Source organism: Micromesistius poutassou, assembly GCF_964030765.1.
Source record: "Micromesistius poutassou genome assembly, chromosome: 21".
Classification (NCBI taxonomy): domain Eukaryota; kingdom Metazoa; phylum Chordata; class Actinopteri; order Gadiformes; family Gadidae; genus Micromesistius; species Micromesistius poutassou.
The window spans coordinates 9,592,294-9,695,643 of NC_140291.1; the positions used below are offsets into that span (position 1 = coordinate 9,592,294).

At 45.7% G+C, this 103,350-nt stretch overlaps 1 protein-coding gene across 3 annotated transcripts; it reads right to left on the bottom strand.

The window, feature by feature from the left end:
- Positions 1 to 785: 785 nt before the first annotated feature.
- jmjd1cb (jumonji domain containing 1Cb) lies at positions 786 to 101,179 on the bottom strand. 3 transcript variants are annotated; one of them, XM_084485804.1, is made up of 31 exons: positions 100,844 to 101,179; positions 53,492 to 53,683; positions 37,926 to 38,039; positions 28,583 to 28,688; positions 28,034 to 28,158; positions 27,263 to 27,430; positions 26,150 to 26,191; positions 25,388 to 25,637; positions 24,072 to 24,638; positions 23,414 to 23,975; positions 22,368 to 23,328; positions 21,706 to 21,906; positions 21,135 to 21,304; positions 20,120 to 20,285; positions 17,070 to 19,884; positions 14,848 to 15,049; positions 13,224 to 13,438; positions 11,854 to 12,015; positions 11,658 to 11,747; positions 11,329 to 11,447; positions 10,551 to 10,788; positions 9,647 to 9,855; positions 8,997 to 9,329; positions 8,500 to 8,668; positions 8,155 to 8,245; positions 7,887 to 8,017; positions 7,671 to 7,793; positions 4,094 to 4,233; positions 3,501 to 3,677; positions 2,870 to 3,001; positions 786 to 2,521 (listed from the first exon to the last, which is right to left on the bottom strand). In XM_084485804.1, the coding sequence occupies exons 1-31, from the start codon at positions 100,997 to 100,999 to the stop codon at positions 2,414 to 2,416; spliced, it is 9,234 nt and encodes a 3,077-aa protein (XP_084341930.1). In that variant the 5' UTR covers positions 101,000 to 101,179; the 3' UTR covers positions 786 to 2,413. The 3 variants fall into 3 exon arrangements, with proteins under 3 accessions (XP_084341930.1, XP_084341929.1, XP_084341931.1); XM_084485803.1 differs by having other exon boundaries at positions 9,647 to 9,858; XM_084485805.1 differs by lacking the exons at positions 53,492 to 53,683; positions 100,844 to 101,179 and adding an exon at positions 40,349 to 40,738 and having other exon boundaries at positions 9,647 to 9,858.
- Positions 101,180 to 103,350: the final 2,171 nt, after the last annotated feature.

Consider the following 103,350-nt stretch of genomic DNA (forward strand, 5'->3'; position numbering starts at 1 on the left):
CTTTACCAGGAGGGGTCTAGCTTTGTGGTCTATCTCGACCAGGAGGGGTCTAACTATGGACCGGTCCTGTGTCTGTAGATCCGGCCCTGGCTGTTCATGTAGCATTAGGTATTGAAACAACATGTAGGACTTGAGTTGTAACCCTTAGGTTGGATGCTTAGCTGTCATAGTTGTCCAAATCTGATGGTGGATTTAGAATCTAATTGAATGAAAGTAATGTATGGAAAAATGTCCAAATCCGGGTGACCCCTGGAAGTGAAAAGCTACCAGGTCAGTAGTGAGGTGCTGTGACGTCATGTGAACACGTCTCATTTCAGCCAGGGTCTTATTTGTTACCGTTAGTATAAAGTGTTCTTGATACCGTATGAAGATAGTCACACGTCAGTAGAGCTTCATATATAATACTTTCCAAGTTCATAACTTCCAAAGACGAATACATGACAGTTCAGTGCTGCCTGAGTCTGCAGCCTATATGAAGTTATTCCTAAAAGCAGTATCTGTGGTCACACTGACACCTTGTGTTGAACGGAGAGTACTGCATGTTAGGCTGATTTAATCATCCTAATTCCAACCCTGAAGGAGTTTGCTCAGGAGTAATGATACACCGAAAATCATAGCCCCTTCCTGTAGTCTAATGCTGTCTAAACCCGTTAAAGTCCAGTTGACTCTGAATAGTACAGACCAGTACATTAGGTCCAATGCAGCATCTTTACACCAGCTTTAGTGGGAGGGTGGCTGGCTATAGCACACACAACAAAGCAACTGTTTGATAAATCCATTTTTAATGGAAAATGTAAAACCCTTTTAGAACTTCAATCAATGTACAAAGCATGTAACACTTGCACTTTAAATTTGTAAATTGAAGCAAGCCATGTTTTTTAAAAAAATACCTTGGTGAATGTATATATGTATATATTTACAGATCATAGCTTTTCTTTTTTAAACCATTAAACTTCAAAAGTCTACCATAGTAAATTTTAAACAAAACAAGAAACAAGACAATTAATTTTTCTTAAATAAATTACATCTTTTTTGTAAATGTTGCAATTTTACAGTGAATACTTTGTCAATAAAATGCTGAAGTGTATAAGTAATTATTTTTTTTCTCTTTACATAATACAACTTTACACAGTCTTTACAATAGTTTGGCAGTTACATTTTTAAAAATTATTTTATGGCATGAGGACTGCAGAGCTTAGCAAAAATTCCCAAAGTTACAGGCATCAGCTGGTGTATATGTGCGTGTGTGCATGAATGTGTCTGTGCCTGACTTGGTTTTGTGTGCGTGTATGTGTGTGTATGTGTGTTTGTGTGTGTGTGTCCTCCATCACAGTAGAGCCGTATTACAAAAAAAAAATCATGTAGAAAAAAACCCAATAAAACTGTACATAATTACATTTACATGAATGTGTTTCTTATCTCAATAACATCCAGTAATCATAGAGCTATAAAATAAATAAATCTTCACAGAGGAAATGTTCATTATGAAAGAGACAACAAATTAACAAGGCTGAAATTAAAGAAAATACAACAGTTTACCCAAAAAACAACAGACACAAACAACCACACGCACAAACGTCATACATACATGTGCACACACACACACACACTTCTGTTTTCTTCAAGTTGTGAAAAAACAAACTTTTTCAGGATTTTTCATTCTCATTACAAATCACAGTTATTGTCCTGATTCTGCTGGCTGCTGCTGGTGATGCTGTGATGATAGACTCACAGCCGTGCCTACAGGGCTGTCGGCACACACACACACACACACACACACACACACACACACACACACACACACACACACACACACACACACACACACACACACACACACACACACACACACACACACACACACACACACACACACACACACACACACACACAGTCTCAGAGTAGAGGGGATGCCCTGAAGAGGACTGTGGTGCCGGGAAAGAGGAAGAGGGTCAGAGCGTCGTCGTGCCAACCGGACCTGGTCCTGCGAGTGCTGGGTTTGATCTCCTCTGTGGGCACCGCAGGGAGCCACGCAGGTGGCTGCCGTGCTGTCAGGACACATGAGAAGGTTGCGACTGGCCACCTCTCGCTCTTCATTGGATCCATCACAGCATGACGCGACCAAACCCCCCGCTGTGTGTCCTGACTCCAGCCCTGTCCGACCTGCCTGGCCTCGGGCCATTTGGCACTAGAGGTTTGGGATGAAGATGCTTCTGGATGATGGGGATGATGGGGATGAAGGGGATGAGGAGGTTGATGATGATGAGGATGGTGTCTGGTTTGTGTGAATGTTCCTCATGTATATATCTCCCAGCTCCCTGACATCACCACGGGGCCTGGGTCACCACGGGACCGGGCTTCCCCTGGTTCTATTCCGCTCTGAAGGGGGCGGGGGGGGGGGGGTGGGGGGGGGTCATGAATGGTCGTCATCCTCGTCCTCCTGCTCCTCCTCCTCCTCCTCTTCTCCCCTCCTCAGTGTGGCCAACGCCTGCTTCACACAGTGGTACAAGATGTTCTTCACCTGCGGAGGAGAGGGAGATGGAGCTCAACATTCAGAGATGCACTGTAAGGCTGCAGGGGTTTTCATGTGTGCAGAAGTAAGTCTGAAGACCGGACAAAGAATCCCACAACATGACATAACAAAAGGTCACTCTTCTCACGCTGGTTTATTGTGCTGAAGCCCAAGCTATTCGTTGAAGTAGAAGAGAGGGAAAGAGAGATGAAGACGCACAGAAACAGACACAAGATAGACAGAGTGGTGGAAACAGTTTCCCCGAAGGGGAATCGACTCGATGCCCATTCATACCGGTCCTCAAAAGAGGCAGCTGCCCCTCAGCAGAGCAGGGCAGCAGCAGCGGCCTCCTCTCACCTGCAGTTTGTCCTCATAGTTGACCTCCTCCTTGGCGGCCCTCAGCTCCTGGGTGAGGTGGAAGGAGTTGGCCACGTGCTCCGGGGACACAAAGTCGTTGATGACCTGAACACAGCTGTGGAGGTTCTGCACCTGTGGGGGGAGAACACGGCCGACAACTCAGTCCAACAGCTGCACTATCAAACAGTGTGGGACCCATCGTTAGAGGTCCTGGTGTCTCATTGTCTCATTATCAAACAGTGTGGGACCCATCGTTAGAGGTCCTGGTGTCTCATTGTCTCATTATGAAACAGTGTGGGACCCATCGTTAGAGGTCCTGGTGTCTCATTGTCTCATTATCTAACAGTGTGGGACCCATCGTTAGAGGTCCTGGTGTCTCATTGTCTCATTATGAAACATTGTGGGACCCATCGTTAGAGGTCCTGGTGTCTCATTGTCTCATTATCAAACATTGTGGGACCCATCGTTAGAGGTCCTGGTGTCTCATTGTCTCATTATCAAACAGTGTGGGACCCATCGTTAGAGGTCCTGGTGTCTCATTGTCTCAGATTCCTACAAGGCCATCACGGTTTTTCAAAACCATGATGAAAAAGGTGTGAATGGTTGTGTGGATCAAGATGTGTGTGTGTACCTGGTGCATGGCTCCCGCTGGAATCAGGACAGAGTCTCCCAGGAACTGCACCACGGTCCAGCCCTGCACCCCGTGCTCCTCCAACAGCTGCTGCCGCTGCTTCCTGCTCAGGTACCAGCCCTGTTCTCTGATTGGGTCCTGCTCAGTGGACATGTCCAATCCCTGCTCTTTACTCAGCTGGAGGGGCGGGACAGTCCATAGAAAGGGAGAGAGGAAATTAAATGGCTGTTAGGTTGTGAGGAGGAACAGTCCTACTCTGAACCGCACTAGAACACACCATTAGGTTGTGAGGAGGAACAGTCCTACTCTGAACCTCACTAGAACACACCATTAGGTTGTGAGGAGGAACAGTCCTACTCTGAACCGCACTAGAACACGTGAACTCATCGCTGGATGCCAGGTTAGACTAGATGGCTGAAAACAGGGGATAAAGGAAATGAAAGGCAGCTTTTGGACGTGCAGCTTGACGGGGGTTGATATTTAGGATGCACACGCTACATATTTAGTATACAGCATGTATATGACACACACTTCTAAAACATGATGTGTATTTCTTGAGTGACTACCTAACAGAGGGCAGAGTGTGTGCTGACCTTGTGGAGGAAGTCCCTGATGTGGTGCAGGTCCTTGTGGAGGTAGATGTGCCACAGAGCTCCTGGCGTCTCGCTGGAGTCCTTCAGCCTCTTCTTCACGCTCTCGTCCAGGTCCTCCTCCTCCAGCCTCTTCAGTACACCTAGCGCCACAAACACAGCAGGGGTCACCTAATGGGTCACCTACTGGTCAGGCCAGCTCCTCAGCGGCGCCCTGTCCCGTTCACCCAGCGCCGTCAGACGGCTCGCGTAAAGGTGGCTTCCCCCGCTCGCTGGCCGTTGATCGGAGGGTTCGTCCTTTAACTAGAGTTTGTTATTATGACTGCAGAACACTTGCTGACGCACACAGAGGAGGACACAACGACACAACCAAAAGTGAAGCTGCACAGATCCAGAAAGCAGAAGGAAACTTGACCTAGCATTTACTATATACACTGTATATATTTGGAGCATGCTGAAATGCACGATGCATTCAGTATGGCTCCGGGCATAATATCTCATATGACCCTCACTAACGATAAAGAGGAGATGGAGGATGAGACGAAGAGAAAGATGCAGAAACATATCACCATTCTATTGCATCGTGTGGGATCCCATTTCCTGGCCTAGTTGTGGAATTTAATTACCAAGCACAGGGAGGGAATGCAGAGAGAAAAACATAAGTGAGATCTTAGATCTTATTTAAATTGTTGTGCTTTGGCAATGTAAATACATGTTTTCTATGCCATGAAAGCCTTTGAATGTTGAATCTTCAGAGATAGGTCAGACACACACTTAAAGCTGGAAAACAAAGGCAGAAGAGAAAAGCACCAGACGCAGTGAGTCACTCTATTGTTGGTCCGCTGGGACTAGATGGACCTCTCTTCTAGTAACCCCTTCATTGGTGCCTCTTTGTGATCATGTGCTCATGATGATGGACACATGGATCGATGTGTGGACTGGATGGCCAACCATGGGGATGAGTGTCAATTAAAGGAGGCTGTTAGTAGACAACCATCTGGATAGCAGGGTGGTAGTGTGTGTGTGTGTATGTGTATGTATGTGTGTGTGTGTGTGTGTGTGTTTGTGTCTGGCTGTGCGCCTGGGAATGCTGGTGCTATTATAGCAGCAGACAGGGGGGAGAGGCAAGGAGGGAAGAGGGAGGCAAGAGAGAAGGCAGCGACAGGGACACTGAGGGAGGTCTGAGGAGAGGAGCTCAGCAGTATGCGTCCACAGAGCTCACCTTCTACCTCCTCCACCTGCTGATGAATGACCTACGATACCTTCAGTCGATGAATGGAAGGAACAACGCAAGAAGGGATCTCTCGAACCTCGTTGGTCGCTAAACTGGTGGTCCTTGGCCGTAGGCCTGTCACGATAACTAATTTAGCTGGGCGATAAATTGTCCCAGAAATTATTGCGATAAGTGATAATATTGCCGTTTTGAGACCATTTTCAACTAATATAATGATAATACATTGGACTTATGGCGCCTTTCAAAACACCCAAGGTCACCTTACAATAAAAGAAAATAGAAGTAAGAAAGAGTTTATTAGCTAAGAAAGATTCAAAATAAATAAGATAACAAGCAAACTAAATGCTAAGGGGGGGGGGTTAAAGTTTATAGACTGACTTGAAAAGGTGAGTTTTGAGAGTAGTTTTGAACTGTGAGATGGAGTCAATCGCACGAATGTGAGGGGGGAGTGAGTTCCAGAGTTTTGGTGCAGAATGGGAGAAGGCCCTTGCTCCCATTGTGCTGAGTCTGATGTTTGGTATTGCCAGTAGTCCTGCTGTTGATGACCGTAGTGAGCGTGAAGGTGTGTAGGTCTGTAGGAGTTCTGTGATATATGAGGGGGCGAGGTTGTGAAGGGCTTTGAATGTCATCAGAAGGACTTTGAAGTTGATCCGTTGCGATATGGGGAGCCGGTGCAGTTGAATCAGCAGGGGTGTGACATGTTCAGTGGACTTGGTACGGGTGATGATGCGTGCAGCTGAGTTTTGGAGAAGTTGGAGTCGGTGGATGAGTTTATTGGGGATTCCGAGCAGGATGGCGTTGCAGTAGTCGATGCGCGGTGGCACCGGGGTGTTGACAAGCACTTCAGTGGAGTGTTGTGAAAGTGCAGGACGCAATCTGCAGATGTTTCTGAGGTGGAAATAAGCCGTCCGGCAGACATGTGGTTGGAAAATGAAAGGGTACTGTCCAAAATGACTCCAAGGCTCTTTACCTGTTTGGAGACTTGTATGACATCCTCCCCAATGGAGAATGTTTGATTTTGAGAGTGTGGATGTAGTGCCAATAAGCAGAAGCTCTGTTTTGCTGCTGTTAAGTTTGAGATAATTGGTGGTCATCCATGTCGTGAATACAGGTGGTGAGGGTGTTTGGGGGGAGTGTTGCAGTGGGCTTGGTAGATATGTAGAGCTGTGTGTCATCTGCATATGAGTGGAAGTGGATGCCATGGTGTCTGAAGATGTTGCCTAGCGGAAGAAGGTAAATGATAAATAAAAGTGGCCCCAATACTGACCCCTGTGGAACTCCATGTTGGAGTACTGAGCTCTCTGACTAGTGGTCTTGTATTTGAACAAAATATGTCTGGTCTGTCAGGTAGCGTGCAAACCACTTGACTGTTGTCGACTAAACGCCCCAGTGATTGTGGACTGAAGATGGAGACGTCCCATGGTTATGCTTTAGATGCAGATGCATGTCTGTTGTATTGGCGCATTTAGTTTCTACCGTTTTACAACAAATGCGATATACCGGCTCACACAGGTTAAGTGGTTCACCACGGTCATTCTGTTTGAACCCGAAGTGCTCCCACACGGCAGCTGTCGCGTTCGGCTTTGAAACCAATTCCATCTTTGTTTTTCATTCCTCCAAATCTCAACTAGCGTTTTCTCTGGCTTGCTACTCCTCACGGGGCGCTCATGCTGCACTCCGGCAGAGAATGTCTAGGAAGACAGGCGGAAGACGGGCGTATAGACGGGCTCTGACTGTGTAACGCCAGGGCTCCGCCTCCCCACACAGAGACCATGCGGATGACCAGTGACTGACACGACTCGAGGGTTAACTCCTCATTACACCAAGGAAGCGAGAGGGGTCTGTCGAGACCGATGCCCCGGTGTGAAAACTCTTGTCATCCGGTCTCTTTGATAGAGAGAGACACGAGAAAAAAAAGAAAAAAAAAAGCTTATTTATCGCGGACAGCAAAATTATCGTCTCATTTTAATTTATCGTGCGATTAATTGATTTATTGCTTATCGCGACGGGCCTACGTGGCCGTGTGCAAAACTAGGTCAGCCTCCTTATTTACCGGCCTGGAAACCAGACCAATCTCCCCAGCTCATGTTTCAATTGCTCTGCAGATACGGTCTGGCTCCCCTCCCATACAAAAGATTTCTGCCCGGTACGAGATAGACCGACCAATCACAACCGTTTATCTAGCATGAGGAGGGATAAATCAGGATGGATGATCAGGAGGATCAAGTGCTGTACAACAGTCTGTTGATGCCATCAAGACAGAATCAAATTAACTGGATGGGATGTTTTCACTAAGAGAACACACGACTGCATTTAAAGCTTTTGTTGATTGTTTTGGATCCTCACCGGTTTTGGACAGGACCCCGTTGCCCTTGGCCACGCCAACATAGACCAGGATGGAGATGATGTCAGAGACCTCCACATGCAGGTTGGCTGTGCCAAAGTCCTGGTCCTGGGAGGCCGCTACGCCTGGGGGAACAATAAGGGTCTGTCAGTCCTACTGACCCACACACAGACGTGACCGGGACCTCTCTGGGACGGGGGGTCCGAGGGGAGTCCTACCGTAGGCACAGCAGAGTCTGGGCCCCAGGTCCGGCCTCACAAAGAAGGAGGGCAGGTGGGAGGCCAGGTTGAGGCTCCCCTCCGGGTCGCAGTACTCAGGCAGGGGCAGGTTTCTCATCAGGTCGTCATACCTGGGGAGGCACGCACAAGCTGAACGATCAGGGATCTGAGGGGGATGTGTTCCTGAGGGGGATGTGTGATCTGTTGTGTGTATGTGTGTGTGTGTGTGTGTGTGTGTGTGTGTGTTTGTGTGTGTGTGTGTGTGTACCTGGTGGGCATCAGGACCATGAACTCCTCCCCTGAGGGCCAGTCCTTCAGTCTGTACACCATGGGTTCTCCATCCTTCGACTTGGGACGCTCTGAATGGGCACAGGACACCACTCGATCAGGATTCACAACTTCATGCCATTTATTAGAATGCTCTCTATCCCACTAAACAAGTACACAGATACACACGTGATGGGCAGTAACACAGATGATGGACAGTCACACACATGATGGACAGTCACACACATGATGGACAGTCACACACATGACGGACAGTCACACACATGAAACGCAGTGGTGATCTTGATGTTTGCATGTCTTTGAGATAAGTCTATGATGGACTTACTGGTGATGTCCTCAAAGCCATCCCAGAACTCCTTGATGCCCGAGCTGGAGACCAGCTGGTCTTTACAGTTCAGGAGGTCTCCCTGGTGGTCCGCAAACTCCTGCTTAAATGACTCTGCCTTCCACAGGCTGGGGTTGAGTCGCTTGTGCACCCCCGACACCAACACCGGCTGAACACACACACACACACACACACATACACACACATAAATGACTTTTCCTGCATTCTACAACCCTGTTTCTGGATGTAGAATGTACCTAGATTAACATGCTCACACACATACCGGTGGCAGCGTGGCATGATCTCAGAGGACGGGTAAGAGGTAGCATCTTACCAATTGTCTTTGATAACGTGGTGAATCATGTTTAACAACACAACTGCAACTGCTAGGCATGGTGGACACAGTACGGCCCGGCACGGCCTGGGGTTTAACGTTCAGGGACCTTCGAGGAAGACGTCCCCTTGCTCTGTATGGGTGGCTGAAGACGTGACTGTACCTGAGCCTGCCTCCAGCACTCCCTGAAGAGCCTCCAGTTGCTGTCGTTGCGGTGGTCCTTCAGCCACAGCAGCCGCCTGTCGTACAGCCAGCAGTGGGGCACGTCCGGGTACTGGTTGGTGGTTTCCTCGGGCGTTGCCGCGGTAACGGCCACCGGCTTCTTCTTGACGTCCGCCTTGGGGAACTCGGCCGGGGCGGGGGGGTGGCTGGGGGGGAGGGGCTCCTGTTTGATGGACAGCTTGGTGCTGTGGCGGCTGGCGGGGATCTTGTTCTCCACCACCGAGGCGATGATGTCGTCCAGGATGTTGGGCATGGTCCTCCCGCCCTTACCGCCCTACAGGAAGCAGAGAACAGTGTTCACAAGAGGCATTAACTGCATAACAACCTTAATTAATTCAGATATTGTCAATCCAGCAGTTATTATATTTTTAAATATACTATTTAGAGAAATAGCTACAGTGCAGCAATGTACAGTTTGATTACAAATGACAGTTAGACAGTTAGGAGATGCTGGTTCCTGATGCTGGGATAAGGTCTGGAAACATCCTGTATGTTGTGTACCTGTGTGTGTGTGTGTGTGTGTGTGTGTGTGTGTGTGTGTGTGTGTGTGTGTGTGTGTGTGTGTGTGTGTGCGCGTGTGCGCGCGTGTACCTGTGACGAGGTGGAGTACACGGGGGCGAAGGCGATGCCGGCGTCGGGGGAGCCCAGGCGCAGCTTCCCGGCGGTGGTGGTGAGCAGGTCCCTCAGCGTGGAGCCCTGCTCCGTGCTGCTGGCCACCAGGGACGAGGTCTTGCACTGCTGCAGAACCTCCACGCTCTCACCCTCCCGCTCCTCCTTCAGCAGCAGCGACGCCTTGTTCTCTGCTGGGCGGACAGGGAGAGAGGTGAGGATTCATCCCCCCTGCAGAGAGCCACAGGCTGCTCGGAGGGACCGGACCACCTCCATGGCCTTTGGGGGGGGGGGCTGTTTGACCTTTTGATCTCATTAAAAGGTTATAAGGAGTTTTGGCGTACTGCGATGAGGAAATACATCTGAAGTAATGGTGTCTCCCCTCATGTGAAATCCCCCCTTTAACACGGTAGTGTAGTAACTCAGGGGATATGTCATTGATGCTACGTCCTATGTGTCTGCCAGGGGGCGGTGTAGCGTGTCAGACTCCATAGGTCATCCATAGACCAGCCACACGCACTGTGTGAGAGATGCTGTAGAGCATGGGGCGGCATGTGGCTCAGGAGGAAGTGCAGGTTGGCTGGTAACCAGAAGGTCGCTAGTTTGATCCCCGGCTCCTCCTAGCGGAGTGTCGAGGTGTCCCTGAGCGAGACGCCTCACCCTGAGTCGCCCTGTGTGGTTGCCTCCACCGCCGGTGTGTGAATGTGTGAATGAATGGTTCTAAGTCGCTTTGGATAAAAGCCTAAGCAAAATCCCCTAAATGTAAAGGTGAAGTGTGCAGCGTGTAGGTCTGTACGGGTCCAGGTTTCTACAGTACTAACGTGGACCTTTACAGAGAGACCATGAAGAGGGGTCAATGTGAGAAAGCGACGAGACAAAACATCACCTTTCTTCTCCTCTCTGGATTTCTGCTCGGCCAGATCCGCTAGGAAGTGCAGCGGTGACTGGGACTCCGGGGGCGTGGCCAGGGGACTGCTGGGACTCCCATCCCCTCCCCCTCCTCCCACTCTGGGCCCGCCCCCGTTGGTCTCGGCCACTCCCCGCTCAAAGCTCTGCTGGGAACACGACTCGGCCTTCACCAGTGCCTGCTGCTTGTTGCTGTGGTTCAACATGTTCTGCAGAACCTGGAGGTCAGAGGAGGGAGGGAGAGAGAGAGAGAGAGAGAGAGAGAGAGAGAGAGAGAGAGAGAGAGAGAGAGACAGAGAGAGAGACAGAGAGAGAGAGACAGAGACAGAGAGAGCGAAATAAGAAAATAGAGGGGTGGTAAAAGAGAGGATAGTTATAAACAACCATTTTGACACTGAAATACATATTAAAGATGTGGAAAAATAAATAATCTAACAATATTTCACTACAATGTAACCCTTCCCTGATCCTGTATTTCATTGACAAAATGATTATATTTAAATGGACATTTGAGGACCTCAAGTCAGAAAAGAATATACAACATATGTATAGAATTAATATGCAGACATGTCAGTGATGCATGATAGTAGTGGTTGAACTTCCCTAGTGACTACAGTGCATTCTTTCACATGGTCCTACCACACACACACACACACACACACACACACACACACACACACACACACACACACACACACACACACACACACACACACACACACACACACACACACACACACACACACAACGCGGGGTACCTGGGAGACCCCGTTGGTGGAGGGCAGCTTGTGCAGCAGGGCCGGTTTGCAGGGGCAGTGTGAGGCGATGCTGAACTTGTCCCTCAGAGAGTGCATGGAGCTCACCAGGTCTGCCAGCACTACGGACACAACGAGAACCACGCACACAACCAACTGATTGAGGAGAGAAGAATCCATGATGACACTGAGGGAAATTAGGAACACGTCATAATATGACATAGAAGAGACAAAGATCGAAGTAGTGGCTTCAAAGGAGGGAGGGATGGCCATGGAGTCCAGGACAAAAGACTAGAACGTTTTCATGGAAGTGCAAATGTAATGGTTCTTACCAGTGCCCGGTATAATCTGTGTTGGCATGAGGTGCTTGTGGTCGTGGGGTTGTCCTTTAACACACTTCAGCCAGGCATACAGCTCCTTGTCTGAGAAAAGGAACCCCCACAGTATGTCACAACAGAGGACCAGCTAAGTGGATATCCTTCATAGAACTACATGTGTGCAGCATGAGTGACGACGGGGGGTACTTACAGTGCGGCCCCCTGGAGCTCTTCCTCTCCTTGGCCTTGTAGCAGTCCAGGCAGACCACGAAGCCACACTTCTGACACACCCAGTGGATGTTGAAGAGCGTGGCCTCGCAGGCATCACACATCTCCCTCACGCCGCGCACCGCTCGCTTCCATGCCAGCTTGACTGCACACATCAGACCATTATTTTTATTATTATTATTATTATTATTGTGCATAGGACTGCACAATCTTGATATCCCTTTTCTTTTATTCTTCTTCCGACCAAACTTGTGCAATTAATGTGGGCAAAACCACCAAACCAATCCATTCCATTCAACATCTGTCACAAAGGTCTAGGTCCATACATTTGGGCAATGACTTTTCATATTTGTAAACTTTATACTTTTTGAGATATTCTACTTTTAATTTTTTTTTTTTTACAATGGAAGTCAATGGGAGAACGGCGGAAACGTCCGCTCATTCTCTGACACTTACTACTTACAGACTTCGTAACAATTTTCAATTATTGACAATTTTTTTATCGTTAAAGATCCCATGGCATGGTACTTTATGAATGCTTTTATATAGCTATAGGCCCCTAACCCCTAATACACTACTACTACTACTACTACTACTACTACTACTACTACTACTACTACTACTACTACTACTACTACTACTACTACTACTACTACTACTACTACTACTACTACTACTACTACTACTACTACTACTACTACTACTACTACTACTACTACTACTACTACTACTACTACTACTAACCAGATGGCAGTTCAGCAGTGTATTTACAAAGGTTTTGATAACGACATGATTCATGATCTGTTGTATCTGTATCTGTATAATGTTTCTCTTGGAGGTCATGAGGTCAGTAGGTCATCTTCCGGCCCTGACACACTTCAAACTAAATCCAAAACAGTCTTGTCCCACACTCCTCCAAATACAGCACTGCCTGCAATCGGTCCACAAATAGCAGTGGTACGATGACCTCAGTATCTGGTGTCAGTAAATATTTTGTATCTGTCAAATATAGACAATAGTGTCCTGCTCTTGGTTTATTTTAAGATGAATCTGAGATTGTGACGGATGGCATAACATGTCTGCATGTTTGTACCCTCAAGTAGAGACTAAGGAGGACGTGGAGATAAGGGGTGGGACAAAATATGGATAAGGCGATATATCGTCGCCCTTCTTCGTGCGATATGAGAATTGATGGAGCCAATTCGATATTAACGTATTGTATCGTATCATGAGGTACCCTGTGATTCCCTACCCTTGTGGAGATGGTGATTAGACCAACAGCCCCACAGTGACTGCCTCCTCCTCTGTGGAGCAGCCGTTCCCCTCTGGTCCCCTGCGGTGGTGGACACTCACCTTCCTTCCGGACCCAGGAGGCGGCGCTGTTCTCTGTGGAGACCATCTGGCAGAACTTGTCCCCGATGAAGCCCAGGATGTATCGGGCCGTGCCTCGCTCCAGGAGGCTCTCCTCCAGCACCCCGGGGAGCCAGAGGGCCAGAGCTTCCTCGTCAAACTGGTCGGGGGTGGAGAAGCCGTCCATGCGGATCACCCCGTTCTTACTGTATGACAGCCTGGGGGGGGACGATATCAGACATGGTCCTCTTAGTCAAACATGGACCCCCTGGACTGTACAATACATAGGTCACTACTGTATGACTGAGGCCTAGAGGTGACAGTCAACCCACTGAGCTGATTCCCGCTCTCTCTTCCCGCTCCGTTCCCGTTCTGGTCAGTTTAATCCACGTGATGCCACTACTTACTAATGTGCTGATTGTAGGGGCTTTGAGATGACGTAATGACATGTAAATGACAGTCAGCAGGGGGAGGAATTAGGGAATCCTAGCATGCTGATAGAAATATCAGTAGGCCCACTCAACATGTGCTCAATATTGCAGATGGAGGGAGATAAATGGTAGAGAGACAGAGGTAGAGAGAGGGGAAAAAAGGAAGGGGAGAAATCGCACACTCAATCCAGTAGCAACCCGTTTGGTGAGAGAGAGAAAAATAGATTATGGAGCAGAAAAGCCTCTTTGTCAGATTTACCCCACTAGACCCCAGACTTACATTTATGGATTATCTAACTTGTGTTGGTTTACATTTGTGTCCTGGGATTTATTTTTCAAACATGTGCAAGTGCATGCATGTGTCCATGTGTCAGAGAGAGAGAGAGAGAGAGAGAGAGAGAGAGAGAGAGAGAGAGAGAGAGAGAGAGAGAGAGAGAGAGAGAGAGAGAGAGAGAGAGAGAGAGAGAGAGAGAGAGAGAGAGAGAGAGAGAGAGATTGCAAGGGACTTCCATGCAGTGCAGAAACTGCTATGATTGGTGAGATAGCGGCTGATTGGTTTAGAAGGTAAAAGGACTGAGCTAGCAGAAGACTGCTGGTGAACAACATTGGCACCTTCTGTGTTTATGTATCGGAGTGAAACAAAACACAGCAGCAGAACCCTCACGTGTGCTGAGTACTGGGATCAGGGATAACACATATACATAAACACATACATACATACATATATATATATATTAGGGCTGGCCAAGTTAACACATTAATTACGCGTTAACGCAATCTTATTTTAATGCGATTAATACAAATTGACGCATTAATGCAAATTATTATTATTATTTTTTTTACTTTGATTTTGAAAGGTTTTGCCCACTCATTTATTGAATTTAACATTTCATTTTCAACCCACAGTGAGTGAGTCAATAAAACTCCCTCAAGATCACTTGGTCTAGTTTTTGCTTATTAATTACATTTGGTATGAATGATAATGTGTCATTCCATTTGATTATATATATATATATATATATATATATATATATATAGACACACAGACACACACACACACACAGGGAATTTGCAGGCGGTATACTTTGCAAACTGTAGTACGCAGATTCATCCCAGGCGCGTTTCTCTCTGACACAAACCTGCCTGGACCGAATGTGCAGAAAGAAGCATTGAGTGAGGCAGAAGAAAGTGTTTACCGTCTGAAGTAGTAGAAGCGGCAGAAGACAGGTGAGTGCGCCGGCTCCTCCCCCTTCTTGCTGCGCAGCACCCGACACTCCCGGCACTTCTGTAGGTTGGGCCCCATCTCTGCGCACGAGTCGTCCTGCAGGAAGGACTCACCCGTCTGCTTCAGCTTCTTCACCTTCCTCCAGTCCTTCAGCACGGAGCGCGGGACGCCGTCTGAGGGACACCAGGCGGTGAGGACACGCTACACACTCTGAGGGACACCAGGCGGTGAGGACACGCTACACACTCTGAGGGACACCAGGCGGTGAGGACACGCTACACACTCTGAGGGACACCAGGCGGTGAGGACACGCTACACACTCTGAGGGACACCAGGCGGTGAGGACACGCTACACACTCTGAGAGACACCAGGCGGTCCACAGTGAGGACATACTACAAACAACACAACTCAATTGAATGGTTTCATGATGCCAGCAAGGATTTGTGACTTATACCAGTAGGAGACCAATAGGAATGGCCAGTGGCCAGTGTCTGTTGGGGCCCTAGGCAAAAAATCCTAGGGGGCCCCTCCAACCAACGTTCATCACCATTATGTTATAAATAATCTGACCAGTATATTAATGTTCAGCCAGTTATATTAATGTTCAGAATATCATATGTAGCACCTTTAAGGGTTTTGATGAGCACTGGAATTGTAAAGTGGGTTTAATTACCTAAGAAAACTATTCAAAAGTACTCAATTGCCATAACTAATTTGAGATAATTAATACCAAGTCACTTCACACCTCAGTTATGTGTGCATTTTAGACACTTTATAATTTTTTTTAGTTGTATTGTTCTATATTTGTATTAATATAGTGCTAACAAATTAATGTGAACACTGACTCTTTTTCAGTGGAGTGCAATATTCAATGTATTTTGATTTGAGTACATAGCATTTGCACTAGCCATGGCATGTTAAACAGCATTTGCAAAATAAATGCTTTATGCATGGATGTACACTAATACTAGCTCCCGGTTAGCATCAATACTCGTTTACTACTTTAACGGCCCGACAATCCAAAACCCAAGTGGAAACCAGATGGAAAAAGGTTGTAGTTGAAAACGTGATGCAGCTTTTACTTCTTCTCCACCTACAGAGTTTGTTATGGACGACCATTCAAAAACCCCATGTTATTTCCCATTGAAATTTGACCGAGGGAACCGGGAGCCTCGGAGGGGGGACTTATTCTTCAGAGGTGTATTCCATTTGTTAATCTAATTTAACTTCAATTGGAGTGGATTTAAAATATAATTTTAAAAGTGTGATTCATCGCAAGTTAACTCACCAGTACTATGGGATTAATCACAATTAAAACTTTTAATCTTTGCCCAGCCCTAATATTTATACATTTTATCACTGGGATTTCACTGGGACATTCAGATTAAATGTTACAAAACCTTCTCTCTGCGGTTTGCAAATATTAATACATAGACATAAAATGATGATTATGAATTTCAGTTATTTTATATGTATTTGTTAATTTAAAACAAAACCTTCAGACATACATCCCAATATTGGGGCTCTGGACAACATGAGGGCCTGCCTTTAGTGTTGATGGAGTATGACACACACACACACCTAAATATATCCAAAGCTGGGCTGCACTTTAAACTTCCTCTCACATCTCCCTCAACTCTCTGTAATCTCCCTGCAGTATTGTATCCTTGGACTCATGCCATGCACACGCACACACACACACACACACACACACACACACACCAGATGTGGCTAAGTCCGTGAAACCCTAGACATTGCCGTCATGGAGCTCTTGTTCTGGGTTGTGGACGAAGCACCAAGTGCACTAGAACAACCATATGAACATGGGGGACGGGGACGTGTGTGTGTGATGAGCTCACTGCCTTAGGGGTCAAAGGCCACCACTTTAAGTTACTCTGTCAGGAAATGATTCTAGGAAAGTTAATGGGAGCCAGCTTGGCGAGAGCCACGGTGCTGGGAAGAAGCTCTGCTGCTCCGCTTTACATACACTCCATCGTTCCACCAGCGAGGGCTTCACACCCACGCCTGCCTAGCTGTGTCACAGCTCACAAGATAACCCCAGCAGTGGGGAGAAGAGCAGAAACACTGCTTTCCACAACTCATTCAATGCATGATTCCTAGCCAAGATCCCGACTGGTATTCAGGCTGAAGCACCTGAACAGGGTGAGTGTAAAGTGAGAGTCAAGACTTACTGCTGCTGGCCAGCTTGAGTTTGGTCTTCTCCCGGGCAGACCTGAAGACGCCGTTGGGCTTCACGTCGTCCTCGTCCTTGTCGTTGTCACCTCTCCTCTTGGCCATGTCGTTCTGCTTCTTCTTGTAGGTGGGTTTGGGCTGCCGCTTGGCCCTGGCCTCCGTCTTGCTCTCGCTGGCGTCGGAGTCATCCCCGGCGCTCTCCGAGCCCGACTCGTACGTCCGCTTGCTGGCCTTCCGTCCCGGGGTGGGCTTCCTTTCCTCCGCCCCCGCGTCCGCCGACGCCTTCTCCTCCGGCGCCCGCTCGCTCACCTTGACACTGCTCTCCTTGCCTTTCTCTGGGTTGCCGGAGGTGGAGGCAATGAGGTTGACGGAGCACGGCTTGATCATCTCAGCCATGGCCGCGCTGTTGCTCTGCAAGGCGCTGGCCGAAGCCGCCGCCGCCGGCCCGGGGACCTTCTCCGGTTTGGCGCAGGCCGCCGGGGCTGCGCTGGTCGTGGTGGTGTTCCTGTCCTCCTCCGAGTGCCTGGTCAACCAGGCCTTCTTCAGCTTGTGGTAGTTGCTGGACTGCCCACTGGCCGCAGTAGCGGGCAGGCCGTTGGGCAGCGGGCTGGACTTGCCCGGAGTAGTGTGGCCACTCGCTGAGCTGCTGCTGTCCATGGAGGAGGATGAGGCCTGGCTGGAGAAGGAGGGAGGAGGGGAGCTGTTGGGGATGGGCTTGTCGGCCGACTGGAGAGGAATGGAGGAGCTTCCAGGAGCCCCGGTGGTGGGTGCGCTGGTGCAGCTGTTTCTGGACTGGGCTGCAGCTAAGGCAGCTTTGTGCTTCTTGAGGTGAACAAAAGAGGGAGAGTAGGCTTGGCTCGGGCTGGAAACAGAGCTGGGCATGGGAGTGATGCTCGGACTGGGGTGGGGCGTTCCTGCCGGACTAGGGGGAAGCCAGGAAACTCCGGGAGAAGAGGTGCGGGAGCCGAAGCCCTCTTGGTGATCAGAGAGACCCGGGTTGCCTAGTGGACGGCCGGCATGGCCAGCTTTATGAGCTGCGAGGTCACTTCTCGCTGAGACATAGCAGCCTAGATCCGGACCGCTTATTCCACGCTTTCCCGGTGAGCCAAGTGTGGACAAGGCGGAGATCTCAGTCCTGTCCAGTGCATTAGTGTGGATGGCTCCGGTGTTTCTCTGCATACCACACATTGATGTTGACTTTTTGTACTGAGCACACATATCGTCCAGGTTGGTATTAAGCTGTATGACTCTACCCATTCCTGGGCTATAGCCCGGCTCCTTCACACCATCCATCGGCCTGGGACAGTCCAGCTGGGTCTTGGCTGAGTACAGCCTCCCCTGGGCCAGCTCCTTTTGGATCATGGCAGGGACTCTGTTAGCACCCAGGGGAGGGATGCCCTCGTATTTGATGCATGTTGACGGGCGCACAATGACGGAGGCCATGGCGGCGTGAGGCTTGCCCCATAGCGAGCTGCAGGCCGTCTCCCCGGGGAACCACACTCCCCTCTCTGCTCCCTTCTCCTGATGGCTCACATCGCGACCCCTCCAGCCTTCTGCTGACGACGTCGTCATCATCATCCTGTCAGTGGCGCCGGCGGCAGAGCTGATGGTGGTGGCGGTGCCAGCTGCCCCCTGCCCTTTGACCTCCCTGGTCTCCGGCAGTAGCGTAGGCGGCTTCTGCTGCTCAACCGACGTCTTGCTGCCCGCCGCCACCACGCTCACGGGCTGTATGGGCGTGAGTGTGGGCGGAGACAAGCGGCCGCCATAGCTGCCCCTCTCCCTCTCCCGCTCCCTCTCCCGCTCGGCAGCTTCCTTCCGCTCCAGTGCGTGCTGTGTGGGTGGATGGAAGACGGGCGCTCGGTGAAGAGATGGCATTCCCCTGAGCTGCTGCTGATGCTGCTGCTGCTGTTGATGCTGCTGCTGCTGTTGTTGATGCTGTTGATGCTGCTGCTGTTGATGCTGCTGCTGTTGATGCTGTTGATGCTGTTGATGCTGTTGATGCTGCTGCTGTTGATGCTGCAGCTGCTGTTGATGATGATGCTGCTGCTGCTGTTGTTGTTGATGATGCTGCTGCTGTTGTTGATGCTGCTGTTGTGCCTGCTGCTGCATCTGCTGGTGGTGGAGGTGGTGGTGCTGGTGGTGGTGATGCTGCTGCTGCTGCTGCTGCTGTTGTTGTTGTTGCTGCTGCTGTGGGTTAGGATGATGATGGTGGTTGATGGCCGCGGAGGACGAAGGGCTGCGGCGCTCCATATGATGGCGCTCCATCCCCACCACGTGGTGTTGCTGGACCAGCGAGGCCTGCTGGCTGAGGTGCTCTGTGATTTTGCCAGCCAGGCCCTCCCCGCCTTCCGGCTGGTGCTTGATGAGGGGTGGTGGCTTGGAGAGGGAGGCCTTGGAGTTGTAGCTGCCCAGAGAAGGAGCCCCCTGGCCGGATACCGACTGGGTGGCCACGATGCTGGAGACCACGGCCCCGACCGACACCTTATCGTAGTAGGAGTTGAGTTCCTTGGTGGGGTACAGCCTGGGGGGCTCGTTCACCACACTGTTGGACAGCGTGGTGAAGTAGTTGCTCTTCTCCGACTGGGCCGCGTGCGGGTGCGGATGGGGCTGGCCGGCCTTGGGGTTGGGGTGTGTGAGGGACGGGAGATGAGAAGGAAAGTGCGTCTCTCGGTCTCGGTCCCGCTCTCTCTCGGGCCCAAGGTCGGCGGGCCGGTGGATCTTGGCAGTGAACGGGGCCACCTCGATACTCTCTTGGAGAATCCTTCGGTTCTCCTCCTTGTATTTACTGGCTCTGTCTGCCGCTTGCACCGCGTCCTGTTGAGGAGCAAGGCACACCTCATCAAACCTCCCCAATGTACTCCGAAATACTAAGAAAAGGCCATTCAAAAGACATGACAGCCTGTTTGATATGTACCTGGGTATGGGCGTAGTGTTTTGTATGTACCTGGGTATGGGCGTAGTGTTGGATGGTATATGTACCTGGGTATGGGCGTAGTGTTGGATGGTATATGTACCTGGGTATGGACGTAGTGTTGGATGGTATATGTACCTGGGTATGGGCCAGGCGCGCATGCTTGCCCTGGGCTTCCAGGTAGAGGCGGTGGAGATGGGCATCTTTCCCGGTGGGGGTCCGACTCCGGTCCGTATGCTCTTGCTTAAGCTGGGCCAACGTCAACGTTCTGATGGGGTCCATGAAGCCTTGTTTATCCATGTCACTGGGAAACACAGCAGAGGAGGAGGAGTTCAGACCAACATCCCAGAACCTCTGCAGTGCTGGCAAGGAGTCTTCAGATTCAATCAATGGCGGCTTTCACAGTGGAATGACAGCTAACTACAAACCCTGCGTGTCCAGATCTGTTCTTTCATCAATGCATTATTATTAAGTGCATAGTGCACAATGGGTTCCTTTTTCCAGAAGAAGCCATGGAAACAGAAAGACATGCGTGTGTACATCCATGTCAAATGTAAACGATGCTAGTGCCGGAGCATGTCGATCTGTAAACAGCCTTTGCAGGCTGTGAGGGTGTTGGTTTGTGATTACAAAATACTAATGAATACTCTTTCTAAGAAGGTTTGATGCTTTCATAAAAGGTGAGCGACAGAGACTGAGTACTACCATGCACTACATCATATGTGTATGATTATGTATTGGACAACCCCTCCGTACCTTGAAAATATAACAAGGCTGTCTGAACAAACAAAGCCCTGATCCCTCTTCCCACCTCCCCTTCTAGCGATGGCCCCGGGCAGCTGCACTAGCAAACATTGATGAGGTGAACCAAGGTGAGAAAACCCCCCTGTTGGTCCTTTGCTTTCTCAGCCCCCAGATGACCCAACAGAAAGCCATTGAGTCCTGCAATCCTGCTGGCTTGATGTTTGTATCCAGATCAAACATTTTCATAACATACAATTCAGATTCAAACCAATTGATTCGGTTTGACCTCCAGCCAATGAGATAACAGCACCACTTCAAACCAATACCCTGACAGACAACCGCCTTGACGGAGGCGTTCTGCCCGCCTTGCATTAGTGCTGGGTCTCCCCCATGTGACAGTAATACTGACTCCTTGTGCAGCTCTGCGCGGCTCCTGGAGATGGGCGGGCTGGTGTGGGCGCCCATCATCTTCATGGAGGGCCGCTGGGCGTCTGCGCTGGCGGGCCGCACCGGGACGTGGCTCAGCAGGGCAAGGCCGTCCCCCGCCACGGTGGGGTGGAGCCATGGGCTGGCCGTGCTCTGGAGGAAACGCAACGCAACCTTTCATTATGACACACACAGGGGGATCTTCAAAGCTCCTCTAAAAAGACAGCATACCCCCATGTTCACCCCAGTGTTGTGTTTGTGTTTTGTCCTTTTATGCCTTGTTCTACTGAGGCTTAATATGTTTGTGCTCTCTGGTGTATCACTGGTGTGGTTGTGTATATGTCTGTGAACCACCTTGTTGGCTCACACAAATATTATCTACTACTAGAATACCCCAGGAGACAGTACACCAGTCATAAGTAATATCTACTACTAGGACACAGTAAACACAGTCATAAGTACCATTACTACTAGAATACCCAGGACACAGTAAACCAGTCCTAAGTGCTATCTACTTCTAACACCCAGGACAGTAGGCGGTCTGGAGGACGTACCCTCCTCAGGGAGGCCTCTGCGTTGACGGCGGCGGCGGCGCTCTCCGGATGGCCCCACTTGGTGCCCGGGGGGAGGTTGAGGCCTGGAGGGTAGCTGGCAGGCGTTCCATTGGCGTACTGCCAGAGGATAGGGTACAGGCCCAGCCCGGCCGCCCCGCCGTGGGCCTGGGCCAGGAGTGAAGGAGGAGGTGGGACCTGGGCCTGGGAACAGACACAACATTACTCATTCACCAAGAACTACCATCAAGATCAATGAGGTCCTTCTAGCCAAGGACTGTGGATGTTCAGGGGTAGGGTATAAGTGTAACAACCAGGTGTAGGGTATAGGTGTAACAACAAGGGGCAGAGTATAGGTGTAACAACAAGGTGCCGAGTGTGTACCAACAAGGTGCAGAGTGTGTACCAACAAGGTGCAGAGTGTGTACCAACAAGGTGCAGAGTATATGTGTAACAACGAGGTGCAGAGTGTGTACCAACAAGGTGCAGAGTGTGTACCAACAAGGTGCAGAGTATATGTGTAACAACGAGGTGCAGAGTGTGTACCAACAAGGTGCAGAGTATAGGGGTAACAACGAGGTGCAGAGTGTGTACCAACAAGGTGCAGAGTGTGTACCAACAAGGTGCGTGGTGAGTATATGTGTAACAACGAGGTGCAGCCTCACCTGCATGAACTGCTGCTGGTGTGACGGCGCTGGGTGTCCGTGGGCCAGGGCCAGGTGGCCCAGCGCCCCAGGGGAGTCCAGCCGGGGGTGGGCAGCCAGGAGAGAGGCGGTGGGAGGCGGGGGCATGGCAGGGAGCACTCCCGGAGGCAGCAAGTGGGGGAGAGCCGAGGAGGGCGGGGGAGGAGGGTGGAGGAGGTGCGGGTGAGATGTGGCGTGGGGAGACTGGGAGTGAAGCGAGTGCAAGTGAGGGTGGAGGTAGGCTCCGACGTGGTTGGAGGAGACGCTGGCCGCATTGGCCACAGAGTTCTCGGCGTCGGTCCGCACGAGAGCCGGGTCGCGGTACACGGTGAAGGTCTCGTTCTTGTCGATGATGAGGGGGCTCTTGGTGTAGTTGCTGCCATTGGAGCTGCCAGGCTCAGAGCGAGGGTGGAGCGGCTTAAAGCCGGAGCGCGGCGAGTCCGGCGGCTCTGGCTTGGCCACTGCGCGGGCTATCGGGGAGGGAGGGGTGTCTGAGTATTTAGGCATTTTATGCCTGGATACCTCAGGGGAGGTGTGGGGTTTGGGTTTGGAGCTGTCCAGGAGAGCCTGCTGGGCCTTTGCTTTGAGCAGGTCAGAGGGGAGCAGGGCCAGGCCGGTGCTGTGGTAGGGGTGGCTGTGGTGGTTCTGAGGTTTGGGACTGGGGCTGACCCTGGGTTTGCACAGCTCCGCTGCAGGATGTGCCTTTACCTTGTGGGATGGGGACTGTTGGTGTTTTCTGGTCTCTTCTGATGGAGAAGGGCTCTTGATGCATGGCAGGAGGCCTGTGTAGTGTTGTGGGTGCTTCTGCGTGGGCTGGAGGTGATGAAGCTGCTGCTGCTGATGATGAGGATGAGGATGATGATTCAGATGGTTATGGGGTTGTTGTGGGGGAGTCTTCTCTTTTTCCACTGGGACTGCAGGCTCAGACACGGAAGTCACCGGTCTGAAAACGGGATTGTATGCACTTTACTTTTTTTACATGCAACCTAATTATTGTAAATAGTCATAATAGAAGCCAGCGTTCTTACCTGATGACCTCGGAGTGGGCAAACTCCATCTTGTTACCAAAGCTGCGGAGCGCTGCTATGGGCCCAGCTCCCATGGGGCCAGCTTCTATGGGGCCAGGTCCCATGGGGCCAGCTCCCATGGGGCCAGCTCCCATGGGGCCAGATCCCATGGGGCCAGCTAGTATGGGGCCAGCTAGTATGGGGCCAGCTCCAATGGGGCCAGCTCCCATGGGGCCAGCTCCCATGGGGCCAGCTCCCATAGTGCCCTTCCCAGGTGAAGCAGGGGGTATGAGTGCAGGCACAGGCGCAGGCGGTGGCGGCGGCGCGGGCTCGATGTCCGGGCCGCGCCGTCCGCATTCGGAGGGAGAGGGGGACGGGGGTACGGGGGGAGAGGAGACGGGGGAGGGGTTGAGGGGGAGGTAGGGAGACAGGGCCGTGGACTCCTGGGAGGCCAGCAGCGCCGACACGGCCTCGGAGCTCTCGCGGTGCACCGTGGCCTGGGCCTCCTCCGTGATGTCCATCACACTGTTGCTATGGAGATGAGACGAGGACGTGGCCGATGGGGTCTGGGATGGAGGAGTGGCTGAGGAGCAAAACAAATGGGTTTTTAGTCACTCTTCATCAATTCTGTACCACGTGTTTCCAACGAGATGCGTGTGAAGCTCTTCCAATGCGGTACCGTTCACAGTGCTCTTGGCGCTCTCCATGATGCAGCCCTGGACGGCCGTGCTCAGCAGGGGGGCCAGGTGTTGTGGCGGTGACCGGGGGAGCTGCGTCACCACCGCCGTCAGCTCCTGTTCCTCCTTTGTCTCCGAGGGTCCCGTCTCTTTCACCACGCTGCCCTTCCTGCTGTCCTCCGACCCCCGGACCTCGGCCCACGGCGACAGCCGGCCCGCCAACGGCGGCGACCCGCTGAGTTTAGAGCCCGCGGTCAATGCCACCGACTTCTCGTCCTCCTCCATTTTACAAACGCCGCTGGCGTTCAGCTCCCCGCCGCGGCCCTTCAACTCGTTTTCAGAGTTGGGCTCAGAGGAAGAGGAGGACGAGGACGAAGACGAGGAGGAGGAGGAGGAGGAAGAGGAGCAGGAGGAGTGGACAGTCCTCTTGTTGTGGGGGTGCTCACTGTCACTACTCTCCGACAGGTCAGAGGTCGTCTCCGTCTTCAGCCTCTTCAGGCCGGCCTTCTTCTCCTGGTCCTCGGTCTTGCGCCGCTTGTTGACGGTCGGCTTGACCTTGGGCTTGGAATCTGCACGGAGATGCATCAGTCAGGGACACATCTTTGAGGTGATAGGAGCAGCACCACCAGTCAACCCTGTGGTTCATGATAGACTGTGCGGTACTTTCTATACCGTTTATACCGTACACCCCTACTAAGAAACTACTATGAAATCCCCAAGGTGTATAAAAGTAGCCTGACATTGCCAGACCAATTATGCTGCTACCTCTCGTTCATTTTGGATGTCCAAAGTGAAGAACCAACGAGCAGCGACCAAAACGCCCAGGAGGCAGTTGGATATACCTACAACCAATCAGAACAACGGTCTGTGTGACGTAGCACTGACCGCTGTACTGGTGAATTACATTTGACCAAATTGAGTCAAAAGCACATCTGACATCTATTTATCAGCAAAAGCTTTAGGTGCAGTTTCATTTTCTTTGAGAGGAAATATAGTGGTAGCGGATAGCGAATCCGACCGCAGATTCAACAGACCACTGACAACCAGCAGCAGCCAACTTGGTCAGCCAATCATCAGATTTAACCCCCCCATATTAGATAAAGGGTTGTGGGCCCGACCCCGCCCAGGTCCACTGGAACGTGTCTGAACAGAGGGGGGCCACACCATCTGCCAAAGCAAATAAAACACCAGCTTCCAGTTCTGTCTGGTTCCCAGGCCAGTGCAAACAGAACTCCGCTAACTTCATTACCTGATGAAGACGTTCTAGTAACAACATCAGTGAGGATCAGTTAGTGTGTGAAGCTCCCTGTGCCCTCACCTCTCCCCGGCTCCTCCCTCCTCTCCTTCTCCTCCTCGGGGACGCTGCTGTCCGACCCCTTCCTCCTGGAGGAGCGGGGCCCATGCTGGTCCCGGGCCCCGGGGGAGTGGGCGTGGCCTGCTGTCTGGCTGCCTGGCTGGGCCTGGCCCAGCTGCTGAGAGGCCATGGCACCCACGGAGCCCTTAGGAGCACTTCCTGATGAGCTGGTGATGGGCCGCGGGCTGTTGGCCTGGGCTCGTGTGTAGTGACCCTGATCAGGACGACAACGTTGTAAAGATTCACTCATACAGCAGAATGTACCCACACAACAACTACTGTATCTCTCTTCTCTACTGTGTACTGTATCTCTTCTGTAATGTGTACTGTATCTCTCTTCTCCACTGTGTACTGTATCTCTTCTGTAATGTGTACTGTATCTCTCTTCTCCACTGTGTACTGTATCTCTTCTGTAATGTGTGCTGTATCTCTCTTCTCCACTGAATCTCTCCAATGTAAGAATGGCTAACAGTGCATGGACTGAGAAGTGAAATACAGCACAAATAAATAAAACCTATTGCTTAAAATAGGTCAAGTGGGAAGGTAGGAGGCGGAATTCTATTCAGATTCTAAATAGACAAACCAAAACAAAATGATCTCATGAATCACATTTTTACTGATTTGCCTGAATAACAAAATGTAATTTTCTTATGAGGTAGTCTTTGTTTCCCTGGCTCCATGAGAAACAGATGTTTGGAAGGCTGGTGCTCCGGGGGGCCTTGGTACCTGAGTGTTGCCAGGGGTCCCGCTGCCTCTCCCTCCTGCCGTCTGGGGGACACAACAAACAAGGAGACATTTGTTAGGGACCAAGAGGATTGGCTGGTTGAGAGAGTGATCAGCAGAGTTCCATGTGCCACATCACATCCTGATTCAGAGCTTTAAATGGCTCTGCTCAAAGTTCAACTGATTTGAACTTTGCCCTAGTTATGCTCGACTCATTGTTTTCTCTGTGGTCGCGGAGAAACAGTTCCAAAAAGTATGTGTGTCTCCACACCAGTTCGTATCCATAAGAACCACAAAGGCGTTGAAGCAGATCCGCAGCTCACAACAAAGGTTCCACAGTTGTAAGGCACGACAATGTGCATTTCTGGATATATATTCAGTGTATCAAGGCAAGTGTAGTCAAGTGTATTTGGATATCAACTTTCTCCGAAAAAGTGATAGCCAAATTGTATATATATATATATATATATATATATATATAATTATGCAGCTGTACATCAAGTGCTGTTCGGTATAATATTTGATAACTTGATGTTTTATTTTAAGTTTTCCAATTTTCACATTGCTTCAAGTAAAAAACAACAGCACCACAGAAGTCAGTAATAGACGTCTGGTTTGATAGGCCTTCTTTTGGTTTTGGTTATTAAACCATTAAACGTATGACTGGTGGCTGCATGGCAGTGTCCCCTGAGCACTTCGGTAAGACTAGTTTTTAGATGGGGCCTGTTAGGTACATCCTATCAACAGAGGTTCCCTTCACATGTTTCTTTGATACATGGCTAACCTAATGGAGGTATCTCCACCAGCACCGCTCACCAGGGAAGGACGCCTAGAAGGATCAAACTAACTTCCCTGCACAGCCAGGAGACACGTGTTCAACAACATGAAAGGAATCAGCCAGCTCTATGAACTCCACGCCATGAGTGCTGATCATTCTGGACATGAGCTGATTGAGGACATGAGGCATAGGAACCAAACGGGTGGCCACCCCCCCAGGAATCTAAACTCCAAAATACTACACACAAAGCAAAGGCCGCACCGCCCTGCCTGAACTGGGCTGACCGCATGCTGGGGCCACAGCTGTATGTCGGTGTTGGGTGTGTGGAATACACTCACATGGACGGAGCTGCTGCCGCTGCCGTTGTTGTTGATGTTGTTCTGGCTGGATCTGGACCTCCGTCTGGAGGTGATGCCGATGTTCTCTCCCTTCAGCAGCGAGTGGACCACGTCGTCTAGGAAGGTCATCTGGATCATTGAGGGGTCCACGTTCTGAGGTTCCAGCACCTAGACGGCCCGGACAGAGTTAGCCATGGAACGTGCTCCCAGAACAACAGACTACCACCAATCAAACACTGTTTTAATAGATGACACTTGGCTAAATGGGTCTAAGTGTATGAGCAAAAAAAGGCCCAATAAGAGATTTATTTTTGATATCCATTGGCTTTCCTTGCTTGTGGATATTCTGTCAACTTTTAAATCAGTACTTTAAATCAATGTGTTTCACCTTTACCATTTTGGTCTTAAAATGAATGTGTTCCAACTTTGACACCTAGGTGACCGTCTTAGTCAGAGTATATGTCTGAGAAACACTGGTGCATCTGTAATGTAACTTCAGGAGGACCTTGGATAGCTAGGTTATTCAGACTTCCATCATGTTGCTTATCTTGTGTAAATAATGTATGTAAAGGTATGTACGTAAATGTATGGTCGGTTTGATTTGAGAGTTGTAAAAAGAGCAGAAAAGAGCAGAAGAGAGCAAGATTTTGTAGACCTCTATACTCCCTGCATCTACAGTATGTACGTGTGTATTTGTGTGTGGGTATGCGTGTGACTGCGTGTGTTCGTGTGCGTGCATGCGTGTCCTCATGTGTGTGTGTGCATGCTCACCTGATCATTCATGACGACCATGTTTCTGCTGAAGAGGTCATGGTGAGTAATGATGCCAGTGAACCACTGGGTGGCTGAGTCTTGTCTGTACACGCGCACACGGTAGCCATTCAGCGAATAAGGACCTGGACCACAGAGAAACAAATGGAAGGGACGGGAGCCAACAGCCATCAATACAGAGCTGAGAACCAAGGGGAAAGAGCTGAATGGATGTCTGGAACTCATTTTAGGAAATGGCGCCAAAAAGAAGTGTAATACCGCAGAAATACCTTAGAACGAACACTAAAGCAATGCTATGGTCGTACAATTCGCCATTTATTAAAAAGACTTAACAATGAAATGCTATGGTGGGTCAGATGTTGTTCACAGCCAACAACATAATGTTTTGAGGTTTGTATGTGAAAGCATCCCATTAACTTTGGATCTATGTCCAGAACAAGAACACTCAGAGGAGTACATTAAAGACCCCCCCTTCTATGTTTTTAGTGCAGCGGGTTGGTAGATAAATGTATGTTTGTAATACACTGTGTGTTTAATAACTACCTTTACCTTGCATGAAGATCTCCTGGGCCTTCTGGTCTTTGAGCCAGCCCTTCACCTCTTCATGGAGCTGAGGGTTGTCTCTTAGTACAGGGCTCTGGCTGTCCACTTCATCCTACGACACAGAGAGAAACAACGTGAGGGGATGACCCACATGTACACACAGCTTCCAGTCTGGTAGTAGATCACATGGTCCGGATCCAAAGGCCAAACCCAGAGTGGCTGGGGAACGACGATGAGGGCCATGAGGCTGGAAGCTGAGCACCAAGGGGTTCAAGAGGTCACAGACCACGTGGCGTTGGTGCCCCTCTTAATCCCCATTGGCTCTCCTTAAACAACTAACAGACTACTAATAACGTTCAGTAAGCGTCAATGCAATCAAATGGTTTCAGTGCCATCCGAGCAGTCACTAGATACTCTACTCTAGAGGCTGAAGAGTTGGGCTTACATGGACGGATGAGGGTGATGATAATACAGCATCTATAACTTTATTATGATACTGTGACACAATAGACCACATATATGAAACATTAGTCTCATATTATCTGACTGTATCTGGACTACCTTCTAACACGTGACCTAGTGATCATTAACAAATTGACATGAAGCCACTTCCCTCAGAGTACCAGAGCAGTGAGAATCATAGCTACTGTAGATGGCACGACAACATATCCTGTTAGCAACTGAGGATGTGAGTCACTTTTCCTGGTAATAACCTCTGGTGTCCTGCTCCTACTCACACCCTCCTGACTGCGAGCCTCAAAGCTCCCTCTGTATGTGTCCAATAGTCAGGACAGCTCCCAACGACCCACTTTACACTACGAACAACCCCTGTGTGAGTGTACACACGCGCATGTGGACACACACACACACACACACACACACACACACACACACACACACACACACACACACACACACACACACACACACACACACACACACACACACACACACAGCGAGGGTGATGAGCGGTACAGCAAGGGAGGGGGGAGGAGAACAAGGAGTGAATGCGAGGGAAGGCTGTCAGCCCAAGGTAAGGAAGAGAGTGGGGGAGGAAGGATGAAAGGAGGAGTGGGAGTAGAAAAAGACCATGTCATGATTAATTCAGCGAGCGGCAGGTTGGAGTCTACACACACAATACCTCTATCTCTCTATTCTGCTAATCCTGAAGACATTATGTTCTATACCCCTGTGCCTGCACCTACACCAACACAGGTTCTTTTAGACAAAACACTGCCTTGCATAAGCCAGAGTGAGCAAGCCTCGCTTTGGCCTCTCTCCCGCCATCAATGTTCAGTCCAACGAGACGGTCTCCGTGGGAACGGCCAGTGTGTGATTCTGCTGGCCGCGGGCGTGTGGGTACCTCCCCATCCTCAGCTCTCTGACTGTGGCCCGGCACTCGTTCTACTGTGGGGGGGCAGGGGGGGGACTTCCAGAACTGCAGCCTAGACGTGTGATGTCTTTCAGTTCACCTTCCCCCGGCCTCCTCCCTCTTTCCACTCCCTCTGTGTGTCTTCTCCCTGCTTCTCATTATATCTCTTTCACACGCCACCATTCCGTTCTGCTGCAGTGTTCCAGTTGTGCTGAACCGGGCCAGAGGCTCCCGTAGAGTCAGACACTAGGTAGCCTCGAGCCCCTTTCTGCCTGTTTAGACAGAGAAAACATGAGTCTCTTCATCACCAACTCACAATCGCTTTCTAACCGTGATAGGAAGAGACTCAAACGCCTGTGGAAACAAGGACCGTTACCATAGTAATATTTGGTGCTACGACCGCATCCTGCACACCACAAGTCTCCCTTTCTAGACTCGTTGGTTGGACAAAAGAATCCCCTTAAGAAAACGTAAAGCGAATGTGAAAATGTAACCATATAGTGTGTGTGTGTGTGTGTGTGTGTGTGTGTGTGTGTGTGTGTGTGTGTGTGTGTGTAAACGTGCATATAATACACATTTTTACTATGTTCTGCTGTCTATTTTGGCCAATGGTGGGCCTGATTTTAGACAGTTACCAAGGCAACACAGTCTCCATGACCACCAGATCACCAGTTTCTCTGAATATCATGCAGGCCTGCAAAGCGAGGGTCTGAGGAAGACGCATTGTTAAGCGGTGAGATAAACACTGGTGTTTCCATGGTTTCAGATCAGACAGCCAGGCTGATTATACATTCACAACCATATTAGGGCTGTCAATCAATGAAATACTCAGATTATTCACTTGATATGCTAAATCAGCATCTAATCGCAATATGAAAATATGCTGGGGGGAAACCCCCCAAATGAAGATATTCCAGTTCGAAAACGATGATTGTGTCAGATGAGGAGTGCATTGAGAAGCAGCGACTCCCCTGGTATAATGCTGAGGTGTGTGGCCCACGGTCTGACTGCCATCCAGTGATCGACCACAGGGGAGCTCCGGTTAACTCCCCCCCAGCTACACAAGGTGTATACGAGGTGCCTTCCAATCAGGGCTTATAAATATTGAAGTTGTGAACGTAGCCAAAGTTCTGGCCATTTATAATTGACTGTACAAAAATTGGATGGTAGTGCACTCCAGGCAGGAACGGACCAGCCATCGTTCTCTCTTCAACAAGCAGAGACACAGCGGCACGTCCACCTGCAGCTGTCTCCCCCCCCTCACCCTCGCACAGGGAGCCCCAACGCCAACGACACGGCCCACCGCCGTGGACAAAATCACCTCCACACCTGGGGGCCATTTCCCCTCCAGAGAGGAACTGATTGCATCAGTAGCACAAGCGACTCACCATGCTGGCAGACCAGGCATGTGCCCTATTCAGAGTCCAGACACCAGCTACACAATGAGGAAGTAGCTCATTTGTGTTAAAACATTTACCATTACCGGGCCCGTTTGTATCACGATTGTAATGGGCTACCGTTGAGCGGTTGGAGGTAGAATGCTCATTTATCATTTCTCCTACTGTCTGCATTCAGGATTTTAATGATAGGCCAAAGATCTGCCGGGACATCGTTACCTCAGCCAGTGTGTTACCTCATTTTATTTAGAGTGAAACAAACATAAAGAAGTGTACTATCGAGTCGACTTTCTCATCAGAAAATAATAATCAGAAAATAGTTTATCTTTCCTAGTGGGAGATAAACATAGGTGAAGATACTCTAACAGCAGACGTAATGTTTTGACAGCAGACTAATTTATAGTTGGAAGTCTTAGAGGGGTATATGTGTGTGTTAATATTATATAACTTCTTCAGGTAATGCAATTCAGCGCCAGTCAGTTTTCAAATTCAGCTTCCAGGATTTTCAGCAGTGCACTGCAATACATTTGACCTTTCAGATTTTTCAGTTATTCTTATTCTTCAGTTAAATTAATTTTACATTTCTGCATTTTTAGCAATGCTTTGCACTTTTCATTCAGCTGTTTCTTTATTTGTTTCCAATCATTTACATTTTTTAAATGGTGTGCATGTTTACTCCATTTACACTTTTGAACTCCATTCACACTTTTGAAATCATACGCCTCATTGGACGTAACAGGCACTGTTCAAATCCCTTCACTTGATTTAAGCCATTTAACGATTCTTTATGTCTTAATCTATGTGGCTTTATTGAAACATATTTGCAACCTCACTTTGTACTACAGCACTCACCACATTTTCTGCAGGAAATGCTGTTTCTAGTATTGACTGTGATTTACATTTTAAGAAGCATATCTAACTACCTCCCTCATCTTACTCACAGAAAATAGATAATTGTTCAAAGGTTGTGCTATTAAGAGAAGACAAGAGACTGAAGTTGATGGTTTCTATGTTCAGTGTCTGATTTTTGTCCAACCATAACTCAACTCATCCACACTCAACTATCAATCTTTGCATTGGCTATACAACCCTCAGCTGAATTGAAGTGAAATATGGTTATGGTTCTTAGCAGATGCCTTTATCCAAAGTGACATGCAAAAAGATCATAAAGATCACATTTCTATGCACAGTAATTCCTTATGCATGGGATTACGTTTTCTAGTTACTAAGCTAGTTACTAGTAATACTGAGCCTCATCCAATGACATTCCCCCATCCATGACATCCAATCCCCTGTTGTGTCATGGCTCCCCCAGTATACACCGACTCCTTCTCCAGAGGGTGGGCTGGGCCAGTAGGCCAGTTGGCTCTGTTCTACAACATGGATCACACCTACACATGTGTGGAGAACAGTGTGTGGGTAATGACATGACAGAGTGTGTGTGTTTGTGTGTGTGTGTGTGTATGCGTGAGAGTGTGTGTATTTGTGTGTGTGTGTGTGTGTGTGTGTGTGTGTGTGCGTGAGAGTGTGTGTGAGTGTGAGAGTGTGTTTGAGATTGAGTGAGTGATTGTGTGTGAGAAAGAGAAAGAGAGAGAAGTTGTTGTTACAGTAATGTGACGCGGGAGTAAATGTGGCATGTGATGGGGAAGAGGGTGCTGGACAGAGTGAATGAATAGGCCCAGTGTGTGTGTGTGTGTGTGTGTGTGTGTGTGTGTGTGTGTGTGTGTGTGTGTTGAAATGGAGAGAGTGACAAAGACAGACTGACTGAGTAAGAAGTAGTCAGAGCAGAGAGAGACAAACAGAGAGGGGCTGAGAGAGAGAGAGAGAGAGAGAGAGAGAGAGAGAGAGAGAGAGAGAGAGAGAGAGAGAGAGAGAGAGAGAGAGAGAGAGAGAGAGAGAGAGCAAGAGAGCGAGAGAGAGAAAGAAAAAGAAAAAGAGAAAGAGAAAGAATTGTGTTCATGGCCTTCCAGGGCATAAAGCCATAAAGTTAGTCTGGGGGGGCTGTCAGCTGCACTCCACCAAAGGAGGGTTTGTATCTCTCTCTGTGTGTGTGTGTGTGTGTGTGTGTGTGTGTGTCTCCAAGGGATAGCAGCTGCAGCCCGCTTATCCTCTAGCCCATCCCCCCACTCTGCTCCTGTTCTCTCTCTCTCTCTCTCTCTCTCTCTCTCTCTCTCTCTCTCTCTCTCTCTCTCTCTCTCTCTCTCTCTCTCTCTCTCTCTCTCTCTCTCTCATGTCAGACGAGGGGTAGGGTTGGCTATCTAAACAGTGACTTCATTGTACAGCTTGTGCTAAACAGAGCTACTTCTACTCCTTCTTCTGCCCCCTCCCTCCCGCTCTCCTTCTCCTCTTCCTCACGTCTTCCTGTCCAGCAAAAGAAGAAGAAGGGGGAGGGCCGGTCTGCGCCACGATGAGTTGGGGCTTCTGTCCTTCAACTGCACCCCCTGTTTGTGGTCGGAGTAACTCGGATGATTGAAAAACTGTTTCATATGGAAGTGAGTATATGAGTGCCTGGACTCTGTATTGACTCATCCATTGACGTCCGCAGCTCTGGGCAACCCCTCCACCTCCCTCCCCAGTGTCTGCCACCCTGAGCCTGTTCGTATTATAATGGTCTGCCCATCGGAAAGTCACAGCGTGGCCTGAACCTCTTCTAGGTGGACTCATGGTCACTTCTTATTGGTCACAGAGAGGCCTGTGAGACCAACAGTGAGATAACAAGCAAGAAAGAGAGGGTGACAGAAGTCCAGGTCAAGCCACCACAGAGTGTGTGTGTGTGCATGTGTGCATGTGTGTGCGCGTGCGTGCCGAGTGCGCGTGCCTGCGTATGTGCTTAGTGCGTGTGCCTCTCCTATTTATAGTAGGACAGGTGTCTAGGGAGTGTAGCTGGGGGGAAGTGATTAGAATACATTACAGTTACATAAAGCGATACATGTGAGATAAGGTTAACACGTCTGAAATCTACAATGCAGCTGGCTTCACAGAAGAGCCTTTTGGACACATTGACAGAACAGAGCAGTGTGTTGAGCTCCAGCTAGTGGAACACCTTGGTCGAGCTCATACATCCATATCAGATCTGTTCACAGCAAAAACAACCTGCCAACCAAAGTGAACACGTGTGCGAGTTCAGATTTAAGGAATTAAATCTGAAATTACAGATTTGTTAGGAATTCCAAACTGGTCTTGCCGAAAACATGCCGACATTAACTTTGTTTTGAACTTGCAAAGGTTCCCGCAGCTGTCAGAACTTCTGACAGATGATTGTGTGTCGCATCACGAGCCACAGTGGTCTGTTCAAACATTAGATTATGCTGCAACTGTTCGATTAATAAAGAACGCACAGGAGTCCCATATGAACTAATATACCTTCATACAGAACCCGAGAGCTTAGGGGGAAACTTGTTCACACTGCCAGGCAAAGTGTCTGTGTCTGATGATCCTTAACCCACAATAGCACCTGTGTGCTCTGCCGTCAGAGTCGGGCTCCGACCGATGAGTGGACCCCAAAGCCAATGACGTCCACACAACCTCTTACATGAAACACTAGTTTGGCCTTTTGCCGTTAGAAATACAGTTACAGTTGCAAAGAAGAACTTCCACCAGGAAGTAAATGTCCCCACTGTGTCAACACTACAGTCAGTGAGGCCCAGCCTCTGGCCCAGCCAGTGAGGCCCAGCCTCTGGCCCAGCCAGTGAGGCCCAGCCTCTGGCCCAGCCAGTGAGGCCCAGCCAGTGAGGCCCAGTCAGTGAGGCCCAGCCTCTGGCCCAGCCAGTGAGGCTTGTTCTCCCTAGGATGTTGCAGCAGTCTCACCCACATGCTCCTTGAGAATCAACTGAATGTGACAATTGTTTGATCTTCTGTTATCCATGAGCATATGACCAAACTAAAACTGTGGCTGCTATCTGCTACAACTGAGCCCCAAACCGGCTCATCGAAGGAGGCATGGAACACCGATGCAGAAACATGGGGATAAACATAACATGCATGCCATGTGTGGTCCATACTACACGCCACGTAGGTGTCTTTTACTGGACTCAGGACACAGGGTGTTGGAAAACCGGTTTACTGTAGAAGTTGATTGACAATGATACATGATCTGGTGCTCCATGTTGACATGTAGGAGACCTCCCAGAGTGTGTGTGGTGATGGCTGCTTTAACCTGTCCACACTGATTTCTCAATGCACAGGTGTGCAGCCTCATCCAGCCACATAGTCAAATCAGTCTGACTCAGGCAGGTGAGGCTGCTTTTGTTTGGTTCCAACCAAACCAAAAAAATGGCTGGTGTGGACCTTTTGGGCTGGTGTGAATACAAACCATCGAACTCTGGTGCGGACCAAACAGCTGGACCGAGACCCAGCCGGAGAGGTGGTCTCGGTTCACTTCCAAACAAACCCTGGTGCGGTTCGCTTGAGATGTGAAAGCGAACGCACCTCGGTCCGATCCAGTTCTAAAAACCATACGCCTCTTTGGATGTAACAGGCACCCGCACTATGGGAATTATTGTTTGATAAGTTTTTTGTTGTTTGATATTGTTTGATATTTGGGTCCGATATCCAATAGACATTCCGTCTCCTCTGTTCCATGTTTTTTTATTTTATTTTTATTTTGTATAATTATACACAACAAACAAACAGAAATACATTTAAGACAACAACAAAAGACAACATACAACATTCAACCGCAATCATTCACCCCACCCCCTAACCCACCCACCCCCAGGTCTTGCTCCCCCCGCCCACTCCCAAAAAGAAAGAACTTCCGCTCTGTAACAGCTCAAACTAAGTTGGTAAATGGATAAAGCAAGTTATGCTGGACGTTGAAATGGAAGACAGTAAACAGGGAGGGGGCATAGGCCATGGCTGCTATCCCGACATACTGTCGATAAAGGATGCCCATAAACAGATATTTTTAACGTGAGCGCCATGCATGCCGGCTACAGACTTCTCTAGTTTAGCTATATCTATAGCTGTATTTACCCAGTATTGGTAGGACAGGTCATGGGGAGATTTCCATCTCTGTGCAATAATTTTCTTGGCTGCAGTGAGGCTTACCAGGAACCAGCGCTGGTGCATTAAAGAGAGGTCTAGGCCAGTAAATTCATTCAGTAAGAGAACTATTGGGGAGCAGGGGATGGTACGCTTCAGTACTATGGACATCTTGTTGGACACCATAGTCCAAAAGTCTCTCACCCCAGGGCATTCCCAGACCATATGGACAAACCTTCCTGTAGATCCTAAAGAACATAACTGGCAAATTGGAGATGGATTAATTTTTATCAGAAATAATTTCAGAGGAGTGCAATAAAGTCTGTGTATGAAGTTATAATGAATCATTTGATGATTACGATTATGGGATGATAGGACTATCCTTGACCAGACTCCAGACCAATTGATTGTATTAGGTGCAATTGAGAGATCATGGCTCCAGTGACTATCAACTTGCAGGGGTTTTTCTGCACGTTTGGTGATGTAAGTGTAAAGAGAGGAGACCAAGGGGTAGATAAACTACCGCAAATTTTATGAATTGGATGGGACTCCAAATTTCCTCCCCAGGGAACTCTGTATGCCTGTAAGGCACTACAGAGTTGCAGGTAGAAGAAAAAGGAAGTACCAGGAAGGTTGAACTGAGATTTCAGGTCTTGGAAACTTGGACATGATGTCGGAAAGGGTATTGATCCCTTTATTGCTCCATTGAGGGAAGGAAATCGGGTGACCACCCAAGCAAAGGAAGGTGGGGATGGAATTTCAGTTGATCGCCAGAGTGTGATTCCACAGTTCTCCATGTGGCAACAAGATGTGAAATTATAGAGCCAAATTTGGATTTATTAAGTTAAGTTAAGTTTTAAGAGGGATGTTAGAGTAAATTAAATCCTGAAGCCTATGTGGTTTTACTAGACTTTCCTCTAAAGAGGGCCAGGCTACTTGTGCCCCCGGATTTAACCAGGTATGAAGAGGTCGAAGCGTTGAGGACCAGAAATAAAACTGGAAGTTTGGAAACCCAAGACCACCAGAAAGTTTATGCCTCTGCAAGATGGACATTTTAATCCGAGGACGTTTCCCCTTCCAGACATACCTAGACACTAATTTATGTAGTTTCTCCTAGTGTCCGGCCGGGGTGCTAATGGTAACATTGTGCTACAGAAGTTAACCCGTGGTAGGATGTTCATTTTAACTATGGAAGCTCTCGCTCGAAATTAATTGGGGATAGATGACCAGCGCTCCAAATCAGATTCCACCTGCCATGCATTTAACACATTCAGCACCAGGATGAGGGAGAAGGAGTTCAACCGGTCCGCAGATCAACCACACTGGATATCCATGATTGTTTACTTTCACTGGTGCTTTCCCCCCTTTTTTTATTTAACACTTTACCCCGCCCCATACCTTTTTGTCCAATGATTGAACGATCTTTTCACACATGTGGGTTTGTTGTCAAATTCAAAATTGCAATGTGAAAAGGAACCACACCAAACCAAAAAGTAAACATTGTATTTTCAGACCATCATATTGGTCCAGACCAAAGAAAGCGAACTAAAGGACTTTGCCAGTGTGAATACGCCCTGAGTCAGTGTGTGTCTGTTACCTGGTAGGGCTGGTATGCTGAAGGGTCAGACAGGAAGTCCAGCTGGCGGTCTAAAAGGAACTCGACTGCTGTTACAGAGGACAGCAAGCTCTTCCAAACCAACGGTTTGAATGCCTAGAAGAGAGGACAGAGGGACATGATTAGGAAGCAGAAAATACATGCAACTCATGGATCTAAAACAACTCCACAACCCGCCACCCACTGGACTTCAACATGGGCCACTGGTTTGGAGTCCCTTCCAATGTATGGGAAGTCTTTGAGTTAGATTGGAATAGAGACTAAGGACCCACTAAGAAAAACGTGGTGAAGAGAAAGAAATGAAAGAATTAGTGGCAGAGAGCGTATGACTTGAGTGATAGACATGAATACATTAATGAGGAGGAAGTCTGACAGTTCAAAGGCAGTACACCCAACTTTGATGTTGCCGTTCCTGCTAGTACACAAACAAGCACACACACCCACAGTCACACAACCACACACATGCACCCTCTACTACTACTACTAGAGGAAGAGAAAATGACTGAGGAATTTGGCTAAGCATGATTGTATTGCTATGAACTCTACCTTCTAACCAACGCCCTGTGTAACTTTGGTGCAAAAGTGTGGGATAGACCAAGTGTGTAAAGGACCCAGGCAGGCTGTGAGCAGTGCTGACAGATTGGGCTGGATTTCCCACCCAATCTGGCAACCCTGGCTGCGGTTGCAAGATTGTGCGGGAAATCTGGCCCAATCTGGCAAAACTGTCGCATTATGTCGCATTAAGGAACAGCAAGGCTTCTAGTCTGCCCTGCTTTTGCTTTTCTCTTTTTTACAAATGTTTCTAGGACACATAAATATAGAAACACACACACACTCGCAACCTCTCCACATTTCCTCAGGAGGGTCCCATGAGGGTCTTCCCACACACCGTGTAATGTACAGCAACACAGATCAGAAGGGCTTTGTGGCGCTCTTCTCCCTGAAAGGAAGACCAGCTAAACAGCAGGTGTACGTATCCGGGATTATGGGATGTAGGCCTGCAACAAGAAATGACTCGAATGCAATGACCTCTGGAAAACAATCTTCAGAAGGACCTCTCTTGGAGCACACACCAGTTTTTAAAAAGACCTCATCTTGGATTGTTCCAGCAACACCGTCCGGCCTACTTCTAGAAGGAGATGCTTCCTAGAGAGGCTATAGGGTCTATAGAGCTAGATACACAAGTGTGCATCTTGAACAGAAAACAGGCTTTGTGGAAAGGCAGCTGTTGTTCTCACACAGCGTGGTTTGTAGATGAGATGGATGGCTTTGCTGCAAAAGAAAGCAAAGTCACAGTCCTTTTTTATAAAGGACTGAATCTTCCAAAATGCTGGTATATTACTGAACAATGTCCACACATACACACATGCACACACGCACGCACCATAATCCGATGAAGGTCATAATTGAAGTGACGATATTGCGGGTTGGAGTCTAGCAATACACTGATTGAACCCCCGTCCAGCTGTTAATGTGAGAGGAACAAGAAGTTCTGTCTCACAGACACAATGTGATCATCTTCTAAAATGTTAACAAATAACTTGCATACTTCACTCTGACAGACATAACCAGTCATGGCGTAGAGATAACTAAATCATTAACAATAACATATGATGAACCTACTCAAGCAGTAATGTTGCACACACAGTACAAGGCACACTATATCATTTTAACATGACATTCATTTTGACATTCTCTATATTTGCGACGGGAATTGGTTAATACAAGGGTGTCTCTGAAACTAGCTAACTTTGGAACATGTGGTTGGTGTGGCTTATACTATAAATAGATGTTCTGGGTCCATTATCTCATAAGAAAGAGATGGATAGTATTTTGGTGGCAGTGCCTTGCTCAAAACAGACAGAGCCAGTATCTAACTGGATCCATTGCTGTCTTTTAACATAAAGCACAGAGTGCATAGGCTGATTAGAACCACACGGTACAGCCTGAGGCCATATGGGCGCCCAGACCAACAGCATATAGCAAATACATTTACAATGATGCCAGGTGATATGATAGAACAAACTTATAGAGACATCTGATTCCAAGCTGACCTTGATATCGTGCTTTCACAGAAGATCTGTTTAAATGTGGTTGTGCCAGTGTCTTGTAACCTTTGTACAGTCACATTACATTTACATTTGTGTCTAAAGCATACTCCCTTGAGCCACTGAACTGATAATTTGATTCCACACAACACTGCACTCGCACACAGAACGGGCTGGACTCATAAATAGACCCTTAACAAGCGATGGAGGGAGCGCTGGTCCAGAGACAAAACGCTTCAACATTGACCCACGTTGACCCATTGTTAGAAATAACACACAGATAACCAACGATCCAACCTCCAGGTAAGTCTTTACCATGAAGCCAACGTGAAGAAATGTAGAAAGAAGAGTCATTACCTCTTTTCCATGCTCACGTCTCCTTTGAAAGACACAGGCTCAGCAACCAATACAAAAATGCCAAACCGAAAACACAAAAGGAGTCCACAAAACAATTTCTTTCTTTCTTCAGCACACGTGAGAGAACGGTGGATGGTTAACATGGACGCATCAGACACAGAGAGAGATAGACGCACGGACCCCACACTGTGTCCTGTGGTGAGGGAAGTCAGCCGGTCAGATGAAGAGAAAGAAGAGAAAGGAGAAGGAGAGCAGAGCACACCAGCTACATGGCCGACATTTTAACAGCTTCTGACGCAACTGACAGAGGGAGAGCGAGACACACACTTCCTCTAGAAAGCTGCACTGTCTCATACTCCCTGGCTCAGCTCGCTTGCACTCTCACTGGCTCACTTTCTATAGCCCTCCCTCAAACTTCTCTCACTCTCTCTCTCTCTCTCTCTCTCTCTCTCTCTCTCTCTCTCTCTCTCTCTCTCTCTCTCTCTCTCTCTCTCTCTCTCTCTCTCTCTCTCTCTCTCTCTCTCTCTCTCTCTCTCTGGAGAATGGAATAGATTAGTCAGAATATCTGGAATAGGTTGGTCTGGGACAATTCAAGGACAATTCCATCTGCAAAATATAAGGGTCACACCTCATTTTTAGGGCAGAAATGTTTATATTACAGACAATAAATATAATATAATAAACATATAAATCACAACCAGAATACTACATTAGATATACTTAAATACCAAAAGTACAACTCAGTGCTGAGTTGAACATACTTTCTACCCTTCTATCTGTGTGACAACACCACCCAGGAGACAGATGCTGTTGCCACTGATATTATCTGCACCTGCCACCTAAAAATACCAGCAAGCATTTGTGTAAGCAGCATATTGATACACACACCGTGTAGAGAAGAGCTGAGAATGTGTGTGTCTTGTGTGGGCGAGGACGTGGGTGTGTTAATGTTTACAGTATACTGTCATGCCTCTTAATAGTGTGGGCATGAAGAGAGGAAGGAAGGCCCTGCCAATGGAGTGGTGAGAGCTTCAAATGGAGAGGGAGCAGCAATATGATTTGTTATTCTCCATGCTATCTCCCTCCTGAATTGCAAAGACACACACACACACACACACACACACACACACACACACACACACACACACACACACACACACACACACACACACACAGATTACAATAACCCATCTCCATCTGGCGATGAGAGAGGCACGAGAGGGAGATTTATATTACCAGATAAAGCCTCACATGGTAGCTTGGCCGACTTTGTGGCTACCAGCTAAAAGCTAGGTAGCTGTACGCAAACTGAGGCATTACTGGGGAAGACCTAACAGACTGGACACTAATCAGTCATGTATTATGTCAAATAGGTTAGTTATGCCACGATACATTGGCTGTAGCTATCAGTGGAGCTCTTTGTTACAGAGGCCACAACAAATAGAACTGCATCGGTGCAACAGCCCTATGGTACAGAGCCATAACAAATAGAACTAGATCGGTGCAACAGCCCTATGTTACAGAGCCATAACAAATAGAACTGCATTGGTGCAACTGCTTTGTGTTACAGCTCTGTGTCACAGAGGCCACCACAAGAACTACATTGTTGTTACAGCTCTGTGTTACAGAGCCATAACAAATAGAACTACATTGGTGCAACGCAAGGCCGCAATAACTGATATGATCATTCACTTTCCTTACTTTCCTTCAATTTCCTGCTTAACTTTCAAATTCTGCAGATGGAAGAGAGAGTAGCTGTGTCCATTAGAAGGATTCGCATTAGAGACACCGGCAGTTACCACTCTATCCCTCAGGTCATAGCCATCATAGCATTCAGATTGGTCCAGTTGGCTAGTCTAAGATGCTATATGTTTTATTGAAAACATATCATAGGTGCCCCCTGCTGAACCCCCCACAGTTGTTACATTGTCATTATTGTCATTGGAGAAATATTGTGGAAAAATACTGACAGCTAAATAGTGTTCTGCAGTAGAAATGGCATGATTATACAGAATATACTGAATGAATGGCTTCAGACTAAATATAGGAAGCTTGAAGAGAAACACACAACTGACTTCCAGTTATGTCATTTCTGCAGCTACTTGTCGCTAAATCCAAGTAACGTGGGATTAGTTAGTTAAAGAGTTAAAAATCTATAATCCTAGAATCAGGCAGAAATCATGTCCACGGAGTTCATGTATGCAATTGTGTTCACGTTACGTTAGTCACATTGTGTTGCTTATTTCAAATTAAATGTCTGTTAAACACAACGTTAACTTGCTGACTTGTCATCAGTTTAATGGACAAACCCCTGTAGATAATGTTATGTGAGGACTCAACAGTAGGGCGGCCCAGTGCGGTTATCACTGGTCGAAACCATCTAGATATTCCAGCTCTCAATTAGAATGATGTGACACCGGGAACTAAAGACTTTTAAAAAGAGGTTTACCTGGCCAGGAGACAGGCAGCAGTACAATAAGGACCAACGTTTGGTCCTTTTTTCTCAAAAATAGCTGAACAAAAGTAATTCAACCAGAGACATTTCACGTTTCAAAACGTTAACAATGGATTCAAATTTCTGTGTAGAAGTGTATCCACTAGATCTGAACAGTGAAGAGCAGGTAAAGAACTGTATGGCCAATGGAGCTCTGAGGTGGGTGTAACGCACATAGACACATAGTCTATCTGTAATATCTATAATACAGGTTAAACTGATATAACACAGGTTAAACTGATCAAACAAAGACTGTATATAATACAGGTTAAACTGATCAAACAAAGACCGTATATAATACAGGTTAAACTGATTAAACAAAGACTATATAATACAGAGTGAACAGATTTAACTTAGTATAATAAAGTTACAGATTACTTTCCATATGGTGTACATTGCTGGAACCAACTGGAATCAACATTTTCAAACCAAAAAAAGCGACTACAAAATCAATTGAGGAGTCCTGGTTGAGATTCTGACCGTGTTACAGATTCCATTCGGTGGGTATACCTGCCATCCCTCACACTGATTGGTGAACTCCTGATTGATTCTATAAATTAATTGGGTAGCCGTGTTCTCTGCAGGGAAAAACAGCAATCCTTTCTCCCCACATGATCACGTTTAGATTCAGAGTGGGCCTGAGAGGGGGGCTGTGCTCACAGATGGTTGGTTGTCAGTGGGTTGGTGATAGAGAGAGCATTTAATGTGTTGTCCATCGCGGATGGATTTAACAATAAAAATACCAAATGATCCTCAGAGTAAGGTCTATTTGCGGCAAACACTGCGTTAGTTTTGTGGCTGGCACTAGTCAAAGTAGCACATCCTAGTAAGCCAGATCGATATTTAACTATCAACTCAATAAATTAGGTCGCTCATTTGTTTGAAATAACCAGAGCGCTACTGGAATCAGTGCTGACCCTCAACCTCCATGATCCGCACACATCTGCACTGTGCACACGCACATCTGCACACGCACATCTGCACTGTGCACGCGCACATCTGCATGCACAAAACCTGCACTGTGCACACTCACTTATCAGCACCGTGAACACACACATCAACACCGTGCACACGCACGTCAGCACCATGTGTGCACTTATCACATAAGCTGGAAAAATGGTAGGGGAAACGCTGATGAGGGACACACACACACACACACACACACACACACACACACACACACACACACACACACACACACACACACACACACACACACACACACACACACACACACACACACACAGCTTGGTTCTCTAGTCATTCTAAGCCTGTTAATAATAAGAGGGCTCATGGTATTGCTTCCTCCGTGTGTACGTGTGTGGGAACATGCATGAGCATCTGGTGCATGTGGGCATCGTGCTTTTTCACATTTTCTTAATGAGATGCTAGTTGCTAGGAAACATAGAGCAGCACCTGCGGTCCCTAGACAGAAAAAGACGAACATTAAATCGGCCACTCTGTCATGACAAAAAGGTCCATTACATGTGTACAATGTGTGTTATTTAATCAGCACCTTCAGGGTATACTTCATTCTATTCTAAAGTGTTAAAATGCAGGGTGGTCCACTGGAACAAATTATCAGCCTAAACCGTACACACAGATACACTATCCAGTTCAACTTTTTGTTAAACATTCAGTACTCAAACAGACCATGAGTGGATCTGAACCCCCTGACTTCCTCCTCCAGCCTCTCGTTGTATTGAGGCTAGTGGGTGGAGTAGACAGCACTGTGGCCCATTAACTTTATCTACAGATAACCTGCACATTATTACTATTTTCCCCATCGACCAATCAATTGGTCATAGAGTTGGTTGAATTTCAGTGGATCAAGATTTCCTTTGGCTGACTCCAGCCCTAGTGTTATGTGTGAGGTCGTTTGACCATCCATCCCAGCGTGGAGTGTTACTTAGCACACACCAGTCACTTATCAAATGTAGTTCCCAAATCCATTTTGGGTTCAGATCAAGAAACGCACATGCATTCCACTGGTGCCTTAGTAGCACCTTAGAGCCTTTGTTGAAGTTATATACATCAATCTGTCAATTCATACACAAAAAGTACACACAAAGGGGTTCTACTTGGTGTCCATAATTTGTGTCCAAACTTTAACAACATCAATCCATGCCAAATCCCACCAAGTATGTGACCATAACAGAGAAGGTATCTGCGGTATCATCCAGCATCATGTGTTGGTACAGCAGGAGAGACATGCCCGCTCTGTTCTCCTCTTCATCTGGCAGACTCTTCCTGCTCCTAATTCATCCACCTCCCTCTTATCTGCTTCTCCCACTCATTGCCCCTGTGTACACTGTAGAAATATCTGTATCTTCTAGTGTGTGCGTGTTGTGAATCACAGCTTGTTCCCACTCTCTTTCTCTCAGACATGACACAAGGGTCAGTAGGAAGGAAGGGGTGATTCAGAACTGTGAAAAGACTGTTATTGTCAGCCTGCATACTGCCATAGGACCTAACCACACATCAACACCTGAAGGTTTGTGCTCACTGGCTGCAAGAGTCAAGAGGAGGAGCTCAGTTATCAAGATGCCCCATTGATCGTGCTAGCTGACACTTCAATAGCGCGTTCAAAAACAGTCCAAACTGCAGCATTTTATGGCCTTTCAGAGTAGAGGAAAACCTGCGTCAAAAGCAGTGCTTTAATCACTAAATACACGCCATTAAACTGTGTTATGATTGCAAAAATGAAGTTTAAGATTTTACGTTGATTTATATCAATAAATGTCTAGAATGAGTCACAACACAGACACAGTTCTCCCTGTCCCTAGTTGTTGGCTGATCATACCCCAAACCTGTCCCTTCTACCGTGGATTTGCTGTCCACCAGTGGAGCGGCAGTTGTTTACCATTCCATCACCCTGTACACAAGAGGCCACTGAATTAATCAGAGTTTCTTTTTTTGAAGGCAGCAGGCATTATGGGGTCATGTTACGATAGCTGTCGCTGAATACACACCCTGTGGCAGATTGCAGCGATCACAGTCTGAACGGCACAAAAGCTGGAGCTCAGACACACCTCCATGGTCCCTGCAGACCCCGGCGCTGGTCCTAACTGGAGTACAAACCAATCAGATGTATTCCTGGGACACCCTTCATGATGTCATTCTGAAGACTAATGCAGGGCGCACCCATGTGTTGTTGGTGTTCGTCTACAAATGCATGTGAGCATCTGTGTTCATTGTTAATGACACCGCGCACACCAATGACCTACTTAGGGATCCTGTTTTTATCATAGATACTTCACCCAACACTGCAACATGCACTCTGTCACACTCTGTGTGTGTGTGTGTGTGTGTGTGTGTGTGTGTGTGTGTGTGTGTGTGGTTCAAGGCTTCCCTTGAACCAAGGGAGACAAATTATGTAATATTGAGCTCTGAAATACATGCTTACAACACTGCCAAGTGTTAGCATGTGGGCAAGCACACACAAACCCATCCACACACATGGTCGGCGAAAAGGGTGACCATGGCATATTTGGCCCTCAAAGTCAATGTCCCATGTTTAAAATAGTATTTATTGGGGTTTTATAGGAGTCAGAACATAACAGAATATGATCCCTGCCTATGAAATGGAATCAAAAGGTCCTGACACACAAAGCAGACGTCGAAGAAGGGCGATGAGGCCCAACATGCGTGTTCTCCGACTGCTTGTTTTAGGACCCATCACCTGTGATCGAGCAAGTACAACAGCCTTTACTGACTGTTTCCATCTCCGCATCACATCGGATTCAGGGGTTATTCAGGTTTAATTGTGAAGTGCTTGGCTCACTCCGATTTCTCTTCTATTCAATTCAATTTGTATATATATTAATGACAACCACCTGACCCTAGCCCCCAAGAGGGCAAGAAAAAACTTCTGGTGTACTGATCGACGGAACATCAGAGCGATCTTTTCAAAACTCAACGGGCCCAAAAATACCACCAAGGCCTGAACAGTGGACGGGATAGACCCTGCCCACGCTGCTCCAGGCCAGCCCAACTCAGCCTGCGATGAGCTTGGTGTGTCCATCCGTAAGCTCAACTGTACAGCCTGGAACGCATCCAGCCCAGGGGCTAGAGGAGGGTGGGGAGGTACGCCTGTAGTAGAACCAAACCACCCTTCTAGCCTAAAGAACTGCCTTTGGCTCTTGTATCAGAATGGGCCTGTGATCACAGAGGAAGAAGGCAGAATCCCACTGATGGCAGTTGGCATACCAAAAACATTTAATTGCAATTGCATACACGGCCCACATCCCGAGAGTACTTGAGAACTGATTTTGTAGGCGCTTTTATTGACATATTTATTTTGAAATGGTTTCCTCTAATTAACATATATGGAAAGATGGTGAACCTGTATGTTTAACATCCCATGTGCTTCACACCCACAGTGGAGCTAGGCTGCTCACAGTTCCTAACCTGCTCTTTACTGTTCTAGAGCTAGCGGGGGTACCCTTTAAACAGGGATTTAGTGTTATAGCCATTCATTCATAAAAGGTGCCGTTCTGTTTACAGCAGGGTACTTTGTGGTGTGCCGATAGTGATAGTCATATCATCAAACAACAGCTCTATAGAGAGGAGTGCTGCTGCCCTGACTCATACCAGGGACATGGCTAATACCTGGTGAATATCCTATATCTTCCTCACTTTAAACAGAGACTGTTCCCACTGCGTTAGCTGCTGTTGAGCTATAGGATGGTTCTTAACAGCAGCCCCACAGCAGCGCTCCGCTGCTGTTCATGTCAATCTCAGTCTGTCGGGACGTTCCTCCCCATGGTCATTATTGTACAACTTGTTGAGTGAGGGGAACTCCCCTACCCAGCCCGCCACTAAAGGTTCAACACCAGATCTATCTTATACAGCCTCTCAACAACAATATAGGACTATTACATTCTGCAACATCAACATAATATTTGGATTTGTTCATGTATTTCAAATATGTTACACGTTATATGTAGCCTACATGTACCTAGAATGAAGTTGATTTTGATTTGGAATCTAAAGAAATACCTTTGTGACATGCAATTAATAAATTAACAAATTATGGTATGACAAAAAGATGGAGGCAAGACAAGACAAGCAATATATGGCCTAGTCCCTGTAAATAGACTAGTAATCACCAAAAACAGAGATGTAATACAAAAACTTAATTCAAATCCAAGTTCCAATTCGGAGGAGGTGACAAATGGAGGTAATGCAGACCACCGGGCAGTACAGTTCTGCCCGTGATTGCTAGTGTAAACGAGCCTTGATAGTGGATCATGTGTGGGATAGGGAGGGGCCATGTGAGGAGAGACTAACAGCAGAGCGTAAATAGTGGGGGCAGCTGCATCACTAGATCTCAGCAGCTAACAAGCGCCAAATCAAACCCTCGTCAGAGGCAGCTCAGGAAACCCACAGAAGCCTCATTTCCTCTTTTTGCACGTGCACACAGACACACACACACACACACAGTGAGGGGAGCAGAAGTCCTTCCTCCAGTGTGACTGAAGACAATAGAGGAAAACATCCTCAGATGGGTGACTCGGTGACCTGCAGGGAGAGTGTGTGTGTGTGGTGTGTGTGTGTGTGTGTGTGTGTGTGTGTGTGTGTGTTCAGTTATTGTTTTGGGCCTCTGAGTTTACCCTTGCTCTGCGTATATGTGACACATAGCCCGGAATTTGCTTCACAATATTTTCCTTACAATCCAACAATCACCATGTCCCAAACTAAAGTGAGCACACCACCTTTTAGAGACACACAGTTTCCATGTGAGAGAATGATGTAGTAGTCGGTACCGATCACAGATTTAGATCATTCATCGCTTTGTTTAAACGCTATGCTCCATTGTATTTGTGAATTGGAAACCAACAGCCTGTTGCCATCCAAACCGTCCAGATCTGTTTTTTGTAAACTATGGAACATAACATTCCTTGGAAAACCGCACACTGTATTTCATCACCAGACCAATATGTGATTCAAGCACTGCCTGTGAAATCCTACCCAGCAATAAGGTCAGCTCGCTAAAGCTGATGAGAATCATGTTTCCATGGATACACTCAATGCAAGTGACTCTCTGTTGCTGGATGAACCAGATGAATGAGTGTAGACACCATAAATATTCTTAAAGGGCTAAAGAATAAAAAGCGCAAATTAAGTTTGCTGTCTTCTTGTGCCCAACACACAAACACATTTCAACATTCAGGGTAAAGTCGGCAATCCAGTAAACACCATCTGAAAAGCAGACATGGGACATTCCAGACATGACTATGAAAACCAGTTCAGACTAGTCTAGTGGTGTGCAGGTCCAACAGGTTCCTCTGCCTGGCAGGTGAGGTTCAACACAACAGAGCGAGAGCGAGAGCGAGAGAGAGAGAGAGAGAGAGAGAGAGAGAGAGAGAGAGAGACACACACACACACACACAGGTCAGAGACAGAGACTAGGAGAGCGAGTGAGACCACCAGCAGAGCGGCCTGCCACTAGATCCATGCTGATGCAGAAACAAACCATATCCCATAATAACACTTGGAACAAATAGCGAGATAATGCTAGATAGAGCAGTGTGAGCAGGTACTATGGATGAATAGTTGTACCTAAGGTAAGAGCTAGCAGAGAAAGGGGCGTACCTACGGTAAGAGCCAGCAGAGAAAGGGGCTGACCTAAAGAAAGAGAGGGCAGAGAAAGGGGCTGACCTAAAGAAAGAGAGGGCAGAGAAAGGGGCTGACCTAAGGGGCTGACCTAAGGTAAGATCCAGCTGTCATGGAACCCCTTGCCTTCCTCACAGAAGTCATATGAGATTCAGATGCAGTCGTGACATGATGCTATGTTGTTTCTAAAATAAATACATTCAATATAGATAAATACATTCCCACACATACTGTGTGTGTGTGTGTGTGTGTGTGTGAAAGGGGATCATATATATATATATATATATTAGGGGTGTATGGTATAAACGGTATAGAAAGTACACCGGTGTGAATTTGCACTACGGTATGGATTTTGACCATACTGTGAGACCGGTGTGACCGGTAGACAGTGTTGTGTGTAACGCGGTAGGTAACTTTTTCAATTCAGTGCAACGTTACTTTTCCCAGGGACAGATTTGACATTGTCTGCTATTGCGCAAGCACTCAGCCGCACAGCAAGGGCACCTGCGTCCCTTCACAAGCTCTCATTCCACACCGTACGAGACAGACACTGGTAGCGTGAAGCTGTCTGTGAGACCAGGTTGCCTTAATTACATCTGTCGCATATTTAAGGTGAAAACTAAATGTCAAGGGAAAGAGGCGGTGGTTGCAAAAAGTATTTCCATCGCTTATTAAGTTCACTCGTTCAAACTTGCCCAAACACGCGGTGCAAGTTTGCGAGATAGTTAGTTCCCGATAGATAGATAGACAGCAGCATTGAGCTACTGCATTAAGCTACTGCATTAAAATAATCACACATCTCAATAGCACTTTATGTAGTTTGAAAGTCATTTTCAAGATATGGAAAGTTATGGGATATTCAACATAGTCAGCACTCTGACATGGGTCACAAAAGACTTGATGCGGTCTGAGTGTGTGTGTCTAGCGGTGTTTACCTGGAGACAGCCAGCAGAACTCCTCTCCATAGAGCCATCAAATGGTCAGTAATTCCACACATAAGGAGCATTACAAAAGTACCCTACCCTAAACAATAGCCTAACAAACAGAATCCAACCAGATGTGTCGCGTGTATCAAAATGTCACCAATGGACATAACAAAATGAAATGACTGTAGAGGTGAACCTCTCTAGCTCTACACCAGTATAATGAAATGACTGTAGAGGTGAACCCCTCTAGCTCTACACCAGTATAATGAAATGACTGTAAAGGTGAACCCCTCTAGCTCTACACCAGTATGAAGCTTGGTGTGGCCAGAGGAGCTGTGGTGTGAATGTTACACAGAGACTAAGGTTGGGCGATCGGGGGGATAAGTAACTATTAATTCATAGTTACTTATGACCTGTCAGCACTTTGTTTACGGTTAAGTCACTTTATTTACTGTCATTGCTCATTCATTTTGCATTGTGGAATTATTCATCTACTGTATCAACAATCTCCATACTGTAAGTAAAGGACCTTGTATCAAGCCAGGATTTACAAACCATTTTTTAAAAAGCGCTTTTTCACGTGCAGTGACGCTAGGGAAGGTCAAGGTGTCGCCGGTGTGGGCTAGTGCGTCGGAAATAATGGAAGCGTTCTTTTTGACACTGCGCTGGGCTTCGGCGGCGGTGTGTGTTTGGCTTCACCATACACAAAAGCACCAGTATTTGTAACCTCTTCTTTACGTTCTACCTTAACATTTCGCGTGTTTCCCGAAACGTTCTTTGCTACGAATCTCTTTCGTACGTCGTTTGTTGGTAAGGTTGGTCTGAAGCACTCGTAGAACCTTCTTAGCTCTACCGTAGTGATGTTTCAGCTCCTGGCGCTAGTCTCCGCCACTGTACAGTGACCTTTAGAAATCCCCGTTGCGCATGTTCATTCCAAGTTCACATCCGTAGCCAATTGAGAATGAAACGGCATGATTGAATTAAGGATATTGTCTCGGCTGTTCTTTATTTTGGGCCGTGGGTACAGCAGGCAAGGTCAGCTCGACTCGCTTCCAATAATTTCAAAAATAATTAACAAAATTGTCTTCTAAATTAAGGAAATTATACTGGGAAACAAATAAACCATTATAAGCAACGAGTGTTAATAAGTGATCAAAATACTTTTTTCAAACACCGCCTCTTTCCCTTGACATTTAGTTTTCACCTGACATATACGACGGATGTAATTAAGGCAACTTGGTCTCACAGGAATCCGTGAAATGAGTCGGTCTACATCCTGTATAGTAGCCTATATTTCAATTTAACGTCTTTAATGGTAAGAGACTGCACTGAGATGGATAATGAGTGTTGTTTAAGATTAAATTACAATGCCACATACAGGGATTATTTTCCCAATAATGACCGGCGTTCTGTTCTCATTATCCCTTACATAACAGCACTCTCTCTCTCCCAACAGTCTTGGTTGCGCACTCTCATCCAAATATGTATTGTTTGCGGCGGAGGAGGGGGTAGATATAAAGACCGGACGAGAAACTGATGTCGCTGTGCTGTCCTTCTTCTTATTTGAAGGAGCAGGCAGAGAAAAGCTCTCTCCTGCTGGGCTTTCATTAAAATCAAGTACATAAAAATGTCGCCACTGGTCCAGATGTGTCAGGTGTGCGCGAGAGACATACAGACTACCACTTTTGTAAATGCCACATATACAGTACATTCGGATCGCATGATAGGAATAGATCTATTCCGATTAGAAATCTAATCGGATCAGAAGTGTCAGTAGCCGAGTAAACTCGGCTGAGTAAACTCGGCTACTGACATAATAATATGAAATTATCTCTTCTAATATTTCATTAGTTTGATCATATAGCCTGATATCATCAAGTCCTAAATAATTTATTTTTTCTTTTAAAAGTTTTTCAAAGTGACATGCAGCGGAGTGTGATGTCATTTCGCCGTGCGAGCAGACCGGTAGGTTTCGAGCCCCTCCCCTCCCCTCTCCTCTCATAGCGGTGAGTGAATACGGCAGGGCAGCGCTACAGAGTGCGTTTCCACCTGTGCCAGTTAACTTCAATTACAATTTGCGGGGCTTTTTAAGCTGTAAAAGTAGCCACCACACCACACACAGCACACCACAGCGTTGTTTTTCCGAAAAAAAAAAATATATATAATAATCTCCTTCTCATCGGCAACTTGAGACGATCGACGATGGAATCCATTTATTGTCAATAGTCGATAGAATCGACCATCGGCCCATCCCTAACAGAGACTTCTTCAATGTGTGTACAATGGTGGAAACTATGGCCGATTTAAAGAAAAGCACTGTTGATATTTGGACAGTGGTTGAACCTTGATTGGAGGTTTGGGGTGTTTCTTGCATCCCTACTGCAATAACAACAGGAGTGAGGGTCACAAAGCTCCGGTTAAGCAACCGTCAACCTAACCACTGCCAAATCTGGTCATTTGGCTCCTCAGATACAGACACACTGACACACATCACGTCCAGCACTGAAACCCCAGCGAGCAGCTTAACAGAAAGGTAGTTGTTTGTGTTTGTGTGTGTGTGTGTGTGTGTGTGTGTGTGTGTGTGTGTGTGTGTGTGTGTGTGTGTGTGTGTGTGTGTGTGTGTGTGTGTGTGTGTGTGTGTGTTTTATGAGACTTATCGCCCATTCTTGTGCCAGATGGCGCGTTGCTCTGTCATTACATAATGAGAATACTGAGGCGTGTTTCCTCAGGAACTTAGCCTGAGTGTGTGTGTGCATGTGTGAACATGTGTGTGTGCGTGTGGGTTTGTTTGTATGTGTGTGCGCATGTGTGTATGAAAGTCAAACAGACAAAAACAAATGCAGCACGGCTGCCACAGTTAAACCACACTAAAAGCATGAAAAAAAATAGTCAAAACCACACAGTGAGCTGCACCACAGAGTCAGACAGCGATGCAGAGCACAGAGCAGCACAACCTGATTCATCAAAGCCCTCTCTGAACGGGATCCTATAAAACTCTGTTTGGAGAGTGTTGTTTGTTGTGATCTGTTGGTGCTGCTGTACTGACCCACTAAACACAGAGGGACAGGACATAGAGTTGTATCATCAAGACTAAAAGCTGCTTACCAGGGCGGGCCACTGTATGTGTTTGGCCTTGGTCCCCTGCATCAGGCCCCCTCCACCCTGCTCCCTCTCCCCCCCGCCCTCCTTCCTCCTGGCCCAGACCAGCTGGTGCTGCAGCAGGAACAGCTGGAAGTCCTCGTAGACCTTGACCCACTCTCGCTTCTCCCACTCCTGGTCGTCAAACTCCACGTACACCTGCACACAGAAACACAGCAGGACACGGGTTAGCGGGCAGCAGGGAAAGCAGTGCCAAGGCTAGCGGCAGAACATAGCATACAGTGAGAATGGAGCAGCCGGAGACACTTTAACACACCAAACTGTGTTCCTACACTCAGTGTTCCTCTTAACACACACACACACACACACACACACACACACACACACACACACACACACACACACACACACACACACACACACACACACACACACACACACACACACACACACACACACACACATTTCCAAGCATTGCTAAAATGCTTCAAATATATAGAAAATGGAACAAATTAATGATTGCCAATAGCATTGCACATCTAATTGCTGGTATGACGTACTGCCAGGATGCACAAAGGATCTGTGGGCTGTCCATGGTTCGGGACTTGGGTCTTCTTCACATCTATATTCACGGGGACTAGCCAAGTATAGCCTGACTGTTGTTATTATGAGTGTACAAGGGGGGAGGGGTGAGTGTGTGAGGAAGACAGCAGAGCTCAATCAGAAGCACTAGGTCCATCCCTCCCTTGCATCCTCCAGTCTTTATAAAAATTTCTCTCTGTATAGGAAAGAAAAACATCAGTTTTTCCCTCTCCCTGATTCCCTCCTATTTATATCCACCATCATTTTGTGCATCTATTGTTTGCAGACCTCTCTCCCTCTGCGCTGGATGCTGTGCACTCTATCCATCTCCCTCCCCCACCCATTGCACCGAAGGCAGAGGAGAGAGATCAACGAGTGCATTTCTCCTCACACAGCCTCTCACACCGGCTCCGCCTTCCCTCCCCCCATCCATCCATCCATCTCCCTCAGTGCCCACACCCCCACCCTATAATGCACCACTGCACTCAGCTGAGAGATGATTCTAACCAGTAGCCATCAAGGGCAACCCATAACAATAATCCTTTTCTGGCCATCTCTCTGGCTCCCTCTCTCCCTCCACTATTTTAAATATATATTTTTTCCCTCTTTCTTTTTCTTCTTTCTGGAATTCTTCCCACTCAAGCTCATCAGCAATGATTGGTTCTCTGCTTCTCTGGCCCTATTCTGCAACCGTTTCTGAATATCCATTGTATTTAGATGAAGAAAACAAATCCATTTCCACAAAGGACCACGGTGCCCCAAAGCGCCCAGCCTGTTGGCCTCGAGGCCGTTTACCAGAGACCCTGAGACCTTTCTGCAGCAGCCCATACAGGTCTCAGCTTTGTCTCCATTTCCACTGATTGATTCTCATCGAGGAACATGTTGCTCATCAGAAACCAATGCTTCATTCATTTATTATAGATCACATTTTAATTGATCACACACACACACACACACACACACACACACACACACACACACACACACACACACACACACACACACACACACACACACACACACACACACACACACGTCTATGAAACACAAATGACTAAGAAGAGTATACCTCTTTGGTTCTGTGTATACACAATCCATATGTGTAACCATTTAAGATTTCAATTTGTTTACTTTCCCAAAACAAGACACGGTAGTAGCCAATCAAGGTTTGGACATTAATATAGAGCACACATGCACACACACAATTGAGGCAGCTCATTTGCAGACAGCAGTCAGTTGACAGCAGACAGTTGACAGCAGACAGGAATCATTCAGATGATCATGTGAAAAAACTTCTGAACAACTCCACTCAACAACAGTAAAAATTGTGAGAAATGCGCAAAGCAATATAAACGCCGGCTGAAAATACCTGTCCCCCTGTCTCACAGTATAGGTGGCCAACTGAAGAAAGCTCATGGCCTTCTGGTATTGTGTAGCATAACATTGTGTTCCCGTTTCTTTGTTAGGGACGCTCCTGACTCACCTCCCTCATGGTTAATCGGGCTCTTTGTGCTGAACAATTTGAAAATTCTAAGAGCCAATGTAAATGCTTGATACCTGAAGAAGGTGAGCTGCCCACCCATTACTGGGTGAAGAGCGTGTTGACAAGTGTGAACCGGATTAAATTAAACTAAACATTTTAATCTTTCATTTAATATAATCTAATTTTGATCAAATAATAAACCAATGTTTTGGGATACTCGGGTTGTTTAAACATTGGTTTATAAGGCCTATTAAACGCATGATCTAATTCTTATATAGATATTTCAATATCAATAGGGCATGCGTGCTCTGAGGAGTTAAATAGGCCAATAGGCAGAACGGCTTTAACCGGCTTGTGTCTGCGGTGTGACTAGCAGGTGCAGCGCCGGCTAGTCGTCACGGCACCCTCCCTAGCATTCTGACACAGAACGCATATACCAGGGGATGGTGGTGAATCCGTGAAGGCCTTTAAACCATCTCTCACTGCAGAGAAAACCAATCACTTCATTGAGCGGTTTGGTTCTGAATGCATTAAACATGTATAATTCTTTAAGGGTTAGGGTCATATATATAACAGATCATATATACATCCTTCGAAAACCTATCCATGTGAAAAGGAATCGATGACGTCTTTAGGAACTAATTAACACACACACACACACACACACACACACACACACACACACACACACACACACACACACACAGAATACCAATTGAGAGAGAGACATGTAGACATACTGATACATCTGATGAGTTGTTGCTATAGCAACCAAAGCAGAAGTGAGCATGGAGTGTGTGGACACAATCACATATACACACAGAAAAACCCACACTGTATCAGTAGCTGGTAGCAGCATGGCCACAGCACGGTGTGGAGTGACAGAGGGCCAAGGACAGACAGAACAAAGGCAGCAGGGCGGACATGGAGCTTCATGGGGGCTGGGCTATCAGGCCCCCACAATGTATAAGCATTAGTATACTACCATACACTGGGGATAATAGTGGGCTTGTTGATTACATTCATCAATGCAATCACTTATTTTGGATGTTGTTTTTTTGGAGGTGGTTTTGAAGTCCAGTGCTTGATCCGGGACAGGCCTACATTGGCTGCACAGCCCAGCACCACAGCCATGTCAGCTCATGGGTGATATAGGTGGACGCCCATTCCACATTATAGCTTGCTAAGGAACTGTTTATATCAGAAAAGCGTGGTTTTGAAGACAGAACATTTATGTTTTAATCATTAAAAAGGTTCATTTGTATGTATCCCAGCAACGGGCTTAAGCAGGCAAAGCAAAGTGACAAACAACATGTGGTCAAGTGTTGTACGGAGCCCCCTATTTAGATACATGGCCTGCTGACAGCAGTCACTAGTGCCCCACCACACACACACACACACACACACACACACACACACACACACACACACACACACACACACACACACACACACACACACACACACACACACACACACACACACACACACTAGTGACATGCAGGCCAACATTGTATGAGTATAGCTCTATTATGGTACCTGCTGCTACATCAATCTTACTCAAGTTTTCCCCTCTTTCACTCATTCTCACTTGTTATTCTGCTCCGTCATTGCTCCTAAACCCTCACACACACACACACACACACACACACACACACGCACACGCACACAAGCACATACACTAACACACACACACACACACACACACACACCCTTCCTGCTGCCCAAATACTCTAATCTGATTTATTGAGCTCGACTGCACAGCAAACATCTAGGCTATCCTGACTAAAAGGACTCCTTTATCCCTGTTACACACAGAGAACACAGACACATTTACTGGGACAGACCCACAGCACGCACTCGCGCACGCGCACACACACACACACACACACACACACACACACACACACACACACACACACACACACACACACACACACACACACACACACACACGAATGCCAAAGTGGTGGCCTAAATATACACACATGCATGCAGCACTAAAACACCAACACACACTTGGAGACCATGAGCAACTTCAATGAATTTAACAAACACACAAAAAGAGAACATTTGCGTGTAAACGTTTGCCTGTAAATGGTGTGACTATGTAGTGTAATCACGAGCCATGAGACTCCGCCTAGGTAGACTGCTGGACCTGAGATGGTAGAGATCCACATGCTTTCCTCTGATGATCAGCATGTTGGGAATCTTCTCAGGGAGACCAACTGGTTCAAATGTTTATTTAGTGGGTCAAAGGTCAATATTTTACAAGGGGGTGGTATGGTTCTTATTTTACAAACCAAAGGCATACTGATCCTGATCTGGTTAATACATTTGTAGTAGAAACAAAGAGTAAAGTTGTGTTATGATTCTGGTCAATGCAGCCACCCAGCATAGTTGGAGAAGGAGTGTTTATCAGTGAATCACTCAAACATGAACACAACATTGTCACAGTTCAAAAAGTTTGTTATGGAAATATAATGGACATAAGTGGAAGAATGAACCAGCATGCTCTGCATGTGATATGCAAAATAGGTGTGTTTGTAGTAGGGATCGACTGATGTGGATTTTTTAGGGCCGATACAGATTTCTTTTCATCAGCCTTAACCGATAACCGATACGACGATACCGATTTTCTTGAGCCGATATTTGGAGCCAATACTGCTTTTGCTCCCTCAATTTACATCATAAAAATTACACAATGATGATAACAAATGTTACAAGTCTCAATTTAAAAAAGGAACATTTATTGAACTGTAAATCATCATCCGATGCCGATACACAATAACGCATATCGGCCGATAATATCGGTCGGTCACTAGTTTGTAGACCAATTTTTATTGGTTCGTTTCTTGTTCTGAATAAGCGACTCATCTGGACATTAAACTGTTTGTAAAGAGCTAAAGGTGTGTTCCCCTCACGTGAAGCAGAGCTAGGCTGCTATATCAATGGAGGGGGCTCAGGGAGAGCAGCCTTCACCTCTCACTAGGAGGGATATGGAATGAAACCACTGAACTGAATCTGGTTAAGAGAGGCAAAAGGCCAATTTACAGATATCTCCAGGTATAGCTTTAACGTTTTCTCAAATATTTGAATTTGAATATGATTTCCAATTGAATCAGTGCAAGGCGTACTTGCTAAATGTACAACGGATGGTTGGTGCTATTTTTTATTTACATTTTAGCTTGCTACTGTGCCAAACATCCGATAGCTCATTTAGCTTAACTCATGTACAATTGGCTATGGTTGCAGTCACATCATTCCCAACTAACACAGTAACGTTCACCTAATAGGACGAGCTACATTATAGCCCATGCATTGTACAAATTGCAGTTGCCACAATTCCAAACTGAAGTTATGTGCATTGGGAATAAAGAGTGAGTTGCATTTGGCAGGTCTATAAGCAGAATAACCAGTGTGGTTATCTGGTTCTTCTGGTACTCAGACATTTCAATTTAAAACAGAGCAAGAAAGAGAGTGTGCACATTTGAAAACTGGATGTTCAAGAGAAAGAACATAGGGTACAGACAGAAATAGGCTTGATAAGAAATATAGAGAGGGCATGGGGAAGAGGAGCAAACTATGCAGAACACAGAGAGGGTGTGGGATGAGGCGGAAGAGGGGAGGAGAGAGCAGAGCATCCACACTGGAACCAGAGGAGAACAAAGGACCACGTGACTGGACTGAAGGATGCAGACAAGATGCAAGGATGGATGAGGAGGAGGACGAGAAGGGAGTTGGAGATGGGTGGAGGAGCTGAGGGGAAGCAGTCAGATAAAGCCGGCATCAGAAATAGAGGAGGCATGGTAATCCAGGAGGAAAATCTGGAAAAGTGTCAATAGAAGATGGCATGGTGATCCAGGATGAAAATCTGGAAAAGTGTCAATAGAAGATGGCATGGTGATCCAGGAGGAAAATCAGAAAAAGTGTCAATAGAAAATACCATGGTGATCAAGAAGGAAATCAGGAAAGTGGGTGTGGTATTAAGAAGAGGAGTTATATGGAGAAGCACAGGGAGGCAGAATAGATAGGTGTGCATCAGTGCGTCATGTGTTTATACTAGCTGCCAGCAAGAGGGGATGAAACAAAGAGCAGAAGAACAAAAGGCAAAGCAGACTGATGAAGGGGAAGCAGGTAGTCAGTGTACACACACACACACACACACACACACACACACACACACACCTAACCAACCATTATTTTACAACCTTTTGATGAAATAATATTTTGTTAAGACAATAAATTACATAAGATATCAGTACTAAGCACCAACAAAACAGACTGAGAAAATGCAATTTGAGATATCAAACAAGAAACACACAAGAACATCTGATCGGGTCATTTTTTTTTTGGATTAGTACAATGAAAGGACGGACAAAGCAGAGAGGAAGAGTGTCAGGAGATAGAGAACGAACAGTGTGACTGAATCTGCCAGGCGACCAGCAGCCTTGGTAACCAGGTTGGAAACGCAGTAACCACCCCCTCCCTGACAACAGAGCCAAATGATGCTGCTGCTGCATTCTACTGGACCAGAATACCAATCAGATCCACACAGAGACAGAGAGAGAAGGAGGCAGAGAGACATGAAGAGAGAGACAGACACAGAGAGAGAGAGAGAGAGAGAGAGAGAGAGAGAGAGAGAGAGATGAAGAGACAGACAGAGGGAGGCAGAGACATGAAGAGACAGACACAGAGAAAGAGGGAGGCAGAGAGAGTGAGAAATAAAACTAGATATAAAGTGTAACATGGATCTCATCATGCAACATTTGATTCCAGCTGAACTGGTAGTTGGCCTGCTGTGACCCTAAAAAGCATGCAGGGTCAAATCACATTGACACAAGAGAATGAGCATGTGTGTGTGTATATAGGCCCAGTGATGCAAACAGAGTAAGACTGACTGGTAGAGGAGGGATGGATAAGTGAAAACAAAGACAGAGACAGAGACGGAGCAAGAGAGACAGTGACAGAGACAGAGAGACAGAGACAGACAGAAACAGGAAGATACATACAGAGACAGAGTAGTAGGCAACACTACTAATGTACAATTTAGTCAAAAACTACACACAGGTCTTTCTAGCCATATGGTATGGTAGCCCCAGCCGTGCCAGCTAGGTCCAGGGACACTTATAGGGATTGAATCATTTATAGCCCTCCTAGCAGCAGTCTTTGTCTTGAGGAAGTAAAACACAGATGTCTGGCTGCTGCAGCCATCCCAGGCCATGGGCCACCCCCCTTGTGAGCAAAGGTTTCTTTCATCAAAATAGAGTAGGAAGCATGTTTCCTCTGAATGAGGGAGGTGAAGGCTCCCCTCTTGAACCCCAACACAGGTGGCTCCAGGTCTAGTGTGACGCCCGTTTGACAGGGGCCTGGGCAGGCCCAGGATGTGCATTGAAGCACCTCCCCCAGCGACCAGCAGCCAAAGAGTGAGACGTCATGATGGATTCCTCATTAATTACTCATCACTTCTTCCTTCCTTGTTCAATTATAAACACCAGGCACTTAAATAATGCACCACTGTTCTGTCCGTACATCCATCTATGCACCATCTATCTACTATCACAGATCCTACGACACATTGTCCTACACTACCACAGTACTGTACAACAGAAACCTCCTCCACATTGGCTAGCAGATACAGTTGGGCGCCTATTAGATGACATGTCATACTTGAATAGAAACATACAAATATACTCCACTTCATAAGGGATGAGGCCAGGGCACTCATGATCAAAGACAGAGGGCTGGCAGGTTTCCAGTTGATTTAAGGAAGGCTGTTCTTCATTGGAGAAGATTTGCGTGTCTGTGAATAAGCAAAAACAAAGAAGGTGCCAAACCAAAAGGCTGGGAATAAACAGTCAATTTGGCCTGGATGGATCAAGGATGGCCCTGATGATGGAACCACACTGTTCAGCAGGGGGGGCAAGTGGTTAGCACTGCTGCCTCACTGCAGAGGCTCCAGTGGTGGCCAACAGGGGCATGTTAAAGGAGGCTTTGTGCAATTCAAGTGAAAAGTATTAGAAAAGGTCCACACTGGAGTGTGAAGGCCATGACGTGATGCCTGCTCCGTGATAGACCGCCTCTACACACAAATAGACTTTTCACAATAAAGGCTGTGACAACAGAGATAGGATGACGACAACAAAGATACAACAGGAAAAGTGTCTCATCGTGAAGCCTCAGTTCTCTTGATGATTAGTGCGATAATTCATTTCTCTTATCCATGGTTAATATGCAAGCCTGATGAAAGTGCTGCAGACTATTTTAGGTGCTGTAGGTGAGATCTCATAATTTGAGTGGCATTTGTTAGAGATGGTATAGCCTACAGTCAGCTAGTTTGAAAAGTGAGAATATCTGTTCATTCAAAGTGCAGTTCATCTTAAGACCGCTCCCGACTATTCTCTGACCACTTTCATTTCTTTGAGGAATATTGTCGATCCCACGCCACACACAGTGTTATAACTCACAAGGGCATGAATGCAACATACTCAAACTTGGGCAGGGAGGGTGTTATTTTTTTTAATCTTGCACTTCTGCTCTTTTTACCCATGGCTGTTTGAGAGAATTAGGGTCTTAAAACAATGATTTTACTATTCAACCCTGATGAATAGATCTATATATCCAATATGACTAAAACATTGTTTATACGTTTCTTAAAAACTATCACTGTGGCACTGGTTCTACATAATACATATTGTTGACCATTTACACCACTATATACTGACACAAAACATATAAAGTATACACACATAGAACACATTATAAAAGGAATATTTACACACTGGGAGCGAGCCATCCCGACCAGCAGAATAATCCCCTGATAATGCTGAAGATACATTTGTCTGTCTCTCTCTCTATTCGTCTCTCTGTGTTGCTCAATTAAAGGCATGGAAATATGTCCCACCGAATAGAGAGCTTGTGTATGGAGATGGAGAACAATATGATACAGGAGAGAGTGGTCACAAGAGGGAGGAAGTGAAGGAACAGGGCGAGAAATATGAGAGGATTCCAGAGGGAGAGAGAGAGCGAGAGAGCGAGAGAGAGAGAGAGAGACAGGCAGACAGAGAGACAGAGAGACAGAGAAAGAGAGCGAGAGGAGAAAGACAGACAGACAGACAGACAGAGAAAGACAGACATGGGTAAACATCCATTAGCAGGCTGGTGCAACCTAACTTCTATGCTCCACTGGGAAAAGAAAGGAGCAGATCGCTCTAGTGCTTTGTGCACTCTAAAAGTACATTTTTATCAGCTATGGGTTAAACGTTGCTGCATGGAGCGCGGTGGCGACACAGTGCTACATTTATAGAGGTCGGAGATGGGAACTAACACAGGGGCACTCCTTCTGTATGCCACTGCAAATTATCGACAGCGTGAGCTATTCAAATGACTCGTTCTCAAACACCAATCAAGCTAAAAGTAGATGTCCCCCCGCAATTCGTCATGACTGCCGAATTGCTAACAGCTAGCGAGAGCAAAGATGGCCACTGTTTGTTCTGGTTGTTGCGATTCTGTTTTAGAAATATTGCCAGCCGCTGGTGCAGGTGACATATCATCTGATCAGAGTGAGCCAGTTCATACAGCCAAACAGATCTGACATAGGAAGGGGTCAGGGGAGAAAGCAGAGTAGTAGTTGATGATCTCCGACTGTGAGCTCTGTCCGAGCTATGCCACGCTGGTGGTGTTCTGTGGACCGCGCTCCATCATGTGGTGCATTTAGGATCTGAGTTCAACAGAAATGCTAGCTAGAAGCCTGACAAAGAGGGCTTACACTTTTTTGTCAAAAAGAGTGATTCATGTTGTAGAAAACTTTTGGACTGTACGGGTGCACTTAGGGGTCAATTAATCCTTTAATAGTTAGGACATGTCATAGCCTGCCAAAAATTTCATTCAGATGGATTCATTCTGACCCTATGAGACCATTACGTTTATCATCCAGTGTTTCTCTCTCAAATATATTCCTTGTCTCTTATCGGATAAAGCATAGCAGCCAGTGAATAAGGTGGTTTACTTTTGGAGGAGAGAGCATACAAATGCTCTCCCTCTGCTCTCCATGTATTTTCATCATCTCTTCTTCTGTGTATGTGTTCATATCTGTCCTCTGTTCCCATACCTCCTCCTCCTCCTCCCACCCCTCTCCACCTTCTCCTCACAATACAGGCCTAATAATAGCAGTGTTGCATCGAGACAATCGGTCACTGGAAACTAGGGCAGTCGCTGCAGATGCAGCATGGGAAAATCCCACTACTCCCCTGAAGCTCTCTCTGTGTGTGTGTGTGTGTGTGCGCGCGCGTGCGTGCGTGTGTGCGTGTGTGTGCGTGCGTGCGTGCGTGCGTGCGTGCGTGCGTGCGTGCGTGCGTGCGTGCGTGCGTGCGTGCGTGCGTGCGTGCGTGCGTGCGTGCGTGCGTGCGTGGTGTGTGTGTGTGTGTGTGTGTGTCCCTTTTCCGGTGTTGGTATGGAAATAATAAACACTTTTTTACATAATGTTTGCTAAGCTGTATTTAGTTTTCTTCTTGGGGTTATTGTCCGTAATGAATTGCAAATAAGATATTCAACTGCATCTAGTTCAGTTTTCTGACGTTGTACGGGACACACATGGAATGAGATTATACAGAGCATACCCAATACATCCAGAGAAGCTGTGTGCGCGCACACAGTGTGTGTGCGCGCTATGTTCAACACATCAATCTCACACTTTTAATTGATAAACTAGCAGAAATGCTAGCAATATTTAAGTATGAAAGAAACTATTTGCTTTCTCCAATCTGAAACTGTGGTGGGTTTCCACAGTATGTGACTTGTAATTTTAGTCAATTGTCATATTTAGCTATACTACATATGACAATTTGCCTATAGCATTGGTGTACAATCTGTTAATGCCGTCCAGTCATCTTTTTGACTGGATGGCAAGACAAAGCAGTAAAATTGTTATTTTAATTTGATCACAAAGTGCTTTCATGGTTGAGTTCACTGTTGTGTATTCACAGATAGTGGGAGGAGTCAGTGCTCAGTACTGCCTCATCCCCCAGCTGTGTGAGAAGAAGAAGTGCCAGAACATCTTTGTGGCGGACCCTCTTGTTCCTGTTTGATAATGGACCTCATGGCTGTGTTTACCCTCCTCTACGCCTCAGGAGAGACCATAACTGTTACCAGCGTAGGCCAGTGTTTGATGTCATCAACCACGACGCAGTCCCTCGCCCCGTTAACATCATAAGACCGCTATGACCCGTGTGAACAGAAAGTGAGGTCATGTGATCAGGAAGGTCTCCAAGTTATCCTGACCTCCTCAAAAGAGCTCCGCTTTAAGGTGGGAGCCAAAGGGTCTGTTGGTGGCAGCGTTGAGATGTGTTGAGGCTTTCAGTACCACGCTGACCAAGGACTGACCAACAGTTGAACGGGGATGGCTTAACCAATAACCATAGACTGATCGTGTGGCGTTAGCGTCGCTTGAGGTGTCCTTTCAATGTCATCATTGTGGACATGTCAAACACACTACATTAACCTAGCACTTGGCTGTAGTTGCTTGAGCACACACGCTGCTGATTGGTTCACGTGATGGTCCTATGTTGTCGACTCTACTACTGATTCATGTGACTACAGTTAAACCAGACAGAGTATGGGGGAGGGACAGTCTTTGTGTGTGAGAGGGCAAGAGACTTGAAAGACAAATCTAGAGTGTGTGTGTGTGTGTGTGTGTGTGTGTGTGGTAACTTAGAAAGAAAGCTACAGGGGGAAAGTAAGGGGAGGTCTGACATTTCCATGCGCAAAAATACACACCTACAAGAACGCAAACACACACAGTTTTAGGGTAGAATCAGCGAACAAAGAGGATCTCTGTTTCAGCGAGTGGAGCATGCAGGACTAGGTCTGTATTGAGTTACGTAGAAGCCATAAGCGCTCTCTCTCTCTCTCTCTCTCTCTCGCTCTCTCTCTCTCAATATGGAAGAGTGGAGCCAAAGGAGAAAGGGAAGGAAAACAGCAAAGAAAAAAATCAGGGCAAGATAGTTGACCTAAATTTAAACCACCGCTTCTCCAGCTTGACGCTGGTTTTCTCTCATACTAAAGTTACTATACAATTATTTAAAGTGTAGGTGAACCTATGGAAGTAAATCTGTGCCATCGGGTTTTGAAAATAAAAACCCATTGAATTCTAAGCACTGAATATTTATGCATTGAAATAACGTATCTGATTTTTTGGCCTCTGAATTTAACTCTTTACATTTTCAATAAATCATTTTCACACCTTTATTTTTCAATGTTAAAAAATTCAACGTTAAAAAAAAAATTCAACTCAAATATTTTCAAAGTCCCAAAATTCAACCTGCCAAAGTCAGTGTTAACATCCGGGGACCCAAGGAAGAGCAATCTATCCTAGATGCTAGATCGCGGTCAAGCAAGGAGAGGATACCTGACTCTCACGCGGGAGGGCAAAGCAGATATACTTCCATATTTTAGCCATGTCCAACGGTAACAGCAACAATGATGGTGTTTCGGTGAGTACATTTTTCTATATATATATGCCATTAGTGTGGTTTGTTTCTGTAAGATTCAGCAATGGACAATACTAACGGACACTTGTACATAGTGTCACGTGGTTTGTTGTCCAGTACAACCTTACAGTATGGATGAGAAGGACGTTGAATTGAAAAATGTGGTCCATTGACCGCAATAAACCCTCGGCTCATCTGTTAGCTGCGACATATTCATTTTCCCATGGGCATAATAAAAGTATATATATTATATATAGTGCTTAGTGCTTCAATCCCCCCGGCCCCCGGAGCTGAGCTCCTGCCAGTGTCTATCAAATCATGCTACCCTATCAGAAGGGTACCCTATACCCGATTCTGCAGAATCTGACTGCAGAATCACGTTATTTTACACCACTACTCACCCTATGTAAACTGTAAGAATATGGGGAGCATATTTTGATGCTGGTTTATAACGTCTTTATTGAAGATTTCAGGGTTCATCAAAAAATAATTTCCGTGTGGACGGGGCCTAATCCTCAATCATTTTCTATCATACTGTTTACTAGGCTATAGTATCAAGCATTAAGGTTTATTCTGTGCTATATTTGTTATGACAGGGCAGCAACGTCAGTCAGGGTGACATCGTTGATTCAGCAAGGCGATTGTTGGATTTAATTACGTCTTCTGAAAGACAACGGTGAGCCCATGTCATAGATGTGAGGTTTTGTATTAAACTGCAATTCATGTATATGGCATACTTTTACTTATACATTCTCGATATATCGGATACAATCTTGCAGAGAACCGAGGCAGGTTAATGACAATGGACGTTCTGCCCTTCAGCCAGCCTCGCTTCTGATGGAAATGACCAGGTAAAGACTTCAAAGGAAAAATTTGCTTTTTCAAAAGCAACTCTATGTGGAGCTTTTGAACACTCAAAATGTGCCCACCGACTGCACAATTCACACTGCACCTACCAAAAAAAAACTATTAAAAGAGCATTACAATTTACAATGAGAAACATTGTATGGTAATATGCACACTATTTTTTGAGTCAACATATTATATTAATATATATGAATATTTGCTTTTAAATTTTTTAACATTGAAAAATAATGGTGAAAATGATTTATTGAAAATGTAAAGAGTTAAATTCAGAGCATAAATATTCAGTGCTTAGAATTCAATGGGTTTTTATTTTCAAAACCCTATGGCACAGATTTACTTCCATATGAGCCCCACTCCAACTTTCACGGCTTCTTTCTAAGCTAGTACTGTTGTTGTGAATGAGCGTTATGGTAAGCAATGTTGTACATGAAATGAGCCACACACCCTGGTCTTGCCATTGGTCAATAGTAGCAATGAATGCCCTGTGAGTCGGTTTTGGTGAAAGAAATGCTCTGGTGCTCCTGTTTCACACTGTTCTACTGTGGTGGAGGAGGTGGGCGGGGAAGAACGACCTGATTTTGGCTCTTACTCATAGACCTCTGAAGAATAAGTCCCGCCTCCGAGGCTCCTGTGTCTCTCGGTCAAATGTCTATGGGAAATAACATGGGGTTATTGAATGATCATCCATAACAAACTCTGTAGGTGGCGAAGAAGTAAAAGCTGCGTCACGTTTTAAACTACAACCTTTTTCCATCTGGTTTCCAATTGGATTGTCAGGCCATTAAAGTAGTAAACGATTATTAATGCTAACCGGGAGCTAGTTACAATCTGCGCAGACTTCATACTTGTTATGGAGGAGGGAGTGCTCGCAACCAGTCACAACCTACCATGATGGTCATTTCACACGTGATTTCAGTGGTGTATAAACCTTATTCACTGGAGAGGTTCAGCCTCTTTTCTCCATGACTTAACTTTTTGGTTTGACCGTGATAAGAGTTTGTTGGCTGTTATTGAGATTTAGATCGATTTGATCAATTTCACACATGAACGAGCAGCGTTGGCACCACCTCCGTAGGCGGGCTCTGGTGCCACTGAACTCCATTTCGGTGAAGACAAACTATGAAACATTGCCGTTGCTATGCAACCTTGACTGGGAGAGTCGTGACGTCCTAAGTCTGCGCAGATCCGCATTAGCATAATGCTTCTTCATAATAGTTTACTACTTTAACGGCCCGACAATCCAAAACCCAAGTGGAAACCAGATGGAAAAAGGTGTACTTGAAAACGTGACGCAGCTTTTGCTTCTTCGCCACCTACAGAGTTTGTTATGGACGACCATTCAAAAACCCCATGTTATTTCCCATAGACATTTGGCCGAGAGACACGGGAGCCTCAGAGGCGGGACTTATTCTTCAGAGGTCTATGACATGCAAATGACTCGCCTCTGATTGGCTAACAGCACTGTCCGTCACAGTAATAAAACCAATTCAACTTACAGAGAGACACAGAGAGAGGGAGAACAAGAGAGAGACAGAGACACAGAGAGGGAGAACGACAGACAGACAGACAGACAGACAGACAGACAGACAGACTGACAGACAGAACCACTGGGCTCCTTGGGGGTTTCTGGTTGATTGAATACAGAAAGAAGAGCTGCCTCGGGGCACCGCGTCCGGATGACCATACCCACCGATTGGCGGGATCGGTGCACAGTGGCCGGTACCTGTGGTCGCTGTGCCCCGGTCGGCGTGCCCCGGTCGGCGTGCACCGGCCGAGCTCCCGGACTGCGGCGGTGCACTCCCGCGGCCACGGCGATTGAATACCGAAAGAAGAGCTGCCTCGGGGCACCGCGGCGGGCCGGGGCTGAGCTACCGGACGCGGTGCACGGCAGCCTGTGCATGGCAGCCACGGTGCACGGCGGCCGCGGGGCACGGCGGAGCTCAGCTCAGCTCCGGCCGCCCCAAAGTGGCTCTTCTTTCAGTATTCAATCGCCGTGCCCGCGGGAGTGCACCGCCGGAGTCCGGGAGCTCGGCCGGTGCACGCCGACCGGGGCATGGCGACCGGGGGACCGCGACCGCAGGGACCGGCCGCCGTGCACCACGCCTGGGAGCTAAGCTCGGGCCACCGCGGTGCCTCGAGGAGGCTCTTCTTTCTGTATTCAATCGTCGTGCCCAGGCCGCCGTGCCCGAGCCGCGTAAATGTTGAAAAAGTGGTAACGTCCAATCCAACCATTTCTTCCTCAACTCTTCTTTCTTGGCCAAGAGACGCAACGTTGATTTGTTATAGCCACAAATAGCACCGGCACAAACTCAATACTGTCTTCCCGTAGGCCATCGCAAGCCAAGGTGGGCGAGGCCATGAATACTAATTCACCAACTGACGTCAGTTGGTGAGGCTTTTCTCATTCGATCATTTATGCGTCTATTTTCTTTCATTTGCTAATGCAGGCAATTGAGGTAGAAGAACATTTTAATGTTCAATGTTTTAATGTTTAATGTTCATTTTAATGTGCATATGCAACTCCGAGTGACCTATCGTATTTCAAAAGGAACAAGTACTAAACGTTTTCTCTGGGAATATCCGAGGAGCATGACCCTCTCTCGGACCTGTACATCATAATCAACCTCCTCCCTCGTTGCTGTCAAGAGTTGAGATATCAAAACATGATCAAATATAACAATTAATGTCATCCAATAAAGCCCCTTTCACACATAGTTCTAGGTAGTTAGTTCATAGTTCTAGGTAAATGGAAAAAGGATAGGCACTGGTAGTGATTTACTACTTATTAAAACACAGGAACATAGCCATGTCGGAATATGGGCCCAGAGAGCGTCCAGCAGGGGGTGGTAACGAACACTGAGGGGAGCTCCCTTATTTCGGATACCATTTCGGAAACGTTTCCAGAAAATATTAAAAAAACGAGCTGGGTTGCAAACAAACTATTGATATTACCATCTGATCTCCCAAAAGCCATGGCTCAATAAGATCAACAGTCGCGGGTTCAAATCCGTCCTCAGCAGAGACTTGAGATCGGTTTGCTCGTGCTACACTCATGGTTGCCAGCATCCATAAAACCCGGACGAGAGGAGATCCCGGAATCTGAACCTGTCCAGCAAAAGGGAGCTTGTTTGCAGACATAAGAATCTGTATTGATACGACTGTCGGATCACCCGATAAGCATCAGCTCATTAAGATCAATAGTGGCAGATTTCACATACGTCCTTGAGATCAGGTCCCTCTGTAAGAAAGAGTCTCACTTCAGACAAACCTTTACGTGCCTCTCCCGGCAATGTGACTGCTTCCAGTCACAACACGGCCGTACCGGTAGTGACCCGGAAATGTTAGTAGGTCTTAAGCAGGCCAATTGCCGGTGCAGATTTCCCGGAATATCGATCCCTGTTCCTATTCAAGACCCCATGCAGGAAATGTTCCAGATCTCTACGGGTAAGAATGTATGTGTGAAAGGGGTTTAAGAGAGAACAGAATGACACTACTTGTGTACAACCAGAGTGGAGCATGGTTTGAATGTTAGAGAAGTATATATGTTGGTATATATAAGGTTATAAAAGGAGGAGGAAAATTGGAAATTGCGGTAATGAAATGTTCAAATATGTATTATTGGTATTGTTCATATAATGAATGCTGCGTGCGTCAAACCAACTTGAGAATGTTTTTTTTCAAATTGGTACCTTAGCTAAGGCTCCTTCAGCATTACTTCCAAAGCCCCGAGCCCTCTCTTTCCATTCCTCTGTGCTGCCTTCATCTCTTGGTCTCTTTATGTTGCGCTACTTGTGTGTGGCAGTGAATAGTAATGAGCGCGCTCCCTCTCCGTTAAGCAGATTGTTGGGCAGGGGGCCCACCCTCTCTGCACAGAACCTACATTAATATGCACACAATGCTGCCGCTGTGAGCCCCTGTAGGAGACGGGCTCCTGTAACATGATGGTCCGTAATGAGGTCACACAAGCACATGAGGGTTGGGCCAAACAAGGGGCCGTGGGCCTTTCATATCCAGGGTTCTGCAAACCCATTGCATATCATACACTTCATTACATACGTAAACTAGATTTATTCGTGACCGTTTCAAAGTATTATTTCCTTAGTTGGGGTGAAACAGGTTTTGTCCAGCAATATGAAAGCACTGCAAAGGATTTTTTAGAAAACAGATGTTTGAATGGCGGTTGCGGTGGGGAAGAGATGGTGGACGGTTTGTGTTTGAGTGGCGATTCCATCTTCCATTGTAAGACATTAATCAGGGTGGTCTTTAAACGGTGAATCATCATCTAGGTTTGATTGTGTCTGCGTAATAGCGGGATGTTCCATTGGGAGGATGGGGGTACTAAATGGGTGATACCACCGCATTGCTTGGCTTCTAGAAGGAAAAGCCTATAAGGCTTTTCTTTTAAGTTCTACAATGTTTTTTTGTGTTTTTTTTTCAGAATTGTCTTGAGTGTGCTGTTTGCTGTGTTATGTTTGGTTTTCAATAAATGTCTTTATCGTTTGTTTGAAACACCTTTGTGTAATGGCAGTGGCACTATCCAATCATTTTCTCTTTGACTAGAGCCCATTCTAGGCCCCGAGTCGAGTTGGTTTCACAATGTCAGGTAAAACGTGTAGGCAGCATTTTGAAGGCAAACTGTCAACAGCAGCTGTCGTACCACACCATGGTAATAATAATGATTCATCGGTAGGCTATTCACTAGTGCAATTTTGCTGTTCCAGCTGTTTGCTGTAAATTAAATGGTGCAGAATTTTTTTCTATATGCTGAAACGCATCATTCACATATTCACAAATAATCAGCCAAACGCTTCTATATTCTCTTTGTGTCATGGTCCTAATGCATAGACAGAACAGAGCTCTCAGTCTACCCACTGTTTAATTTCATAGATGTATTATATTAATTACAGTATACAATATTATTATTACTATAATATATTATAGTATATTAGGCTTATAGTAGTTGATCAAATGCTGACAGAACAGACGCACGGATTGTCGTCCTATTGTCAGACGAGAGTTTGTAGAGGTGGTCATATAGCGGAGTAGCTCTCCTTCAGACAGCTGGGGGAAACTTTGATAAGACACTTGATTATTCTCAAGCCTTTAAACCACATTTATTGAGCTTTATATGTAAAGAAATATATCATATGATTGGGCGATCTGACGAATCATAATCGACCATGCTAAATCTTAGTGGAGGACTCCCCTAGTTCTGTATGATTGATATTGACAGCCTTGTTGCAACACAGTGGCAACCTTCCTCCTTTGTCTCATCCACCTCCTCCCCTCGTGCTAAATCCTGACCTGCACCTCAACGGCAGCCACGACACCGCTGGGTGTCATCCGGAAGAACTGTGATGGAACACACTCCGAGACCGAAGGTGGCACTAGGAACCTTGTTGGTTTCACTACCGGCATTAAACAGTAAATGGTCTGAACCCCAGACTCACCGGTCTGTTCCCTATCAGCCGCCCCCAGCACCAACACCAAACTACTGGTATGTCTGCGGGGGCCACAGATCTGGAACAGACTTGATGATGGTCTGAAGATGCTGTGTTCTCTCTCCGTTTTTAAAATAAATCTAAAAGCAAATCTATTGTCTACCTATATATAACGTGCCCTCGCTAGATGACGGATGTACTGGGATGAATGTATGATTGATTGTATGTATTGTATGTGATTGCATTGAAATGTCTAATGTTTGTGTATATTTATGTACGGTACCACATTGTGCACTGCACTATTCATTATTCTCTTCATAAACTGTGGGCCCCCTCTCAAAAGCTTTCAATAGCTTTCTTTGGGGGACCCATACATACATGCCAAAGGATCATTGCGGATGTCTAACTGATCTAAATTGTATATGTTAACCCTTTTGGCAATGTATGCAGGGCATACTTTTTTCAAAATGGCATTTATCAAACAAATTCCCCCCTTAAGAGCTCCACATAGGGGGGATTTTTAAAGTTTGGGGGGGATACTACTTGTGAGCTTAATTACATTTGGCCCCCAAGACTAATTTAAGGGATTCTCTTCATTAAATTCCTCATACAAATGTCCTCAACGTCCTCAATGTCCTGCTATTATTTGAACTGTTGTGTACTGTACTTTGTCTTCTGCTTTATCTTTGCTCAGTTGAAAAATGAAGAAAAGAAGAAATCAAACACTTTGTTTTCAATGAATTCATTAACTTTTAATCCTTTTGCATGTACTATGGAAACAGCAGTTGCTGACTTATTTTCTTAACTAGTCATGTGAGTTTATCCCTCTCCTCTCTTAGTCACATCTTTAGGGTACATCAGTATCCTGATGTACCATGAATGTGTACCTACTGATTGCGCAATACCCGCAATCCCGCACTGAAATTGTAGAGTTACATTTAAGCCAGCAGTATTTTTGCATTAGCCTACTGAAAGCTCATAGTGATGGAAATAATTGCCAAGAACAGCACATGGGTCGTGTACAACTTTTGAGAGGGAGAGAGTGAGAAGGAGCAAGCGGAAATTGGTTCTGTGTACCTGTGTGCACGCTTGTGTGTGTTTGTCGCCAGATCAAAGATTGTACAAAGGACATGCACCACAAATCGGAAAATGGTTCGTCAAGTGAAGTCAATAGACCCGAATTCACAACGTCGCGTTCTTACACATTTATCAGACAACAAAGTGAAATTTGTGCGGGATTGTCCCACATTATGCTGGCCTGAGTTGCGGGATTTGAAAAAAATATGTGCAATACCTGCAATCCTGCACTGAAATTTAAGCCCTTTGTATGAATAAAAACTAAACTAAAAAAACTGTCAGATGAACGAGGGATCCGCCCGGCCGCGTTAACAAGGTCCGAAATGAAAACAACGTTTCAACCTCAACCCTGAATGGGAGTCTCCCCAACTATCGGTGTGAATGTAACTTCAGGGATGCATTTTGATAAAATAAAATAAAATAATCCACAGTAATCCTATAGAGACTGAATGTTAGCTGCTGAAGCTAACCATGCGGGAAAAACCAAAACTAGGATTCTGCTCCATAAAAGGGACCATGAGCATAGGCTATGAAATGAGTAATAACCCTGAACAAGGGAGACATAGAAGGTCACTCGATGTTGTCTTCTCTTTAGGTAAAGCATGCCATTAACTCCTTTTTGGCATGTCCTCATAATGGACCATTAGCAGAGTGGCCTTAGTGAACGAGTAGCAGTAGGCCAATCGTAATAACAAATACAAAGCAAGAAGAGGTCTCCAGACGGGGGAATACAATAGCTGAGACACACTAATACACATGTTCTGGGTAGACAATGCTTTGCTCTAAAGCCCTCCATCTGACCATTCAGACCACTCCAGTATGTAGCAGCTGTACTGGTTTGACCTGTTTTCACCAGGTAGCAAGCATTGCTGGGAATATGGGTGGAGCTAGCCATACAGCAGACCACTGATTAATTAATCATAGTGTTGATTAGAGACCGCCCAACATTGGGTAGTGCAACACTGGCAAACAAAAGTGAATATCACCTCCAAACCGACATTTCAAAGGAGAAAACACAACATACATGGTTTTCCTGAAATTCTAGAGAATAAAAAAAAATGTTTATATCAAATGGTTCTAAAATAAATTGCCTACCCTAGCTATAAAGGTATGTAACATTGACAGAGCATTTCAAGTGTGTGCAATCACAATATTTGGAGAGAGTACACGGTCCAAATCTCAACAAGGAGGCAAACTTGCTTATAATTTGAGTGCTAAAACAATATTCTGCCTTGGTTTACACCAATTTAGTCTATCAAAAGTCAGTTTTAATATTGTATGCAGTCTGTGTTTGTTACACCCACAGCAGAACGTTATTTGACCTGGTTTTTACTGCTCTTTCTAATGATATGAGCAAATAGTATTTTTGACAATGTTGATCAATGTTGTCAATATTCTTCAGCTTTCAAAAAAATTCTTCTGACACACAAAGTAGATTTGATAAGCTAAAGAAAATATACTGGTCTTTTGTAAATGGACGTAGCAAACAGACATCTTAGGCTCACAAAGATTAACAAAATGTATTATATGGAAAGGAAGGATCCCCGCTACTATATCCTCCTATATCCTAGACTATTTTAATTTGAACAACAATGAAACCTGGGGAGACTAAAATAACAGTGCTTATCATAAATGACGCATAATGCACCTGCTTGTCCGAACAACAATGGTGACTACTCAACTTGCACAACTCATAGTCGTTTAAGAGTCCCACGACTAATTAGTCAATTAGCTGAGGGGTCAGTCAACATATCTGGCATCACAGGGTACTGGGAGAATAGTAAATCATAGAACAAAACAAAGGAGAACATAATGGCTGTAGCATTGTTGTCAGAGAAGCCAGTATTTTGGCATGTTTCCTTAATCTCTGATGACATACTGTGGGAATTTTTTGATCCAGTACAGTACATTTGTGACATTTAGCTCCTTTAACAAATTATTTAGAAAATGTGTAACCAAATGTCATCTTAGATATGCTGATCTTGCATTATGACCTTCAACCCCCTGAATTTAGCTTGAATACAACATGAAAGGAAAATATGTGAAATATCTTCTTTGGCGGCACTCTTGTTTTAAGTAGTAAGACAGATAAATAAGCATCCAAGCAGCCACGAAGGCTCTAGTCATTATCTGTCGACAGCACCTAAATAGAAGTGTGGTTAGGGCAGGCATTAGTGCCACATGTGCAGTGTGCAAACACAGACAAACACACACACCCACGCACAGACACAGACCACAGGGGTTAGATTAAGTAGTACAACTGTCTCCGTACCCTCAAATCAACGCCTTCCCTCCTCTCTGGGTCGCCTAGCAGGAAGTCATGGGGATGTAAACAAACACCAGAGTCACTGCTGACAGCAGTCTCTCTTTCAGACTTAAACAGCCAAAGATGACCTCATTGGGTTAGTGTTTGAACTACCAAAGGTTGTATGAGCGATTGTTTTGTTGAATGAGGTGTATAGTTATCAGCTGTAGTTGGACCAAAGTAGGGAGTGTTAAGGCCATTGTTCATGATCAGCATCGTCTTTATGCTATTCCTGTTCTGACAAGCGTTACCGCTCTACCTACGCCTTCTCACCACACGCAAATATCACACTTTCTTACCTTTGCCCTGGCAATGAAAAGCGCAACCAATCAAAACCCAGTTTTCGTTCAAGGTGCAGGTTTCCATGGTGACTCATACCAAGATTAACCATGTTTTTGTTGTGAGATTTAAAAAAAGTGTCTCATTGACTACATTGCCCTTAAGACCTTTCCCCCTCAAAGGATGAGGGAAGTACTCTGCAAATAAACACAACAGCTAGCTAGTAAGACACATTGTCCTGCAGGACAGACTGCATGCTTGCAGGACAGACTGCATGCTTGCATGACTCTATGTAGCAGATATGCAAGAAATGATATGAGCTCTTTTAGGTGATAGATTGTTAGGATCTTTTTTTTGAGTTCTGTTGTGCAGGTCAACCCACTGACCAACGGGGAGGCCTGGCGTACCTGAAGCCAGGATGGTGCTCGGGGGTGATGGCCTTCAATGCTTCCTGAAAGCCCTGTCAAACTAAAACCTTCCCCTAAGCCCCCCTCCTTCTCCCTGATCCCCCTGTAAACCCTTAACCTACTTTACAGTCGCCGTGATTGAACTGCTCCAACCGGTGTTGGGCATCTCAGAATTATTGAAGTTCTGCAAGTATAGTGCGCAAACTACCATCCACAGCATGTGACTGCAAAATGGCAGCTATTAACACCATGGCTGTGCAACCGTACTCACACTTCACAAACGAGGCATCGAACTGACTATAGATTCCACTTAACACCCCTCACCCATATGAATGAACTTCCTGTTCCTCTGTTCCCTTCTCCATCTACACTATCGCACACAGTTCTCTGCACTTTGCCGCAGAAAGGCCCCTTACCCATAACTGTGGTGTTCTTCATGTATGGCAGTAATGTCTTTCAGCTGTGGGCTCAATTGGAGACAGACCAGAGAGGTTGGAGTTGGGCCCCTATATAGCTGCCTTGCACCCTTCCCCCTGCCCAGATCACAGACATGTGAACAGCCTGATGCATGCCAGTGGTCCCTAGACAATTCAGGATGTACAGTATAAGTGTTTTAGTGAGTCCACCTATGTAAGTGGTGGTGACACAATTATGAAATAAAAAATACAAGGAGACTATGGATACAATGGCAAATAAGAAAATGGCTGACAGATACAGAGAAAACAGAGTTCAGAACAAGGCCAGTGAATGACATCATGGAAAATAGGTTTTCATACGTCTGTATAATTACCATCACTGGCCAGCACTAGTCCACACTGAACCAGTGTGTGTGTGCTTGGGTGTGGGTGTGTGGGTGGGTGTGTTTGTGTCTACATATCCTGTCTAGGTCCGGAAACCAATTACTTCTCGTTACGTTTGGGCTCATCATAAGAAGGACTAATTGACCTTGGGTTGCAAAATAAACCACTAGTTTTTACAGTTTGTAATGCTCAATTTGCCATTGTTCATTATTCATTGGTATTGCCTTGTTGGATAACTTGGAACTGTAGTTGCATTACAAATGTTAAGAAATCTCTCAATTGTCAGACACGCATGCAAACACACAAGCACAAATAAGTTGCAATTTGTGTGTTTCTTAGCTTTCAGCCTATACTTTCAGTTTAGTTTGAAGAGCAGCCCCATTTTAATTACATGCCACATAAAGACTCCAACCTCGACTTCTATTCTGGGCTCCTTAGCTATAAAGCCCAGTTCAGATCAAAGATCTGCGACTAGAATACAACGGTCCACTGTTGAGAGTCCCCAGATAAAGGTTGTGAAACGGGGCTGTCCACACGGCTGTGGGGCGGTCTGTGGAGCCGTCTGGGGCTTCTGTAGCGGACAGACAGAGAGCCGACTCCAACGTGATGCCACTGCTCATCAAAACAAAACCCAGCTCCAGGGACTGTGGTCCCCCTGGAGAGAGACTAATGAAGGATAAGGCTGCCTTTCCTGTCAACTGGTAAGAAAATCAAGTACTGGATTGTTATAGTTCCCCTTTTAAAATGGGGTGGTTTACTTTTGGTATGCCGCAAGCGAGTCATGGTGATGTGACGTCAGTGTTGTGGTCCACTATCCGCCACATTGAGATAGAGGGAGAGATCTGTCAATACCATCCATACCTTAAAACCAAACTACAGTTAAGACCGACGCAACTTCTCTGCAATGCTTAAAGACCATCGCACACGGCATAAACATGGTTTTGGGGCATCGGCTATCAATAAGATATTTAATACATTTAATTTGCACCTGGAATGTACACATTGAATGATGCTCTCGCGGGATAAAAGAGGATGATGATGGAATGTTAATCTCACATGTTTTTGAAAATGTGACGAGGGCAGGCCCTAACTCTCTTCTCTTGCCCCTGATGGGCCCACGTGCTCCGTGTGAACCTCATCAACACACTTTGAAACTGTATTGATCCTTATCTACTTCCACACATCGTATCAGAGGTTCTGAGCGAAGCACCCGACTCAGGCTTCTGGAACTTGTACTTCTGCTGTATCTGTGATTGCATTTGCATGGTTGATAAGGATTGCTGTGCCGTGGCGTCTTGTCTTTGGCATCCAGCACACTGTGGGATATGATGGAGTTGTTACACAGCTGTCACTATTGCATGTTCATTTCACAGATGTTGGTGATTAAATGTAAATGTATGGTGCTGTATGATGCTGATGAGAGAAAGTCGAAGTAGCAGAACACTGGAGGGGCCCGTATTCATGTCCCACTCTGTGTAAAGATGAAGAGGAACACCCTTTCTACACGTATTGAGGAGTTGGATGATTCCCACCTGATGGATGCAGACAGATGTGGTTAGACCATCTCATGACCAATACCTTGAGGGTGCATTATTTCCACCTTACTTTTTATGCCTTTTGGTGATACAATTCACATCTTATTGCCCAAAAGACACGTTCATGTCCGGGGTAAAGGGGCTCTTTATCTGAACTGGGCTAAGTAGGCTCTTGCTATTATGGCAATTGTTAGTTGCTTGTGCTAAGTAAACCATAATTTCAACGTTATTATAAAAAATCCAGTTGTTAAAGGGAAAAACTAAACTTAATATGTTTTATATTGATTAAGGTAAAACTGATCTCATCTGCAGTAGCTTCTGCAACTAGGGCCTAGGCAAAACAGTTGATGTGCAACAATGTTTGAAGAGTTGGTGCATCTTCATTTCAAAAAGCCATTGAAACTATGGATGTGTACAGCAGATTAGAACTAGAGTTAAGAACCCTATCACCTACCCACAAGCCACTACAATCAAATATATCCAAACACAGAGTAATTTAACTTTCCCTGTGATGAAACTGTAGGCCATTGAATGTTACACAATGGAGAAGCGAAGGATGTCACAGCTAGACTATTCTTAAGCATGAATCCATAACATATCATGCATGCATTGTGAAAGGTATTGCTTGAACAAGCTATAGCTGAAACAAGCTACAACTGAAACAAGCTACAGCTGGAACAAGCTACAACTGAAACAAGCTACAGCTGGAACAAGCTATATCTGGAACAAGCTACAACTGAAACAAGCTATAGCTGGAACAAGCTACAACTGAAACAAGCTACAACTGAAACAAGCTACAACTGAAACCAGCTATAGGGTCTTCGTCTACAGCAGGACGAGATGAGGGGCGGAGCCGTGACTTGATAAGAATGGCTTTGAGGCAAACATGAACAACAACGCTACCAACAACTATGTGCGCATGCACATGCATATGCGTGCGTGTGTGTGTATGAGAGTGCTAATGTTTGACATTGATCCAGCAGAGCCACAGGCCAGGCTTTCTGCCATGTCAGGAAAAACACCTGGCGTGACTCTCCAGTCGGGATGAAGGACAGTGACAACCATCATGAGGCCCCTTTGTACATGCTCCCCGTCAGTGTACCGTCTTCAGGTAGCAGTGGGGTCCCCACGGCCCTGTGCAGCCCAGCCCGTACCCCTGGGGCTTTGGAGCCGGCCACCGGTACGGTGTCATAAAACCAAAAGGCTCTGACTACATGGATGACATGTCCAAAGTGTTGTGTGGTCCTGGAGATCATTCAGTACTCTTGTGTTGCTTCTGATGTCTACCATGTTAGCTCCTTCCTGTCTTCTGCACTAGATGTCCTCTTCCAGACAAACCTTCATTGAATTTGATTTTGTTAGTAATGTAACGGAGAAAGGCCGTAAAAACACACGCATGCACACAGACACACTCGCAGACACACTCATGTGTACCCTCACATATACACTGAACACACTCGCAGATAGGGGTGGGAAAAATAATCGATTCTTCGATGCATCGCGATTCTTTCTAGAACGATTCCGTCTCGATGCAGATAAGTTAATCTGAATTTTAATTTAAAAAAATAAAAAAGATATTCTGTTCGCCTGCTGCAGAGCGCTACGCTCTCCTTTCTGCCTGCGGGTTCTCTGCGCAGAGGACCAACTTTATCTAATATAAAAAATTAGATAAGGTAATTCATCTGTTGATTGTTTTTAATGATCATCACAAAAGTAGGAAGTGATTAGAAAACTCTGAGTAGCAAACTCATATATATTCTTGAAAATCACCCATGGAAATTGGAAAAAAAATTGTTGCATCAAGATGCATCGATAATTGTTTTAGAATCGAATCGTTGACCTCTGAATCGGAATCGAATTGTGAGGTGCCAAGAGATTCCCACCCTACTCGCAGACACACTCACGTGCACCCTCACAGACACACTCACGTTCCCCTCACAGACACACTCACTACACCCTTACAGACACACTCACGTGTACCCATACACACACACACAGACACACTCACGTGCACACTCAAGTGCACAGTCTCAGACACACTCACAGACAGTCACATGCACACCAACAGACACCCACAAGCTCACACTCTCTGAAAACAAGACACAAACATAATAGGACTCTGAAGCATGCTAATGAGAAACAGCACACATCCATCTTGTGGTTCTTTCTGTTTTCCTCTCCTTAGTCTGTACCATCCTTCTCTTAAAAGACTTAAAAGGTTTGAAGGCCATGCTTAATTCACTGTATATGCTATATTCTATTTATATTAGATCAGTCTCTCTCTCTCTCTCTCTCTCTCTCTCTCTCTCTCTCTCTCTCTCTCTCTCTCTCTCTCTCTCTCTCTCTCTCTCTCTCTCTCTCTCTCTCTCTCTCTCTCTCTCTCTCTCTCTCTCTCGTAAGGTGGCACGTGTCTGATGTTCTTCCCTGCATACCGATGTCTAATGCTGCACTAAGAGGCACACACGTTTCCTCACATTACTAGTTGTACCGTAACCCAGTTCTGCAACTGCATGCGCATTTCTGTGTGTGCACTAACCCATCAGTGAAAGGGCTTTTATATAAGCTCCAAAAGGAACAAGTGGCCAGTAGGGTATCTCGTCTAGTTATGACATAGACTGTGGTTACATGGTCGGACCAGATACATACATCGGATCAGATTGGAATAATGGTCGGAGACCTGGCTGACTCCGCTATGCTAGGTGGCGCTGTAGTCCAAGAGGTACTAGAGCCACTTCCGGTTCACGGCAACGTAAAAGCAACAACAAACTATCTGGCGGTACCTGTCACTCAGGTGTGTTTTGGTCTGACCGCAGACAGCAACGGAGGCAGAATGGGCAGAACTCATCTTAAATGTTGCTGCAGCGATGCATCATATATTCTGTTGCATCCACAACATCCGCATCAATCGATGAAAGATTGGAGCATGAGTTACAGACAAATAGAAGAAACGACAAACAAGAAAGGCATCGTGAACGACTGCGTTACCGGAGGAAGAGAGCGACTTCTTTTGCTTCATTTCACATCTAACAAACACTGTGACAAATGTAGTTGATATGTGTTTAACTGAGAAAACAGGGAGTGGAAGGCCAGGACCCTATAATGTTCAGCTAACTGTTGTCAATAATAAGTGTTACGAGAGTAGTGTGTGTGTGTGTGCGCGCGGGAATGGCAGTGTGTGTGTGTGTGTGTGTGTGTGTGTGAGTGAGTGAGTGAGTGAGTGAGTGAGTGAGTGAGTGAGTGAGTGAGTGAGTGAGTGAGTGAGTGAGTGAGAGAGAGAGAGAGAATGTATCAGTTTAGTGAAGTAACGAACGAGTCCGGTTGTGTCTGTGCAAACATGTATTGTAACGTTAGTGAAACTAAGAATAAAATACCCAGCCTGTCAATCATCGGCGGCCGCTTCATTCCGAACATATTCCGACCTTTAAGCAGACCCACTGCCGGTCAAAGTGAAGGTTGGTACCCCCGAGAGGACATCGACGCTGTGCTCCTCGACTACGGTCTGGGAGCCGACAGCAGGAAAGGTGTAACATAATAATAATAAAAAACATTTTCTATATCCGCGTGCAGTTATGAACTCATGTATTGTAATTGATTGTATGATGTGTACTTTTAAGGTTACGATAAGACATTTAATTTAGCGTTAGTGGGAGCGGGGCACTGAAATTATATAGGTTATCTATTTATCTATATATATATATATGTTATCGGGGCAATTCGTCATGATATCTGACTTATCGGAATGACGTAATCATTTCTGTTATCGGCCCGATAATTACCGTGCACCCCTAATACAAATGCATATCAGGGAACAAATGGAGCCTTTTGCTGCGGCGGCGGCGATAGAACTTCCGGGTGAAATCCCCGGCCGAAATTCTCGAGCATGCGCAGGACGCAAACTAGGGCTGGGCGGTATATCGATATTTGAAATATATCGATATTTTTGCAAACGAGATATGGAACGAGACGCTATCGTCAACATCGATATAGTTCATTTGCATTGAAATTACAGCACATTTGCGCCAAAAAAAGCCGCTCCGAGCTGCGCCTGCCGCCTGCCATTTCCTCACTCTGCTTCAGTGTCAGAGTCCTGTACTGGTTCGGGTACCCGCACAATTTGGATGAAATGGGTGAAAAATAATGTACTGTGTCGGACACGGGTGTGGGTCGGGTCGGACGTAGAGGATTCCAGTGATGAGGCTCTGCAGTATCGGGACGAAGTTGCTGCTTACATTGATTACAAAACACGTAAAGATGACTCTTTTGGTGTGTTATCGTGGTGGGGAGAGCACGGTTGTTCATTTCCCAATATTGCTCAGATTGCCAGATTTATCCTCGCCATCCCTGCTCCAGCATCCAGCGCAGCAAGCGAGCGAGACTTCTCCAGTGCTTGATATGATATTCAGGAGCGGAGGAGTCAACTAAAACCGTCAACAGTGGATGATGTGCTTTTTTGCACAGTAATCCAAAGCACCACGCAGAACACCAGATAGTGTATTTCCCAGGTGTTCCATCTAATGTGTCTAATTTTCCTTCGGGTGCGGGTCCGGCGTCTGTATCAATTTATAGCGGGTCTGGTCGGGTGCGGAATGTAATTCGCGCTACTGACGGAACACGGGTCAGATGCGGTTCTAAGTATTGCGTGTATGAGCGGTTGCAGGTTTGCAAAATAAGACCCGTACAGGACTCTGCTCTGCTTATCTCTCTCCGTCTCGCTCTGCCTCTGGCTCACACACACGTCTCCGGCCCCGCTCTTCCACTCACGTCACTTTTTAAAATCCCCTTCAGAGCAAAAAATGTCCATCAAACGCATTTGCCACATCTTGCTCAGACTGTTTTTGACTGACTCATTTTAAAATGTTTAGTTACCCTGGCCTACATCCAAATTTAGGATTTAGTTTGCTATCAGCAAGGCAGGTTAGTGAGCACAGCGACGCAGGCAGGCGGGAAATGAAAGCACAGCGCCGCCCCGATGTAGAATGACGAGTTGGAGCAGCACGGCAAAGGCAACTATGTTATTGCGTCAACAAATATCGATATATATCTTATATCGACATTCTGCTTGAAAATATCGAGATATGACTTTTGGTCCATATCGCCCAGTCCTAACACAAACTCCCGGCAATACGATACGATCGAGTACACATGCAGGTAGATAGCGGCCTATGACCGGCTCAAGCCCAGCTATCCTATCGACTTCGCCAATCCGGTCCTGAGACTATCCTTTTGGCAAAGCATATTGAATAAACCTGTTTACATGAATCCAATCTTTATTCAATACGATAGTCTGCAGTGAGTGCATTCTGACACTGATGCTCCCCGGCTGTACTGTTGATAACCCTCACACACACACAGTAAGGTTCATATAAAGTGTTGGTTGTTGTGCTTGGTCTTTTGTTCTGTTGTTTTAGGGCTTGGAGCTGCAGAGGTTGTTGGCTGTGACAAGATAGCCAGTGCCTGAGAAAGAAGTAGCTGTTAAGGTGTAAATCATTCCCTAAGCTCAAACATACTTATACCTCCATATCCCAACTTGGGATATGGAGGGGAGACCAGGGGGTAGATAAAACCGATGAGTTACATAAAGAAGACAAAGAGGAGAGACAAGAAGAGGAATAACCTGAGCAGGAACCGCAAGAGAGGGAGAGAACATGTTGTGGTAAAAGAGAAAAAAAGATGGTTGTTATTGTAGTGTGAGTGCTGGGAATGTGCTGGGAATGAGAGTGGGTGGAGGAGGTAGAGAAGGTGGAGGTCCTGGGTCACCAGGGGCCAGAGGCCTGCTCTGGTGTTCATGTGTGGACTGCTGAGGTTCAAACCCTACATAGTGCCTTTAAACGACAATTCCAGTATTTTGAACAGCCTTTCTGGTTTGTCTAGGATAAAATAGAGTGGTTGACACCAAAATTTTCACTATTGGTCCTTTCTCGGGTATTTGGCTCATTTCAAATCAGCCCTGCCTGCTTCAGAATGGCTGCATTATGTTCTTGGATAATATTTGTAGTAATGGAGTGACACAAGAAAGCAGGTTGAGACGTGGCTATCCAATTAACTCAGATTTTTACTCGGGGAGAACAATGTTACACATTACACTTAACAGGTGCCGTAGAGCGCCCCCTACGGCACAGGTAACAACAGTGCACTTACCCATTGCATACATAACAGGCTGGCTAATGGCATTCACAATCCTGCCCATAAAACAACTCTAAATGTTCGTTTTGAGAAATGTGCAACTCACCGAGTGTTCGTTAATGTTCCAGATCAAGTATCGTAGCGAAATACAGTACAGATACTGTACAAATACAGTTTCTGTCATGTTTTATTTGGCATTTTGTAAATCCCATTGCAACGGAAATGTTTGGTTGTAGTCTTTTCGCTCGGTTCTCCGTCTCAACAGTAGGGCTAGACCCGAGGGAAAAGACTACAACCAAACGTAAACAGCCTCCCTTTCCGTTTCCGGTCCGGTTTCCGTTTCAATGGGATTTACAAAATGCCAAATAAAACACGACAAACTGTATTTCGCTACGATACTTGATTTGGAACATCAACGAACACCACTAACCACTCGGTGAGTTGCACAGTTCTTAACATTTAGTGTTGTTTTAAGTACAGGTTTGTTAATGCCCTTAGCCAGCCATTCTGAAGCAGGCAGGGGCGATTTGAAATTAGCCAAATACCCGAGACAAGACCAATAGTCGCAGTTTCGGTGTTAACCACTCTATTTCATCCTAGACAAACCAGAAAGGGGACTCAATGTTCAAAATACTGGAATTGTCCTTTAACTCACACTGCACCACTGCTAGATTACAAACACAGAGGGAGCCTGACAAACACCGGACCCCCCAGGTCCTGAACACAAAACACTGGACCTGAACACAACACACTGGACCTCCAGAAAACCCCATGGGGAGCAACTGAACACAACACACTGGACCTGAAGACAAACACTGGACCTCCAGAAAACCCCATGGGGAGCAACTGAACACAACACACTGGACCACCAGAAAAACCCCTGGGGAGCACCGGGTCCTGAACACAACTCAATGGATCTCCAGAAAATCCCATGGGAGCACCGGGTCCTGAACACAACACACTGGACCTCCAGAAAACCCCATGGCGAGCAACTGAACAAAACACACTGGACCTGAAGACAAACACTGGATCTCCAGGTCTTCAACACAACTTACTGAACACAACACACTGCAGGGCTTACATTTACATTTCAGCGTGGGATTGCAGGGATTGTGCATATTTTTTCAAATCCCGCAATTCAAGCCAGCTTAATGCGGGACAATCCCGCACAAATTTCACTTAGTTGTCTGATTAATTGATAAGAACGTGACGGTGTGAAATGGATGGGGAATAGAAGAAATCAGGGAAAACAAAATCGTACTTGGATTAAATTGAAGAGTTTCTGAATGGAAAAATGTGTACTAGTGTTCTCATATGAAAAAGCTAACTTTAACTTTACAAATAAGATTACCAACAGCTCAAACCTCATGTTGAGTGGTCTGTTATTGTGTATCATTTGATTAAGACTATCCAGTTTTGATTCCTAATAAAGAAAGATTGTGTGAATTTCTTTGATTTTTCACTGATTCATGCAAAAATATTTTTTTGTATCTTTATCTGTCTTGAACTTCTCTTGGCTGTGTGAAATACTAGAAAAGGGTGTGACACTAGTTGGGCAATGTCAGGATTCTCCAGTAAGATTAAAAGTGTGCACTTTAAGAATCTTGGATATAATATCTCAATGCCTCATCTAATTTACTGATAGAACTCAATTACAATACATAGAAAATGAGAATATACCATTGATGGTACCAGGTTGTGGGTGTGGGCCTGCCTGTCATTTCTGGTAGCAGTCTCAACTGGAAAAGATGTGTTCAGTGTAGAGATGTTCCGATACAATTTCTTACTTCCCGATACAGACTCCTGAACTTGAGTATCGGCCGATACCGAGTATATACCAATACAACATCTAGGATTGTAACTACTAATATAACTTGTTCTTATTAGCAATGTATAGTCGGTTCACTTGCTGTCAACAAATATTATTTTTACATTTATAATCTATAATTATAATAATACATTTTTATTGTGTTTTTCCAATTCTGACCCTCCACTTCCGACCGGTAACAAGTCCAGCATAACACTGCACATGTTTGTGATGGTCTTTGCAGATACTGGTACAAGCTAGCATTGGTATCGGATCGGCGCATAGACTTGCCGATACCCAATAGTGAATTTTAGGCAGTATTGGAAGGTTTTCTGATACTGGCATCAGTATCAGAACAACTCTAGTTCAGTGTGATGATAGATTTATCTTATAACTAGGAAACAGATGAAGAGCTACAGGCAAACAACAGAAGTACACAAAAAAAACACCTATAATAAATGAAGGTAGCTAGGTTTAGCCATGCACGTGTGTGTTTGCGGCAGTGTTAGAGACATCTGCTGTGAAGGTCACGTTTCAGGTCTGTGTGGAGCCAATCGATGAGGCCAACAGTAGAACACCCCTTCCTGCCCTCATCTGGGGGCTGTGGAAACCCCCCCCCACACACACACACACACACACACACACACACACACACACACACACACACACACACACACACACACACACACACACACACACACACACACGTTATGAACTCCAGACAGGGAGGCTTCCATAAGATACAGAACCACATGTTTTGCATATTTATATTATATACATACAGACATTGTAAAAGTGCCAAAGACAGTGGTTATAAATCAATCACTCGGCCCTAGTACTAAGGGTTATTTGAACGAATAACCCTTATAACGTGTACTAGAAGTATTACAAAACAGAGAACCTTATTTGCTGGCTATCCTGCACATTATGTTCCTGAAGCATACTCGACATGTGAGAGTGATCATGAACTTCATAGGCATGGTGCTGTACGTCTATGCCATGGCTTAGACATGCATGTACTGGCCCAGAGGAGCTGGAAGACAGGACAGAGACAAGACCTCGGACCAAACACACCTACTTATCCTCCACCAATGACTCAACAACAACAACAACACAAGCCCAAATATGCGTCACCACCTGGGTCCAGTCAACATTCTGTGAGCAGAAGATGTCTTCAAAATTAACTGTCAGTGACTTTGAATTTGTCTGGGGTAAAAATGACCTGATGAATAAGTGTTTTGTTTTGTTTTCTAGTTTGGAGGAAGGTGACCAATCTTTCAAGCAACAAAGAACTCAACGAAGAGTTCAGTTAATTCTGGAGACGTGTATTGTTGCAGTGTTGTGCGCTTTGTGAGAACTGAAATAAAAGCCTGGAGGCTATTGTGTGAAGTATTCCTTCCTGCTGCAGGTGAGGCCCAAGCAGTGCCTCTCGATCGTAATTACACAGCAGGACTCCACTACAACTGCCACACCTCGTCTTGTGTGTGCTTGTGTGTGTAAAAACCTGTTTGGAATACCTCCCAGTAGGCTTCTGTTTCAAGGTGTGCCATGTTGTGGCAATCTCTGTCTCTCTCTGTCCTGTTAAAGGCATATCACTCTCTCCTTGTGTTACCACTTGTTTGACTGAGTTGACTCTTGTCTGGGTATTCCTCACACTAGAACAACTGGCCCCCCTCAATCATTTCCATGCCAGACCTAGTGCCTAGTGCCAGACTAGTGCCACATTGACAAGACCCAACAGACCTCAGCACAGACACAGGAATGCCAGGCGCAGTGGAAGAGTGTGCGTCCATACACTTATTTGGGGGTGAACATGTGGTTTTATTTCAGGTGTATGTAATGCAAGAAGCGAAACAATGAACGAGTTGTGGAGCCCCGTTTGGATGGATATTGGATGGTTTGAATGATGGAGAACTGACTGGCTTGCTTGCTAGACATTTAGCAGCATGGTGCTCTGGTTGGATGGCTAACGGTCCTCCAGCTAAGATAGAAGACAAGTAGCTTACTCCTCAATGGCTTGCAACATAGGCTTTTCATAGGCGTTTCCAAATACAAAACAGTCATGGTAAAGGGATAGGGACGGTTCAGAAGAAGATTTCACAAACTCTCGCAAAGGTTATTTTCTAATAATAGCTTAAATTATGCACATGTGCATGACTCATGGAAATGACTAGAAGACTGTCTCTCGTGGACTGTTACCTCTTCTGCAAGAGACAGACAGCGAGAGTGACAGGAAGTAAGAGAGAGTCAAAGAGAGAGATAAATAGAGAGAAGAACAAGGGGATCTGTGTGGGTCAACAGAGCCAGGGAGCCTCTTCCTTGATGAGGTAACAAGCATTTACTTGTTTAATTGGGGCTTGCATTCCAGCTGAGGCACGTCAAATACCTTCTGCTACCGCAGAGCCGACTGGGACCGCAGAGGAAGAACACATAGTGGTGAGGACATTGAACGAGTGCTGAAACAGTGCGGATCAACACATGAAGAGCAAGGCAGGTCTTCCCTTTGTCTGAGGGCCCATTGGCTCAGGAGAGAACCCATTAGTGGACCACAGAAGGCCATTGCTCTGTGGTAGTTGGCTTCAAATGGGAAAAGTGAGATATAAGCTGCTTTCACATATGGACGTACAACCATCTATTCTCCCGACGGGCCTTATATGTGAATGACATATCCTGACGTTGGACCTCCTGAAAAAAAAATCAACTACATTTGTCCCAGTGTTTGTTTGATGTGAAATTGAGCCAAAAAAGACACTCTTCCTCTGGTAACGCAGTCGTTCGCGACACCTTTCTTGTTTGTCGTTTCTTCTATTTGTCTGTAACTCATGCTCCAATCTTTCATTGATCGATGCGGACGTTGTGCATGCAACGGAATATATGTTGCATCGCTGCAGCAACATTTAAAATGATCGCGATGAGTTCTGCCCGTTCTGCCTCCGTGCTGTCTGCGGTCAAACCAAAACAAACCGAGACCCTATGTCATATCCCACCCCTAAACCAGCCAGAGATTCTACTGATGACTGAGCAACACTGATGTCCACATATCGGGCATCAAATGTGAATAAGTGTGAATGACCCTTACGGTCGAACCTCCTGATCCACAAATACAGAGAAAAGACGGAGGACATATGTAAATACGGCTATAGAGTACTGGGTGACAGGGGAGCATTACTGAATTCCTATTGTGTGGAAATATTGGATTATTTGCAATGTTCCCCATGTTATTGTGCATATAGAGCTATGTATGCCAACCAAGCATGAATTAATTAGGGTTGTGGAATGGTGGATATGAGGTTAAAGGTTTGGGATGGAGGGAAACAAAAGAACATTAAGGGAAACAGAATACCCAACTGCATATACAGTAAGCATCTGGAAGGAGTTATTGTAGTTCACGATAGCCACGCAGAGCAGAAACACAGTAGAAGGAGTTATTGTAGTTCACTATAGCCACACAGAAACACAGTAGAAGGAGTTATTGTAGTTCACTATAGCCACGCAGAAACACAGTAGAAGGAGTTATTGTTGGACGTCTGGTACCGCCATCGCTAAGAGCAAGCAAAGGTCGATCAGCAAAATCACAACTCTTCTCTATTTTGGGACCACAGTGGTGGAACGAGCTCCCTGCTGATGTCAGGACCGCAGAGTCACTCACCAGCTTCCGCAAAAGACTCAAAAATCACCTGTTCAGAGTTCACCTAGATTCTGCATAGCCATTCCGTCTCTTTATTTGTCTGTTGTACGTCCTGGCACTTAATGAACGCACTTAATGCACGTTGTATTCATTCATTGTACTTAAATGTGTAGCATGTACTTAATTGTGTAGCATATGCATCTGCATCTTGTGTAGCATGTACTTAATTGTGTAGAATCTGCATTAGCTAGCTATCACTGCTGTATATGGGGAATGGGTTGGCCTGGCAATTGTTAGTACATCCACTTGGTTCTATGAACATATAGCCACACAGAAACACAGTAGAAGGAGTTATTGAAGTTCACTATATCCACACAGAAACAATGAAAAAGGAGTTATTGTAGTTCACTATAGCCACGCAGAGAAGAAACACAGTAGAAGGAGTTATTGAAGTGCACTATAGCCGTTTTCACACATGTCCTTCATCTTTTCTCTGCATTTGTATATCAGGAGGTTAGACCGTGAGGGTCATTCACACTTATTCACACTTGATGCCCGATATGCGGACATCGGTGTCGCTCAGACATCAGCAGAATCTCCGGCTGCTTTAGGGGGGGTGGGCTTGCAAGGGTGGGGATATGGCGTAGGGTCTAAATTATCAAGAGGCGGGATAAGGATGGCCGCTGTCATTCTGTTTGTTTTGGTTAGGGGCAGAACGGACAAAACTCATCGCGATCATCTTAAATGTTGCTGCAGCGATGCATCATATATTCCGTTGCATCCACAACAATCGATGAAAGATTGGAGCATGAGTTAGAGAGAAATAGAAGAAACAACAAAGAAAGGCGTCGCGACTGCTTTACCGGAGAAAGAAAGCATATTTTTTTGCTTAATTTCACATATAACAAACACTAGGACAAATGTAGTTGATTTCTGTGTTTAACTGAGAAAACAGGGAAGGCCGGGACCCTATAATGTTCAACTAACTGTTAGCGTATAGTAGTGAGAGTAGCGTATGTGTGTGTGCGCGAGAATGGCAGTATGTGTGTGTGAGTGGACAAGTGAGGAGAGTGAGCGGTAGCGTCTGTCAGTTTAGTGAAGTAATGAATGAGTCCGGTTGTGTCTGTGCAAACGTGTACTGTAAAGTTAGTGAAACTAAGAATAAAGTACCCAGCCTGTCAAGAATCGGTGGCCGCTTCATTCCGACCATATTCCGACCTATAAGCAGACCCACTGCCGGTCAAAGGGTGTTACCCCCGAGAGAAAATCGGCCCTGGAGGGAATGTCTCCCCTGTGCTCCTCGACTACGGTCTGGGAGCCTTCAGCAGGAAAGGTGTAATAAGGTAGAAAAAAAACATTTTCTATATACGCATGCAGCTGTGAACTCATGTATTGTCATTTATTGTATGATGTGTACTTTCAGGGTTACGATAAGACCTATCATTTAGCGTTCACCACGAATGACTCTGAAAAGCAGTGCCAACATTAAAATATTTTTAAACCATTCAGAGAACAAAAGGCAACAGGCTGATTATCGTTTAGGTTGCCACTCAACATGCAAATGCAGACCGAAGCGTCATCAACACACCCACTCAAATGGTGTGAGATGCCGACATTCTACTGCTCATTCACATATAAGGTAATTAATTATTTCCACCGATAAAATACTACTGCAGGGGTAGTCTTTTTTCAGGATGTCCAATGTCAGGATATGTCGTTCACATATACGGCCCGTTGGGAGAATAGCAGGCTAATAGAGGGCTGTACGTCTATGTGTGAAAGCAGCTTATATCCACGCAGAAACACAGAAGAAGGAGTTATTGTAACCATAGCCATGCTGTAGCCATGCTATAGCCATGCTGAAACACAGAAGAATGAATAAATAGGGAGAGGACATTAAATGCTTCGTTGTTGTTATGTTGCTCTTTCTAATTGCCTGTTACAATGTGCTCCACTGTGCACCAACATAGCAGGCCTCCTGCACAAATCAATACCAGACTATGGACTGTTCCCCAAACAAAACAAAGGCTGCTCACCGTCACTAGAGGACAGATGATGACATTAGCATTTGGCAAGACACTCCTTATCATGAATGGATGTAAACTACCATAACTATTGCTACTGATAGTTATTTGATAAGGACACATGGAATCAAAAGAATGATAGATTAATAGAGGTTTCCTTTAGTCTCAGGCAATGTCTGACTGTCTACAATGTCTGTCTACAACTCTCCTTAGCATGCAAGCAATCGATTGATCTGGCTATTTCTGTTCAATATGGTATCACTGGAATTAATTATGTCGTTTATCAGATTCTGTACATAAATCAATTAAGACTGCCTTTGTATTTCAGTACCTGGAGGTCCTTATCTGATCAATGACACGTTGTGTGACTGAAGAGGAGCAGAACTCTCCTCAGTGTGGTTCTCACTCTGAGAGGTTTCCTCGCGGCGGGGAAAGAGTTAAGCACTGTGCAGTCGGTGAACTCAGAGGAACCGTCGTTCACGTGGCTCAGCTGCTGTTGCTAAGGGAGAGAGGCCAGACAGAGCACTCTCTCTCCCCCTGCCTCTCTCCCTCTCTCCCTTTGATAGTGGCACGCTACTAATAAGCGAGTTCAGAACATTCACTCTCCCTCTCTCCATCTCTCCCTCTCTCCCTCCATCTGCCTCCAGCTCTCTGCTCTCACTCACATATCAAAGAGCTCGCCAGTGAGTCATGCAGCGGCAGCAGAGCTTAGCCTCCTCCACAGTGCAGGGCCAGGCTGAACAGAATATTGTAGGAGATTAGAAGGAGAGAACCGCAGCACACACCTAAAACACGTGCTTTGGACTACAATCAAGCTAAATGGATGCGTGAGATAATTGCATTTCTTATCAAAAGTAATAATGTTTCGTGAGCACTGAGGATGTACGATACAATTTAAACATGCAAATGTGACAATTTAAACATGCAAATGTCATTTTGTATAATCGAACATGAATTGACATCCATGACTTACTTTGCTCACACACAGTATATGCGGTTAACCTCTGACTAACAAACCATTTTATTAGATTCAGAATATAACATTACTATGCAGCCTTCCCTTCCATCTGCATGGTCTGCAATGATTTTGGTAGATCGCACAGCAACATTAGCTAGGTCTTATGTATATTACTTATCCGAATCCAGACCAAAATAAACAGAAAATGAGGAGGCAAAAGCATACACGGTAAACAGATGCTAATGAGTTCAGTTATTTCACAACAGGATTGCGTCGTTCCATTCCAGGGTCATGTGGTGTCAGGGTAAAGGCATACCGCAGGGGAGAGCACTCCGACGCTCACGCATGACAGCACGTTGTTCCAACGTCCAGATCTCACACACAAGAATACACTGGCAGTCACAACCTTAGTTGACACGGAACCCCATGTGACACCAATGTGCTTTTATCCTGCCAATGTCCCAGGGCAAGATTTACCAGCCGGAAATAACAAGGAGGGCCTGGCCTGGGCCATATGGATGAAAGATATATCACAATATAACTTGATCATAATGATCGATATCGAAAACTATTGATCATTTTAATGACTTAAAATACTCCAATGTCGATACAACAATGAAAAACACTCAAATATTGTAAATAAGCATGGAACAGTGTTTGCTAGATTCGGTGGTCCAGTCTCTTATCGATATATATTGAACATGTATACGATCATTTCTATTCTTTTATTGCCCAGGCCTAGCCTGAAGTCTCTGACAGCCTGGTGACAAATGCACAAGGACCCTACTATAGCCATCCAGACCTCTTTTCAGGGGAACTGCCCCTCTCCTGTTCCCTGTAGGACTCAAAGAGGAATGGCCCAACTACATTACTCTGACAACTAGGGGCCCAATGAACAAGCTCTCTATTATTGTAAGGTGTATACGCAATACCCATGCCTGGTGGGTATCTTATAAGTGAAGGAGCTTCCTAAGCTTCAATGAAGAAGACCTGTGGTCCCTTGTTATCACAACCTAGCTCCTTTGGCTTCCAGAGCTAGTGACTTATGCAGTTAGACCCTTCTTAACAAGACAATGTCATACTTATAAAGACCTGTGTCTTCTTTATTCAAATATCCCACTCATTACACAGTATGGTGGATTCTCCACTAAAAACAAATAATGAAATGTTAGAACTGACAACAAGCACTCTGTCTAATGTAGAGGCAAAACTGATTATCAGTAATTGGAAGCCATAATTACATGATTGGAAAGGAAGGTATCAAACTGAATATACCCTGTTTATTAATTGCTCAGAGTTACTGGCAATGATAAAAAAACCTTTCCTCCGAATCATTGGTAAAACAGTCCATTAATGCAGCCAAGCCAGCATAGTTTGGCAGGAGTCCTCTAAACTTTATTGGACATTTCCACTGCATCCAAGAAAGAAGTCCTAAAAAAGTCAAAATTTGAACAAGGAGGCTTCTTAGAATATGTCAGTGCTTGAAATGGTGAGCATTTCGTCGCATATGCTCCTGAAATGTAATCCGAGCGACCTCAAAATATAATTGGGAGCATTGTGCGAGTGCAAATAGTTCTGGAGCAACCTTTTCTCCAACGTCCCCTTCTTTGTACATTTGCTGGTTATTATTAGAGATGCTCCGATTGATCGGACGCCGATCATGATCGGCCGATATTGGCTAAAAATAGCGTGATCAGAGAACCCCAAAAGCGCAGATCAAAAAAGCCAATCACTTGACGTAAATTACTTTTTTTTTTTTTTTGATGAACGCATTGAGCGACATGTTTCAGTCACGGGGGATCCAAAGAGAAAAAATAAAGTCTATTGTCTAAGAGTCTATTGGAACAGAAACTGTTGTTTGCGAATGGGAATCTATTATATGTATATAATAGATTCCCATTCCCCTGCCATTCTGTGATCGGCAATCGGCAGATCATGATTTTGGTGATCGGGCCCAAAAATGCTGATCGGAGCATCTCTAGTTATTATTTAGTACACTCCATATGTGCCTTGTTCAGAGTGTACCTGTATTTTGTATATTAAAAATGCAGTAAATTAAACATGTTAAAATGACATGCAAAAACACATTGTCGCAATTGCATCTTAGGGCGCACTCACACTAGGCCATCTGTACCATGCCCGAGTACGTTTGCCCCCTAAAGTCTAGATCGTTTGGCTAGTGTGAGCACTCCATCCATACTCAAGTACAGTTGAATTCTGTGGCCTCAGTACACTTCGGAGAGGTGTGCTCAGGCCACGGTACAGATGCTAATGAGCCGACACACGCACATGCAAGGATACGCAACCTATATGTACAAGAGGCATGTACTCAGGCCCAGTTGAGATTTCCTAGTGTGAGACCAGGCCAGCCGCACATTGGGGGGGGGGGGGGAAATCGTACTTGAGAACGGTACAGGGACACTTTGCCTAGTGTGAGTGCGCCCTTACAGGTCCCTCCTTAAGCGCCTGTACATTAGAATGCATCATGGGTATTTTTTGGTTTGTTGTTTATTACATGCACCCTTTAAACCATTTCTAATCTGGTGATCCATCACGTATTGTTCTCATTAAATGCTGGATTAAGTGCGCCTGTTCCTTTGTCAACAGACTTTTTTTGTGTTTCGCACACATTACTTTACTGGTCATGTCAACACAGTACTCATCAGTATGCAATACCTTACACAATCTGTTTATTTAGTCTCAACACAACTAAGTAGTGAATGTAAACATACTGACGGTCAACATGGAACCAGAAGATAACAGCAGTAGTATGCTCCCATAGTCAACCAAGTCTATCTAGACAGATAATCATTCATGTCCATCTCTAATACTGTGGGGGCCAATGGAAATGTCTGTAGGCATCCTAAACGCCTTCAAGGTGCAGTATGGAAAAGTTGTACAATGATTTTGATCCTAACCCAGCAGGACATGCCCTCCATCTCTGCTGCCTCCTTGGGATTTCTGTATCCATGCCCTGTGGCGGAGCTACAATAATGTTGTGAGCGCAAATGTGATCCACAGGCAAGAGGATTCCCTGAACCAATCAGGGAAGAGGTTCTGAGTGGTCAGAAAGCTTGGGGTGGTCTAACATCTAAATTGTGGCATACAGAGGCATGCACATGCAATATATTACTCACAGAGCATTTCACTCAATAATAGCTGACATGTGGCTATGGCATTTCTTACCAATCACACTCAAATCATAGCGCCTAAATCTTACCTACTGTACCTGTAATGACATGCATCTTGTATCATGTAGGTCACTTCAGAAAAAAGCATGTGCTTAATAACAAAATAGACACTTTTATGCAACATACCATGGAGATACTTCATATTTGTCTGCAGCACAATCCTAGTGTTTTTAACACTGAAGCATTCCGAAACAGAAAGAATGCTGTCATGGAGGTGGAGAAGGTAGCATTGTAGGTGGTTCTCTGGGTAGACCACTCAGACCCAGTCATTCATACAGGAAATGATAGCAGCTGGTGAGTGGTACAAGCCCTAATGTATTCCCAGGGTTATCTGGGAGGCCTGTCAGACTTTAGAGCGAGTGCTTTATGGCTGCCTTATGTCGTCCTCTGGTGTAGCGTAGCGCAAGAAAGAGAGAGAGAGACAGAGTGGGGGGATGGGGGAAGGGCAGTTAGCCAGCCAAACAGCCAGCGAGTCCATCCTGGTTTCAGATTACATTTTGTTTCCTTAGGCACCAGAAAACACACCACTAACACTCTCAGTATCCAGTTGCATCAGTGCCACAGAACGCCACAGAACACTAGGCAGCACAAAGCACTCCTGCAAGATTAATACTTCCAATATCAAGGTCGTCAGGAGAATCCACGCCACCATGCTTAACCGTCATTATCTCCATGGACGTTGGATAGAAAATGTTAACACAAACCTAACCCTATTTTGGAGATTATGGAAATTGGTAAAAGCCGGTCGCAGCCTATATTGAGAAATATATAAGCCTTGACGTAATGCTTTAATTTTTATCATAGGCCAGCTCCAAAAAACTGAATACTGCACGTGAACAGAATAGTCCTGATTACTACATACGCATTAAGTACAATGGCATAGATACTTTTGAACATTCACTGAAGCCAGTCACTGTAAAAGGTTTAATATCAACTCAATTAGAAAGTGAAAGCTTCTGTGTCTTGACTCTGTTCTAATTAAAGCACAGATGGATCGGCTGGATCAACACATCCAAACATATTTTCAAGTTAAACTTCAGCGCCATTTCTAGGTTCTGTGTGTGGTTAACGAAAACACATTTCTTTTAATTACAGAATAGAATTTCAGAGAAAAAAGAAATGTAAAGACAGTCTGGAAAATGAGCTCTGAAAAGGTCCTACAGTGGCATTGCCTGCTACTGTACACATACATGCATGAACACAAAGACACGCTACAACTGTAATGAAGACAATGGGCGCTATAGGGTGACCAGCTATCTCATTCATTGTGAATACACATGAGCGGGCCATTTTCTGATGAATGTGCAAATGTTGGTTGTTTTGCTGCTGAGGGACTTTTCCTTCTGGTTCGACCTCCTGTATCTTTGTCCCTGGAGGTCTACAAACAAGGCCACCAAGAGAAGAGGAGGCTGCAAAATGGTCTTCATCATTTGATTCTGTATTACATGCCTGCTAAAATTCCATGGTCCATTTTAGGGGGAAATATTACCTTTCATATCAACGTCCTGTGAATTGCACTTCTCAAACCACCTTCCTTGCAAAATGGGATGGCTTTGGTAGATATGTATAATTATCGTTGACCTACTTAATAAAGATATAGATAAGCACAGGAAAGAGCTTCTGTACTTACATTATGTTGTACCATGTCATCATTATTTAGAGTGGATTGCGTATAGTTTAACTCGGTATAAAACAATATTGTGTAGCTTAATAAGGCTAAGTGGTCGTGCAACGGTAACTGTATATGATAGACCTTAATATTTACACTGTTGCTACCAATTTTGTCTAGACAGTAATGATTTAACTTTTGCATGATTTTGTCTAATACTTCCAACTGATAGAGCCAAATGAATGATCCAACATGACCTCACGAGCCTTACTCTATATGGCCCACATTGAGCTGGCTCTGGGCCAGTCAAGCTGTGGTGAACCAATTGCCAGTCCAGCTGTCGTTTACCAAACTACCACAGTTATTAACAATGCAAAATACCAGCACTATTAGCATACTAACATTGTTTTGGTTGAAACTTTGAGTGTAAATAATTACACAACTGTCAAATTCAATATAGTAGTAATAGTTAATAGTTTCATTAACATAATTTCATGACTGCTATATTACAATACAGCAATGTGAACCATTTAATCAAATGTGAAACATGGTGATCCAAGTACAAGTCTGCACTAGAACTATGACCAGAGACACTTGCCAAAGGTCTGACAGCCTGGCTTGACACACTTCTTCTAATCTAATCTCCAATCCTCTTCCACTGTATTCAGTCAGCTAGTTAAGCTGCTTGCTAATGAGACTTTGCCCTATTGTATGGAATTAAACCAGACATCTACTCACGGACTAAATCCTGTCACATGTAAAGACCCCATTCTACAGGGGAATTAGAAAACATGCTAGTGTAATAGGGGAACATGTCTTTTGCAATGGCCAAACATAGAATACAATATAAATAGAATATAGGTAATTTAAGAGATTCCATAAATGGAACACTGAATTATAGTTAAATGTATTGGCATTCATGTACAATATTTTGGTCATAAAATACATTCTAGCATAGCTAATAGACTACAGCCCTATTGCCATGACACTAAACCCAATTTGAAGAAATATAAAACAGTACACAAGGTTCAAATCACTTACAACCCTCTAAGCCAAGATTGATACGGATATTGCATATTTAAATATCTGTAATGGTATGACGTTAACATTAAAGCCAAACAGCAATTTTCAAAAAATTTAGTCAGATAACACTCCCTCAATACCAATACAACCACCATATTGTGCTGTTGTACTATTTATACTAACTGTACATACTGTGACCTGTTAATTAGTAGGATACCTTGTTTAAATAGTAGTAGTAGTAGTAGTAGTAGTAGTAGTAGTAGTAGTACAAAAGGCCTAAATGTTGACATGGAAAGCTGAATGTCTTCTCTGAACAAAAGGAAGCAGGGAGTATATGCACACACTGTGCAGTAAGCATCCACATAAAAAAAAGTTTGTCAGGGCAAACATGTCATTGTTTGTATTGGGGAATAGACCAAATGTGATGGTTGCCAGACAATAAGTAACAGTATCTTTAGAATTATGTGGTCTGCTCCTAAAATGGTGATTTCATTCAAATGGACTACACTGTTAGAGCTATTTCACAAAGTTTCCAAAGCAACATAAGTGGTCTTAAATGACAAAAAGCATTTTAACTCCAGACAAACTGACTATTGTTCAGCCTGCAGCACGATAGTTTTATGTTTTTACAAGTCATGAATTCCTCAGGCCGGGTCCAAGTCGGAGCAAGGGTTGTTGTCGAGGACAGACTCCCGCTCGTCAGAGGGCAGACCCCGGCTCGTCAGAGGACAGACCCCGGCTCGTCAGAGGACAGACCCCGGCTCTTTGTTCTCAGACCAATAGTTCTGCATTTAAATGCAACATTCAACTAGTGAACAGACAGTACATCTAAATTATCTTCTAGAAGGCATTCCGTGTACACAGTCAGTGTATCAAAGTGTAGAAGTGATTATGAAATATAGTCTGCTTGAAACCAAACTGAAAAATAGTTTCCAAATGTCCCTGCTATGTGATAGTAATTTGTTACAGATGTGATTTAATGTCATGTTTGATGACCTGTGTGTCTCAGGGTTTGTCTTTGAACCAGGTGGATTGTGTGGCCAATAGCACCAGGTAGGAAACAATCCTTGATGAAGGTTTCCAATTCAATGTCGTCGATACGAACTTGACATTTGTACTAATAACAGTCCAATCCTTTAATGTGTGGTCTGCGTGTAAGAGGTAGTTGTTAGGAGCCAGGGTCTGCTGAGAGCGACCCTCTGCTGGGCGCCTGTCGGGTGAGGTGCTTCTGGGGTCCAATAAGTGGACACAATGCTATGGATATCACAGTGAGATGGCTCAGACACACAGCCACATGTAATTAGCATGTGATAACGGAACAATAAGCGGTAATAACATAACATCCCTACTCAGTCACCCACCACGGTGAGCCTCCACACCAGGTCTCTGCTGTCCCTCAGCCCCCCCACCACGGTGAGCCTCCACACCAGGTCTCTGCTGTCCTTCAGCCCCCCACCACGGTGAGCCTCCACACCAGGTCTCTGCTGTCCCTCAGCCGCCCACCACGGTGAGCCTCCACACCAGGTCTCTGCTGTCCCTCAGCCCCCCACCACGGTGAGCCTCCACACCAGGTCTCTGCTGTCCCTCAGCCCCCCCACCACGGTGAGCCTCCACACCAGGTCTCTGCTGGCCCTCAGCCCCCAACCACGACCAGTCCAGCTACCGAGGGTTTTGCATCTTACTTTGCATTTAACAGTCAGCGTAGTGGATAAAACCTGTGGTTCAGTCTTACCGTAAGGTCGGGGTTGTCGTTGTCCCGGTGGCTGACGGCTCGTATGACCCCGGACCTCCAGGGCCACCGGCCGATGTCCCCGCTCCCCGGCGGCTCGTCCCCGCTCACGCAGAGGAACCGCTTTCCGACCAGCTCCGGCCGAGCCTCGGCTGCCATGGCCCTTCACTGGTCCCAAACCTCGACGAACCTCGACAACGACGCCCTTAACGATCTGTCATTTACTACATGAAACCAGCTCTGGAATCATACCAAATAAAGAAAACAAAAAAGAGCCGATATGTGTGAGTAAAATCTGCAAAACGACCCGGGGGGTTTAAATATCTAGCGTCTCATCCGCCCGCTCAACGTTCGTCTCTGTTCGCTCTGAGTGAAGCGGTGGGAGCGGGTCTAACCACCGCTGCATTCACCGAGGTGTTCCTCCGCTGCAGCGTCCCGTGTTGTAGTGTGGCAGCAGACGTGTGGTTACATCCGCCACGCAGAATCTCACTATGGCATGCCTTGCTTTAATTATCGTTTTGACTGTGTTACTACACTGCCTAATTGCATCATGACCATGTTAATCTACGGGGGAACATACGGTTGGACGATTCAATGCAAATGTCAAATGTTTTGCTGCCTCACAGTCGTATTAAATAGTGCCCTGACGAAAACACCGTCTTGAACCTCATCGCACATCTGTCTCAAAATAATCTATGGATATGTTTTTCTTGAAATGAGGTTCAAGTAAGATCTCACAGCAGCAACATTCCTAATCGAATGAAGTAACACACCCATTTAACTTCCCATTCACGCTTTAATCGAACCTAAGTATTTACATATTCCACAATTATGATTGTGTGACAATTTTGTGGCATCTATTTCATATGATGTGCCTCTCTTTGAATAAGGAATGTTTTCTGTTGATGACAAAAGGGTTGTGTAAAAAGGGGTGAAGGCAAGACTGAGAGAATAATAACAAAGAACGGTGAGACGTAGAAAATAATGTAACATGAGAGAAGGTGGCGTAGCAACAAACATGTGTGCCTGTGCGTCTGAAAGTAGTACTTGTAGTAAGTAATAAATCTCCCTGGATCAACTTTAAGGGTAGGGTTTCGGGGAAGTTTAAATAGAAAAAGATGTAGAACATTTATAAAAGGAAATTGACCCAGAGATGTAAACAGATATATGTACAACATATATCTGGAGGGCATCAATAAGGAGGCAAATCAATTAATACTTTTGCAAATTAATGAAAAAAGACAGGAAGATCTTCAGACAGAAATAGAGACTGACAGACCTACATACATACCGACAGACAGATAAATAGATAGACAGATAGATCAATGGATGGATTTGATGTAGATGGATATTTTGATGTAGGATTTCAGTATTTCTGCTGCATGTTTGGCTCTGTCTCAGGCTGTCTATGACCAGCAATCCTCTGCTGGGAATCCCCTCACGAACACTGCTCCCCGCTGCAGCCTGTGCACCTTCATGAATAACAAGTAGCTATGGACCTAGCCACCAGAATATGCTCACACGCAAACTCACACACACACACACACACACGCACGCACGCACGCACACACACACACACACACACACACACACACACACACACAATCATCCAAAAATGCACAGTGCAGTAATACAATACATTAAATAATGAACACAATAAAAACATTTCCAACTGACACAAAGGGATTCATAACACAGATCCAGTAATACACAATACACACATTCCTTCTGTCTGGCTAACAATATTCATCACACATGCAAGCTACATGCAACAATTATATATAATGATATACAAACAACAAACTCTCTCTCTCTCTCACACACACACACACACACACACACGCATGCATGCATGCATGCTATAAAATGAAATTCAACGTTACACACACAAATTAACATAAAATTCTAAATGTATGAATTTTGAATAAAACACACACACACACACACACACACACACACACACACACACACACACACACACACACACACACACACACACACACAGAAGCTCACAGATGGGCCTGGCATGTATTGGTAAAACATACTCTCAATATAACAGTGGTTAAATTTTGTCCCAAGGTTATTTTACAAATAGAGAATTATTGTACCATATCTAAGTGACAGAATAAATTGGTATTCTTTACTCACTGTATTTATGATTAGTTGCAAGTTACTAGTTATTAACATTGATTTGACCATGTATCTAATGTATTTCCATAATTTTATTTTTAACTAATATGCAAGCTATACGATTTGTAACCTCTGGGTGTATGTAAATTGACGCGGTTCATGTGATGTATACATATAGTAAGTAAAGTAAAATATATACATGAGTAAAATAAAGTTAATTGAAATGTCACAAGAGAGACATTCTATCCATTTATATAATTATTGCTCACTGTGCCATTTAAGGGCAGACATTTCCTATCAAAAGAGTAAACACTCGGGGATTTACCCAGGGCAATTTACTTAAACAGCAATTAAAAAAACAAAAACCTTCCAACTCTTCC

Excerpts from the sequence above, each read along its gene's own strand:
- jmjd1cb (XM_084485803.1), bottom strand. The coding sequence starts at position 100,999 with ATGGCAGCCGAGGCTCGGCCGGAGCTGGTCGGAAAGCGGTTCCTCTGC. Across the intron at positions 21,907-22,367 it reads ACCAGCAGCAGTTCATGCAG|GCCCAGGTCCCACCTCCTCC; the intron begins GTGAGGCTGCAC and ends GTCTGTTCCCAG. Across the intron at positions 3,678-4,093 it reads TCAGGGACTTCCTCCACAAG|CTGAGTAAAGAGCAGGGATT; the intron begins GTCAGCACACAC and ends CCGCCCCTCCAG.